The sequence below is a fragment of the Schistocerca cancellata genome, chromosome 2 (assembly GCF_023864275.1).
Source record: "Schistocerca cancellata isolate TAMUIC-IGC-003103 chromosome 2, iqSchCanc2.1, whole genome shotgun sequence".
Classification (NCBI taxonomy): domain Eukaryota; kingdom Metazoa; phylum Arthropoda; class Insecta; order Orthoptera; family Acrididae; genus Schistocerca; species Schistocerca cancellata.
The window spans coordinates 202,753,851-202,898,029 of NC_064627.1; the positions used below are offsets into that span (position 1 = coordinate 202,753,851).

A 144,179-nucleotide genomic window follows, 5' to 3' on the forward strand; every position below is an offset into this window, starting at 1 on the left:
AGAATAACACATGGAAAAATGGAAGAGGAAATTGAGGATCTATTAGGCAACAATCAGTTTGGCTTAGGAAAGATAAAGGCACCAGACAGGCAGATCTGAGTTTGCACTTGTAATGGAAGCAAGACTAAAGAAAAATCAAGACACCCTCACAGGATTTGTCGACCTAGAAAAAGCAATTGACGATGTAAAGTGATGCAAGATGTTCTAAATTCTGACAAAAATAGGAGTGAGCCAAAGGGAAAGATGGGGGATGAAAATATGTACAAGAACCAAGACTGGAAGACCAAGGAAGCAGTGCTCAGATTAGAAAGGATATAAGACAAGGATGTAGTCTTTCATCCCCATTGTTCAGTCCATACACTGCAGAAGCGATGACTGAAATGAAAGAAAGTTTCAAGAGTAGGGTTAATGTTTAGGGTGAAGGGAAGAGGGTGGGTCGCAAGAGAGGAATTTGTAGTGGACCACCTCAAACCAGAGTCTGTGTGAGCATGATGTATCCACCTGGAATCTTCTTGTGTCTCTGGGTCATTTCCAAGTATACTCCTCTTCTTGTGATTCTTGAACAGAGAATTAGCTACCACACTCTGAAATTTATTGCATAACCCAGTTAGTGTTTCTCCTCTCTCATTCCTACTGCCTAGCCCATATTCTCCTGTAACCATCTTTTTTATTCCTTCACCCCGAAAAAGAAACCTTACCTGTCCTGAAACTTCATGGAAGATTTAAACTGAGCACTGGACCGATACTAGAACTCAACTCTGGACTGTTGTAGAGTGAAGATTTCATTCCAGAAACTTGCCTGTACCATTCAGTTTCGAAGACAGATATGTTTTGATCTTCTGTAAAGTACAGATGAACTCTCTGGTGTGTCTGTAGTTACAGGAAGTGTAGCCAATATCTTCAGAAGGATGTTGATATTTTGATATTTCGATACCTGTCTTCGTTCCATAATGCAGTACTGGAATCGTCTTTCACATAAATATAATTCAACAAGAACATCTCCGACTCCACTTTTCATAACTTCAGTGTAGAATTCAGTTAGGGCCTTGAAATCTTCTCATTCTTCATTATTTAGGAATAATTCACTAGTTGAAACTGGAAACAGTGAAAAAATCCAGACTGTAGTTCTTATGTTCTGTAAACTTCAACTCTGTTGTAAAACAGACAAAAAGTGGAATAATGACAACATTTCGTCAGTACTGGTCAGGATCACACATCAAGTAGTTCGGTCTGTTCTTTTGGATCTTAATTATCCAGGAAAGAATGATAGAGATGTTGACAAATTTCAGTTGTTCTCTCAATACCAGCCCCAGAAGATTTGTAGCATCAGACCTCTTTATTTTTAATGCATTTAAAAGATGATTAGAGGGTCTCCATGCTTTGATGAAGTCGAGAGCTGTACTGGTGGTAGCATAGCTACTGGCATGGTTACCTGAGCTGGAGTAATCTGGACTGAGAAGCCAGATTAAGAGTGTCCCACAACATTGGGCAGGGAGTGCTCTAGAGGCGCAGTGAAACCAGCTTCACTGAGGGAGACCACCCCAACAGAAAATCAGGCAGGTCGTGCGTGATACCTAGAGGTGGCAGACCCATTGTGTGAATTGACCTGTGCAGAACTCGTAATGCAGCCAGGGGATTGCAAAGGTACTGGCAAATTCACAAACAGCTTCAGATATAGGACTGAATAAACCAATGAAACCAGAAAATCTTAAAGGACAAACGATTTGGCATTATGGGTTATATATCTTCAGTAACGTGAAATGTCCGAGTATTGACCTACAAAGAAGGCAAGTTAAATCAAGGACTCATAGAGAGCAAAGTAGACATTCCAAGAATAACAGAAACTAAGAAAAAACTAAAAGTGACAAAAGATTTGACAGGCTACTGGATGGCTTATAGTGGCAGCCCACAACGAAAACGAGGTAGTAATGGAGTAGTACTTATAGTCAATGATGAACAGAGACAACATATTCACAAATACAGCTTCATAAATGAAAGAATAACAACTGTCAGATTTCAAATTCCAAGAGGTCATCTAACAGTTATAGGTGTTTAAGGTGGAGAGGAGGGAGGGAAGCATGGTACTGATATTTTTCATTATGATCTTTAGAAAGAAGTGAGCAAAATCAACAAGACTGGCCATGTTGTCATCACTGGTGATTTTAATGCTAGGGATGGAAATCTACCTATACTGGGAATAGTAGGACAATTTGGATAGAAGTCTCATAATAGTATGCCTTCTTCAATCATTTCAAAATTACTAGCATGTTTTATAGAGAGAAAGACATCCACAAGTTTAAATAGAGTCTATCAAAGTCAATGTCAAGTGACTAGGGCCTCCTGTCGGGAAGACTGTTCACCGGGTGCAAGTCATTCAATTTGATGCTACTTCATCGACTTGTGTGTCTATGGGGATGAAATGATGATGATCAAGGTAACACAACACCCAGTCCCTGAATGGAGAAAATCTCTGACCCGGCCAGGAATTGAAACCGGGCCCTTAAGATTGACATTCTGTTGGGCTGACCATTCAGCTACTGGGGGTGGACATAGAGTCTATGATTGAGTACATACTAATTAATGATAAAAGGAATAATTTTATGCGAGGTATATGTGTTTACAGAGGAAGGTAGGTAGTGACCACTTCCTTTTGTGGAGTAAGATAAGGAATATGGTATTAGGAAACTTTATCAGTATAGTCCATTCAGACCTGAGAGAAAACTATTTGTAGAAACTAAATGAATTTTGAATGATTTACTTAAAAAATAGCGAATACAGGAAAATCGAATAGAATGTCTATATTTCATTTTCCCCCCAAAAGTTTGGACCCAAAAAAATGTGTGTGTTATGCTTAATCTGTAATAAATTGTCAGAAATAAGTAACTCAGATTTCAATACAGAAAAAGTGTATTTCATCAAAAAAATCACCATAATGATACAATGTAAACTGGAAATGAATTTGTAGAACCAATACACATTTTCAAATTTGAGACACCATTTTCTATCAAGAGGAAACGGCCACTTGCTACGAAACAAAATGTAAATTAATGTTTACATGCTACAGAGTTATCAATTCTGTATATGGTATGTTACAAAACAGTTTGAATTTTTTGAAACACACAAATACACATTAGATTTGGTACACTGTGTTCTTGTCCACTTAGTACAACCTGCTTTTCTACAACATCTTGTAGTAGACAAGTCATCAACTGTGGGTCAGTGTGCATATTTCTGTCCAAACAAGTCAGATCAACAGGTCAGTACTTTTTCTCAGGCACCTGCGATGTACCGTTATCAAGGTTTTCTGTGGAAGGCCTCCAGTTAGCAGAAAACAAAAGTGATTCTGCAAGAGCCATTCTGAAACTAAAAAGATGTAGTTTATCCTTCGCAGGTACTTTAGCAACTTGGCAACCTTCCTTGTATTCTGTCCAGGAATTAACACAAGCAAGGTCTATGAGATGAATTATGAGTTTCAAACTCCATTTCCTTTTTATAAATGTTTTGAAGTCTTCCCTCACCTGATTGCAAATGTCAACTCCTCCCATGCTCATATTATTTGTTACTGAATTACATCCAAAACAGTTTGATGGCACTGCCCTGCTTTTGTGTGTTTCCATTGAATGATGACAGCATTCTTGTCATCCTTGGAGACTTCTTCTGTGTCACCTATTTTCAATTTTTTCTCCTCAGTTAGGTGCACATCTCTAATTCTATTATGCTTGATTGTTCTGTTCCATACATTCCTTTGTCTTGCAGGGCTTCCAGCAGCAGAATGCTTGTAAAATATCTGTCAAAGAACAGATAAGAATCTCTCTCTAGTGTTTGAATCAGTCGAAGCACAATACTAGTCAGAGGTTGCTTTCAGACAGAGTTGTCTGTTTTCTCTGGTAAATCTCAAAATCTAGGACTAATAATTTGCTCGTTGCTAAAGCGAAATTTTTTAAGCCTCTTTGGTGTGGTTTGTTTGGTAAATATTGCTTCAATGAACAATGGCCAGTAAACGGTATTATCTGCTCATTGATGGAGTAATGGCCTCCACTGGGGCGAGGCCATTTGACACAGGCATTCCTCAGGAGGTCTATTGCATGTTGAACTTTCCAGAGAGCATTCTTCGTGTTCCCTTTTGGAAAACGATTTGTATCAACAACATGCAACGACTCTCATACAGAAAAGAAATGATCCCTTGTGATATTGTCTGCTATTAATGGAAGGTGAAATCCACATTGACAGTACATTATCATATGTAGGTATTCGCTATTGCCCATTAGAATGAATGCTCCAAAAACTGTTTTACTTCCTGTGCAGTAACTCCCAAAACTTGCCCTGATTGAGATAAATGATACATGTTTTTGTATGTGGATGCATGCTCAAAAAATTCGTCAGGAAAGTGTGTTTGAAAGTACTTCATAGGAGTCATCGGTGATTCATGGAAAATACCAGATATTGGAGGGCCTCACGAAGAGAAAGGACGTTTCCTCCACAAATGTTTTCTAGTTACCACTAGATTCAGTTGTTGTGCACACTGTGGTAGCTGCTCATTTTGCATTTGCTCTTGTCTTCCATTTAAATTTTCTACCTGCTGGTTCTGGAGTAGGTGCTGCTCCTTGGAGTCATCAGATTCATCAGATGGACTGTTACTTCCAGCAATTTTCTTCTTAGGTGATCGCATCCAGGATTCATCAACAATGTCAACATCACTGTTAAAGTCCTCCACATCTGGTTGGACGAGAAGGTATTCAATTCACTCTCCATCTGTCAGCATATCTAGAAAGAGGAACGCTTATTAACCTCAACAACTGAAATCGGTAAAAAGAATGGAGTAAAAGCTTAACCAACACAACTGTGTCACTTTATCGAAGCATCTAATATGGAAATAGTGTTGAACAAACAATCTTTATACACAGCATTTGATTCAATCATCATTCAGCTATACTTCTACGTTTTTGTGCGCTCTGAAAGCGAGTAGAACATTATGAAAATTAACAATACCTCCGTGACATCGTCACCAGGCCGCCATTGTCAGAGAACTTAAAACGAACTGCTGCACAGCATGTTATGAGAATTCCAGGTCACAGAATTCCCCAGAAGATCCTGCACGACTTGATTCTGAAAAGAGGTTTTGGAAGACCTTGACAATGATGGGAATAACTTGTTTGCAACTTTGGAACAGGCAACAGCCTAATACTTGAAAGTAAGATGATTGTGACAATGAAAAGGGCACTATAAACAAATTATTTGCAGTTCATTGAAATTGAAGCCCCCTAACTTTAATACTGAAAGGATTATACGAAAGTTACATATTTGTCACATAAGGTTAAAATCATTAATTTAACAAAATTATTTAACAATACTTCACTCTATCAAATATAAATAAAAAAACGTTACACTGAAATATCCACTTTAAGTTAAGTGGACAAATAACGCAATCCCTACTATGCCAAGTGGGGGAGAGCTGGGCAAAGTGCCCATGGCAGACATAGTGGCTATGGGGGTCCTGGAGCTGGCACACACGGGAAATAGTTTAACATATTCTTCCTGGAGAGCCCAGTCACCACATGAAGTCTAATGCGTTTGATGTGCTTTTCCTTGGAGTTATAATAACTTTTGTGGGTTTTAATTATGGGGCTGTAAGGTAAATGGTCAGTTTGTGTATTTATTATGGAGAGGGAAAGTGACTTATGATTTTTTAGTAAAATCGTGATATCTTGACTCCCTAATACTACTTTAGTTATAGAAATTTCGGTCATTCTATTAGCGTGTATACGGCTTCTGCGTTATGATGTCAATCTGAGTAAAATGGTCATCTCAGTGTTGGGTCATGCCACTTTATGTAGGGAGCAAAATTGAAAGGAGTGCCAAAATAGGGGTTCCATGACTATAACCACAGTAAGTCGTTATAAGGACGACCTAGAAGCGGCAAATAAAGAAAGAGAAGAACCAGAAAGTAAGAAGAAGGAGAAATGGAATACAGCTGAAGAGAAGAAAAGCAGTAAAAAGAAAGTTATGAATAGCAGGAAACCCTACCCTAGAAGGGCTTGTTTGACCATAACGATGAAGACCGAATGCATGTAAGTGCATTTAACTCAAAAACAAGGGATCAGGAAACTGTCTTATCAAGGAACTAAATATATTTTATTGTGGAACATGGTTTGAGGTACACTTGTCACAAATAGAAGTCGAACTGTTTTTCCCAACTCCTGAGCAGAGTTTGTGAGCCCAGAGGAAACACAATTGGCAGCTAATCCACTGTTCTTCTGGCTCTGAATTTGGAAAATTTTCTTCATAGTACATGAGTTGTAGGATAACATTTTGTTAGTGCAGATTGCCTACATCAGGTGCAAATTTACATTCAGGGTTCAGAGGCAAACCAATTGTTCTGTTCCATGTCAGCCCTTAACCTTTTGTTCTCTTTTGACTGACATGTAATAAACCTTTTGTTATACGTCACTTTATATCAAATTATATCAGATTCCTGACTTAGCACACCACATACTGTAAGTGATTATACTTAGTCAACCATCATCCTCACTTGCCTGTAATCCAGTGGTTATATCAGAAAACCTCTGCTACACTGTCTACTTGGAATAGACACAGAATGCGTTACAAACACTGCTTGTTAGCATGAGAAATAGGTAGCAGCGGCAAGAGGGAATTGCAAATATCTGCGTAGCACCATGTTTCTTAGCCGAATCACTTTTTAAATTCGGTGATTAGGATGACTTTATTATGAGCCCTCATCGCTGGCGAAGTGCACTCCCACTTTCGGTCTGTTTCTCTTAATACACACCCTGCGATCACTGTCTGTATTCAATATCGCGGTATTTCTGTGGAAGACCACTTCATCTGGAAGCAATACCATATCTCTATTGATGACGCACGTATAGTTTTCAACATGGATTTTGTTAGCGATACTTGTGTGTCCCTGTAGAACCAATACCATTTCTTATGCAGGGTGACGGTAACGTAGTCGTTGCGATCGTGTTTTTAACATCTGACCGCTTATAAGACGATTATGTCTCTCTTCCTAAGACACACTGATACCACTTGCAAGAACAACAAATGAGGCGATCCACTGTGGATTTTCGCTCAATTTTGTTTGGTACCACCAGCATTCAGCTGTTGGTGAAGTATTATACTTAGTAGGGGATGTGTGATAGATTAGCTGTGATCGGCAGGCTTATAAGATTTGTGTTGGGGTGTAAAGTTATTGTGGTCGTTGTTCTGACAAATTCAAGGAAAATTACTATGTTTGGTCGTGAGGGAGGTATGGATTTGATGTGGGAGACCGCGTTTTCAGTACACTGGGCTGTAAGGGAGACGAAGGATTTTATGTGGGAAATTACGTCCAGCCATAAGAGGATATAGATATTGATATTTCCAGAGCCACAGCCATCAGGGGGCAATATATCTGATAGTTCGCTCATTGTCAAATGACATCAGATTGGGGCTGCAATCGTAATATTTAATTGTAATTACAGTGATAAATATATGACTGGTTTCCTAGGACAACACCATTTGGCGTGTGGGATGCATGGTGGAGGCAACCAATGGCTGGAAGAAATAGGCGATTCTGGCTTAAGACAATTGCGAGCGATGGGTACAAAGGAAAGTTCCATCTGGCATCCATGGGGCAACCTTCACGATCACATGTTTTGGATGTATTCTCCATGGAAAATTGAGTGATTCAATATCGATCACTGCCATGTGTTGGCGCTAGACGTGTGGATAAAATCCAAATTCCTACCACTTTAATCATCCCTGGATGACGTAATGGCTGTGGATGGTGCACGCAAGCAGAGATGCACATCTGTAACTGCTGTAGTTGCGGCGGCAATTTCCTCCGACCTCTGAGCCTTGGCACTGGTGCTGTATGAGGGAATTGGCGCAATGCATGTGGACTTCAGGACATGAGTATGCAGGAAGTGCGAGTGTTTCAGCGATCTCTGACATCTAGCCATGACAACTACTGCTACTGTGGAATGGATTATGATTTCAGTGTGCCATGTTTAGTGCTTCTGAATACATCACAGTGCACTCTCACTTGCAGTGGTACTTGCCATTGTCTCTATCCTATCACACAGTAGGTTCTTCCTCCTCCTCCTCCCAAATGTAGTGGAGAGAACCAATTGAGAAGTTCTATAGTGCTTTAAAACCCCAATCGCAATTTTCAGCTACCTAACTGTTCCAGTATAAACCAGTGGGAGGCAAGGGGGGAAAATCCAGTTGGGTTTGGTAACTGGATGGTTGCAGTATCGAATCTCGCCAAATATCCAATCCTCGTATCTACCAAAAGGAAGCAAGGAAAAACTGTCCCACACAAAGGGTACTGATTTTAATTAATTAGTCAATCAATCTAATAGAGTGACAGAATATTTCCAAGACATCCACATGTGGGGGTTTATCACGTAAGTGCTGCTTCGGTTGCAGTTCATTCCAACCAGCAGGTCTGGCAGATCGACAGTGCCTGCAGACTTGACAGTGGTGCATGACAGAAAATGACCACTCGAGAGATGGCCTCCACGGGGGAAGGGGGGGGGGGATGTTGCAGGTGCACTCTGGCATACATGAGCATCCATAAGTGCAGCTGTGGCCAGGGCAGCAGCAATTGAGGTGGCAGTTTTTACAGACTTCTGAGCGTTGTTGCTGGTGGTGTATGAGGAAATTGGCGCACTGCATGTGGACTTCAGGACATGATTACACAGGTAGAGCAGCGATCTCCAACATCTAGCCTTGACAACTACTGCTGCTACGGACTGGATCATGGTTTCAGTGTGTCATGTTTAGCGCTTTTCAGTACATCACAATGGACTCTGTCTTGCAGTGGTATTTGCTGCTGTCTCTATCCTATCATGCAGTAGGCCCTGCACCCTCTTCCTTTCGAATGTAGTGGAGAGAACCAATTTAGGAATTCTATAGTGCTTTAAAAACCCAATCGCAATTAAAATTCCCGATTGATCAATTTATTGTTTCCGATAGTGGTAGTAGAAGCAGTTATCCATCCAGCACCTCCTGCAAGTTGTTTAAGGACATAGCTGAAATCTGAAATTTTCGCCATACTCCAGCGTAATGGACTTCCTACCAGAAGACCTAACTGTGACTGCATCCACTGATACAGTGGGAAGGGATAAAAAATCCAGTAGAGTTTGGAAACCTGCTCCGTTTGCTGACTGGCCGCATGTGCAGACTTGACAGTGGTGCATGACAAGATGTGACCACTCGAGAGAGTGAGTGAGAGAGAGAGAGAGAGAGAGAGAGAGAGGGAGAGACGATATGTTTTGACAGGAATTTCTCAGGTGCCAAATATCATAAGGTTGCTTCCACCTGATGCTTTGTTCATGGATTAACACGATTGTGTGCTGCATGAGATGGCTGACAGCGCTCATGGGGCCAGTTGGGCATAGTGTGGCCTACATGGCAGGAATCCAAGAAGTGGCCAGTGTGGCGAAGCAGTTGGGGCATAGGCACACAACGCCCTGCAGTTGGTGAGTAAGATTTTTTAACTGCTTAATTACATGTGATGAGCTATGTTGATGGTATTCCTCGCACAACTGGAATAAAAAAGCTCCATAGTTATTTAAATATTCCATCACCCTCAAAATGTTTGAATAAATAGTTTTCCATACACTGCAGTCAATTTCCCAACAAATTCTTTAAATAAATAAATAAACTATTCCCAAACACTGCCTTGTATCCTGTAAATTGTTCAAATAAACAATATTCCACAACCTGCCTTATCTACCAGAAATTGTTTAAACAATATTCCATACTCTGCAATCGATTTCCCAGCAATGCCTTTAAATAAATAAACAAACTATATTCCATACACCACTTTGAAACCAATAAATTATTTAAATGAACAATATTCAACACATTGCCTTGTGTACCAGAAATTGTTTAAACAATATTCCATACAGTACAATCGGTTTCGTGTCAAATAGCCAATCAACTGAGTCTTTTTCCCACCAATTTGCAGGTGGGGGAGGGGTGAGGGGGAGTGGGAGGGGAACTATAAATTAATTTATTGATTTAATTAATTTGTTGAGCAAATTGATAGAGTGGGAGGGGACTATTCGAGTAACTGAGGCTGGAAAGTGAACTTGTATCTATGAGGGGAGGGGTGGACGGTTGGAGCTTTCCAGAATGATGGGGTAGATGGGGGGAGAGGGAGGGGTGGGGAAGCTTTCTCAGAAGAACAGGGGGTAGCAAAACAATAGGTTAAAGGGAGGTAGAGGGTGTCTTAAATCAATTAGCTGTCATAATTTAATTAATCTGCGTATCAGTTTAATGTAAAATGGCATATAAAAATAGGTTATGGATCTGTAAATCAAAAGAGCACAATAGATTAACCCTTTCAGACCTGGTGGTCACAATTGTGTACATAAAGTTTGTTCAATAATATTTTCCTTACAAGAAATGTCAGGTGCATCCAAACCCACTGTGCACATTTGTGTATGTTTCTTTTAGCCAAGCTCCAGCAGCTGCTGCTGTCTTGTGAGCAGTCTGTGAACCACATAGTAAAATATACTCTCTGGTGTCCTCTCTCTTTGGGAAGCCATTACTCGTTGACTTTATTGCTATAATAGTCACATTGTGGGTTTTGTTTATGAATGTTTTGTGTGGTTTCCTTCTTTTGGAAACATTAGACATTCTTTCAGTGGAATTTTCAGCAATTTCATTCAGTTCATATTTGTGTTATGTATCAGGTAAGATTAACGTACACATTTGTGTACAATAGGTCCTTAATGGTGCAAAATAGGAAAAATAACCTAAAATGTGTCTCAGCTATATTTGCATGCCTATGGTAGTTATGTGTGGTAATTTTTCCATTAATTTCAGTACCAGTAGCAAGGAGGAGAATAAGTGACTTGTACATATGGTTTTATTTTATATTGCTGGCTTTTGACTTACAAATATGGATACGGAATATCTTTCTGTGGAGAAAGATTGGGACCTGATTATGGGCATAATTGAAAAGTGTGGCGTTTCTGACATTAGTTTGAGTGGAGATGAGGATGACAGTGTACCACTTATTGAAATGTAAGCTCCACAGATAGTAAAATGTGTTGGAGCAAATAAAGTGGGCTTGAATGATGCGTGTAGAGACACCATATCTGAAGATGAACATGATGGGGAGGTGGTGGATGCTGAAATGAACTTTTTATGCAATGAAAACAACCCAGAAATGAATAACCTGTGTGACAACATAATGGTGACACCTAAAGAAGCTATAAAATGGAAACGAAAGCCTCTAAGTACCATAGCAGAAACATACAAAGCTCCAAATTTTGAAGAATCTCTCTTGTGTTCTCCAATGCAATACTTCAAAAGATATATACTAGATGATTTGTTCACTAGCATGGCAGCACATACTCATATTTATGCATTACAATGAGGCAAATCCTCATTCAAGCAGAAAACTCCTCAAGCACTAGAGATGTTATTTGTTTTGCATATATTGATTGGCACCTTGAAATTTCCCAGATTATGAATGTATTGGGATACAAGCCTGAAGGTAAATGTGTTTTGGGGAAACATGTCACGAGACAGATTTGTAGAATTATGAACAAATGTACACTTGGTGAACAATCTGGAAAAGCCACCTGAAAATAAAGATAAATTGTACAAAGTCATGCCAATTTGCTCAGCCATTCGAAAACACTGCAGTGAACTTCCTATAGAAGAGAATGTTTGTGTCAATGAAGGAATTATTCCTTTCACTGGGAAGTATTCTGCAAAGTAGTATGTCAAGGGGAAACCAAGTCCATTGGGAATGAAAGTTTTCATGTGAAAAGAGTGGAATAGTGCATGATTTCCTTTTGTATCAAGATGCTACAACTGAACTAAATACCGCATACTGTAAAGGATTTGGATTAGGTCCTGCTGTTAGTTTGGAATTTTCTGTTCCACTCTCAAAAGGTAAAGGTCATAAATTATACTTTGACAACTTCTTTTCACCTTATCACCTGTTTCAAGTTCTGAAATCTCAAGGCATCAATGCAGCAGGTACTGTCCGTCAAAACAGATTTGGAAAGAACTTGCCTTTTTCAGATGATAAAACAATAATGAAACAAACCAGAGGTTACTGAGAAGAAATCACTAGTGCTGAGGACATTACCTTGTGTAAGTGGTTAGACTATAGGCCAGTTGTATTATGTTCAAACTTTGTTGGTAAAGCCTCAGTGGATGAAGTTGAGTGTTGGGACAAAAAACACCATAAATATGTGAAAGTAGAAAGACCTGAAATACTGAGAAGATATAATCATACAATAGATGGTGTGGAACTATTTGATCGAATGATAAGCTACTACAGAATTTTCATCAGATCTCGAAAATGGCCTTTCCATATGATTTTTCATGCTGTTGACTTTGCCATCATGCAAAGTTGGTTGACATACAGACGAGATGCAGACAATCTGTCTGTCTCAAAGAAGAAGCAAATGGACCTTCTTTCCTTTCGTATCAGGATAGCAGATGGATTGATACTGTGCCACAAGAAAGCGACTGAAAAGAAGAGGGGGCGTCTGTCTAATGAGGGACTGGCTTCAGACATGAGAGTTATACCAAGAAAAAGAGGAGAATTATGACCAGCTACAGAGATACAGTTCGATTCCATTGACCATTTGCCTTTGCATGATGTAGGAGCTCCAAGTCACTGCAAATTTCCAAAATGTACAGGACAATTTAGAATTCAGTGCAGAAAATGTAAAGTACATTTATGTCTCCAAAAGGACAGAATTTTTTTTGCTGTTTAATATGAAACCTTAAAATCAGTGTTTTGACCATTGTTGTTTAAATAAGAACTGTAATTAGGAATTATTTTTATTATTTCTTTTGGTTTAAAGTGAAATAAAGAGTGGCATACTTGATCCATTGTGTTAACCTCTGTAATGTATGACATGAAGCTCGAGACCTGATGAACACAATTGTGTTCATTAAATATCTAAAAAAAACTAGAGATCATATGAAATTTTTTCTCAGAAAAATGTTGTCAGGAGACTCACCTGAATGTAAAAATGAGGTCAGAAATTGTTTTAATAAGTAAATAAAAATTCAGGTCTGAAAGGGTTAAGGGCTGATGTGGAGGAGTACTTTATGTTTTGCCCTAAATATATAGTAGCCCCTGATGTAGGTAACCCACTCTAAAAATTTTCCTCATGCCAGCTTTATCCTACTACACATGTACTGTGAAGAAAAATTTCCAAATTCAAGGCCAGAAGAACGGTGGATTAACTGCCAACTGTGCTCCCTCTGTACTCATGAACTATGTACAGGGGTTGAGGAAAACTGTTCGACTTTTATTTGTGATAAGTGTAATTCGAATCATGTTTCACAATAAAATATATTTAGTTCTTTGTTGAGACAGTGTTTTGATCCCTTATTTTTTTTTAGTTTAAAACTAAGTGGCTTTTTTGCCCAGTCATTTGGGTGAAATTGGCCAGCCACGCAGGATTAGCCGAGCGGTCTAGGGCGATGCAGTCATGGACTGTGTGGCTGGTCCTGGCAGAGGTTCGAGTCCTCCCTAGGGCATGGGTGTGTGTGTGTTTGTCTTTAGGATAATTTAGGTTAAGTAGTGTGTAAACTTAGGGACTAATGACCTTAGCAGTTAAGTCCCATAAGATTTCACACACATTTTTTTTTTTAAATTGGCCATTTTGCCGTTTTGTGAAGAATGAACTATTTAAAGCACTTAATTTGATCCTCAGGTGATTAAACTATTCGATATTATACTTGAGTAATTGTAGATTATGATCACTCATTTCACTCGATTTCTGTGTATTGCTTCTCAGCTTAAAAAAGTAAGATTACCTTAGCCTGGTCACTTTGTCCAATTCTCCCCGCCTTCAACTCCCTTATTGCTATCAGTGTGATGAAACGTACTGAAACTTCCACAGATTCGATTCATCGTTTAAACATCATTAAACAAATATAAACTCCAGTATTGGTCTTGTTATACGACTGGAAATAGGTCCAACTTAAGGATTAGTTATATCACTGTTACATCGTTGGGAATGAAACAATGAGGCAGTCTAGAGTCTATGGCATTAAAAGCCCTCAAAGTTTTCGGTGACCACTATGTTGTTTAAGGTATACTTCTTCTATTTCATGTTACAGTGATCTCAGACGCAATTGATCCGCTCTATAGATATCGACAGAAGTCGGTATAAGATGTTAGTGCTAAGTTGAGGTTCGACCTCAATGGAATATGAGATGTGGAGACAGGGCTGACTTAAGACTACCGCTATCACCATAGTCACGGGTGGTCCCGAGCTCAGGGGACCCTGCCATGAGCCCTGTGAATACATATTTGTTCTTATTTAATGAAGTCAGGTTTCATGTTAAAAGAAAAAAAAAATCTTTAAATTCAGAATGTTAACAGGCTCCATTTACGCTAGTTCAGCAATTGCGAGCACCTTCATTGTTGATTCTATTTTTTTTATTAAACTGGACAGCTTTGATAAATACCGCAACAGTCATTCTGCTAGTGAACCGACGAAAATAGGTATTTCCATTTCTGTCCCAGTCAGTCACCAGTCTGTGGGGAAATACCAGAAACATTTGACATTGCTGAGCGGCACAGCACGCCTTGCCTGCTAGATAAAGTGCGCTGTGTAAACCAGGAAGCAGTTTGGGATTTCCACTGTCAATCCACAGGTGAGCGTGTTACAGTAAAGGGCCTTAATGTTTCAAGTGTCTTGGTTCATCAACTCAGTCGAATGTGAATACGAAGACAGTCTGTGGTCTGTGTCTGGTGCTACTGGAGCCTGTAATCTGTTTTATGCTAGAGTGTAGAATGGATCGCACATACTTATTGGGTGTCAAAAAAGGAAAACGTAGGTGTGACATCCTAAAAGAGTAGTTGCTACAGAATGGTTCATTAAATAAACTCTTATGCCGAATTGACAGTGCTTTAGTGAATGTACAGTGTGATGTTAAAGAATGTAATGTTACTAATGCGTCATCAGTTGATAATGCTCAAGAATCGTACATTGTGTGCAAGCAAGAACTAGTGGCTGATGAAACTATTAGACAGCGGAAATAGCTAGTAATAATGTTACTGCGGAAGAAACCTGAGCAGTCTAAGATCTCCAAGACGAAAGAAAATCATTTAAGGAAGGTAAAAGTTTTGAAGTTGTCAGTGATCTGGAAACCTGGCCAGATATTATAAAAGATAATTTTAGGATAAGAGCAATTAAGGAAGGTCTGAAAGGCGTTAGTGAAAGTAAATGTCAGATTTCCTGTGGATCACAAGATGTTTTAATGTTTTTCATTGCTTCTGTCAGCTGCCAAATGATGAAAATGTTAAGTGAACCTGGCTTATATATCCTCAAACAAAAGATGCTGCGTATTGTTTTGCAAGTTGTGTAATTCGTGTGCAGGCGCTATCACAATAAATGGTTTGACACTAGCAAAGCTTGTCAAAAGTCGTCTCTAACGATGAACTGTCCTGCAATCGTATTACTGAAATGAGCAAGTGGAAAGAGCTTCTGCAGAGAATTAGAAACTCAAAATTAAATGGTCAGGAGACTAGAGGTCAAATTATCATTTTGAAGAAAATAGGTAGAGATCGTTTTCGTTAAGGTTATGTTCCATACTACGTTTCCTTGCTGAAATAAATCTTCCATTAAGAGGCGACCATGAAATACTGGGAAATACAGATAATGGAAACTTCTTAGGGCAAGTAGAATTAATGGCCAAGTTCGATCTTGTATTAAATGATCATATTAATCATGTGACTACACATGGTGGACTAGCTATTTGCTTAAGTAAGGACATACAAAATGAAATCATTACTATAATTTCTGATGAGATTGTACCTATAATGAAGGAACCCATATACAAAAATAAATAATATTATACTATACACAAGATTTAAGTCACAAGGAACAATTAAGCATGGTTTTGGGAGTGGTAGACGAGTTTTCCAAACCAGTTGCAATTCAATAATATATTTTTGATGCGAGCAACACTACTGGAAAGACGTAGTACAAAATTGTAATTTCAGGTTCTGCATAACCTTGGCATACGGCTTGCAGTTTGTAGGGGGCAATGTTACGACAGCAGGAGCAACATGAAGGGCAAGAAGAGTGGTACTCAAGCTCGTATCATTGAAGAAAATACCAATACTCATTATATACCTTGCAGTGCTCATAGCTTGTACTTCGTTGTTTGTGAGCCAGTTAAATCATCTATAGTCGTGATACTTTTCTGGTGCATTTCGAAGATTGATCATATTATTTTCTGCCTCTTTGAAGCGCTGGGAAGCACTCAGGAATCACGAAAACCTGGTTCTGAAGCCACTGTGTGTTGGGCAGTTAGGACTGAAAGTGTTCGGATTGTAAGATCTGAGCTTAATAACACAAGACACAGTCCGGAACAGCAGGACTGCTACGGTCGCAGGTTCGAATCCTGCCTCGGGCATGGGTGTGTGTGATGTCCTTAGGTTAGTTAGGTTTAAGTAGTTCTAAGTTCTAGGGGACTTATGACCTAAGATGTTGAGTCCCATAGTGCTCAGAGCCATTTTTTTTTTTGAACACAAGACATGCACTAACAGAGTTGAAGAACACATGCAGAAATGATCCAGTGTGTTTCAGTGAAGTATCTAGTCTGTAAAAAGAAATCTCAAAATTTAAGTTATCTTTGTGTGCTGTGATATGGCATAATGTCCTTTGCCATGCAAACAGTCAATAAAGCAGTTCAGGGACAAGGTATACAATTAGACACTATAGTAAAATTAATAAAATCAACACTTAGTGTTTCTGAAGAACATAGAGCCAATGGCTTTGAAAAGGCTAAGAAAGAAGCAGAGGAAGTGGTTGCATCTCTAAGAAATGTTGCTGAATTAAGAGAGTTCAGTTCCAGTATTAAAAGGTAGTTTTCTTATGAAATTAAGGATGAATCCATTACAGGGGAAGAGAACCGCTCAAGGGTAAAATTCTTCTACGTTGTGCAAACATTGTTATTATGTCTTTCAAGGAAATGTTTCAGCAGCTCGGTGACTGCTCTGACGTGTCCATAGTTATTTTTGACATTAAGAACTTGGCAACAAAGAAATACGATCTCAACAGAGGATGCGACCCTAAAATGCATTCAGGAGACATTAATCCGTAGATCTTGAAAACGAACTGGAATTGTTGTCCCATATGCTTCCAAAAACTGATAATACATGTTTAGTAGCACTCCAGCACAACTTCAAAATGAACTCGCAAGCTATTTTCCGAAATGTAACAATTTCTTTACGAATATTTTTGTGCATGCAGGGGTCTGCAGCTTGTGTAGAAAGTAGCTTTCCCAAATTGAAGATCATTAAAAGCTTTCTTATATCTTCAATGAGCAACGAGCAGCGAAGAAGACTTACTTACCATAATAGCAGTGGAAAGACAGATTGCCCTTTCGCTGGACATGGAGAAACTGGTGTAGGTATTCGCCGCTCAAAAACAAGAAAAGTGAATATTTAGGTGAGTAATTTTTAATATAATGTTTTTCCAATTTAGTAAGCTTTTCCCCATTTTATTTATCGGTAGGCAGAATCTATTAAATTATACGTCTAATTTTGCATGCTCATAGTGGTGCATATAAAAGCTATTATCACCAAGTCAGCCGAGCTTCGCTCGCAACTACTGTGAAGTATCGTCAAAGTGTGATCACCAGTGATTACGGATCACGAAAACAAAATTTAACAATGCGTATAGATACATCCAACTTCTACGACAGCTCTCACCGGCTACTTATCTTGACTGTAAAAACAGATCAATGTTTCACGCAGTCTAGAAACCGGGCGTTGAACTAGTCATTGTTTCTCAAAAAGCAGCCGCTGCAATACCTGTGGAGTGATTCCCTCAATTTGTATGAAATACTGTAAGTTTTTTAGTACATATCGATATCGCCATATACTTACTTGCTGTTAATTTTTCTTTGTTTTTTTTTTTTGTTTTTGTTCTCAGTCTTCTGACTGGTTTGATGCGGCCCGCCACAGGAGAGGTCCTGTGCTAACCTCTTCATGTCAGAGTAGCACTTGCAACCTAGGTCCTCAGTTATTTGCTGGATGTATTCCAGTCTCTGTCTTCTTCTACAGTTTTTGCCCTCTACAGCTCCCTCTAGTACCATGGAAGTCACTCCCTCATGCCTTAACAGATGTCTTATCATCCTATCCGTATTCGTTATCAGTGTTTTCCATTTATTCCTTTCTCTCCGATTCTACGCAGAACCTCCTCAATCCTTACGTTATCAGTCCACCTAATTTTCAACATTCGTCTGTAGCATCACATCTCAAATGCTTCGATTCTCTTCTGTTCAGATTTTCTCACAGTCCATGTTTCACTACCATATAATGATGTACTCCAGACGTACATTCTCACAAAATTTCTTCCTCAAATTAAGGCCGATATTTGATATTAGTAGACTTCTATTGGCCAGGAATGCCCTTTGTGTCATTGTTAGTCTGCTTTAGATGTCCTCCTTGCTCCGTCCGTTATTGGTTATTTTTTGCCTAGGACGCAGAATTCCTTCACTTCATCTACTTGGTGACCATCAATCCTGATGTTAAGCTTCTCGCTGTTCTCATTTCTACTTTTTCTCATTACCTTCGTCTTTCTTCGATTTACTCTCAATCCATATTCTGTACTCATTAGACTGTTCATTCCGTTCATAAGATCATATAATGTTTAATTAGTGATTTAAAAAGAACGCTGTACCACGCATGTGATTCCGGACGTACTTTTCGAGGATTATTTTGCAAGCGACAACAGAATCATGAAGTTCTACTTTGTACCATAATGTGATGCCGGGGGGGGGGGGGGTTCCAAAAGTGAAAACTATTTTGAAAGATGTAAGGACGGGGTTTCTGAAAAACCTGGAAAAATATTTGGTAACTTACATAATAGGCGCAACTAAAATCAGTACAGAATTGGTTCAGTGTTACTGTAATGCCAGAAACGTCTAATAAATTTTTAGATTCCTGTTTCTCCAGTTCTATTTGGTGTGGTTTTAGATGCAAGTTCGTTCATTTTAAGTGGGTATTAGTACATCTTTGGTGCATATTTTCATTGTTTTAGCGTACATTTCGGACATTTTTGTGCATATTTTATTGGGTACGTGCTTACATTGAACACGGTAAAGCAAACTGGCGAACCGACAGGGCAGCGGCAGTGTTTGTTTACATTTAAGAAAAAGATGAACGTAGATATTGAGAAATCTACACTATCCGGTATACTGACAACTCGAGGTTAACGTGCTACTCTCCATATAAAAAAATAAATGTGTGCCTTTTTACCAAGTATTAGCTTACCCACGACTTCGCGTGGGCTTGCTATACGAAGTCGCGAGTACGCTAGTACAGTACTTAATAAACTCCTGGCCCGTTTGTACATAAATTCAGAGAATTCTCAGTCTGTGAATTTCATCGGAACTGTTTGAGCTGCAAACACTCATCCACGCACAAACACACACACAGACATTCAAGACATTCACATATAATCACGAAAATCCTGCAAAGTGTAAACAAAATAACATTCCAGAAAAAGAGCAGGGGTCCCAAACTCAAACTTCGCAGGGGGCCCCAAAATTCCTTAAACCAGACGTGTGCACGTTGAGGAGCGACTAAGGAGGGGAATATTGTCTGTGTGCCATAACATGAAGCATCTTTAGGCATATGTGTGCACAGATAAATCAGCAGTTATGGTATAAATAACAAGGTTATGGAAAGCATATCGTACAGTTGTCCATGTTTAAACATATTCGTGATGCTGTTCGTTTTTAGGTGACACACAACACGAGTTTGGTGCACAAATATTGTGCTACAGCTGTTAGATAACTGAAGCTGGCAGTAGTCGTAAATATAAGTCGACACAGGGTGTACCGACATGTACCGATAGCAAATAGGGAGCCGAAATTCAACTTAGTATCAACAACTTACAGACATCATGTCACTTCTCGCTACAGCTATACTTAGGAATCTAGCAGTCACTCTAAGTATTCAATAACCAAATTTAATTTCACGTTCATTACAACTGATGACTGCCACATTTTGATGTGAGTGACTTTAACCCCCTCCCATACTTATGTCCCTGGGTGTTCATATAGCCTGTTGTACACTACCGTCACAAATATTTTGGAAAGAACTGGCAGCAGACAGCTAGGCCGATATTTGGATAGTACATGTCTCTCACAATCTTTGTGTACTGGCATCACTTGGCATTTTCTAATCTATTACTAAATAGCCTATTTTTCATTCACTGGTTGCATATCCAACATAGAGCTCCGGTTGTTATGACCCGTCCTTACCAATTGCCACACACGGAGATAACTGACAGAACTAAAGTGCTTGTGAACACAGGCACTGCAAGGTAAGGAGACCCAGGATGAAGTCACGATTAGACATCAGAATAATAGTCGTCATACTTGCCCTAAAATATTTCGGTGAGGAAGGGGTGGCCTCTATTCTAGAACACACACACAACTGTTACCTGTACTAAATCTTTTTATTACAGAAAAACCACACGCATTGGTTTCCAGTGTTAGTTGGTGACATTGCAAAATCCTTTCTAATTAGGAAGAAGCTGACAATGAAAAGACATAGCAACCTTTCAAAAGCGTTCCTATACGAGAAAAGAACAGCTAGCGTAACTTCTGATACAATGATCACAAAACAATTTACCTCCAAAATATTACACTCACCACACTTCAATACGCCCTATTGTCTAGGCCAGGGGTTCCCAACAAAATTTTCTCGAGGATCCCCTCATCGACCATGATTGGTACCTTATCAAGTACCTAAAAAATCCAAATTAAGAGTCTTTTTATACGTTTCTATTTTTGGCACTTAGAAAAATCATTGACATATTCATTACTGAAAAATTATTGAGCTTAAAACTTTTTCAATTTAGCCATCATTATTATTGTTAAATTTTTCATTATTGCTCAAAATCTTTGTCATCAAATCTGGGTGTTTAGTATAACAAACTCCTTAAAAAAAACAAAAATTGAGTATGAACTGAAAATGACAGGAAAAAATTAAAACTGAGTGTATTGGTCTTTCAACTTGAGATTGCATTGAGTAGACATGTGTGAAAAATAAGAAAACACTAATTTCATACAAGGTATTATTTATTTGAAAAAATACAGTTCCAACAGAGAACTCCATCAGTATACAGTTACTTTTAATTTTCAGTTCTTAATAATATGAGTTCAATCTGACCTTTGAGTACATTATTTCTGAAATATTAGGTTCCAAACTTGAAACTGATGGATACAACAGTGAGTTCATTTCACCTCAGGGGCTACTGCTTTGATACGAGCTAGAAGTACTGTTCTTTTGCCAGCCACTGACTTTGCTCCATCCGTCGACGAACCTACACATTTTTTCCAGGTGACACCGTGCTCATTGAGATAATTATTGAATGCAGTAAAATATCGTCTGCTGTTGTATGCAGTAGTTCGCATGAAAAAAGAAAATCTTCGAACACTTGGTCCTCCCATAAGAATCGTGCGAAAACCAACATTATAGCTTTTTTTGATAGGTCTGTGCTTTCATCCAGTCGTAGAGCGTGCATGTCACTCATGCAAAATCTAACCAGCAATGTATCTTCGATGTTAACTGCCATATCAGTAATTCGTCTCTGAACAGTATTATTTGAGAGCGGGACAGTTCCTATCACCTTAGCAGCTGCATCACCTGACATTCTCTTGCAAAGTACACTCCTGGAAATTGAAATAAGAACACCGTGAATTCATTGTCCCAGCAAGGGGAAACTTTATTGACACATTCCTGGGGTCAGATACATCACATGATCACACTGACAGAACCACAGGCACATAGACACAGGCAACAGAGCATGCACAATGTCGGCACTAGTACAGTGTATATCCACCTTTCGCAGCAATGCAGGCTGCTGTTCTCCCATGGAGACGATCGTAAAGATGCTGGATGTAGTCCTGTGGAACGGCTTGCCATGCCATTTCCACCTGGCGCCTCAGTTGGACCAGCGTTCGTGCTGGACGTGCAGACCGCGTGAGACGACGCTTCATCCAGTCCCAAACATGCTCAATGGGGGACAGATCCGGAGATCTTGCTGGCCAGGGTAGTTGACTTACACCTTCTAGAGCACGTTGGGTGGCACGGGATACATGCGGACGTGCATTGTCCTGTTGGAACAGCAAGTTCCCTTGACGGTCTAGGAATGGTAGAACGATGGGTTCGATGACGGTTTGGATGTACCGTGCACTATTCAGTGTCCCCTCGACGATCACCAGTGGTGTACGGCCAGTGTAGGAGATCGCTCCCCACACCATGATGCCGGGTGTTGGCCCTGTGTGCCTCGGTCGTATGCAGTCCTGATTGTGGCGCTCACCTGCACGGCGCCAAACACGCATACGAGCATCATTGGCACCAAGGCAGAAGCGACTCTCATCGCTGAAGACGACACGTCTCCATTCGTCCCTCCATTCACGCCTGTCGCGACACCACTGGAGGCGGGCTGCACGATGTTGTGGCGTGAGCGGAAGACGGCCTAACGGTGTGCGGGACCGTAGCCCAGCTTCATGGAGACGGTTGCGAATGGTCCTCGCCGATACCCCAGGAGCAACAGTGTCCCTAATTTGCTGGGAAGTGGCGGTGCAGTCCCCTACGGCACCGCGTAGGATCCTACGGTCTTGGCGTGCATCCGTGCGTCGCTGCGGTCCGGTCCCAGGTCGACGGGCACGTGCACCTTCCGCCGACCACTGGCGACAACATCGATGTACTGTGGAGACCTCACGCCCCACGTGTTGAGCAATTCGGCGGTACGTCCACCCGGCCTCCCGCATGCCCACTATACGCCCTCGCTCAAAGTCCGTCAACTGCACATACGGTTCACGTCCACGCTGTCGCGGCATGCTACCAGCGTTAAAGACTGCGATGGAGCTCCGTATGCCACGGCAAACTGGCTGACACTGACGGCGGCGGTGCACAAATGCTGCGCAGCTAGCGCCATTCGACGGCCAACACCGCGGTTACTGGTGTGTCCGCTGTGCCGTGCGTGTGATCATTGCTTGTACAGCCCTCTCGCAGAGTCCGGAGCAAGTATGGTGGGTCTGACACACCGGTGTCAATGTGTTCTTTTTTCCATTTCCAGGAGTGTATTATTGCTGATGGCAGTATAGGTTCCTCAGCAATTGTGTGGTTTTTCCCACATTTAGCAACAAGCTGAGCCACCTTGTAAGACGCAAGGGTCGCATTTTCATTTACATTTGCACCACAGTGCGGCCAAAATAAAAAATCTATCATACGAAATATATTTAATACATTTTTTATTATAATAGCATCTTACGGACCACTCTGGCATAGCTCGCGGACCACTGGGGGTCCGCGGACCACCTCTTTGGAACCAATGGTCTATGCTATTTTAGCTGGACAATTACGTATATTTACCGATACCTCTCTCGACTTTTAAGCCCTATCAACACGCGCGATAAGTGGCTAGCATGGACATGAGGGAATGAGAAGAAAATACGTAACACAGCTCCAGTCTCCAATAGATCTGAAGTGCACACACAAGTTAGTAACTCTCTTTCTGAGAATTGCAATGTTTGCTTTGTCGGCGGGTACTGTGGTCGGCAGTGGCGTATGATGACGGCGGCGCGTCGACGCTGTGCTGACCTGTAAACCTCAGTACTAATCTGGCCTTGACTGTATCAGCAGTCGGAAATTGCCCTGAGTTTTCGTGAGACAAAAAACTGTGTGTTTCCCTAGCTAAACTACTGACAATGTCCGCTCGCTCTGGCTTAGCGACGTGTACACCTCTGCCCTCTGCAATTGATCCACAGAACGTAACTAATTCGGGTCGAAATCCGTAATATCCACTCCGGAGATGTTACGAGATTTTCCAACCCTGTGTTCACCAAAAAGCTCTTCTAGGCCGATAGAACAGGAAGTGTTCCGTCTACACACGGGACTGGCCTGACGAGACCTCTCTCCTCTCTACGTCCGGCCCGATAGCTGAGTGGTCGCCGGCACAGTAGCTCAGCGTGTTCGGTCAGAGAACTGCTCGCCCTCTGTAATAAAAAATCTGAGTAAAGGAATCAACGATCAACTTGACGTCCGCCCAGACCAAACGCAACGAACAATACCGAACAAAATGAAAATGAAAAAATACAGCCGGCACGGTAGCTCAGCGTGTTCGGTCAGAGAGCTGGTTGGCCTCTGTAATAAAAAAACTGCGTGGAAGGATCAATGAACGAACTTAAACGGATATCAGGTGACGCCCACAACGACCAAACACAACAACCAACAAATGAATATATATATATATATATATATATATATATATATATATATATATATATATATATATACGAAGAGGGACCCAAAAGAAACCGGATTGTTGTCATAAAAATTTATTGATGGACTTTTTTACAAAATTACTTCAGTCGCCTTCAAAATATTCTCCATTACATGCGATGCACTTGTCAAGTCTCTTTCTCCCACTGTTGGAAGCATGTTTGGAACTCTTCAAGTTTGATATTGTCCAGTGCCCTTTGCGAAGCTGTTTTACCGCCTCCACGTCGTCATAACGCTCCCCTTTTAGCGTTTTTTTCATTCGTGGAAATAGGAAAAGTCGCACGGGGCTAGGTCCGGCGAATACGGAGCGCGGGGAACGACAGACCACCTCTGAGATGACAAATAGTGGGTCACTCGTAAGGCCGTGTGTGCTGGAGCGTTGTCGTGACGCAGAAACCAGTCACCTGATCGCCAAAGTTCCGGGCGTTTCCTCCTCACATCCTCTCGCAGACGCCTTAAAACATCCAAGTAAAAGTGCTGGTTTACAGTCTGGCCAGGGGGTACGAATTCCCGATGCACAATTCCACGAACATCAAAAAAGACAATGATCATCGTCTACACATTTGACCTCATTTGCCTTGCTTTTTTTGGTCTGGGAGAGTTGGGAGTCCTCCACTGCCGGCCGGAGTGGCCGAGCGGTTCTAGGCGCTACAGTCTGGAACCGCGCGACCGCTATGGTCGCAGGTTCGAACCCCGCCTCGGGCATGGATGTGTGTGATGTCCTTAGGTTACTTAGGTTTAAGTAATTCTAAGTTCTAGGGGACTAATGACCACAGCAGTTTAGTCCCATAGTGCTCAGAGCCATTTGAACCATTTTTTGAACCAGTCCTCCACTGGCTTGACACTTGCTTGGTTTCTGGGTCATACCTGTAACACCAACTCTCATTCCCTGTAATGACTTTGTTCAAGAAGTTTGGATCACGTGCAATCTCTGTTTTCAAGTCCTGACACATTCATGTGGATGGTTTTTTGCTCCTGTGTGAGAAGGCGCTGAACAAATTTAGCAGCAAGACGTCTCATGTGCAAATCCTCACTCAAAATCCGCTGGCACGAGCTCCAGCTGATTCCTGTCTCTGCTGAAATTTGGTCGATCGTTTGGCGACGATCCTCGTTGATCTTTTGGCGGACCTTTTCAATGTTCTCCTCATTTCGCGATGTTGAAGGGCGTCAAGAACGAGCTTGGTCTTCAACACACATCTCACCACGTTTAAAGCGCCCAAACCAATCGAAAACCTGTGTGCGGGTCATAGCGTCCTCCTGGAAAGCTTCCTGAAGCATTTGGTGTGTCTCTGTTGCAGTTTTTTTTTAAGCAGGAAACTAAATTTCACACACACTCTTTGTTCTTTTAAAGTTGCCATAACGACTTCAGAGAGGTAACCTGCCAACAGTCAGAGAAACACAATACCACACTTGCGTGCTCAGCTCTACACTGACGCCGTCTGCACAGCTGTTTCATGAAGGTCTCTACTAACACCATCTAGCGTGATAACCCTGCACTACGTTTACGCGTGGCAGCGCCCTCGGAGTCTGGTTCCATTTGGGTCCCTCCTCGTATATATACATGGTCCGCGTGACGGATTGCCGTCCTACGGGCCCGGGCTCGATTCCCGGCTGGTCGGGGATTTTCTCCGCGCAGGGACTGGGTGTCGTTCTGTCTTCATCATCATTTCATCCGCATCCGGCGCACGGGTCACCCAATGTGGCGTCGAATGTAATAAGACCAGCACCCCGCAAGGGGCCTCCCGGCCAATGACTCCAAACGCTCATTTCCATTTTTTCTCCTCTCTACTTCACGGCCCCGGTCTGTATATCTTTTGTTCCTCCGCTGTATCTTGTGTTCATCCCCTACCACAAGTCATAGCCGCCAGTGCTGGTTGTGGTACGACTTGCGTCGTTTCTAGGCCCAATGAAGTTTGAGAAGCATATTGGGGGTGGAAAGTATTTTCCTTCTGGCCTATAGCATTCATGTTTCACTCCTATACTCTCAGATTCCGCCCATACGAGATCTGTAGACGTTAAACCTTGTGTTCTCCACGTCTTCATCACGTGATATGCGAATATTTGTTAAAAATAGCGGTGTTTTCCACTGTGGCCTATTTTCTGTTTTGGAAAATAAAGGAACATAGCGACAAAGTTTTTCTTGCTTTTCAAAGACCTCCCGTTGTGATTCTGATAGCATTCCTTTCCTAGACGCTTTCCCAGGCATCAGGAGTGGTCTTTCTACTGTGTGCTCTGTCCAGTCGTCTTTGCTCCGCTTTTAACTTTATTTTGTGCGACTCAACATTTTTGTAAATTCGAATTCCGTGTATTGGTCCTCAAAAAGCGACCACGTGGACTCCTGATATGCTAAGATGTTTCTTTCAGTTCCACACAGGTATGAGTCACAGAAGCTCTCTTAAGGATACAGGGTTCATATAAATGGTGGAAAAATCGAAATTTTTTAATGACTTTATTAAGTTCTATAGTCTTTCCTGATTACATTGATATATACATTATAGGGTTTCAAATGAAAAATGACCTATATATACCCAATTTTAAAGGTATAGTTTTGTCGCCAAGCCCCCTTTATTTCTGTTACAGAAAATAGTATTATTTCGAAAAGAACTGTGAACGTTCTGTTTCCAGCGATTATACGTTTGATGCATTGTATGTGTTGGTAACAGTGCAGGTTTATAGTGTCTGTAAATGATTATCTTTGCTAGTATTTACTTTTGTTTCGCTGAAGCAGTTTGTTCACTTGTTACTGAATGTTTGTTGCCCAAGTGCTACATATATTTGTGGAAGTACATATCCTTTAGTTTTCAATAAATACGAACTGTGCCACGCATCAAGAAATTCAATAAAAGGAAATTCCGCGGTAACCAGTTCACAAACAAAGCAAGCCACACTGTTGAAAGTAACCTATGTACCAGTTCTTCAGGGAAGAAACTCCCACATGGCACGCCTCCTGGTGATTCAAATTTTTGTGTTAACATTGATGCTGTTTGTAGTGGACTTGTTGATGTGGGCATCTTATCTTCTTTGATAAAGGAATTGGCGAAAAGTAAACAATCTGATGGTGGAGGCTGTCTGGAAATAACTGAACAACAAAGTAGCAGGAAGGGTTTAGCGTCAAAATTAGTTGTTCTGTGTAGATCCTATCTCGAAAATGACTTCGAACGTTGTGCATAATTCATATAAGGTGAATTTGAAGTTAGTGTATGCAATGCGTCCAACAGGAAAAGGAAAAAAGAAGCTGCTCAAACGTTTTGTGATTTGATGGACCTTCCTCCTCCTCCCAGTAGGTTCAGCAAGTACATAAAAATACTTTTAGGTGCCTTGATGCTTGTGTATAAAGCACCTATGAAACGTGCAGTAGAAGAAACTGTAAATATTATTGGAACCAGGGACGTTGCTGTTGCACTTGATGGGACATGGCAACATCGAGGACATCGTTCTTTGAATGGTGTTGTAAGTGCTACTTCTGTGGAGAATGGAAAAGTTGTTGATGTTGAGTGCTTATCTAAGTACTGCCACACCTGCCATGGTAATACTGAAAGACATATTGAACATCAGTGTTCTAAGAATTATGATGATTACAGTGGAGGTATGGAATGTGATGGAGCTCTAAAAACATTTCAGAGGTCGGTGTCTGTTTATAACGTTAGGTATATTAAGTGCCTAGGGGATGGGGATTCTAAAGCTTTCAATAAAATTAATGAGTTCAATGTTTATGGTGATACCTTGGTAACCAAACTTGTGTGTTGTGGACATGTGCAAAAGAGGATGGGTGCTAGATTGACGAAGCTACGAAGAGAAATGAGAGGAAAGTTGCTATCTGATGGAAAATCTCTGTCTGGCAGATTGGCAGAAATTGAAATATACCTTCTTCACAGTTGTTATGGACTGGCCATTAGACGAACTGCAACTCTGAATGATATTAAAGTAATGAGAAAAGCTGACTGGGTCACCTACTTTCATTAGCTGTCCACAGATGACCACCATGTTCACAGACTATTCCCTAAAGGAGCAGATTCATGGCGTGGTTACCAAAAAGCAAAAGAAAGTGGTCAAATATACCATAATAAGCGTTCTCTTCTTGAGCCTGTTATGAATGAAATAAAATCAATTTTTAGAGACCTCAGTGACCCTGTTTTTATTAGTAAATGTCTTCATGGGGGCACTCAGAATGCAAATGAAAGTTTCAAGCATTGCATATGGGAAAGATTACCCAAGAATGTTTTTGTAGGACTAAATATATTAAAAGTTGGTGTAATAGATGCAGTGAAATGTTTCAATGATGGAGCGATAGGAAGGTTGGAAGTCCTGAGAAATTTAGGTATAAAATGTGACTGTAATTGGAAGACAGTGACAGTGACAGACAACAGGTGCATGAAGGTGAAAGATTCTCTCTTCAAGTTACCAAAGAAGCAAGAAGTGCTAAAACGAATGCCAATACTAAGCTTGAAGATGAGGAAATGCTGCAGGGTGAAGACTGTGCTTCAGTTTAATTGGACTCATACTTTCATTCGCAATTTCCCACAAGTTGTATGTTTAAGAATTCTGGCACAAATGTTTCCTAAAGTTTAACAGCATTGCTCTATTTTTTTCTGTAACTTGCAATAATCCATACTTATGTAGTAGACTTAAGCTTTATTGCAGAATCAACTAAATTATAGATAAATAATATTTTTATTAGGAAAAATTATAAACATTAAAATGTAAGATGTGGTATTCTTTTATCCTTGTAATATAGGTGGAATTAAATAGGTCTAGTACCTCAGTCATCATGTCGTGCATATCTGATAAAAATTTGGTCTTCTTCAAATGTATAACATTGGATTAAATGGTATCTCAATTTGAGGAAGCATTTTGGAAAAAAATGCATCGATTTTTTTGTAATTTTTTAATAACTCTAAGCAGGTTCAAAAATATTCAAAATAGTTCTAATTTGCTTAGAAAGTGTGCTGCATTACCTGATATCAACAAAAAATCTGTAAAACGTATACATTATAAACAGTGCCTGAAAGAATTAGGTGTTGATTTTTACATCATATTGAGCCGGAAAATACCCTGAATCCTTAATGGCTTATTGATAGCTAATGGAGCCTGCCTCTCCGCTGCGAAGGGTCGGCTGTTTTACGGCCCCTCTCGAAGTGCGTTTCCTGTTCTACTTCTCTCGACGGCTGGGAACTCCCTGCGTCTACTTCAGTTCAAAGTGATTGCGATGCTACGTGACTATTAACATGCAAAGTAGGGAATGCTTGTTAGTGCCGAATTCATGTCGGTACTAATGGGTTCCGAAAATTACGAACGTGTGAAATCCATTCGCCCACGAGACCAAGAAAGTAGTATACAGGCGCCCACGCAGGTGCTATGTTCTTGACTTCTGGAAGACATTCGCCACAGTTCCGCACTGCTACTTAATGAACAAACTACGAGCGTACGAAACATCAGACCAACTGTGTGATTGTCCTTTCGCTGCTACAGACACGTTCTTAGCATTACGTGCTGAGGCGGCTTTTGTTCTGTCTGTACTGCTCGCCAAACGCTGCTGCCTGTACTGAAAGACGGTGTTGCGGCCGAGGTGAAATACGTATCATCCACTTTTATGAAAATTATGAGGCGGAAAAACTTGATTTTTGCACATCTTAAAGTCTAATATCTTCACCTCGCTGCATCAAATTAAGTAGAACATCGCACCACATTTTAAAGAGTTCGCAGGGATAAAAATGCATTGCGTAAACTTTGCGTAAGGTTGATTTTAGCTCATACATTACAGTGAATGAAATGGAGACATCAAAATTTTACTTAAAATTGAGAGCAGAAAAATACGTCATTTCGTTCCCTATCAGAGGGACGGTGGGCGCGAGCGGACTTGCCGGCTGCTACGAAATACTTATCATCCGTTTTTAAGAAACTATTAGGTGAAAAAGTCTGATTTTTGCACATCTGATTCCTTCGCTTCATAAAGGAATGTCTTTCCGTTATATGCCGTGATGCATCAAATTAAGTAAAACACTCCGTGAATATTTAATGATTTTGCAGAGGAAAACGCTCATTTCTTAAACTTTGCGCTTGTTGATTTTAGCTCATACATTACAGCGAATGAAATGTAGAAAAGATGTCGAAATTCTGTTTAAAATTGAGAGCAGAAGAATATCTTATTTTGTTCTCGAGTTGACGGGTTTTATAATCGAAGGATGGTAGCGCTCTACACGCTCATTCAATTCCTCGTGCATCGCGAATCATGTCGTCATGAAACTCGTCATATCTCATAAACGATTCAAGGTATCTAAACGAGGCAAATGATAATGCATGGGGGCTAAATTAAAATAAATATGAATGCAAATATTTTTAGTAGCTGTATGTCCGATTACGCTGTTTCGTAAACGGCTGGCCCTGACAACTAATTGTTACGCTATCTGACTGCATAGAATGACAACAAAGAATGTAAGAAAATTTCTGTTAACACAATTAACTAATTAAGTCCCCAGCAACTATAAAACCTACGAAACCAACAAAGCACAAGTGTAGCTGTTCTGTATGTGGTAGTATGACTCAACGCACATCTGGCACGGTTCTTCTTCAACAAGACAAGAATTTTTAAATACCAATTATACTGACGTGATAAAAGAAAATTACAAATACTATAATTGTGCAAGAAAACCAAAATTACACTCTAATACAAGAACACACGCCAGATGCTTTGTTGACTGAACCTGTAATGAAGCATTATTCAGGACACACAAATAATAAGAAAATAAAGAACAGTAGTTAGTTACCTTAATTTATATTGACGAAGAGCACTCAGATCATTACAATATCTCCATTGGAACAACATCTGCTATCTCTCCCATCAAATAACTGCATAAACATGGAACAACACTCTCCACTACCGCATCTCACTCTGACTTCAGCTACAAGCAGTGTCCACCACAACTTCTCGGCAAGAACTGCCTGTCGCTGCGTCTCAATAATCACTGCCAGTGGAGGCGGCGGAACAATACTCTCTGGCGCGATTTCTGGCGCTGTGGCTCAGTGTAGCCACCTTTCATAAGCCCTTCCTCCACGGGCTAGAATTTGATGGTATTTTTGCCAGCATTGGTGGTGAAAATACCACCAAATTCGTCAAAAAAAAAATACAGACAAAAATAAAAGATAATATTAATACGTAAATATCATATAACTAGATAAAATTTTGGCTTTGCACTGACCTTTCAATAGCCTAATATATAAAATACACTAAGCAATACAAATTCTTTCATACATGTGACTTTACATAATAGTTTACACAAATATCATGTGGTTAAACAATTCAATCGATAGCGTCAGCAATGACGAATATGAGCAGGTAAGAGTCTTATAACTTTTCACAAACAGTAATACACAAAAAATCAGTTAATACAAATTTTCACAACAAGTAGTTGACAGTTCCAGCAGTAGCACCCAGCACCGTTGAGTAGGTGCAGACACCATCAGGTGACATCATTTCAGTAGAAGCAGTCCATCAGTGGCACCCAGCATTGTGGAACAGGTGCAGACTCCAACAGGTGACATCATTTCAGTAGAAGCAGTCCATCAGTGGCACCCAGCAATGTTGAGTAGGTGCAGACTCCAACAGGTGATATCATTTCAGTAGAAGCAGTTCATCAGTGGCACCCAGCAATGTTGAGTAGGTGCAGACAGCAAGAAGTAACATCATTTCAGTAGAAGCAGTTCCATTTGTGGTACCCAGCAATGTTGAAGAGGTACACACAGCAACAAGTCACATTTCTCAGTAGAAGCAGTTCATCAATGGCACCCAGCATTGTTGAGTAGGTGCAGACACCGACAAATGACATCATTTCCATAGAAGTAGCTCCATCTGTGCACCCAGTATTGTTGAGTAGGTGCAGAGAGCAACAAGCATTTCAATAAAGGCAGTTCCATCAGTTGCACCCAGCAATGATGAGCAGGTGCAGAGAGCAGTCCATCATATTCACTATCACTGATCACACAGTTTATCAGCAGAAACTAAACATGTCCTAGTGGCACCAATCATGTAGAAAAAGTACAAGTAACAGTCCATAATATTTACTATCACTGCTCAGACAGTTCAAGCATGAACAATAGTTTGAATGCACACACAATTGCTTTTACAAAATTATTATCAATGCTCTTACACTAAACATACAAATCATAACAAACACACAAATGATGTCAGATAATTGTCATATTAACTATTGCAAGTACACAAACATCAGTAAACCTATAATATTTATGGGTGTCAGTGCAAGCCACTACAAACAAATAAACTAATATTTAGGAGATAGGTGGGTAGGATTAGGAAAGGAAAACACACAAAACACACTCACTCATCTTTCATCCACATTAAGTACTACTGTGTAATTGAATAGTGTTAACTGTGTACATGCACTTCTGTCAAAATTTCATGTTCATCATGTGTATCAAGTAATAGTGGCAGCAATGTATAACAGTCAATAATAGTTAAGTCAACGTCATAGTCATCATGTCAAGACCAATGTTTGCCAAGCCAGATCAAATGTACGGTTGCTGAACAACTGTCAGTGTGCCAAGATATGCAACTTCCTCTTTCCAAACAAAAAAAGTACATACTGCTTAGTGATTTAACAAAGTGTGTGTAGACAATCTTCCTTCCATTTTAGTGTTCTAGTCTGCTATCTTCATCCTCCTTGTTCCATATAGACAAAAAAAAAAAAAAATATGCACCTCACTTACTTTACCTCTTATACACCAAAACTCCAATCAACTTCATATAATCTCAATACCTCAATAATACCTCTTCAATACGTCGATACATGTAAACCTTATTGCCAGTATCATTTCACTTCCATAACAACTCTTTCCTCTAGTCAGTCTCCTCGAATAAGTACAGATAAAATCCTAATGCAAACCTCATCATCCCATACAATCCGAAGACACACTGTCAACACACAACCTCTGTGTAATCCATCTGACCAAAATCTTCTACTCATTATGAATTATAAACAAAGAATGCATACATGACCTCTAACAGACTTAGTTCGAATAACTCTCAGTAATTAAGTACGATTACGGAGTGTGAATGATCCTAATATTTCACAGTGTGTACACCACTTCAAGAATTATGGCAAACAGAAGCAAACATGTGGAGTATTTCTTGTGTCAAGTGTCACTTCCTCTTTCAATTGCTCACGAAAAATGCAGTGTAATAACTGTGTTGGTATGTCATGTCGTTAGCTTCCTCCCTATTGGCATACATTTATACAGCTTTCATAAAACCTCCAGCTCATGTGACTTCTATGAAGTTTCTTGTACTAATGTCATTCGTCGAATTATAGCAGTTCATTTTCTTATCTTAAAAATATAAAGCACTGAGCGTAAGCAAAACAAGCAATAGCGAGTAAATATACCAGTAGTGAGCAGAATGTCAACAAGTGGATGCAGCACAATTCTTACAATGAGGCTCTGCCAAGCGAACAATCTGTAACTAATACCATAGTGTAACCTAAACTCTATGTTCATACACAGTACAACAGCATTTCTATATACAAAATTAAAGAGTAGTTGTGACAACAAACAGAAATGTATAAATATGCAATCCATACGCATAGCAGCAAACATATCTTACGTAATAAACAGGTCATCAGCATCGTATAACCGTAAGCAAATAAATGTTCATATGTAATCTTAATAAATAAACATGAAGGCGCAAGCAAATAAGTAAACATGAAGGCGCAAGCAGATAAATCACAAAGTATAACTTACATACCTAACCACATCAGCACAATTAATCAGGTGACAATTATAATTTAAATAAATAGGCACAGCAGGCACATAATTAAAAAATATGACGTGAAAAAGCAGTGTAGCCAAGCGATGCATAATATACACAAGTTACAACTCAGTTCATTAATAATCATTGTCAAATCAGTTAACGTACGCAAGCACGTCGCTTCACAAGCAAATTCATAGAACATGTAATTAGCACAAAGTATGAATCACGTAATCGCGAGCGGCAAATTACGTCTAAAGTACGTACCTAAGTGGAAATATGTTACCTGAAAAATAAACTCAATTAATAGTTACCTTTTTTTAGTTTATTAGTTTCTTCTTGGAAATTACATTCTTCCTGAAAATTTCTCGATAGCAAGTCGTCTTAACGTCGGAGACACACAGAATTTACCTGAAGTTCTTAAATATCTTATAGAACCGTATCCTGAAAAATACTGAACGTTAGTAACTTAATTTATCAAGTCATTATAGCTTTATACTGATCTTATTCGGAGAAAGACTGTATTTGTTTACGGCTGTCAGTGCATTCGCACTGAGCACTCGATCAGCTGTAGGCGCGAGACGTAGGAAGTGATTGTTTGCGGTCGACGACTGCCTTGTGCGGCGCGCAGACTTGACTGTTGCTTTGAGTATGTGCCGCCGCCAAAACACAGCGCGGTATCCTTGTACTCTCCGTGTGTTTACATACAACTGTTAGTTTCTCAAAAGTATGTCATTCCTAAAAAATTTTTCAAAAGTATATCATTCCACAAAAATTTTAACGTTAGATATATGATGTATTCCCTTAGAGCGTCGTGATTTAAGAGTTTCTACTTCTACAGTGTTATCATGAATAATTTTGCGAATTCTATATGGGCCGTTATAAAGCAGAAAAAATTTGCGACACAAGCCTTTTCCTTTGTGAGACAAACGATGAGACTTAATTAACACTTTCTGACCAACTGACAAGATTTTTAAACGACCAGGACGCTTAGCTGATTTCTCTCTTCTAGCAGCCGCAGATGCAATATTTTGTAGAGCCAGGTTGACAACTTCAGAATGCCGCAGTTTCCGTGTAGGCGGAAAAGGAACGATTTCAGAAATGCGATTTGTCGGTGCTTTGTTTTTTAATATCAGTATAGGTGGTAAAGAAGTTGAGTCGTTAGGAAGTTCATTCAGAATGTTTTGAAAAATATGAAGATACTGATCCCAAGTTCTGTGATTCTGATGACAATAAAGACGACACAATTTATTGATTTCCTTCACCCATCTCTCTGAAGCGTTAGATTGAGGGTGAAAAAGTGAAATGAAAATTGGTTTAATTTTACGACGCTGTAGAGTACGAAGCCAAATTTTAGAACGAAACTGTGATCCATTATCTGATATAACCTTAGCAACATGACCCACTTCTTGAAGAAAATGCTTGATGAAAGCATTAGATACTGAACGAGCTGTTGCTTTGCGTAACGGTGTAAAACACACATATTTTGATGTCAACTCCACTGCTACGAAAATGTACGCAAAACCATTAGTAGATCGAACCACTGGACCGAACAAATCAACTGCAGCCATGTCCTCTAATTTCGCTGGAATGATAGGAAACAACGGTGCTCTGTGAGATACTGTCGGCGGCTTAGCCTTTTGACATAATTTGCATTTGGCAAGAACAAATCGAATACGTTTTTCCATATTATTGAAGTAGCAATTTTCTCGTAATTTATGAAAGCATTTTCTGGGACCAAAGTGTGCATAACTGAAATGCGTATACCAAATCAGCTTATTAACCCACTCATCAGGAATACAAACTAACCAAACAGAGTTGTCGACCGATTTTCGTTTAAAAAGAATGTCATTGCGAACTAAATAATGCTGTCTAATCGCTACGCTTTCCTTTCTCCTCCACTTCTCCTAAATGTCCTTCCAGATTGGATCCATATTTTGCTCCTTAGCGATGTCCTGGAGCGAAGACGAAATAAAGTTCTCAAACGCAACACTTTGAATATACATCAAACAATAATTGTTTTCCTTGCAGTCCTCTTCAGCACTTTGTTTCAAACCCATAGGTGCACGTGATAAAGCATCAGCAACAATATGTGAAGAACCCTGTATGTAAACAATACTAAAGACAAATTCCTGTAGGTACAACGCCCATCGTGACAATCTGCCATGAGTTAATTTTGTCGACATAAGAAACTCCAGAGCTCGATGATCGGTGTAAACCTTAGTATGTCTGCCCAACAAAAATGTGCGAAATTTTGTAAAAGCCCAAACAACAGCCAAAGCTTCAAGTTCCGTAATCGAATAATTCTTTTCTGATTTAGAGAGAACACGACTTCCAAATGCAATAGTCTTTTGTACTACAACGCCGTCTTCTTCTATCTCTTGAAATAAATGTGCACCTAGTCCTTTGTATGATGAGTCCGTCGCCAAACAAAAATCTTTAGATAAATCCGGGTGTGAAAGAAGTGGAGCAGCAACTAAAGCATCACGAAGTTGTTCGAATTCTGACTGAGCTTCCTCATCCCAACACCAATTAGATTTCTTTCCGGATAGTTCACATAAACGAGGTGTGGCCAAATTGTCCAATCTAACAAAGCGTCTAAGAAAATTACAGACACCAAGGAAACTACGAACATCACGTTTTGTGGTAGGAACAGCATAATTACGAATAGCGTCTAATTTTTCTGGATCAGGAAGAATACCTTCTGTAGAAATAATGTGACCAAGAAATTTCACCTGAGAACGACCAAATTCAGATTTTTCTAAGTTCACTGTAATACCAACTCTTGCAAAGATACGTAATAATGAATCCAAAATTTTGTTGTGCTCACTCCAAGAACGTTTAGCAATAAGAATGTCGTCAACGTATGAAGTAATGTTGTCACGAAGATAAACAGGTAAAATTTCATTTAAGCTGCGAATGAATGCTGCTGAGGATACAGTAAGTCCAAACGGTAATTTCCGAAACTGGTAACAGTTACCAAAGGCTAAGAAGGCAGTATATTTTCTACAATCAGGGTGGAGTTCTATTTGCCAAAAACTTGCGCGCATATCAATCGTGGATAAAACTTTAATTCCATGAAAATGTTGAAGAAGTTCATCTAAATTTTGTGGACGGTCAGTTTCAGGAATGATGATATTATTTATCTGTCTGGAATCCAGAACCAAACGAATTGACCCATCCTTTTTAAGAACAACGTGTAATGGGCTAGTATAAGGACTGACTGCAGGCTTAATAATGCCCTGATCTAACATGTACTGAAGTTCATTCTTAACCTTGTCTCTGTAAGCCAAAGGAATAGCGTACGTTTTCCCCCGAAATGGTGTGTGTTCTTTTACTTTAAATAAATATTGTAAGCCTTGTATAGTTCCTGTGTGATGACTAAATACTGTAGCATGTGAAGTCAAAATTTGGTGCAGCTCTTCTCTTGCAACGTCATCTGGCACTTCAGCTTTCTTAACCTTTTCATTAATCAGTTCTTCGCTATTAATTATATCATCCATCGCGTCTCTGTATCTATTGTCATTGTCATGAATAAACACATTGTCGTCATAATGCTCAACGAAAACATCAGAAGTAAGAAACCTTAAACATTTTGTATCTGACTCAGATCTTGTTAAACACTCGAAAAATTTCAAACATTTCGGCATTCCGGCAACAGTCAAATTCACACATCCCTCTTTAAAGTTCAAAATTGCCTTATGTGCGTTAAGAAACTCCATACCTAATATAATTTGTGTACTGAGTAATGGAACAATAATAAAATTAGCAGAAAATTCGTATCCTTGACAATTGAAATTTAGGTTGGTCTGTTGTTTAACTTCTACACCTTTTCCAGAAATCGCTCCTCGAATTGTAGTTTTAGAAATAGGTAACACAGGACAGGCAATAGTCCTTTCACATATACGAAAAACTGATTCACTAATGACGTTCAATGGGCTCCCAGAATCTAAAACTGCAGTGAACTTATTCTTACCCACACATACTTCAATAACAGGATGTAAAAATGCGTCTACATTATTTTCCTTTTCGTCTAACAAAATGTCTCTCATGTCTTCCAGGCGTACGTAGTGTAAAGCCGTAGTGTCATTACTTTCTGAACCGTCTATATTGCTGCCAGAAGCCGAAGCTGCTAGTCATTGTCGATTGTTTGCGTCACGTCTTTGATTATTCGCGTCATTTCGCGGATCCATTTCTACTATTTGCACTTGTCTCTCTGAAGTTCTGTCACGTGGAGGATGCCAATTAGGTCCCTCCTGTCTGTTAGATACAAATTCTTGGTTGTGTCTATTATTAAAATTTCTGTTTTCCTGTCTGTCTGCATAACTACTTCTTGTGTAATTTCGACTGTCACTTCTGAAATTATTGTTGTATCTACTACCCTGGTTATTTCTGTAGTAAGAATTTCTATTACTGTATGAATAATTTCTGTCTTGGTGATACCGATTACTGTTTCCATATGATTGATCATTCCGGTACGAATTACCGTTGTTATAATTGTCTGTGTAATTTCTGTTAGAACGTCTGTTATTGTCATAGGGCTGGTATCTATTGTCCTGTCTGTTACGTCTGTCATTCTCAAAGTTACCGCTATAACGTCCGTTCCGATCACTATCCCTTTTCTCTGAAAATCTATTGTAATGACTGTTACTGAAAAAATTACAGGAAGTCCCGTCGTCATTGTCATATTCAAGTTCTTGCAACAAAGTCTTAAAAGTTTCAATGTCGTCTTTGCATCTTCCGGCTAAAGCAATTTGTCTTATGGATTGTGGCAGCTTAGTTAAACAAATGCGAATTAATTCAGTCGGGCTATAAGGGTTGGAAAGGAACTGATTCTTTCGAATCATGTCTTCAAAATATTCCACTGGCGTGCGGAACTCAGACTGTTTGAAATTACGCTGCATAATAAGGCTGTGTTTGACTCTGTCTTGCGTGTTCTCGGACCAATATGCCGATAGAAATGCATGATAAAAATCATTCAGATTATTACAATCTCTAATGAGTGCGCGCATCCGCGTCGCCGGTTCGTTTTCTAAATACCCACACATAAATTCCAGTTTGTGACTTAGTGGCCAATTTGGTGGAAGTGCGTACATAAATTGATCTAACCATGAACATGGATGTATGTCATTCTTAGAATTGCGGAAAATCTTAAATTTCCGAACAGTCAAAAAGTGTTTATAGTCAAAGTTTTCGCCTCGTGGCGACAAAGACCTACCGCGTCTGTCCCAGTCCCAATGTCGATTATTGTCAAGTTCGCGCGCCTGGCGCTCTCTTGTTGCATCCCGTAAATGAAACAAATTATCTTCTTCAAACCCCTCTGCTATCTGTGATTCCAAATTTCTTTTGCTGTCTTTTCCTACAATTTCGCCTTCGATTTGTTTGACTTGCTTTCGTAATGCCTCAACTTCCCTTTTAACGCGTTCATTAAATTTTCCCTGATTTTCAACATGCTTATTTATGTTCTGGTACTCTTCGGTTTCTGCAAATGGCAATGGTGCTGTATCATCTGAATCTCTGTCCCCATTTAAACTAAGACTTGTCAATTTATCTGAAATCTCCTCAACTCTTTCCGACTTGCCGATAAATCACCTATTTGTTCTTTCTGTTTATTTACGTCTTCCGTAAGTGTCGCGACTCGGGTTTCAGTATTAACACATTTAGTAGTTAACTGTTCCTACTGTTGTGTTAGGTTATTTAATCTGTCATTTGGTACAGATTCCTCGAGTCTCTCAAATATTTCTTCCTTATCTTTTGCACGTTGTAAATTTAACTCTGAAAATTTCTGTACTATCACGCGATCTCTTTCTTCCTGTTCTCTATCCTGTTCCCTTTGTCTAATCTCTACTGCAACTAATCTATTATTGTGAGCATTCAAAATCGGTTGTACCTCTTCTCTGATTTCTTTCTTTAATTCATCTTTCATATTTTTGAAACATGTCCCTATTCGTGAATCTAACCATGTTTCCATTGTCCCCATCTGCGTTTTTAATTCAGATCTAAACTGCAATCCCAGTGAGTCTAACCGTGTTTCCATTGTTCCCATATCAGTTTTAATTGTTCCTATCTCAGTTTTAATTGTTCCTATATCTGTTTTTAATTCAGATCGTAACTGTGATCCCACATTTAATATAGCGCTCATCAACTGCTCCATAGTAACTGTTTCAAAATTCTTTTCACCCCTCACATTTCCCACAAAACCAGCTTCCTTCTGCATAGCCATAAGGCCATCTGTGTTCGATACTATTCCAGAATCTTCTGTCGTTAATCTCGGATTCTGTGAATTTTCTGATTGAGAAAAATTTTGAAATGGTTCCGAACTATTTTCCCGACTTATTACATCGTTTTCCACTTCATTATTCATCACGCTGTTCTCCTGTGTTGGCGAGTTCGCCATGTTAACAATTTCGTCATTCTCACTATCCATCATTTTTGCCTTTTTCATCGACCGCGTAATCATTTACAAAACATAAAAAATTCGTCACTGTACGAAAATTACACACAATGACTCTTTATCTCCAACAATACCATTTACATGAAATGTTTCCCTCAAACACGATTAATCAAACAATTGAAATAATTGCACTAAATTGTCAAACGCGTATACAAGACAACAAATCAAATTCTGAGAAAAAAAAATACCATTAGAAGAATGACAATTACCAAATATACACATGCAACATAGACTACAATTACTAAACTACAGATTACTACAACAATACTACTGTCTACTATTTTTACAATCAGAATAATTCCAAGGGACGATCCGAGGCAGCGGTCGCCACGTGCATGGGGGCTAAATTAAAATAAATATGAATGCAAATATTTTTAGTAGCTGTATGTCCGATTACGCAAGTCTCGTAAACGGCTGGCCCTGACTAGTTTTAGTACGCAATCTGACTGCTTAGAATGACAACAAAGAATGTAAGGAAATTTCTGTTAGCACAATTAACTAATTAAGTCCCCAGCAACTATAAAACCTACGAAACCAACAAAGCACAAGTGTAGCTGTTCTGTATGTGGTAGTATGACTCAACGCACATCTGGCACGGTTCTTCTTCAACAAGACAAGAATTTTTAAAAACCAATTATACTGACGTGATAAAAGAAAATTACAAATACTATAATTGTGCAAGAAAACCAAAATTACACTCTAATACAAGAACACACGCCAGATGCTTTGTTGACTGAACCTGTAATGAAGCATTATTCAGGACACACAAATAATAAGAAAATAAAGAACAGTAGTTAGTTACCTTAATTTATATTGACGAAAAGCACTCAGATCATTACAATATCTCCAGTGGAACAACATCTGCTATCTCTCCCATCAAATAACTGCATAAACATGGAACAACACTCTCCACTACCGCATCTCACTCTGACTTCAGCTACAAGCAGTGTCCACCACAACTTCTCGGCAAGAACTGCCTGTCGCTGCGTCTCAATAATCACTGCCAGTGGAGGCGGCGGAACAATACTCTCTGGCGCGATTTCTGGCGCTGTGGCTCAGTGTAGCCACCTTTCAATAACACCGAGATATGGAGGCAACTCGTCTGCAGTGAGGAGAGATAGGCGGCTAAGGACGCATTCACACGTGCATAGCACTGCCGGAAAAAACAAGCGGCGCACGTATACATGGCCACAACACCTGGGGAACCGCGTGGCAGGACGTGTGTACATGCCCACAATAGCGAAAGGAATACAGGCGTCCTGGTAGATGCCGCATTTTTTACTTCCGGAAGGTATTCGATGCAGTTCCACACTGTCGCCTCATGAATACGGAATACCAGACCAGCTGTGTAACTGGACTGAAGTATTTATAGCAAACAGAGCACAGAATGTCATTCTGAACGGAGATAAGTCTTCAGACACAGAAGTAACTTCTGGAGTGCCCCAAAGGCATGTTATAGGGACTTCACTTTTCACAATATATGTAAGAGACCTAGTAGATGACGTCGGAAATTCCATGAGGCTTTTCGCAGATGATGCTGTGGCTCAAACAGAAGAAGCACCGCTAGAAAGTTATAGCGAAATGCAGTAAGGGATGACAATGCAGAGGGATGACAATTGGTGCAGGGAGTGGCAACCAGCCCTCAAGATAAACAAATGTGACGTATTGCGATACGTATACAGAAAGACTTGCTATTGTATGATTGCACTATTGCAGAACAATCAACGGAAGCAGTTACTTCCATAAATTGTCCAGGAGTATGCGTACGGAGCTGTTGGGATGATCACATAAAATCAGTTGTGGGTAAGGAAGATTCAGACTGTGACTCATTGGAAGAATCGTCAGGAAATGTAGTCCATCAGCAAAGGAGCCAGCTGACAAAACGCTCGTTCTATCAGTACTTGAATATTGCTTGCTTCTCAGTATGGGGTCCGTACCAGATAGGACTGATAATAGAAATAGAGAAGATCCAAAGAAGAGCAGCGCATTTCGTTACGAATTCACTTAGCACAAAAGCGTTACAGAGATGATCATTGTAACGCTCTGATTAAAGAAAGTACTGCCAACTCTGTGGTAACCGCCGTTTTGGATCCAAGCGGCTACACCACTGCTGCGAACAGAACTGTTAAATTCTCTTTTGTGAGGAAGTGAATGGGACTAAATGTGCGCGTGATATACTAATAAATAAAGTAAACAATGAACTACAGCTTTTTATTGTTTTCTAATTTCTACCAGAAATATAAAGAGAATAAAATGAAGAGTTTCTTAAGTCCGTCACTGAAATCATGGCATTTGATTTTCCTCACAATGCAGGTAAAACTTCTTCGCAACTACTTTTGTAATAGGTAATATAAACTCTAATGTAATAGTTATACATGAAGTCTATTCAGTTTGTTTGAGACATTTGGAAATTGCAGACCATATTGAAACACAAATGCATTCTTCTATTTACTTGTTAATGTGTTTAAGGTTTCTGTTAGTTTTACAGATTGTAGTTAGCCAAAAAATGCAGAAAATATATTATCTTCTTGGTGACTGCCTCTTAAAATAACATTATCGCATTTCTCATGCCTGTAATTTTACTGGCACATACCAGGTGTAGAAGTATGGACCCGGAATTTCCCTATAGATGGTGCTTGCCGTCAGTATAGAGCACGGGAGACCGCGTCTGTAGCGCGAGATGCTTCCTGTGACGGCTGTCGACGAATGTCGACACACAGTAACCCAAGTTACATGCATCGGTATTTGTTTTAAACCTGTAAACATGTCGAGTTTTGTGTCTACGAACTACGATTTGCGGACAGTACTATTTTTCTGTTATCATTTGAAGAAAACTGCTGCAGAATCGCATCGAATGCTTTGCGAAGCTTTCGGCGAACATGCTCTTGAAAAAACAATGTTTCGAGTGGTCCAAAAAATTCAAAAGTGGTGATTTTGACGTGAGAAGCGACGAGCCCCGGAAACCACCGCAGAAGTTCGAAGATAGAGAATTGCAGGCATTATTGGATGAAGATGCTAATCAAGCTAACAGGAACTCGCGGAACAATTGAATGTGACGCAGAAAGTGGTTTCTCTTTGGTTGAAAGCTATGGGAAAGGTGCAGAAATTGGGGAAACAGGTTCCGCATGAAGTGAATGAAAGAAAGCAAGCAAATCGATAGAACACTTGTGAAATTCTGTTCGTAAGATACAAAAAAGTCGTTTCTCCATCAAATAGTGATAGGTTATGAAAAATGGATATATTTTGAGAATCCTAAGCGTCGTAAATCATGGGTGAACCCAGACAACCATCGACATTCAAAAATGGTTCAAATGGCTCTGAGCACTATGGGACTCAACTGCTGTGGTCGTAAGTCCCCTAGAACTTAGAACTACTTAAACCTAACTAACCTAAAGACATCACACACATCCATGCCCGAGACAGGATTCGAACCTGCAACCATAGCGGTCGCGCGGTTCCAGACTGGAGCGCCCAGAACAGCTCGGCCATCGACATTCACTGCAAGACCAAATCGATTTGGAAAGAAGACTATACTCTATGTTTGATGGGATCAGAAGGGTGTCATTTATTATGAGATGCTAAAACCTGGTGAAACCGTTAACACTGATCGCTGCCAACAACAAATGATCGAATGAAATCGAGAATACGTGAAAAAGACCGGAATATGGAAAAAGGCAACACAGAGTCATATTGCTCCATGATAACGCCCCATCACACACAGCAAAACTGGTCAGAGAAACTATCGAGGCGTTCAATTGGGAAGTACTAGGGCATGCGGCTTATTCTCCAGACTTGGGCCGCACGGGGTAGCCGTGAGGTCTAGGGCGACTTGTCACGGTTCGCGTGACTCACCCCATCGGAGGTTCGAGTCCTCCCTCGGTCATGAGTGCGTCTGTGTTGTCCTTAGCGTAAGTTAGTTTAAGTTAGGTTAAGTAGTGCGTATGTCTAGGGACCGATGACCTAAGCAGTTTGGTCCCATAGTCCCTACCACAAAAGTTCAAAATTTCCAGAGTTGGTTCCTTCCGATAATCATCTGTTTGCATCACTGGGAGACGCTGTCGCTGAACAACGCTTCAATTCGTACAAAAATATACGAAAATGGCTCGCTGACTGGTTCGCTTCAAAAGAAGTACTGTTTTTTTGGCGTGGCTTCCATAGCCTGCCGGGGAGGTGGGAGAAATGTATAAATAGCAATGGAGATTATTTTGTATAAAATATTGTTTATCAGTTTCAAACAACAGACGTGAAATTATTACAACCAAATTCCGGTTTCATTCTTCTACATCTGGTTTTTGCAGAGGCTCCCATCGCTGCCTTACGGTTATGAAGGGTGCCGCAGTTAAAGTAGCCCACCTCCCCGTTCAACGCGAATGCAATATTTCGACCTCTGAAGTAGAGGAACCAGCTACAAAAATGGACAGTTTTATGCAATAATCGATTGTTAGCATACTTCTGTCAGCATTTCAATTTATTTCACAGTGAAGTTAGACGTTTCTATTTGCGGTCTGCAAAATGACCTTCTCGATAGCAGAAAGAATTAAAATTATGGAAGTATGCGTGAAAAAAGGTTCAATGAAGGAAACTCGCGACATTTTCGGGTACAAGTATTCGGATAGAGGACTACCAGCAAAGAGAGCGATACGGAGCCTGTACAAAGCTGACGCACCTGCGGATCTGCGCAAAAGGTGAAACGACAAAGAATTCCTTCCGTTCGCACTCCAGAAGTTGTTGTAGACATTATTTAGAGCCCAAAGAAGTCTACACGGAAACTGGCCACACAGGCAGGTAAGTAGGAGGAATTGCCACTGGATATTAAAAAGCCTGAAGTTGAAGCCATATCGTGTGACGTTTGTGCAGCAATTACAGGAGGATGACAGTCAGAAATGTGTAGATTACTGCACGTCGCTTTTGTATTACTTCAACGATGGTTTATTAAACCCTTTACATTGCATCAGGAGTGATGAAGCCATGGTTTCATCTTTCGGGTCATGTGAATTCACATAACACGAGGTACCGAACAACAGAGATCTCTTTACACTGTGTGTCAGCAACCACTCCATGATGAAAAAATAGGCGTTTTGTGTGTTGTAACTGGAACGCCCATCATTGGACCGATATTTTTTGACACTAACCTCAACACAGTTGTACACTACTGGCCATTAAAATTGCTACATCAAGAAGAAATGCAGATGATAAACGGGTATTCATTGGACAAATATATTATACTAGAACTGACATGTGATTAGAATTTCACGCAATTTGGGTGCATAGATCCTGAGAAATCAGTACCCAGAACAACCACCTCTGGCCGTAATAACGGCCTTGATACGCCTGGGCATTGAGTCAAACAGAGCTTCGATGGCGTGTACAGGTACAGCTGCCCATGCAGCTTCAACATGATACCACAGTTATACTAGAACTGACATGTGATTAGAATTTCACGCAATTTGGGTGCATAGATCCTGAGAAATCAGTACCCAGAACAACCACCTCTGGCCGTAATAACGGCCTTGATACGCCTGGGCATTGAGTCAAACAGAGCTTCGATGGCGTGTACAGGTACAGCTGCCCATGCAGCTTCAACATGATACCACAGTTCATCAAGAGTAGTGACTGGCGTAACGAGCCAGTTGCTCATTCACCATTGACCCGACGTTTTCAATTGGTGAGAGATCTGGACAATGTGCTGGCCAGGGTAGCAGTCGACCTTTTTCTGTATCCAGAAAGGCTCGTACAGGACCTGCAACATGCGGTCGTGCATTATCCTGCTGAAATGTAGGGTTTCGCAGGGATCGAATAAAGGGTAGAGCCACGGGTCGTAACACATCTGAAATGTAACGTCCACTGTTCAAAGTGCAATCAATGCGAACAAGAGGTGACCGAGACGTGTAACCAATGGCAATCCATACCATCACGCCGGGTGATACGCCAGTGTGGTGATGACGAACATACGCTTCCAATGTGCGTTCACCACGATGTCGCCAAACACGGATGCGACCACCATGATGCTGTAAACATAACCTGGATTCATCCGAAAAAATGACGTTTTGCCATTCGTGTACCCAGGTTCGTCGTTGAGTACACCATCGCAGGTGCTCCTGTCTGTGTAACCGCAGCCATGGTCTCCGAGCTGATAGTCCATGCCGCTGCAAACGTCGTCGAACTGTTCGTGCAGATGGTTGTTGTCTTGCAAACATCCCCATCTGTTGACTCAGGGATCGAGACATGGCTGCAAGATCAGTTATAGCCATGTGGATAAGATGCCTGTCATCTCGACTGCTAGTGATACGAGGACGTTGGGATCCAGCACGGCGTTTCGTATTACCCTCCTGAACCCACCGATTCCATATTCTGCTAACAGTCATTGGATCTCGACCAACGCGAGCAGTAATGTCGCGATACGATAAATCGCTATCGCGATAGGCTAAAATCCGACCTTTATCAAAGTCGTAAACGTGATGGTACGCATTTCTCCTCCTTACAAGAGGCATCACAACAACGTTTCACCAGGCAACTCCGGTCAACTGCTGTTTTTGTATGAGGAATCGGTTGGAAACTTTCCTCATGTCAGCACGTTGTAGGTGTCGCCACCGGCGCCAATCTTGTGTGAATGCTCTGAAAAGCTAATCGTTTGCATATCACAGCATTTTCTTCCTGTCGGTTAAATTTCGCGTCTGTAGCACGTCATCTTCGTGGTGTTGTAATTTTAATGGCCAGTAGTGTATAATGTGTAACCTATGGAACACTGTACAATCTGGATGATACTGATCGTAGAAACATGGAACACGATAATTATTGTGAGCTACAGCACTTTTAATGAACAGCGAGTCTTTGCATGTGCATGGTTTTCTTTTAATGCATCTATTGCAGAACATGCATCTATTGCAAGCTGCAAATCAGGTTTTGCTTTAAATACGCGCTGTAACTGTCATGAACGTTAGTTACATTTGAGACTGGACACATTGAGTTGACGTTAATCAAGAATGCCCTTAAGGCGAGGAAGACGCTATTGTCAACAGCTCACTGAGTTCGAACGAGGTCGTGTATTACGGCTACGGATGCTACTTCCACGATACTCCAAAAAGACTTGGCAGGAATGTAGCCACTGTACATTACTGCTGATAGGGGTGGTCACGAGAAACTAGTGCCGCAGGAACACCACGCTTCGGACAGATACATTATACAACCAAGAGGGAAGACGGTCGCGTTCGACCTATGGCTGTGGCAAATCTTACCTCGTCAGCAGCATCAATTCGAGCAGCAGTTGGCACCACAGTGACACGACTAGCTGTTACAAATCAGTTCTGCAAGGACAGTGTAGAGTGGATCTCACAGGCCCCAAATCACTCCCGCTTGCGACGTCAGTGATGTCAAGCGAGAGCTCATTAGAGGACAGGTGGATGCCTGTTGTAATTTCTGATGAAAGGTGGTTCTGCTTTGGAGCCAGTGATAACCGTGTGTTGGTCAGATGGTCAGTTGAGGGCCTGCACCTCTGTGGTGCCATCTGCTGCTCGAATTGGTGTTGTAGATGAGGTACAGACACTGGATGTACTCCTGGAGTTATGGTCTGGGGTGCCATTTCGTATGAGAGCAGGAGAACTCTCTTGGTTATTCCAAGCACCCTGACTACAAATCTGTACGTCTTTCTGGTGATTCGACCTGTTGTGCTGTCATTCATGAACAGTATTCCAGGATGTGTTTCCCAGTAGGATAACGCTCACCCACATACCAACGTGCTCTACAGAGTATCAACATTTTGCCTTAGACTGCTCGATCACCAGATCTGTCTCTTATCGAACACGTATGGGTCATTATAGGAAGACAACTGTAGCATCATCCAGAACCAGCGTTAAGAGACCCTGTATTGACTGACCAAGTGCAACGGGCATGGAACTCCATCCCAGAAAATGACATCCAATACCTACATGACACAATGCATACTCATTTGCTTTCAACATTCTGGCGGTTACACAGCTTATTCATATTCCACCCCTTCACATTTGCAATGTCTTTTCTCGCGCTTACATTAACCTATGAACGTGCAACATTAATCACTTAAATATGTTACCGAGACAAAGGTATTCACAAAATTTCAATACTTTCTTTGAATTACATGTTCAACGGAGGTCATAAAATGTATCCGTTGTTAGTAAATAATTATGGTAATAATAACAATAATAATAAAATTGGTTCAAATGGCTCTGAGCACTATGGGACTTAACATCTGAGGTTATCACTCCCCTAGAACTTAGAGCGACTTAAACCTAACTAAGGACATCACACACATCCATGCCCGAGGCAGGATTCAAACCTGTGACCGTAGCGGTCACTGGATTCCAGACTGAAGCGCCTAGAACCGCTCGACCACAGCGGCCGGCAATAATAAAATTTATCAATATTAATATAGCTGAAATCAAAGAACTGATACACTGAATGGAACAAAGTCTAACACAAAACTTGTATGCGTAAATAAGTAAAATACATTTTTTTGCCTTCATATCTTTAACTGATTTACAGGTAGTTAAAAGATTAATCATAAGTACCAATTTGTGTTGCGTACAGAACGTAACAATATAAATGATGGAGTGAGAACTGCACTGTGAAAGTAAGTCAGGTACCGCCAACGTAAAACAGAGAGCCTGAGAAATCTGAGAAAATGTGTGATGACAAAAACCTAATCGAAAACTGCGTGGGACATCGCTTTACAGAAAGAAGAGTTCTAATTTACACTACTGGCCATTAAAATTGCTACACCACGAAGATGTGCTACAGACGCGAAATTTAACCGACAGGAAGAAGATTCTATGATATGCAAATGATTAGCTTTTCAGAGTATTCACACAAGGTTAGCGCCGGTGGCGACACCTACAATGTGTTGACATGAGGAAAGCTTCCAACCGATTTCTCATACACAAACAGCAGTTGACCGGCGTTGCCTGGTGAAACGTTGTTGTGATGCCTCGTGTAAGGAGGAGAAATGCGTACCATCACGTTTACGACTTTGATAAAGGTCGGATTGTAGCCTAACGCGATTGCGGTTTATCGTATGCGACATTGCTGCTCGCGTTGGTCGAGATCAGATTGTTAGCAGAATATGGAATCGGCGGGTTCAGGAGGGTAATACGGAACGCCGTGCTGGATCCCAACGTCCTCGTATCACTAGCAGTCGAGATGACAGGCATCTTATCCGCACGGCTGTAACGAATCGTGCAGCCACGTCTCGATCCCTGAGTCAACAGATGGGGACGTTTGCAAGACAACAACTGTGGTGTCACCGCCAGACACCACACTTGCTAGGTGGTAGCTTTTAAATCGGCCGCGGTCCACTAGTATACGACGGACCCGCGTGTCGCCACTGACAGTAATTGCAGACCGAGCGCCACCACACGGCAGGTCTAGAGAGACGTACTAGCACTCGCCCAGTTGTACAGCCGACGTTGCTAGCCATGGTTCACTGAGAATTACGCTCTCATTTGCCGAGACGATAGTTAGCATAGCCTTCAGCTACATTTGCTACGACCTAGCAAGGCGCCGTATTCAACTGATATTGAGATTCTATAATGTATCATCAAGAGCGATGTTCTACAAATGTGGATTAAAGTTAAGTATTCCAGAAGCTACGTACTTTTCTTTATAGCATTCATTACGTATCCTGTTTCAGACCTCACGCCAGCCTGCGTGAGTTTAAGCGCGTGCCTTTCGGCTTCCTCTCATTGTGTCTAGGCTGTCTTGTCTAGACACAACAACAACCATCTGCAAGAACAGTTCGACGATGTTTGCAGCAGCATGGGCTATCAGTTAGGAGACCATGGCTGCGCTTACCCTTGACGCTGCATGACAGACAGGAGCGCCTGCGATGGTGTACTCAACGACGAACCTGGGTGCACGAATGGCAAAACGTCATTTTTTCGGATGAATCCAGGTTCTGTTTACAGCATCATGATGGTCGCATCCGTGGTTGGCGACATCGCTGTGAATGCACATTGGAAGCGTGTATTCGTCATCGCCATACTAGTGTATCACCCTGCGTGATGGTATGGGGTGCCATTGGTTACACCTCTCGGTCACCTCTTGTTCGCATTGACGGCACTTTGAACAATGGACGTGACATTTCAGATGTGTTATGACCCGTGGCTCTACCCTTCATTCGATCCCTGCGAAACCCTACATTTCAGAAGGATAATGCACGACCGCATGTTGCAGGTCCTGTACGGCCATTCTGGATACAGAAAATGTTTGACTGCTGCCCTAGCCAGCACATTCTCCAGATCTCTCACCAATCGAAAACGTCTGGTCAGTGGTGGCCGAACAACTGGCTCGTCAGAATACGCCAGTCACTACTCTTGATGAACTGTGGTATCATGTTGAAGCTGCATGGGCAGCTGTACCTGTACACGCCATCCAAGCTCTGTTTGACTCAATACCCATGTGTATCAAGGCCGTTATTACGGCCAGAAGTGGTTGTTCTGAGTACTGATTTCTCAGGATGTATGCACCCAAATTGCGTGAAATTGTAATCACATGTCCGTTCTAGTATAATAGATTTGTCCAATGAATACCCGTTTATCATCTGCATTTCTTGTTGGTGTAGCAATTTTAATGACCAGTAGTGTAGTAGATTTTTTTCTTCCATCTTACTGATTTTCTATATTTGGCTGTAGGCATTGGATAAGATTATTGGCTAGGTGTCAACATTTTTTTCACTTTTTTAAAATAAAAAAGTGTAATAAAACAGCGGACACATGTGAATGTATAGTGAAAAGGATGCTATATAAATATTGTTTGCTTGTTAGCTTGTTTTATTCATTATGTTTAGCAATAAAACTCAACACATTCAAGTATTACAAGAAAGTAAGTGTTTCAATGTATGTGCATATATCTTTGCCTATCTTTGACCGGTTAGACTGAACAATCGAGTGTCACCGTGGAGGCGAGAAGAACGCTGATTGTTGACCTGCAGTGCTGGATTTCGTGCGTACAGCATGGATAAAACATTTAAATCAATATAAACATCGTATCGCACGAACTGCAGAAATACAGTGATTAATATAGGGAAAATGTGAACTGAGAGCTCTGTTTTATACGTGGATAAATAAGACATAATACAGTTTTCGTGTTTGCAGTGGGGGAAAATCGGCGGGGGGGTTTCATGCGTGTGCGGGTGCCCCATGTCGGGTTTTGGACATTTCGAAGACTGTGCTTTGATGTGGATAAGTGTTGAACTGTGTCGTATCATTCATTGAACTGAAACTATTTCATGGGTGCCAGGAGACTGGATAGTTTTCAGATGAATGTAATCGGTAATTACGCTAGTGCTGTGTATTTCAGATTTTGCACATACTGAAACTGCAATCCACGACATCAGGCTCACGATGGCTACTGTGCCAGTGCAACAGTCTTATCATTACCTGCAACGAGTGCATTACAGGTCTGGAAACATTATTTTCAGCGCAGGATCACCAGACACTGGAACCGTGGGTCATCGTCACCACACTATCTTGGAGTCATGCAACGAGGTGAGATGCATCCAGTGCGGGTATATTTGAATGCGATCGGGTTCTCAGTTGCAAAAATAATATTTGAAATAAAATGTTCTTCCAGTTCTAAGAATGTAAGTAACTGACGCACGACGACATTGTCATCGCAACACTACCAACACATAGAGTGGCATCTTTCATGTGTCGGGTTTCTGCCAGATATCAGCGTCGTTCTTGCACGATATTTCGATAACGTAAGCCGTTATCTTCATGAGGTGCTACCTCAGTCTCAGGCAGCACATGATGACGATAACGAACTGTTGTTGTTGTTGTTGTTGTGGTCTTCAGTCCTGAGACTTGTGTGATGCAGCTCTCCATGCTACTCTATCCTGTGCAAGCTTCTTCATCTCCCAGTACCTACTGCAACCTACATCCTTCTGAATCTGCTTAGTGTATTCATCTCTTGGTCTCCCCCTACGATTTTTGCCCTCCACGCTGCCTTCCAATACTAAATTGATGATCCCTTGATGCCTCAGAACATGTCCTACCAACCGATCCCTTCTTCTGGTCAAGTTGTGCCACAAACTTCTCTTCTCCCCAATCCTATTCAATACTTCCTCATTAGTTATGTGATCTACCCATCTAATCTTCAGCATTCTTCTGTAGCACCACATTTCGAAAGCTTCTATTCTCTTCTTGTCCAAACTATTTACCGTCCATGTTTCACTTCCATACATGGCTACACTCCATACAAATACTTTCAGAAACGACTTCCTGACACTTAAATCTATACTCGATGTTAACAAATTTTTCTTCTTCAGAAACGCTTTCCTTGCCATTGCCAGTCTACATTTTATATCCTCTCTACTTCGACCATCATCAGTTATTTTGCTCCCCAAATAGCAAAACTCCTTTACTACTTTAAGTGTCTCATTTCCTAATCTAATACCCTCAACATCACCCGACTTAATTCGACTACATTCCATTATTCTCGTTTTGTTTTTGTTGATGTTCATCTTATATCCTCCCTTCAAGACACCATCTAGTCCGTTCAACTGCTCTTCCAAGTCCTTTGCTGTCTCTGACAGAATTACAATGTCATCGGCGAACCTCAAAGTTTTTATTTCTTCCCCATGGATTTTAATACCTACCCCGAATTTTTCTTTTGTTTCCTTCACTGCTTGCTCAATATACAGATTGAATAACATCGGGGAGAGGCTACAACCCTGTCTTACTCCCTTCCCAACCACTGCTTCCCTTTCATGTCCCTCGACTCTTATAACTGCCATCTGGTTTCTGTACAAATTGTAAATAGCCTTTCGCTCCCTGTATTTTACCCCTGCCACCTTTAGAATTTGAATTCCATTGGAACTACTGACGGCCTTGGGAGAGCCAGTCCTGACAAAACTCTACCATCTGGTGAGCAAGACGTATGAAACAGGCGAAATACCCTCAGACTTCAAGAAGAATATAATAATTCCAATCCCAAAGAAAGCAGGTGTTGACAGATGTGAAAATTACCGAACAATCAGATAACGAACTACGTTACCGAAATACCGTGTAAGAATGACGTTGAGCCGGCCGCGGTGGTCTAGCGGTTCTGGCGCTGCAGTCCGGAACCGCGGGACTGCTACGGTCGCAGGTTCGAATCCTGCCTCGGGCATGGGTGTGTGTGTGATGTCCTTAGGTTAGTTAGGTTTAAGTAGTTCTAAGTTCTAGGGGACTTATGAGTTAAGATGTTGAGTCCCATAGTGCTCAGAGCCATTTGAACCAATGACGTTGATATCCGGCAGAAAACATAACACCTCAAAAATGTCAACAGATTGCCTGGAAAGCATGAAGAATTACATAAATGTAGTGTTTCCTCCACCTTCCTCCCTGCAATTTTTCTGCTCTTAAGTAAAATAACAGTTACACCAGCTCCCATGCTGCCAACTTTCAAAGATCCAGATTCCTCACGTAATAAAGAAATAAAAATAAATACCTGTGTGAAATGTAGGGGTTTACAACAAGCCATTTTATGACACGTTTGCAAACCTATTACAAGAGTGCTGTCTTCTGATTGTCCGAGGACCGCAGACAGCGTGGTATTGGATTTTTAAAGCCTCTGGACCCGTTTTTGGGGTACGATACGATACGATATTGCAGGCCTGTTTTATTCCGAATTACGATGTAATATTCCTTCGGACATACATACGCAAGCACTGCAATATAGTATTTATCCGCCGACACCAGGCAAGCGACTTTCAAACAAAATGTCTCCCCTGTACGCGAATACAGATAATAGATGTAGGAGTACAGGTTGTAGAAACATAGCTGACGACATTCTGAAGTTCGGGTGTGACCCTTAGTTGCGCATGAATAGCCAAATGGTACAACGACCACTCGCGAGACGTGGCAAATCCTGGTTCGGGTCCCGGTCCCGGCCAGATTTTCATTGTAGTCATTCCATTATACAGCTGATGGTTGTCCACATTTCATGTACATTTTTGAGGTGGTTTGTCTATAACATTACGCGAATTGCACGGAATGGGCGCGTCAATGTTTTTTCTGTAACTGAGTACTTTTCCGTGCATGCATGCATGCTTATTATTATTATTCAATAACATAGGTATCTTATACTTTGAAAGGCTTCTGCTTTGGCACGAAAACTATTCATCAAAATGTTTGTGCGTGCTACGAACAGTCACTTGCAAAAACTTGCGTCTGCAGAAATTTACACAAGAGGGAGAAAAATTGAAAAATAATTTTTAATATAAGAAACATAGAAGAGCCTTGTATTAACAAAAATAAGCAGCAAAAATGACACTGATTAACACTCCCGAATGTTTATTTCTTTAATCGTATGGCTAGGGCCCCCCGGCGGGCAGACCGTTCGCCGGGTACCTGTCTTTCAATTTGACGCCACTTCGGCGACCTGCAGTCGATGAGGATGAGAGGATGATGATGAGGACAGCACAACACCCAGTCCCTGGGCGGAGAAAATTCCCCGACCCATCCGGGAATCGAACCTGGGCGCAGAGGATTGACAATCCGTCACGCTGACTTTTTTTTTTATCGTTGTGTTTGGTCGTTGCAGTCGTCACATGACGTCCGTTGAAGTTCGTTTGTTGATCCTTCCACTCAGTTTTTTATTACAGAGGCCAATCAGCTCTCTGACCGAACACGCTGAGCTACCATGCCCCATGCCGGCGACCATTCAGCTACAACGGGCGGACACTCCTGAATGTAAAGAAACAGGAAACATGACCAGATGGCTGTGCTTGTTAAAGCCCCGATTCCGGGATGGTGAAGAGGGTCGGCAGCGAATTAAATCCGCCCGATGGTTTCACAGTCGGTATTCTGGACAGCCTTGATGTGGTTTTTAGGTGGTTTCTCACATCCCATTAGGTGCATTCCGGATTCGTACCGAAGTCACGCCTCAGTTAGAAAACACATATTCCGTCCAGGGGGTAACCGTACAGCGAAAGGTCATATTGCCACCCCTGCAATCAACTTTGGCAAATACATTAATAAACAAATACGTTAATAACCATACCGGCCCTGCGCCGATGCCAGACAAAGCTACAAGAAAAGGAAGAGAAAGCAAAATAAGAAATTGAAGAAATAGAAAATACAGTTTAAAAGCAATTATTCGACTTAGGCGACCTATAACATTGTTTGCTCAGGAACATTCACGTCTGACATGTTAACAGAAATATTTCATATTTTCATGCACTCTATTTTTAAAGTTGATTGGTGTAATCAAAGCTTAGTAAAATGCATTTTTAAAGCTATAAGCGTTTTGTGTTTGAGTAAAGAAAATTTTAGGTCGCAGAAAATCATAAGTTTCGGTTTTTTAAAACTTGTGATAAAACTTACAATGAGGTATTATTTTTTACAAAATACTGTTACGAAATTCATGTGCTTAAAACATATCTTAAAACAAAAACATTGAAACCACAAGGTTTAATATAAACAACAGGTGCTACCGTCTGTCCCCATAGCAGTGTCACTTTGCTCCCTTGTTCTACTCGATACATATCGGCTTGGAAGGTTTTCAGTATGTACCGATCACAAGTTTGGAACGATGCTCAACTTGAGTATACTGTACTCTCTCTCTCTCTCTCATACACACACAGTACCTCACTCCACTTTCCTGCCCATCGCATCACGTTACTAATTCACTGCCACGTTCACTGGTCCCGGATTAGCGGCAAATTATTGTTACATTACGATTTAACACAGGTGTACTACGAGAGCTATTCAGAAAGTAAGGTCTTATACATCGCGAAATGGAAACCACATGGAAATCCGATGAAGCTTTGCACAGATGTATTGAGCAGTGTCCCTAGTGTTATGTCTTCCTTGCACACTGTGTGGTCCTTTAGTGGATGCGGGAGTGAGAAATAGATGCTGTTCATTGACAGAGACTTCAGATATTAATTTATTCTACATCCAATATCGGATAGTAAAAATAATAAATAACTTTGTTGCCGTTGTTGCAGCGTCAGTTGCTAAGAGCAGATCTGACTGTGGAGTTATACACAAATGTAAAAGATTTATAAGTCTGTCACTCTTCAGTACAATGTCTATTCAGAAGATGTCGAGACGTGGCCACTGTATAAGACTGTAAATGTTAACTGACAAACACAGAAAATGAGGTCAGAGTATGAAAGTTCGCACTTAAGTACACCCGCCGATGGAACTCTGGAGAGAGGATTCTTGCATCTCACTGCCAGCGGCGTAATTGTTCGTGGCAACGCCCTCGTACTGCGGCGGCGGCCGTAGGAAACGCGGCTGCGTGGCTGGCAGCGAGCATATTTCAATGTGTGGCCGACCGGATTGCGACCATACCACATCTGTTATGCTTGTCGATCGCGTCATATCGCTCTTTTCAGTTCCGAGCAGACAGTGAGCACGTAAAGATGCCTATAACAGTAGTGTCTCCCGCCAGGTATGGGTGCCCTCTGCGAGGATTCGCCTTATTTCATGCAACCCCATATAAGGTACCTGTCATGCATTTCCTTCCTCATGACACTTCTCGGCCACACACTGCACGGGCAATGAGGATCCTCCGCAGCCTTTTCTATGGGACGTTTCTCATCACCCACCATACAGCCCCGTTGGCTCCCTCTGATGTTCATCTCTGCTCACGTGAACTCCTGGCTATGAAGACAACATTTTGATACAGACAACGATCTATAGCCAACACAGAGAAGTGGCGAAAAACCCATGCGGATTCGTTCTATTACGAGATCATTGGAAAGTTGGTACAGCGCAACGACAAATGTCTAAGTCGCAGCAGCGACTATAAAGAGAAGTAGCTGGGAGATGTAGCAAACTGTTGCAAACAGAACATTTTTGATTTTCACTGTGATTTCCATTTCACTACCAGTCAGACCTTGCTGTCCGAATAGCTCTCGTATGTTAAACCTCCGATGAAGACTTGTTCCAGAGAGTTAAAAAAATCCGTGGGAGGTGCCGTAACACAATTCCGGCGCGTTCAGGCCGAAATTAAGCCCTGTTTCTCTTGCAGAAAAGGTATTTCATCTTTTAGATTGAGGAACAGTGATGAAGTACACTTCAACACACCTAGGTTGTAAAACTGAATGCGGCCTCAGCAAGCCGCTACGGGTCTAGTTTGACGACAGACAAGTGGTAAACAATTGTTGTGATGAAACTATGCAGCAGAAGGAGATGCCCACTTTTCTACTTTGGGGATGGATATTGAATAGATAAATATACTGCAGCCACGTTACTTTTTCCTTTGAAAAGCCACCGGAATTCGTGCGCCAGCCTATTATAACTGTCTCTTTCCGCAGTTCGACAAGAGCAGAATAGTTTATGAACTCTATTTTGGCAGGTGCTGCAGTTAGCACACTAGGCTCGCATTCAGGAGGACAACGGTTCAAACCCGCTTCCGCCTGTCCTGGTTTACGTTTCCCCTGATTTCCCTAATCGCTTCAGGCAAATGCTGGTATGGTTCTTTTGAAAGGGCACAGCCGATTTCTTTCCCTCGTCGGATGGGACCGATGACCTCGCTGTTTGGTCCTCTCCCCCAAATCAATCAACCAACTAATGTTCTGCAAATCTTCACATGCGTATTGAATGTACGAGAGCGTAAGACAGCGCCAAAATAACGGTCACGACAAAAATGATGCATAATTTCTCTTGAACATTCTATGTGAGAATTCTGTACCCTACATTCCAGGAGGGACAATTGCCCCTTTTTGTTCCCCCCACCCACCCCCCTTGAGGACGCTCAAGCTTGCCAGCCACAAATATCTGCAGTCATATAGCTTTCTGCTAACACGATGCATTTTTTCGTAGAAACTGCAAGTTACGCTGAAGCTTCAAAGAAACTGGTGTTGGCATGCGTATTCAAATAGAGAGATATGGAAACAGGCAGAATACGACGCTGCGGTCAGTAACGCCTATGTAAGACGACAAGTGTGTGGCGCAGTTGTTAGATCGGTTATTGCTGCTACAATGGTAGGTTATCAAGATTTAAGTGAGTTTGAAAGTGGTGTTATAGTCGGCGCACGAGCGATGGGACACAGTACCTCGCGGGGTTGCGATGAAGCGGGGATTTTCCCGTCCGACCATTTCACGAGTGTGCCGTGAATATCAGGAATCCGGAAAAACATCAAATCTCCGACATCGCTGCGGCCGGAAAAAGATCCTTCAAGTACGGGACCAACAACGACTAATGAGATCGTTCATCGTGACAGAAGTGTAAGCCTTCCACAAATTGCTGCAGATTTCAATGCTGGGCCATTGAGAAGTGTCAGCGTTCGAACCATTCAACGAAACATCAACGATATGGGCTTTCGGAGCAGAAGGCCCATTCGTGTCCCCTGGACGAGTGCACGACACAAAGCTTACGCCTCGCCTGGGCTCGTCAACACCGACATTGGACTGTTGATGACTGGAAACATGTTGCGTGATCGGACGACTCTCGTTTCCAATTGTATCGAGCGGATGGACGTGTGGCCGGCCGCGGTGGTCTAGCGGTTCAGGCACACAGTCCGGAACCGCGCGACTGCTACGGTCGCAGGTTCGAATCCTGCCTAGGGCATGGATGTGTGTGATGTCCTTAGGTTAGTTAGGTTTAAGTATTTCTATGTTCTAGGGGACTGATGACCACAGATGTTAAGTCCCATAGTGCTCAGAACCATTCATTTTTGGATGGACGTGTTCGGGTATGGAGACAATCTCATGAATCCATGGACCCTGCATGTCAGGGGACTGTTCAAGCTGGTGGAGTTGGAGTGATGTGGGATCCCTGATACGTCTAGATACGACTCTAACAGGTGACATGTTCTTAAGCATCTTGTCTGATCCTGCATCCATTCACGTCCATTGTGCATTCCGATGGAGTTGGACAATTCCAGCAGGACAATGCGACACCCCACACGTCCAGAACTGCTACAGAGTGGCCCCAGGAACATTCTTCTGAGTTTAAACACTTCCGTTGGGCACCAGACTCCCCAGACATGAACATTATTGAGCATACCTCGTATGTCTTGCAAATTGTTTTTCAGAAGAGCTCTCCACCTCCTCGTGCTCTTACGAATTTATGGACAATCCTACAGGATTTATGGTGTTAATTCGCACCAGCACTACTTCAAACACTAGTCGAGTCTATGCCACGTCGTGTTGCGGCACTTCTGCGTGCTCGCTGGGACCCTACACGATACTAGGCAGGTGTGCCAGTTCCTTTGGCTCTTCAGTGTTCATCTTGACGGGGCGAGCTGGCTTTGTCAGGACACAGTCTTTCAGAATGATGGGAGACAAATTTCGTTTTTGAAGCTTCGTTCCAATGCAAAAAGGCATTCTGCTGCTTATTCTGCTGCTATAACGACTGGACGTAGCGATTTTTCTCGTAGTATAGACATCTTGTCTTGTGACAGTGGAATAGGCACATTCAGCCGACTTCGTTTGTGACTGGTTGCTCGCTTTGGAAATTTGCACTGGATATGTGATTGTATATTACATGACTTTTCAGATTATGGAGAGTTAGGTTTCTTTTTGTAACATCGTAACGTCAGTGTTAAAGATGAAGTATCGATCTTCGATACTGGCAAGAAAAAACCAGGCTACTTGTTACCACTGTCAATAATGGTTTCGTCATTTGAACGAATATTTTTATGAGCATCTCTCATAATGCTATACTCCGTTCATCAAAAGAATAAACCTCATGTCATTTACACTATGTATTCTTCTGCGTTTGCTGGAACCTCATTGGATTTCGTTTCACGCGGAGCGGAAGTCAAGCTGTCTCGAGTACAGTCAAGTACGGTAATGAAGACACGTTTTATGCTGTGAGTTACGCGTACATCTACTCAGCGATAACACGGGGCAACAGCTTTACCGGCGCATTTAACTTGAACAGCACCGGCCAGGCAAGTGATTCAACTAATCTGCAATTATGTGAACAGTTGCAGTAAATACGTAAAAAGAGACAAGCAGAGAACAATCGTAGCTTTGAATGTCATTCAGCCTTTAAACAGAAGGAGAGAATATACGGTAAAACTCAGGCGACAGGCTCCTTAGGTGATCAGACGGAAAACATGACATGCTCTCGATCTTAGCTAACATAGTACGGTAATTAAAAAAAAGAGTGATGAAAATTCCTGACTTTAACAAGGCTAATTTTTCTGCATGAGGTATTTGTGGCATAAAAGCGCACTGCTGGGATTTTGCCATGTAATTAAATATTGAAGTCACTGAATGTATTGGAGGCACTGTATTAGAGGCTGGTAATCTCTGAACTCCTTCCATATCTGACTCCGAGGAATTTATTACAGTACTGCTACGTTGATAACAGGGCGATCGGCAACAGAGTCCCGAACCGTGAAAAAGTCCACATTTCCTCCTCATCTTTTATGACGTGTTGTTGGGCATTTCCTCTTCGTTTGGCAGTGACGCGTCACAATGCTTCGTGCATTAGTTCCAGAACCTTTCGCAGCTTAAATGTCTTGTTAGTTCCAGCGACAAATCCCTGAACTTGGCACCAGGTCAATTCTACTAGGTTCAGATTGCAGTATCAAGGTGACAGCTGTAAAAATGCAGCATATATACAGTGTGCTCGACACCGTGAAAATTATTGTTTTCCATGTTTCTACGAATCTTATCACTGTGGCTCGTGTGAGACCACATCTTTCCTACAAAACAATGGGCGTATTCTAACAAAGAGTGTTTGACCTTCCATTTTTCTCCAAAAAATGTAATTATGGAATGTTTTCTTAGCTTCAAAATCTTTAACAATCTCTTATGAAATATAATGAAGAATGTGTATTTGCAGTGAAAACCAGAATTTTGCGTTTGATCTGTAATTAGAAACTAGAAGACCTGGAATTTTTTTCGAAAACATGGTGGTTAAGAATGAGTTAATTACCAAATATATTTGATAAATGTCATATTTAAATGATTTAGGTATACAAACCAAACAAAAAATATTGTAGAACCACCATCACCCTCCAGCCCACTCGATTATCAATCTACGACGCTAACACTTACCCCACGAAAATAACTGCAATTTTCTTCCTTACATTTATTACATACTATTTCTGGAAAACAGCCAAAGCTGATTTTTCTCTATAATCTTGTGAAAAACATTAAGAACAACTTGTTTCTAGCCATTAACGGCGTTCCACGCGCGTGTTTCATTACGAAGCAGGAAGCAGTGCCATCAATTTTTGCGGTACGTGTGAACAGCGAGACAATCAGAGCACAAGTAGTACTTACAGAGACTGTGACTCTACACAACTTTTGAAATAAAAATTGCGTAGTTAAAGTATGATTAAGAAAAACGTTAATGACTGTTAATACATCAGAATTTCTTAAAGCTTCATTTACAATTACTTAGTAATAAGATATCTATTACATAAGCTGGGCCGGCTGAAGTGGCCGAGCGGTTCTAGGCGCTACAGTCTGGAGCTGCGCGACCGTTACGGTCGCAGGTTCGAATGCTGGCTCGGGCATGGATGTGTGTGATGTCCTTAGGTTAGTTAGGTTAAAGTAGTTCTAAGTTCTAGGGGACTGGTGACCTCAGAAGTCAGAAGTTAAGTCCCATAGTGCTCAGAGCCATTTTTTAACGTAAGCTGGACCTACTTCCAAGAGTGAACGACACTGGTGTACGAGAGCAACGGCAGCTGACCACTCATCGCCTTTGTGTTTGTTTATATCAGGTTTATTCTTATGATGAACGGAGTATAATAGTGCAACACATTTGTGTCTTGACTTCCGGAAAGCGTTTGACTCGGTGCCCCACTGCAGACTCCTAACTAAGGTACGAGCATATGGAGTTGGTTCCCAAGTATGTGAGTTGTCCTCGATGGTGAGGTATCATCGGAGGTGAGGGTGTCATCTGGAGTGCCCCAGAGAAGTGTGGTAGGTCCGCTGTTGTTTTCTATCTACATAAACGATCTGTTGGATAGGGTGGATAACAACGTGTGGCTGTTTGCTGATGATGCTGTGGTGTACGGTAAGGTGTTGTCGTTGAGGATAGAAGATGACTTGGACAGGATTTGTGATTGGTGTAAGGAATGGCAGCTAACTCTAAATATAGATAACTGTAAATTAATGCAGATGAATAGGAAAAAGAATCCTGTAATGTTTGAATGCTCCATTAGTAGCGTAGCGCTTGACACAGTCACGTCGATTAAATATTTGGGCGTAACATTGCAGAGCGATATGAAGTTGGACAAGCATGTAACGGCAGTTGTAGGGAAGACGGATAGTCGTCTTCGGTTCATTGGTAGAATTTTGGAAAGATGTGGTTCATCTGTAAAGGAGACCGCTTATAAAACACTAATACGACCAATTCTTGAGTACTGCTAGAGCGTTTGGGATCCCTATCAGGTCGGATTGAGGGAGGACATGAAACAATTCAGAGGCGGGCTGCTAGATTTGTTACTGGTAGGTTTGATCATCACGCGAGTGTTACGGAAATGCTTCAGGAACTCGGGTGGGAGTCTATAGAGTAAAGGAGGCGTTCTTTTCGTGAATCACTACTGAGGAAATTTAGAGAACCAGCATTTGAGGCTGACTGCAGTACAATTTTACTGCCGCCAACTTACATTTCGCGGAAAGACCACAAAGATAAGATAAGAGAGATTAGGGCTCGTACAGTGCCATATAGGCAGTCATTTTTCCCTCGTTCTGTTTGGGAGTGGAACAGGTAGAGAAGATGCTAGTTGTGGTACGAGGTAACCTCCGCCACGCGCCGTATGGTGGATTGCGGAGTATGTATTTAGATGTAGATGTAGATGTGGCCACGGTGTAGTGTAACGACGTAAGTTTCTTATAAATGATTTTCTTTCGACATATGACCATGTGCAGACTTCGTCACCTACGTCAGTTACAACCCACTCCAAAATTATTTATATTCTTTTTAAATTGTCTCAGAATGGTTCTTGAACGAAACTGTAAAACATTATTTGAGTCGTATGCGCAGAATTACGTCACTCGGGCCAATTGGTTTGCGTGAACTCTTTCTCAATTTTAGATGTCGTTTGTTTCTCCTCAGAAATTATATTGATACACTTTATCTTGATTTAATCGATATTAGAACCACATTAAATAAACTTTTGAAATTCAAAGTCGCGATGAACACTATCAAAATTCAATAATCTTGTCAAATATATTATTAATCAATTCACATAATTCTTCATAAATAAATCCTCAGAACACGTATTTCAACTTTAGTAGCATCCACTAGTTTATTATCTTCCTACATACAGACGTGAACCTGAGCCTTGACAAGACAGGACTGACATTTTCAATAAGATTAAGCTCTCTATGACGTCATTGTTGTACAAAAAGATTACAAAAAATTCATTTTCAATTTTTAGAAGCACGACGCAACTCGGTTCCAGGATCTTCTGTTGCTCTTTGGCTGTCGACCTGCGACGTATAGTGGCCAGCAATTTTCTCTCTGGTCGCGGCAGCGAAGATGCTGTCTCCGTTCGTTGCGCCGCCCTCTCCGTACATGAAACATAAAAAAAATACAAAACTTTTAGATAATTCACAACCATTACAAAATATTACAAAAATACATAAACAAAACTAAATTAAACTTATATTCACCTGCAAACTGGGCTGACACTGGTGGATGGGTGACGCTTCAATTTCGTGTCCCACTACATACCCCACCCACAAGCTCAGTTTGACAGGTTTTAACCGAAAATAAGACCTTTTCTATATACAATATTTAACTGTTAGTACATTCTCCTCACATTTTACGTAATATACAGTCCTTGCTCTTAGATAGATTTAATCCTTTTAATACGATATTGTTGTGACTATTTGTCATTTACTCTTAATTGTGCTATTCTGGTAATTCATAACCGAATATATGGAGATTACTCCTTTTCATTTAATAGTTGCTAGTAGATACTAATTTAGTACGTTATTTAACGTTGTTACATTAGGACAGAGCGTTCAAATTGTGATAAATTAGTTTCAGTTTTATTCATTTACTAGAGTTATTCTTTTCAAAAATGTATATTACTAATAAGTTTTCCACAATAACTAATAGTACTATTTACTTTACGTCATTCTTTTCCCTAATGCCTTATTTATGCCTGAGGTCAAGAAGAAATCAAGCAAAACTTTCTTTAGAATCTCGGCACGGCTTTCTTTACCTTCGGACACCTTGTTGGGTAATGGCAATTTATTTAGGAGAAACAAGCGAGAGAGCCCCGTTTGGTGTGTTCTATATTAACACTATTACAAACCTCTATTAAAGGCACTCTGCTATGTTCTCGTGAGTCATATAGCTCTGGACGCCCATGGTCCCTAAAATCATTAACCATCCCCTTTGGTTCCTACTATCCGAGTAAATATAAAAATATACAAAATTCCTTCTGACCTAATAACAAAATTTCTTCCATATAAATTCCCTTTTAGTTATCTTTCTCTTTTTGAAGTACCGGTAGATTATTGTAGAACACTTGTTTAAACTTTCTGTTATTTCTTTAAAATAACACGTAACTATCTCGAAAAACTTCACATGAATAAACCATGAACGCTCTTCCGTATGTAACATATACTAAATATTAACTTATTTAGGAATGAAGGGTTTCATTTGATCAACACTATATAATCCTTTAATTACACCTGATGAAGGTTCCATAAGAAGTAACGCTTTGGGATGCACAATCTTATGTACAACATATGGACCTTCAAAGATAAAGAAGAATTTTCTACATTCCTTACCGATCTTAGAACTTTTAGGATGAGGTTGTACTAGCACAAGATCTCCTACCTGAAATGAGGGTTCTATAGCATGTTGATTATAACTTTTAATTCTCCGTTCGGCATTTTTAACAATCTGTTCGCAAACTTTTTCGTCTGGGATGCATTGTTGGATCTCATTTACTGGTGGCCAAGGTAGAGCAGCTAGTAAAGGCTCACCTATAATTCGTTTGCCTAAAATTTCTATAGGTGATAATCCCGTCGTTAGGTGAGACAATTCATTTAATATCTTTTCGAATTCAGGCATTAGTTTGGCCCACCGAGTATGTTTATGTGCACAATAAGTTCTACATAATCGTCCTAATTCTTTCATGACTCTTTCTACTAAATTACTTTGAGGGTGATATTTCGAAATTAAGATATGTTTGATTCCATATTGTTTTATCATATCTTGAAATCTTTGACTAATAAAGGCACTACCGTTGTCAGACACAAGTCGTTTAGGAATTCCCCAGTTAACAAAGTAATTTCGGGTGAGGCAGCGTATAACGCTTGTTGTATTTGCTCGTTTCAAAGTATATAGCTTCACATGTTTGGACCAACATTCCATTACAACAAACACATAAGTTAATCCTCCGGAACTACGAGGCAGAGGGCCGAAAAAATCTAATGACAGTAGATCCCACAGACCTCGAGGAATTACAGCATATAATTTATAACGCTTAGATTTGTTATTAACCTTAACCTTTTGACAGGTTTCACAAGCCCTAATAATACTTCTCACAACACGGGACATATTTTTGTGCCGGCAGCGGTGGTCTAGCGGTTCTGGCGGGACTGCTACGGTCGCAGGTTCGAATCCTGCCTCGGGCATGGGTGTGTGTGATGTCCTTCGGTTAGTTAGGTTTAAGTAGTTCTAAGTTCTAGGGGACTTATGACCTAAGATGTTGAGACCCATAGTGCTCAGAGCCATTTGAACCATTAGCCATATTTTTGTAATAATAATACTTCATTAGATGTTTAATACATTTATGAATTTCAAAATGCCCGTAACCTTCATGAATATAAGTAATTAACTCGTACACGACAGTTTTCGGAATGCAGATTTTCCATCTCTGGTGTTCCCTCTGTGCTTTCCAATACAACAAGTCATTAACGACACACCCCGGGTGTTAACTGATTCGTCCCCATTATTAAGGTTTTGTATAAGGTCCCTATATTGATCATCATTTCTTTGAGTGCATCTAACAGCAGTTACTATCCGTTTAACCTTACGTTCGTTTTCCTGAGTTAAAAGGAAATAAACATGGTAATTTGTTCCTGGTTCTTCTGCTATGTTAATATTCTCCATTCCTATGGGAAGTCTCGACAAAGCGTCCGAAACTACATTCTGAGATCCTTTTATATACCTAATTTCGTACTGAAATTCTTGCAAGCATAATACCCAACGTAATAGTCTACGGTGAAGTAACCGACAATTGTTCAAAAAGATTAAAGCCTGATGATCAGTATATACAATTGTTTTTCTTCCCATTAATAATCCTCTAAATCGTTGAAAACCCCATACCACTGCGAGAGCTTTCTTCTCGGTTACAAAATAATTTCTTTCATGTTTATTTAAAGTTCTACTAGCGAATCCAATAGGCCGATATAATCACTTTTCATTGGTCAGATCACCTTGGAATATTACGCAAGACACACCATAATCAGAGGCATCCGTACACATACAAAAGTCCTGATTGAAATCTGGATGGTATAACATTTTGGCTTCTGTTAACGCTCCTTTTATCTTATTAAAAACTTCCTCTTCCTCTTTTCCCCAGAGCCATACTGACTTCTCTTTTAATAAATCCAGTAATTTAGGATTAACAATATCCTGCCCTGGAAGAAATCTTCTCAGAAATCCCACCATTCCTAAGAATGATTTCAGTTGTTTCCAATTTCTAGGACTCGGGCATCGAGCAATAGCTTCAATACGTGCTGGGTCTGGCCTAATACCTTTACTGTCCACTATATGCCCCAAAAATCTCACTTCCTCCTTTCAGAAGTAAGACTTAGATAATTTTAACGTAATTCCTCTGTCAATTAAGCGGTCAAACAATTCCCGTAATATCGTTACGTGTTCTTCCCACGTTTTAGTCGCTACCAAAATATCATCCACATATAAAATAAGCTTTTGTAACAACTGCTGACCCAAAGCAGAATCTAATGCCCTAATGAAAGTTGACACTGATATATTAAGTCCAAAAGGTAAAACTTGGAACTGATATGATCTGCCTTCAAAAAGAAAAGTCGTATATTGCCGTGAATCCGGGTGTAATATTACTTGATGGTAGCCAGCAGTTAAATCCATTGTGCTCATATAACGGGAACCAGCAATCTTAAGAAGTATGTCCTCCATAGGAATAGGTCTGTCTCTTTCCATCTCTATAATTTTATTTAATTCACGGGCATCCAGAACCAGTCGTACCCCACCAGTAGCTTTCTTAACTACCCACAAAGGACTGTTAAAAGCGCTACATGATCGTTCGATAATGTTTTGTTCTAGCATCTTACTTATTTCTCTACTAGCTGGTTCTTTGAATTGTACTGGAATAGGATAAGGTTTCTTAAAGAATGGTTTTTGATCTTTAATGTTAAGTTTACAAACGTAATCTTTAATTCTCCCCGGTTCATCTGAGAAGACGGCTCTAAATTCTAACAACAAAGATTCCAACTCTTCCTTTTCTTGTTCGGATAGACAATTCGTAGAATAACATTTTTCTTTCACTTCGGTTTCGATACTATTACTAGCCTGACATTGGTATACTTCATATTCAAGATTACTAAAATCTGTTAATACGTTTATGGTCTGTGTGTACTTAATCTGTAAGGATTCGTAGAAATTTTCAGGTACTCGATTATCAGAAAACCTCACTTTAAAAGCACATGCCTCCCTAAGGATGGTTAAGGAAGAGTCTTTAAAATCTAATATAGCTTTATATTTACATAGCTAATCTATACCTAAAATTATGGCCACATTTAAGTTGGCTACGACAAGTACAGAGTGAGCAATTAATTGTTTAGCAATTTCAAAAGTTAAATAAACTTCCTCAGTAATATTTTGACTTCTTTTACCAGAAACTCCTATAATTTTCACCCCAGTTACAGGTAAGGTTGGGAAATTCCAATATTTTCTTTTAAACTGAAATAAATCTTTAGATAAAATACTTACTTCGCTACCCGAATCGATTATAATATTTACTTCGGTATCTTTAATATAACCTTTAATAACGGGTTTATAAGTTATATTCTCCCTTATCTGATTGTCTTCCTGAAGTAAATCTTGTTGCCAATCACCTTCCATTTGGCAGCTTAATGATAAACTGCAATTGGGTCTTGTATAATCTCGACTAACAGTTCCCTTTAGTTGACCCGTACTAAAGGACCTTACTAATTTTCCGAACTTTCTATGATAACGTCACCTACAACTTGACCTTCATTAATTACTTGAGGATGATTTATCTCATTATCGTTATTGTGTAATTTCCGCATTTTAGAGTTACTACCACGATTTTGTTGGCCCTCTTTATCTTTAGATTGACTTTTTATATAACAAAACCGGCTATGATTGTTGTTGTTAAATTTTCGTGGTTCTGAATTATTATTATTTCGAGGATTGTCATCTCTACCAAATCTAAATTTCTCGTCTTCCCTTTCTCTGTTAAGTATATCTAACTGTTCTAAATATCCTAATAATTCGCAAGGTTGTGACCATTCTCTTTCTATCATTCTTTCCTTTACATAATACGGTAACCTACTAATTAGGACTCGTATTAAATGATTTTCAATAATTGGTTCTTCAATTAATTTAGCACTGTTTAAATGCCATTCAGAATAATTCCTATAACCTCCCCACCGTTTAGAATATGGAGGAGGATCTAACAACTCTAAAGTTAAGTGTTGTTGTTTTCCTCTTGACCAATAATGTTGTTTAAACTGCTTAACAAAATCATCCCAGTCCCTAAATTCAGTTCTGTGCAGTAATGCGCATTCTGCAGCCTCTGCTTCTAAATGTCCTATTACAACTTGAATCCGTTTTTCATTACTCCATTTAGGAGATAATGAAGTTTCAAAAGCTTTTATAAAGATTATAGGGTGAAGTTCGCCTCCTGGTTTGAATACAGGAAATCGACTTGCCACATTTGAATTTGTCGTTATATCATCCAAACATTCTGCGAGAGACATAGTTGGATTTTGTTTAGATTGCAGAGACGGAGTTGCGTCGGATTTGCTTGCCATGATTTCTTTATTTGTACTGTTGTCGTCCGAGCTAGCAAACACGATGCGACTGTTGTCTCTGATTACGTTATTACTTCTACTACTTGAAATGTTTTCATTATTATCTAATTCCGATAACCGTTTAGTAATTTCCTGTATTCTCATTTCTGTATTGGATACGCGGTTAGCTAATATCGATTCTTCACTGTGTTCACGATGTGAACGCTCTGTACCTTCGTCAATGTTATTATCTTTGGATGTCTCAAGATTACTGCATATTTCAGTAATTAAAAATATCATGTTTTCTATTTCAGTATGATCTTTTTCTACTTTTCGTTCTATACAGACAAGATGGCCGCCGAGTAAGTGACGCCAGAAACCAATTCCAGAAAGTTAAGTGATTTAGACAGGAATATAATTTAGTTTAACGCTGACAACAAATTAAATACATGCATTAGTGTATCATTTAGTCTTGCCGTTAAAGGTTTGACTTTCCTTTGCGTATTTTTTCAGAAAACACGAAAAGATCGTAACTTCGCGAAGTCGCGCTTAGGCTTAAATTTTGTAAACGTGTTTGTTTCTTGTTTCACGGTAATTTAACTAATTTCTCGGTAACAAATAAGTAAACTACCGTAAATAACGTATAACTTTATTGTTTTAAAACAGATTTCAGAAAAACAGCGTAACTCTATACCAGAAACTTGCTTATATACATTTGTTTATAGGCCTAATTCTCGTAACGTTTTTTGGAGAATCAAAGTTAAAGTATCTCGTTTAATTGTCCATTTTTTCATTCCATCGAGTGAAATACAAAATAAATAGCGTATACCTTCATTGTTTTAATACAGATCTCAGAAAAACAGTGGAATTTTAAATCAGAAACTTGCTTATATACATTTGTGAATAGGCTTAATTCTTGTAACGTCTTTTTTGATTTTCGATAATTTAATTGATTTATTCTAGCTAACATATTATTTTTGCCATGAGTGAGAAGTGCCTGACTTGCCGTAGAATTGTTAGTTCCGGGATTTGGTGTGATGGATGCAGTAGTTTTTTTCACTGGGGGGACTGCAGTGGCGTGGGTGTCGGGAAAGTGGATCAGGTTCATCAGTGGTTATGTAGGATTTGCAGCAGAGATAGGAAGATAGTGGAACAGGAGGGGAAAATTGCTGCCCTTCAGGCTGAGCTAGATCAGGCTAGGGAAGATCTGGACAGGTTAAGGAGGGAGAAGGGCAAAGAGAGGTGGGAAGTGGCAACAGGTAGTAGAAGGAACAGGCCTAGAACTAAGTCTGACAGTTTTGTGGTGAATGTCAAAAATAAGTTTGACCTGTTGCTTCAGTTAGAAACTGATGAGCCTCAAGCAGAGGTAGGTGTAGACAGGACAAAACAAACTTTCAATAGGAAATTGAAAAAGAATGTAGGAAAGCCATCGAAAAGGAAGAAAGTTTTGTTGTTAGGTAGTTCTCATGCCAGAGGTGTAGGCCAACTTCTGCAGGAGGAATTAGGACCAGAATACCAGGTCACAAATTTTTTCAAACCAAGTGCTAGTCTGGATCAGGTGACAGAGGATTTAGGTTCACTCTGTAAAGAATTTACCAGGGAAGACACCGTGGTTATTGTGGGAGGGCCAGGGAACAGCATCGACAGAGATCCTGGGTACAGTATAGAGTGTGACCTGGCAAAGATTGCGTCGGCATCGAGACACACCAATGTTGAGTTTGTATCTGTCCTGAGACGCCACGACCGGCCCCATTTGAGCTCTTCTGTTGGGAGAGTTAATTTGGAGTTGGAACGGCTGCTTGGGTCGGGTGCGGGGGCTCATATTGGTGTGGTTCCTGTTGACTCTCTCAGTAGGTGGGACTATACCAGGCATGGCCTACATCTCAACAGGAAAGGGAAGGGGAAACTGGCTGGGGTAATAGCAGGAAATTTAAGGGGGGGAGGCACTGCCATGAATGGTAAAATACCAGTGGTTACAGGTGTTGGAGCAGCACCTTTTTTAGGATAGGTAAGACAGAAAGATGTCAAGTTCTACGAGAGGTCAGGATTGAAACAAATCTTCACTTTAGGAAAGAAATTAAACAGCACAATTCTAGCACATTGGATCACCAATCACAGCTGTCAATTATAAATTTTCACCAATCACCAGAAATTTTATCTCCACCAAGTTGTATCTCAGTCCTAGGTAATTGCATTGATGAATTAAAGTCACCCAACCCAGTTGACATAATCTGCCTCTCTGAACACCATGTGACCACTGGTATAGCAACTAGGCCTAAGCACAATGAGAAACTCAGACAGGAGAGTACTGCAAATGTTAGAATAAGGAAAGGTTCTCATGAAAGTATAATTAAAAATAATGTAAGTATATTTCATCAAAATATCGGGAGTTTAAAGAATAAAATAGATGAGCTTCTGGTTTGTTTAGAAGATTTAGAAGCTGAGGATGAAATAGATATACTATGCCTGTCTGAGCATCACATTGTTACTGATATGGATAAGGTAAATGTAAGTGGATATAAGCTCTCTGCACATGTAATGAGAGAAAATATGGAGAAAGGAGGAGTTGCCATATATGTCAAAAGTTATCATTGTGCAAAAAGTATAGAAACAAAAAAGTTTTGTGTAGAGAAACATATAGAAGCATGTGCCTGTGAGCTTAAATTAAATAAAGGCACATTTATAATTGTAACTATATATAGGTCCCCATCAGGAAATTTTCATCTATTTCTGAAAAATTTGGACTCCTTGTTGTGCTATCTGTCAGACAGGGGGAAGCAAATTATTATTTGTGGGGACTTCAATGTAGATTCTATGAAAGAGGGTAATAGGAAAAATGACCTCGAAGTATTACTCGGTTCTTTCAATTTGACACCCGTTATTGATTTTCCTACTCGGGTGGTAAAGGATAGCAGCTCACTGATAGATAACTTCTTTATAGACCAAGATAAGTTTAACCAGATAAATGCTCAGCCTGTTGAGAATGGTCTTTCTGATCATGGTGCACAGCTAGTTACAATATATGACATAGCTCCATTCAGCAATACTAAACAGTCCTCCAAAGTAGTACGTTCAGTCAACGATTTAACAATTGCAAATTTCAGGGAAAGCCTACAGCAGTTAGACTGGGATGAGGTGTACCGTGAACCTGATGCCAATTTAAAATATAATTTATTTCATGACATTTTTGTAAATGCATTTGAAAACTGCTTCCCCAAGAAAATAGTTAAATATACTTGTAAGAAACCTCGTAACAAACCATGGCTTATTAAGGGTATAAAAATATCTTGTAACCGGAAAAGGGAAATGTATCTGACAGCAAGAAAGAGTAGTGACCCAGAAACTATCAAACATTATAAAAACTACTGTGTTATATTAAGAAAAGTTATTAAAAAATCCAGAAGTATGTGTATCATGTCTGAAATCAGCAACTCTGATAATCAAATTAAAACAATTTGGAATATTATTAAAAGAGAAACAGGTCAACCAAGAACACAGGAAGACAGTATTACCATCAAATTGAATGAAAACTTTACGAACAAAAAGTCAGAAGTTGAAAATATTTTTAATAATCATTTTCTAAATGTTGTGGATATAGTAGGATCCAGGTGTTCATTAGAAGATGCTAGGCTGTTAATGGAAGAGGCCATACCTATGCAATTTGATACAATTGAAATCTCACCCACTTCTCCCTCTGAAATTAGGAAAATAATAAAGTTGCTTAAAAGCAAAAACTCACATGGAATTGATGGTATTTCCAGCAAAATACTAAAAGCTTGTTCTCAACAGATAAGTAAGATTCTCAGCCACCTGTGTAATAGCTCTCTGGAACAGGGCATTTTCCCTGATAGACTGAAATATGCTATTGTTATACCTTTGCATAAAAAGGGGGATAGATCTGATGTCAACAATTACCGTCCAATCTCCCTTCTAACAGCTTTATCCAAAGTTTTTGAGAAAGTAATGTATTCAAGAGTAGCTTCACATATCTGTAACAATGAAGTACTAACAAAATGTCAGTTTGGTTTCCAGAAAGGTTTATCAACAGAAAATGCCATATATGCTTTCACCAATCAAATTTTGAATGATCTGAATAACCGAACACCACCCATTGGGATTTTTTTGTGACCTCTCAAAGGCTTTTGATTGTGTAAATCATGAAATTCTGCTAGACAAGCTCAAGTATTGTGGCATGAGTGGGACAGTGCACAAATGGTTTAATTCGTACCTAACTGGAAGAGTGCAGAAAGTTGAAATAAGTAGTCCTCATAATATGCAAAGATCAGCACATTCCTCAAACTGGGGAACTATCAAGAATGGGGTTCCACAAGGGTCAGTCTTGGGTCCTTTGTTGTTCTTAATATATATTAATGACTTGCCATTCTATATTCATGAAGAGGCAAAGTTAGTTCTCTTTGCTGATGATACAAGTATAGTAATCACACCTGAAAAACAAGAATTAACTGATGAAATTGTCAATACTGTCTTTCAGAAAATTACTAAGTGGTTCCTTGTAAACGGACTCTCACTGAATTTTGATAAGACACAGTACATACAGTTCCGTACAGTGAATGGTATGACGCCATTAATAAATATAGACCTTAATCAGAAGCATATAGCTAAGGTAGAATATTCCAAATTTTTAGGTGTGTCCATTGATGAGAGATTAAATTGGAAGAAACACATTGATGATCTGCTGAAACGTTTGAGTTCAGCTACTTATGCAATAAGGGTCATTGCAAATTTTGGTGATAAACATCTTAGTAAATTAGCTTACTACGCCTATTTTCACTCGTTGCTTTCATATGGCATCATATTTTGGGGTAATTCATCACTGAGGAATAAAGTATTTATTGCACAAAAGCGTGTAATCAGAATAATAGCTGGAGTCCACCCAAGATCATCCTGCAGACATTTATTTAAGGATCTAGGGATATTCACAGTAGCTTCTCAGTATATATACTCTCTTATGAAATTTGTTATTAACAACCAAACCCAATTCAAAAGTAATAGCAGTGTGCATAACTACAATACTAGGAGAAAGGATGATCTTCACTATTCAAGATTAAATCTAACTTTGGCACAGAAAGGGGTGAATTATACTGGCACTAAAGTCTTTGGTCACTTACCAAATAATATCAAAAGTCTGACAGATAACCAACAAGTATTTAAGAAGAAATTAAAAGAGTTTCTGAATGACAACTCCTTCTACTCCATAGAGGAATTTTTAGATATAAATTAAAAAAAAAAACAAAAAATATTAAAAAAAATAAAAAATAAAAAAATAAAATAAAAAACACAAAAAAATGAAAGAGTTGTTATATTAACTTAAGTATGTTGTTAAATTAACTTAATTATGTCATGTATTGGAAAATTTGACTCGTTCCACATCATTACGAAATATCGTATTCATGATCCATGGAACTAGTATTAATCTAATCTAATCTAATCTAATCTACTTGATGTGTTAATGTCTCTAATTCTACATTATCTATTGAAGAAATCTCTACAGGTTTGGTAGAGACCTCTTTAATAGATTCTAATAATTCTCTACGAACAGTTTCTGTTTGCATAGAAAATTCATCTTGTAACTTATCGTTATTTTTCTGTATTTCATTTACAACTAAGATATTGACATTAACTAGTCTCTCGGTTAAGTCAGTAATATCATTTCGCATGCGAGCTTTTTCCTCACGGGATTCCTGGATATGTTCTTCCAACCTTTTACAATTACCAGCAATCTTATTACTAAGTCCTACTAGTTTTTTCTGCATTTCAACTTTAGAAGCCTCTATTTTATCACTTAATTCTCGACTGGTTTCATTAAGATGTTCCTGTAACCTGTCTGTAGATTTTGTTAGCTCCCCTTTTAATCTAGCATTAGACTGTTTTAATTCCTCTTTTAATCTAGCAATAGATTCTTCGTTAGACTGTTTTAATTCCTGTTTTAGTTCCTCTTTTAATCTAGCAGCAGATTCTTCGTTAGACTGTTTTAATTCAGCTAAAAAATCCCCGTTAGATTGTTTTAATTTAGCGATCGCCCTAAAAAGGGATCTCATGCCTCTATCGGACACAGATTGCTCTTCGTCTGACATTTCACTTCCCGACATTATTGTAAGATATTAACTAGTTACACACGCAGACTTGTAATCAACAATCCTGTAAAAGCACACTCTCTATGTACAACACTCCACTGCCAACTTGAAACAGACTCACCGTACACTAATATTGTAATTTGTAGTTCTCGATGATCAGTGTGCTGCTATGGGCTGCAGATATAACAGCCGTCGATGCAACCGCTGAGATGCTGCGACCCCGCTTCCGCAACCGGCAGGACGCTGAGTCAAACACCGGAGACGTCACTGGCTGCAACCACGCCCGGCACCGCCGCAGACAGGCGAAGCCCTCAGCAACACCTCTAATATCAGTCGGAGGAACGTCCCACAGCTGACGTACTGGGCCTGTTAGTTTAGGGAGAAAAAAGGTTGTCGGGGTTTGCAGCGTTCAGCTGCTGCCCAACAGATGCGCTTTCTCGTGGAATAACTGCGTGACCGTACTGCTTGGCTGCGCTCCGTCAGATGCTCGCACCCGCGAAGTCGCCGCTGGCTGGTGAAGGCTCCACGAAAACTCGCGTTGACTTCCGAAGGACTCTTGATGTTTTGTTTCGTACCTGTGTGCCTTAGTTGCACACAAGTCCTGTTTATAAGGTCGCCACGGTGTAGTGTAACGACGTAAGTTTCTTATAAATGATTTTCTTTCGACATATGACCATGTGCAGACTTCGTCACCTACGTCAGTTACAACCCACTCCAAAATTATTTATATTCTTTTTAAATTGTCTCAGAATGGTTCTTGAACGAAACTGTAAAACATCATTTGAGTCGTATGCGCAGAATTACGTCACTCGGGCCAATTGGTTTGCGTGAACTCTTTCTCAATTTTAGATGTCGTTTGTTTCTCCTCAGAAATTATATTGATACACTTTATCTTGATTTAATCGATATTAGAACCACATTAAATAAACTTTTGAAATTCAAAGTCGCGATGAACACTGTCAAAATTCAATAATCTTGTCAAATATATTATTAATCAATTCACATAATTCTTCATAAATAAATCCTCAGAACACGTATTTCAACTTTAGTATCATCCACTAGTTTATTATCTTCCTACATACAGACGTGAACCTGAGCCTTGACAAGACAGGACTGACATTTTCAATAAGATTAAGCTCTCTATGACGTCATTGTTGTACAAAAAGATTACAAAAAATTCATTTTCAATTTTTAGAAGCACGACGCAACTCGGTTCCAGGATCTTCTGTTGCTCTTTGGCTGTCGACCTGCGACGTATAGTGGCCAGCAATTTTCTCTCTGGTCGCGGCAGCGAAGATGCTGTCTCCGTTCGTTGCGCCGCCCTCTCCGTACATGAAACATAAAAAAAATACAAAACTTGTAGATAATTCACAACCATTACAAAATATTACAAAAATACATAAACAAAACTAAATTAAACTTATATTCACCTGCAAACTGGGCTGACACTGGTGGATGGGTGACGCTTCAATTTCGCGTCCCACTACACCAGGTTGTGGAGGGGTGGGAGGGGGTAAGCAGTAGTTCTGAACGAACTAAGGCAGGAACATTTGCTATTGTATTGTTGTAGCTAAACGCGGGCTAATGCCTTTCATTGTTCATTCAGTTAATGCTTTCATGATGTTAAGTAATGTGTACCTCTATTATTTCTGATGTTTTTTTAGTTGTTAAAAATAATTCTTCCAGTTATGTAAGTAAGTTTTCAATCTGTGATAGGTAACATTACGTTTGATTCCCATAATTATAAATACACCCGGAAACCTGTATATCCACAATTAAACTTTTTCAAATATGCGTGCTTAGTCATATATTGAAAGCGAAGATGCTGTCTCCGTTCGTTGCGCCGCCCTCTCCGTACATGAAACATAAAAAAGTTCATAACTTTTAGATAATTCACAACCATTACAAAATATTACAAAAATACATAAACAAAACTAAATTAAACTTATATTCACCTGCAATCTGGGCTGACACTGGTGGATGGGTGACGCTTCAATTTCGCGTCCCACTACACCAGGTTGTGGAGGGGTGGGAGGGGGTAAGCAGTAGTTCTGAACGAACTAAGGCAGGAACATTTGCTATTGTATTGTTGTAGCTAAACGCGGGCTAATGCCTTTCATTGTGCATTCAGTTAATGTTTTCATGATGTTAAGTAATGTGTACCTCTATTATTTCTGATGTTTTTTTAGTTGCTAAAAATAATTCTTCCAGTTATGTAAGTAAGTTTTCAATCTGTGATAGGTAACATTACGTTTGATTCCCATAATTATAAATACACCCGGAAACCTGTATATCCACAGTTAAACTTTTTCAAATATGCGTGCTTAGTCATATATTGAAAGCGAAGATGCTGTCTCCGTTCGTTGCGCCGCCCTCTCCGTACATGAAACATAAAAAAAATACAAAACTTTTAGATAATTCACAACCATTACAAAATATTACAAAAATACATAAACAAAACTAAATTAAACTTATATTCACCTGCAAACTGGGCTGACACTGGTGGATGGGTGACGCTTCAATTTCGCGTCCCACTACACCAGGTTGTGGAGGGGTGGAAGTGGGTAAGCAGTAGTTCTGAACGAACTAAGGCAGGAACATTTGCTATTGTATTGTTGTAGCTAAACGCGGGCTAATGCCTTTCATTGTTCATTCAGTTAATGCTTTCGTGATGTTAAGTAATTGAAACGTCCCCTTTGAACATTTATACACGTGACTGAGCTTAAACTGACACACAATATTTTTTAGCGCAACGCAATCTGACTTTCAGAAATCCCTACAAAGGAATGGCCCTGACTAACATTAACCTGTACCTTTCACAAATCACTTACCTCACAAAAATCTTCGTTACTCAAGCTACTGCAATACAGCGAGCGCCACTACTGCCAGCTAAATAAAAGATTCAAACTACGGAAGGCACTAACTACTAGTAGGCATAGTTAGCAATTGAAAGATGATAATAGAGAACAAACAATGTATTTACCTTAACAGTCATAATATATATAGTAGTTCATAATATCCAGTATTACAAATTATCAAAACTCCGCCATCTCTCTCCCCACATCCACCACTGCTGGCGGCTCACCTCCAACTGCGCAACGCTACGCCCTGTTCACATCCAGCTGCCGCTGCCAAACACTACAATGGCAGACAACAATGCAAACTAGCCACAGACTGCACACAGCACAGCCAGTGATTTTCATACAGAGCGCTACGTAACGTTGCCAATAAGAAAACATAAACAACCTACTTAAATAGCCCCCATGCTCCCCACAAAAAAATTTACAAATTGTTTTGGGCAGTGGCCAATAATGATTTGATAAATTTTTTCTTAATTACAATAAAAAAGATATCAAATGCACACACTTATTAATACAATGTTGGTCAAAAGCTAAAATTTTCTCACAGTCAATAAAGACAGTCCTGATCATTCATCACAGTAAAACTGCCGTTTCTTTTCTCAAATTCTGAGCAGTAAAAGACAATGCACAGGGAAGTAGTGGATTTCCATGCAGTCTTGAAGAAGTAGTGTTGTCCTTCCAACGGAAAGACAGTGCTGACTCTTGACATGCTGACAGGTAATGGGCCACAACAGAGCAAACCCACAGCAGAGTCATTCGACGTTTTGAAGAAGATTGGTAGGTAGGTCATCACAGAGCAGACCCACTGTAGTCCTGGTAGAGAGTATGGTATTGGTGGGCCACCAGAGAGGTGCAGACCCACTGCAGTCCTTGTAGAAATTGTGGACAGGCCCACTGTAGTCCCGGTAGAGATTGTGGTATTGGTGGGCCACCAGAGGTGCAGACCCACTGCAGTCCTCGTAGAAAGTGTGGACAGGCCCACTGTAGTCCTGGTAGAGATGGCCAGCAGCCATCTGTTGTGATTGTGCGGGTGCACAATCACCATCGAAGAGTCTTGCGGAGAATATAGCAAGTCCATAATCACCACTTGTGCACTCACAAAGTTTTTTGGAATTGTCCTTAGAACCAGCAATGCTGTTATCCAGTCCCTTGCTGAATTGGTAACACACGTGCAAACACTAACAGTCCCAACTTCTCACATATTGTGCATTACTATGATCAACAGAAATGTGTGCAGTGAAATGAATGCTTACAAGTTACTTAATGTGATAAACTGGTGTCAATTACAATTTTATAACATGAGAATACAATTACAGAAATACAGAAAACGTCATTAAAGAACATAACAATACAGATAACATTTGTAGTACAAGCTTTACAAAAGAATCGAAATAACATATACATCAGTGTTACAGGAATTATGACATGAGTACATACATAAAGATCAGAAGAACTTTTGAAACATCACCTTCACATGTGAGCAACAAAACAGAATAAATAATGTCTAAACATCTTTACAAAGTAAATAGTATTAGAAAAATTCTACAACATAGCTCTAATCAGCTAAACACATAAAGACAGGAAAAAGACAAATAAACAAGGGTACATAAACACATAGTGGGATAACACAAAAGGAAAGGACGGGGTTTGTTTTCAGTGTAACATTTGGTACTGCAGTTCAACCCAAAACTTCATTCCATAGATCTTTCGTCTTATTTCAACATTTGATCCGCCAAAAAAAAAAAAAATCCTATCCAAGCATGCTTTCTGTAATCTGTTCACATCCTCTTTCAAAATTCTTTTTTTTTGGCCACACCATTTTCTTATAGCTTCTCAATGCATTTCCTCCAATTCATCATAGTTAGTTTCTTATATAGTCTACCCCCTCTTAAGCTAACTTAAATCTACTGAGCTCAGATGCTAAACTAAGGGATGAGGCAATGCAGCAGCACATAACAAATTAACACAAACAGCAAGGACAAAAAAAAATGGAAATTGGTGAAGCAACAATATTACAACTAAGATAAGTCACTGTGCAGCAAACAAGAAAAATAAATCAGTAGTAAAACTAGCTTAGAAGAGTAACACAAATTAAAATTCAGTAGCACTATGCCTGGCAAACAGCAGCAGCAAATATAAAAAATATAAAACTTGTATCTATACATGACAAAGCTCAAGCAGAAAAAATATTACAGTAAAAATGGCCATGTTTAATACTTATGTCACATCTTAACACTAGAGTGATGCATCACAAAAACTTACTCTACCAAAAAAAATTACCAAGTAGTTGAAAAGAAAATTATGTATGCAGTTCCTGTGAAATGTCTTTGTGCTCCCCCATTTTTGGGAAATGTATTACAAAATTAGTATTTACTGGATCTGTAGACAGAAAATATTTATATTAGTACATCTATAAAATTCTATTTTAACCAATGCTGCAGTGCAGCTAGAAACTTGATATTAAACAAAATGTGTAAATAAATACATAAAGCAAGCCATATGGCATTTTTCTCAACTAGAAAGACAATAGCCATGAAATGTTTCTCAACGTTTCAGTAGGCATTTCAGTAAATATCATAAATTACGAGCTCCGCAGTATGCTTTCAACAAGGAACTGTCAATAGCGAGGATAATGGCCTCCCTTTTTTTTTCTACCTGTGCTTCCGAAGGCACACCCTAATGCCTTGTTCTCCAGGCGTCTGACACAGCTGGGTGCCCACGACGCATTACGTGCAGGTGGTCACTTAACTTTCTTATGGAAATATTTACGATAGCAGTTTCCGCTACAGTGACAGTCTCATATAAAAATATTTCACAGGTCAAGAATTTGCGTTACAAATCTGTAGAAACAAAATGCTATTGATATAACAGAGTCCAAAAAACTTTCGTCGGCATTGTAATACATTCACGCATTTACATTCATTTCATAACTCTTAAAGTACGATTCTTGGTTTCCAACATCCTTATTCACAAACCAGAGTCCTTAACCACTACTCATTATTCCTTACCTCATTATACATATACATATTCGTCAACACTTCTTCAATATTTCATCATAAGAGATACGTAGCATAACCAAATAACTCATATAGCATCAGCCTATTAATCATAAACATACCTCAGCAGCATAATACACATCGTTGTCGTAATAATAACATCATAACACCTCAGTCAAATCTCAAAAACGTCGTAGCTTTCTGCAATAATTTCAAAACCTAAAGAAAATTCTCTGCCACTTCAATAGTGTCATCTACCTCAAACGTACTTTAAAAATCATGATCCCATACCAAATACATCATTCAAAGCTCTCATAGTATCACAATGATTCTGAAAAAATATGAACAGTTCACAAAGTACAGACAAAATAGAATTTCGTAAGTGTGAAGTTATCCAACGGTGTAATTGCGTAAACATGTGTCACTGACATAATAAAAAAGTTTGTCTCTCTCAGTTAAATGATCAGATAGCTGTGTAATTTATGTATTAGAGAAATATGGTACCAATGTGTAAAGTTGTATAAGCAAATACCATATTAGCTAGGGCTCCTTGTGCTTGCCAAACACATGATACACAAAGTAAGCGTGTACCCCCCTGAGGATTAATGTAATTATACCCTCAGGTGTTACAGATTACAGCAATGGAATGAAATGTGTTACGGAAAACCTTTGTATCATTGTACTTCAAATATCTTTAAAAATAAATGTTTTAAGTACAAAATTAATCACTCAAATACTGTATGTGTACTGTAGCGCTAAATGTGCTTCTTGCTGTTTGATAATCTCTGTGGAAGTGTCGTAGTTACTGTCCTCCGAAAGCTAAGTTCTGCAGAAGTCAATGTACTTACCTCATGATAAACAAAAGTGAAATGCTTTGCGTATAGATTTCTTAGTTATTATGCTTATTGTTGTGATGAAGAAATTACTGTGCTGTAACATATTGTTGTGCTACGGAAAAGGCTGTCTCATTGTAGCTATACCACAAAAGTTACTACTAAAACATGTTTTACTTCCCAGAATAATACAGAAAAACTGTGCAGATATGAAACAGAAACACCGCAAAAGCAACATTGTAAATTGTCACTCATTAGTAGCGTCATGATAAAATCGTGTAGCTGTCACATAAACTAACCACTGTCTGATCTGGTATCTCACAGAAAGTACCTTAAATCCAGAATGTATTTTCAAGTAAACCAAAATGTTGCATTAGAATCTCATTAGCAGTACTGGTAAATGTTCTAAGTATGTGAGTCTTATAGTCGTTACGTAATCGTGCAACTAACAAGCAAGAATGTACAAATAATAACATTATGTCGTCTGTTCACTATAACAATGCATTCATACTTTCTGTTGAAATAAGTTCTCTTGGTTCTTGACTGGATATTTAACTTCAAACATTGTTGCATGTTAACAGTTTCTTAAGTATACTAGTAACGTGAAGTGAAACGTTTTATGGCAAAGACAAAGTTAAAAAGCAGATTATCTTTCAATTAACACGCAGAGTTTCAACTTCAAAGCAATTATCATGTTGTATACGTCGGTAAGGAATGCTAAATTTTTTTTTCAAGGTTAGCGTGTATGCTATTTTTCACTGAGCCAGCCGGCGCAGGTGGCTGCCTGCGGTGCGAGTCATTGTCTGCTATCTCTTTGTTGGCGCGCGTCGTTATTGGGATTAGGAGACCTAACTTTCAGAAATTCACGTTGCCCAGAGGGTCATTCCACGTCAAGTCACCCAGGCCTTGACACCAACCATGTCAGATTTTGATGAAACTTGGTACAATTACTTCTTTTATCATCCTGAAAGCACCTGTAAAATTTTTTTGCTCTATCTCTTATAGTTTTTTTTTATAAATTTTTAAAGTTTTTAGATTTGGCTTTGTTTCAGCAGTCAGACACTTAAACGTGTCCTCACAACTAAAAAAATTTGTATATTAAAGAATACTCAAGATATCAGTATGAAATTTTGGAATAAGTTTGTATATTATATCTAAATATTAAAAAAATTACCATAAAGATATATTAAATTCTTCCAAATGAAAAAAAAAATTATAAGTTTTTTATTTTATTTTTTTAGCTAACGGATGTTTAGTTTTACAAAAAACTGCAATATCTAGAGTCTCAGACCTGATAGAAAGCTCAAATTTGTTTTAAAATACTCTTAATTGTATAGGCTATTAGATAAAAGAAAAAATATGTTGGCTTTTTAACCTGTTTAATAGTTATCTAATTTTTAAAATAATATTAATTATATTTTAAAAATAAAAAATGCCAAGTGACTTAGACACCGAAAATAAGTTTTTGTCTTCTTGGAGTAACAATGTACACTTGGATTTTGTATTGTTACTCCTGTGTTTTGAAGTAAAAAATTATTACAGTGTTAAATAGTGCTTGGATAGTATTTTATTAAGTTTATTCGAACTCTCAGTAAGTACGGTTGCTTAGTTTACAGAGATTCTTTTCCAATATCCTATAAAAGTAACCAGAACACTAATCAGACCAAAAGTGAAATCAGTATGTCAGATATTCAAACCTGTAGTATAGGGTTATTTAAAAATCTGACTGTTTCCAAACAAACTACACACCTTCAAAAAAGTTACAACCGGTATCAGAATTGAGTGAGGAAGAAAAAGATTTGATCCACTTACGATCTGGAATTAATCTGTGTGAATTTAAGAATATATGTTCACACCACAGCTACTGCTTTTTAAATGTTTTTGAAAAGTATCAAACAACATGTGTAAACCCACTAAAAAACACAAAAAGCCCATCAAAAAATCGTTGAGAAGTGTAGGCTTGGGTCTTTCTAAACAATTAATGACAAAAAATATTAGCATAAAACCTGGACAAAAGCTTTGCTCAACATGCCGTAACTTTTGTGAGGAAAAATTAAGAGTTGAAGTCAGTGAAAGTGAAACAGATGATGAAGTCATGGTTGAATTAGAATCATTGGAATCCAGAAATGAATCCCTCGTACAAACAAACATTGCTCTTGATTATTTAGGTTTAACACCGATAAAGCTTCATGGCTTGTCAGAACAAAGTAAAGGGTCTTATTTTAAAAGGAAGGTTAGCAGTATTGAAAAGACTGCAAAAAAGGCGGTTTCAAAAGCATTAAAATATGATGCACCAAGTTCTGATGATGACAAAGAAGATAAAAGTGTGGTTGAGAAAGCAAAGGATTTTGATGTAATGATTTCTCTTATGAAAGAGAAGATTTCATCTGTTGGGAGGTCTAGAAAAATCCAGATTCTGACCTTGCCTCCAGATTCTTGGACTCGAAATAAAGTGATGAAAGAATTTAATGTAAGTGAGTACATGGTGCGACAAGCTAGAAAGCTAAAATCTGAAAAGGGTATTTTGGAAACTCCTGGTCCAAAAAAAGGTAAAACTCTTTCTGAAAATACAGTAAGACTTGTAACAGATTTTTATGAAAAGGATGAAAGTTCCAGAGTGCTACCTGGAACAAAAGACAAAGTAAGTGTTCAAAAAAATGTGTACATGCAAAAAAGACTCATTTTGTGTAACTTGAGAGAACTCTATTATTCTTTCAAATGGGAGAATCCCGAGGTAGAAGTAGGATTTTCAAAATTTTGTTTCTTGAGACCTAAATGGTGTATCCTTGCTGGTGCTGCAGGCACACACACTGTATGTGTATGCAGTATCCACCAGAATGTTAAACAATTACTGGATGCTGTGAAAATTGAAGAATCTTATAAAGACCTATTTAAGATGCTTGTGTGCAACACAGAAAACCAAAACTGCATGCTACATCATTGCAACAGCTGTCCTGCAAATACTGCGCTAACAGAGTGCTTAACTGAAAAACTAAGTGAAGATTATGATTTAGAAGAAGAAATTGTAATCAGTCAGTGGGTTAACACAGACAGGGCAGAAATGATCAAACAGTCTATCAGTGTTGAAGACTACATTTCTTTATTGGTTAGGTCATTGGAAAAGCACACCCCACACTCGTTTATAGCAAAATCCCAATCAGCAGCCTTTAAAAGATTGAAAGAAGACCCACCACCCAAAACAGCAATTATTGTGATGGATTTCAGTGAAAATTATTCCTTTGTTATACAAAATGAGATCCAAAGTTACCACTGGAATAGAGGTGGTTGTACTCTACACCCAGTTGGAGTTTTTCTAAGAAATGAGGAAAACAATGTTTTTGTTTCCAACCACTGTTTTATTAGTGATGACCAAGAGCATGACACTGGTTTTGTTAACTTTGTACAAAAAGAAATTACAAAGTGGCTGTCATTACATCATACTGACATTGACTCAGTTCACTACTTTACAGATGGTTGTGCTGGGCAGTACAAAAACAGAAACAGTTTTAAAAATTTGACTGAACACTTGAGAGACTTTAATTTGAAGGCCCAACACTCTTTTTTTGCAACAAGTCATGGGAAGTCAATTTGTGATGGCCTAGGAGGAACTACTGAAAGAATTTTAAGGAAAGCCAGTCTACAGCTTTCAGACAAAGAACAAATAATGACAGCAATCGATGTGTATAAGTTTTGTGAAAAAAATATTGAAAACATTCATTTTCACTTTATTGACAAAAAAGAAGCTGATTTGCTACGGTTAAAACTAGAAAAACTTTTTTCAGCAACCCGAACCATTCCTGGAACTAGAAGTTTTCATAACTTCAAACCACTTCCAACAAACAACCTTGAAATTAGAAGGACTACAGATAGTGTAAAACCCTCCTTAGTCTTTTCTTTCCATTCTTCTTCTGATTGGGTTCGTGTTGAACCATCCATAAATTGCTATGTGGCTGCAAATTATGATGGTAACTGGTACTTTGGACTGGTAAAAACAATATTCAATGATGAAGAAGATGCAGAAATTCTATTTCTACATCCTTCAGGACCCGCTGCATCATTTTATTGGCCTGAAAGAGAAGATTCCTGCATAGTGCCTTTGGAGCACATAGTCTGTGTAGTAGACGCACCTCAATCAAGCGGCACTGGGAGAATGTATTACTTCAAAAAAGACTGTATCAAAAGAACCGAAAGCTCTTGGATGAAGTGGAAAAACTGTTTGAATCAGCATTAATGTTTATTAAAAAGACAAAATTACTCAAAAAATTCAATGTTTCAAGCAATCAGTTGGGTTATACATAAGTGTCGTAAGTAAACTATCTTTGTAATGTAATCTACTATAATTAATAAACATGTTAGAAAGCCATCATTATTTTTGTTTTATCAAGTAGCCTATATGTTTAAGAGTAAATTAAAACAAATTTGAGCATTCTATCAGGTCTGAGACTCGAGATATTGCAATTCTTATAAAACAAAACATCCGTTAAAAAAAAGAAAAAATACATACATATATATATATATATATATTTCATAGAAAATATTAATGTATTTTAATAGCATCATTTTTATCTTCAAATATGTATAATAAATAAACTTGCTGCAAAAATTCATGATGTTATCTAAAAGTGTTTTTAAGATAAGCAAATTTAAAGTTTTGAATACAAATTAAACTGACCATTTCCGAAGGTTCAGAAAACGCAAAACATAAAAACTTTAAAAATTTATTAAAAAAAAAAACTGTAAGAGATACAGCAAAAAAAATTGCATGTGTTGTCAGGATGGTATTAGAACCATTTGAGCCAAATGTCATGAAAATCTAAGGAGGTGGGTGTAAAATTTATTTTTTATTGGGTGATTTGATATGGAATGACCCCAGAGGGCCCAGCCCTGTTTAAATCCCGCCAGTTCTGATGCAATTCAGGTCTGTCGTTACGATCACATCGTCTGTCGTCATGTCGGTAGTTACTGTAGTTTCTTTCTTGTCGGTTAAGTGGTGGAGAATTTCTCCCTGAATCGTAACTGCGCGCTGGACCGCTGCGTCTAAAGTTATTCTGTCTCCCATAATAATAATTATTTTGGTTCCCATATTGTCTGTTTCTCTGATTGTCTCTGTGATAGTCATTACCGCGGAGAGGTGATCTTTCCCTGTAATTATTACTACTCTGCCAACGGTTGTCATACGGGTGGTGTCTGTTTTGGTAACGATTTATGTTATAAGAATAGCCTTGTCGTGTATTATTTCTGTCATCGCGGAATTGTGACAGATGTGACCTGTAATTGTTCTGCTCCTGTTTTCGCGTTCTGCGATTGTCAGTGTCAATTTCCAGTTCTTGTAACAGTCCCTGAAAAGCTTCAATGTCGTCTTTGCAACGTCCTGCTAAAATAATATGTCGTAAATGTTCAGGCAGTTTGATTAAGCAAATGCGGATGAGTTCTGAGGGGCTGTATGGGTTTGACAGGTACTGATTCTTGTGCAACATGTCTTCAAAATATTTCACAAGACTGGAAAATTCAGATTGTTCGAAACGTTTCATCATTATGATGCTATGTTTTACTCGGTCTTGTGTGGCTTGAGACCAATATGCTGAGAGGAAGGCATGGTAAAACTCTCCTTCACTGTGGCAATCGTGAATGACCGACCGCATTCTTACAGCTGGTTCATTCTCCAAGTAGCCACACATAAATTCTAATCTGTGTTCTAACGACCAGTTGGGAGGAAAACAATGAGAGAATTGATGGAGCCACGCTTGTGGATGAATGTCGTTGGCAGAATTCTTAAACGTTTTGAATTTACATGTAGTAATGAACAGCTTACAGTCGAAATCATATTGTCGGCGAGTCGCACATCACTCATTGTTACTTCGTTTCGGCGGTTCCATCTCAAAATCCAAAGCGCCTTGCCAATTTCTTTCATAATTTCCGAAGTGTCCTGTGTTATTATTTTGTGGTTGTTCCGTATTTCTATGTCCCTCTTCCCGTACTGGAGAACGAGTGTCCTCTGAAATATGTAATTCTTGTATTACCTGCGTCAACTGATCTTGTAGTTCCCGGATTTCTCTTTTGTACTGTGTATTGATTTGATTTTGATTTTGTTTGAATTTTCTATTTTGTTCATACTATTGCGTGTCAGTGAAGGCTACAGGTCTTGTGTCATTCAGATCATCATCTACCTTTGTAGATAAGTTAGTGACCTGATCCGAAAGTTTGGCTACTTTCTCCGATAGTGAACACATTTCCTCAGTGTGTTTTTCTGAACCAAGTTTCAGAGTGTCCATTTGTGTTGAAATCGAATCTACTGTGTCCTTTAAGTTTCCCTGAGTTTTTGCAAGTTGCGTAACCGAATCGGTAGATGCAACTGAGTCAATTTTAGCCCACAAGGTCTCATGATTTTCATGAACAATAGTTTGCAGTTCTTTTATGGCTGCTTCGTGATTCTGTAATGCATTTTCATGCCGCAAAAAGATAGGTTGAAAATGATCACAAATTTGTGTTTTTACGTCATTACAGACTTTTTGACATTTCGATTCAATGTTATGTAACTCAGTAGTTAAATCTTCACGTGTTTGTTCAAGCGTGGTGTCTAACTTCCGAACATTTTGTTCCATTGTGTCTAACTATTGAAGCTTTTGCTGTGTTTGTCTCTGATTTTGTTCCATTGTGTCTAACTTTTGAAGATTTTGTTCCACTGTGTCTAACTGTTGCTGTGTTTGCCTCTGGTGTTGTTCCATTGTGTCTAACTTTTGAAGATTTTATTCCATTGTGTCTAACTTTTGAAGATTTTGTTCCATTGTGTCTAACTGTTGCTGTGTTTGTCTTTGATTTTGTTCCATTTGTTGCATTAGCTGTAATAACAATGCATTAGTGTCTGGAATCTCTCCCTCTACGCTTTTCGGCAGTGCATTTGCACCGGCAACATTCACAGTTTCAAAAGCAGAAAATGTGTCTTGACTTATGTGAGAAAACGGTGAGGACGCAAAACCTGACTCTACAGTATTTGCAAAATTGTGTCCTGTCATTTCGGATTCCTGAGGCGAGCTGTTGCCAAACGATCGATCGATAATGCTTCCCTGTTCACTACTTGTTTCACTGTGTACACCATTATTTGCAACCCGCTCCATTTCCCTATGTGCAGTTACCAAGTTACTACTTTGAACATTAGTTAATTCATTACACAGTGGCGCTAACACACTGCTTTCGTCTTCACTGTCATTTCTCAGTCTACTTTGGAGCCTAGTATTACGTTTTTCACACGCCATTATTGTCACAATATTTCACACGATAACACAGAAAAGCACAATTTGAAGAGCAAAAATAAGAGAACACATTAACATAGCACTGAAAATAATATGTAGTTAATTGCAACTGTGAAATACTTGGTGCAAATCTACATGTGGGCCACACCTGTTTTACTGTACAACAATGAAAGACTGCAACTACAAAGGAAATTCTCTCTACAATTACGCACTAGCAATAAACAAAATCTACACTAATTACACAAACTACAAGAAAAAATCAGAAGATTCCAGTGAGGTATCCTGGCAGGGTCGCCATATGAAACGTCCCCTTTGAACATTTATACACGTGACTGAGCTTAAACTGACACACAATATTTTTTAGCGCAACGCAATCTGACTTTCAGAAATCCCTACAAAGGAATGGCCCTGACTAACATTAACCTATACCTTTCACAAATCACTTACCTCACAAAAATCTTCGTTACTCAAGCTACTGCAATACAGTGAGCGCCACTACTGCCAGCTAAATAAAAGATTCAAACTACGGAAGGCACTAACTACTAGTAGGCATAGTTAGCAATTGAAAGATGATAATAGAGAACAAACAATGTACTTACCTTAACAGTCATAATATATATAATAGTTCATAATATCCAGTATTACAAATTATCAAAACTCCGCCATCTCTCACCCCACATCCACCACTGCTGGCGGCTCACCTCCAACTGCGCAACGCTACGCGCTGTTCACAGCCAGCTGCGGCTGCCAAACACTGCAATGGCAGACAACAATGGAAACTAGCCATAGACTGCACACAGCACAGCCAGTGATTTTCATACAGAGCGCTACGTAACGTTGCCAATAAGAAAACATAAACAGCCTACTTACATAATGTGTACCTCTATTATTTCTGATGTTTTTTTAGTTGCTAAAAATAATTCTTCCAGTTATGTAAGTAAGTTTTCAATCTGTGATAGGTAACATTACGTTTGATTCCCATAATTATAAATACACCGGGGAAACCTGTATATCCACAATTAAACTTTTTCAAATATGCGTGCTTAGTCATATATTGAATAGTTTTACATTTAAAAAAAAAATGGCTCTGAGCACTATGGGACTTAATTTATATGGTGATCAGTCCCATAGAACTTAGAACTAATTAAACCTAACTAACCTAAGGACATCACACACATCCATGCCCGACAGGCAGGATTCGAACCTGCGACCGTAGCGGTCGCGCGGTTCCAGACTGTAGTGCCTAGAACCGCACGGCCACTCTGGCCGACTTACATTTTTAGTTTGTTACTTTGAAAGATAATTATTACAGATAATAAACACATCCTACACGGTTCTGTTTTCACGCATTAACATTAAAGATGATTACGAAATGAGACGGCAGCGAAGGAAGATCGTATTCACCAACGAACGATGTCGGTAAATTATTGGTACTTTATTTTTTTATTTTTGTAATATTTACGTTATTGCAATAGGCAGTACAATAATGGGGGTGAATCCTGCGTTAAGTGTGGAGTGAGTAATAAGAATCTATTTATATCCCATCATTACTGAAGCTTCCACAGATAAGAGAAACAAAATTACAGTCTGTAGACAAAGAGTGGTGGAATATTTAATGTTAATTATCGTTCTGTTTATTGATTAATAAATGTATTAGATGTATTTTACGTTGGATGTTACGTCTTCTATAAAGTAGTCAGTTAACATCGATGTTTTGCGGACGATTACTATCGGCATCGTTGTTTAGACGTCGGCAGATTGACGGAGACCCGCGTTCGGCTCCCTCTCTCTCCACCGTTTTATTTCGTGTAACATTGCAGAATGTGTAGAATTCCAGACGCCTTTACTACGAACTCTCTGTGGCGTGTACGTAGAGAGAAGACTTGTGTTCTCAGAACTTCCTTCTAAATTACGTAATCGAAAGTGTTAAGAGCATCTCTTTGCTAGAACTGACTGTATATCCCACGTTCCGACCAGCTGTAACCGCCATAAATTTTGTATGAAGACTGTGTGTTCTACTCATGCTGCTACAGGCATTGTTAATAAACTAAGAACGCGATTCGAGTTTAACAGTGGATTCTCGATGTTTAGGTGACTAATCGTCTCTCTTGCTTGATGATAGTGTGCGAGGTCGCAGAAGTGTTACACAACTTGAGTTGCAGCTGGTCCTGTCCTCGTTATGATAACAGAAATAGTGACTGGGCATTTCTCGTGTCTTGTCTTGGCTTCTGCTTGCGACAGCAAGCTGATAGATCCGTGTGTAAACGACATACACTTTATGACGTAATCGAATATTTCGCTTGTGCAATACCCTTTATCGTAGACCAACAAGTATAGACTATATTAAAAGTTATTTTAGTGTATGAGAACAGGCCTGGGAAAGCCCAACGGTTCCAACCGACCGCCGTGTCATCTTTAGTCATGCTAGCCAATCCTGACAGCGCTAATATGACGGTAACCGGTGTTATCACTGCAGCGAGGCCGTTGGCCCATAAACACTGAGATTTGCGAAAATTGTTGCGTTGTGCATGATGTTTAAATTTATTACTTCTTTGCTACTAACTCTGTTCGGAACATGTTTTGCAGAGAGTATCCACATATGCAGCTGAATGTACTTGCAAAATTATATTGTTGTACGAAACATATGTCAAGAGATATATAGTCACAAACAATGAGATGCAGGAAAGACTGCCGCATCATGCGTGAAGTTTTGATACATTTATTCTTTACTAGTGAGACACACCTACAGTTGAGTCAGCTTAAGGAAATCCCTGGCACCTGGTAGCGTTTTTGACAGCTTTCAACTGCGAACCACATAAAGCTTAGGCAAAAAAGCAGCTGTCTGTAGAGCTATGAAGAGGCATTGCCATAGAGACGTTTACAAAATCACGTTGAAGACACGCGAACAAGCTGCGCCTAGAAACTAAAATAGCAACACAGTTTATTTTTATTTACGTTTCTAATAGAAAATTAGCAAAACTAACACTAAAGCTTTGCCGCGTTTGTCAGTTATTTTGTAGTATAAAGGTGTAGCGGCACCATCGTTTGAGATGGGAAAAAGGTTAGCTTTGGTGCAATATTTCGGAGTGCACAAGTTACAGCCAGGTGCGGGACTGTTGACAGTAAGTTGCGCTACCAGCGGTTGCGAAGTAGTATGGAGGCCACAGGGTCGTAGACTGCTGAAAATAGTAAACACAGTGGTTTGGATGGCGCAAGTTACAGGCAGAAGGGGTCCACTGGCCTACCTAGGTGTTATCAGTACATGACTTGGAGCGTCGCATTAGCAAAACAGAGGTGCACAGCCGCAAGGCATTAAAGTGTGACAGCTCTCCTGAACGGCAGGGCATGTCACACCACCGACTACACACAGCAGCAGATGGGGCGCCAGCAGTCCAGTCCATGGCAGGTCGCTGATTCAACCCTCTGAGGCCAACGCGGGGTCTGCAGTTGGCCAGCAGTGGCCCACACCAAGGCTCGCCACTGCGGGCAGTCTTGTTGGCCCCCAACACACGCTGGAGGCATCCCTAGGCGAGAGCCCCAGATTCGGACGCTGGATCATGGGCACTCATTGTCGCCATGTTCTTAGCCATGCCGGCGAGGAAGCACACAGCAGGCTGCGCTGCAGCTTCCCGCGAGCGGCGCTGAGACAACAGTGGTGATGACCGCTGAGTAGACTGCTGGCGCATCCAGACGTCGTCACAACTCCACGGCCGCACAAGGCCGACACACAGCAGGGCGTTGCATGGGTTGCTGAGGTAGCCATTCTGCGCCAGGCCATTTCGCAGACAGTGAAGCGGTGTCCTCAGCATTGTGGGACCTGGTTGCAGACCGAGGGGAATGGGGGCACTGTAGCTGAAAATAATAAACCACTTGGAAAACCGAGTTTTAATATGGCGAATCCCGACAGCCCACCCATATCTAACATCACCTCTACAAAGGCAAATGAAATGTGCATACTTAAGCCTCCTGTCAGGTAGGCCAATCACTTCGGTCAAGTAATTTTAGTTGACGTCATTTCAACGACTTGCGTGTGGATGAGGATAAAATGGTGATGAAGACAATACAACACTCAGTACCTGAGTGGTGAAAATCTCCCCACCAAGCCAGCAATCGGAACCAGGCCTCTCACATGGCATTCAGCCACGCTGACCACTTTTTTAAATCTCCATTTGTTCATTATTGTTCGTTCTATTTGTTCAGGGTGGACGTCCCGAGATGCATGTTCAAGTTCATCGTTGATCCATTTGTTCAGTTTTTTTGTTACAGAGGGCAGGTAACCCTCTAACTGGACACGCTGAGCTACTGTGCTGGCACCACTCACCTATGAAAGCACATAGTAAAATGAAAATCTTATGATTGGTGGGCGATTTTTACACTTGTAGTAGGTGAAGGAAATAAATGTAAAGTTAAAGGAGAATATAGGATCGGTAGTAGAAATAAGAAGAGAGACAAACTTCCTAGGTTATTCTAGACTGACCAGAGGAATACATACTTTGGAGAAGGCCTTGAGGTGTGGGAAGGTACCAGCTGTATTACATCTGGTGAAACAGTAATTCTGAAAGTAATTCTGAAATTTGGACACTGAATTGCAAGGCGTTCCCAGGAGTAGATACAGACTCAGATTACGATATACTAATGATGTAGAGTGGGCTTTAATTAAGAGACTCGCCAGAAATTATCAACATGAAAGGATGAAGGATGATAAGGAGGTGGTCTAGGGGTAGTGTCTTTGGTTAGTAATCTGTCCTCGGTCCCAGGCTTGAAACCTAGCACTCACTAAATTTTGATTATCAATCACCTTTGGCTACCGAAGACTTCCTGCATAAGAAGTCACCCTCATTCTGCCCACGGTCTTGAGAAAGAGAGCGGAGGAGCAGAAAGAAGTTCAAGGCATACTCTTGTCATTGGGGTGGGATACTTCCCCTAAGGGCGGATGAATCAGCAATGATCAGCGGCCTGAGGCTGCAGAAGGCAATGGAAACCACTGTATTATACATAACCTGTATAGAAAAGTGTCATGATGATCTCTCCATTGACAGAAGATTCCGGAACAGTCCCCCATTCAGATCTCCGGGAGCGGACTGCCAAGGAGGAGGTGACCCATAAGAAAAAGATCGAATAATAAACGAAAGGATAACGTTTTACGAGTCAGGGTGTGAAACGTTAGAAGCTTGAACGACGTGGGGAAACTAGAAAATATAAAAAGGGAAATACGAAGGCTCAATTTAGATACAGTAGGGGCAAGTGAAGTTAAATGGAAAGAAGACAAGATTTCTGGTCAGATGAGGGTAGGTAATATCAACAGCAGCAGAAAATGGTATAACAGGTGTAGGATTCGTTTTGAATAAGAAGGTAGGGCATGGAGTGTGTCCCTGTGAACGGTTCAGTGACAGGGTTCTTCTCATCAGAATCAACAGCAAAGCAACACCGACAACAATAGTGCGGATATACAGGCCGACCTCACAAGCTGAAAATGAAGAGATACAGAAACTATATGAGGATATTAAAAGGGTAATACAGTACCTAAAGGGATATAAAAATCTAATAGTCATAGGGGATTGGAACGTAGTTGTACAGGAATGAGCAGAAGAAGAGGTTACAGGAGAATATGGGCTTAGGACAAGGACTGAGAGAGGAGAAATCCTAATTGAGCTCTGTAATAAATTTCGGGTAGTTACGGCAAATAGATGTTCAAGAATCACAAGAGGAGGGGGTATACTTGGAAAAGGGCGAGTGATACGGGAAGATTTCAGTCAGGTCACGTCATGGTCAGACAGAGATTCTGAAATTAGATACTGGATTGTAAGGCGTACCCAGGAGCAGATACAGACTCAGATCACAATATTTTAGTGATGAAGAGTAAGCTGAAATTTAAGAGATTAGTCAGGAAGACTCAATACGCTAAGGTGTGGGTTACAGAAGTACTAAGGAATGACGAGATACACTTGAAGTTCTCTAAGGCTATAGCTACAGCAATAAGGAATAGCTCAGTAGATGGTAGAGCTGAAGGGACATGGGAATCTCTAAAAAGAGTAGCTACAGAAGACAGAAAGGAAAACATAGGTACAATGAAGGTAACTATGAAGGAAGCAGGAATAACAGAAGAAATACTTCAGATAATCGATGAAGGAAATAAGTTCAAAAATGTTCAGAGAAATTCAGGAATACAGAAATACACGTCGCTGAGGAATGAAATAAATAGGAAGTTCAGGGGAAGCTAAGACGAAGTGGCTGCATAGAAAATGCGAAAAAATCGAAAAAAAGGTTGTTGGAAGGACTGACTAAGCATATAGGAAAGTCAAAACGACCTTCGGGGAAATTAAATGCAAAGGTGGCAACATTAATAGTGCATCGGGAAATCCATTGTTGAATGTAGGAGAGCGGATAGGTGGAAAGAGTGCAATGAAGGTCTCTTTGAGGGAAGATTTATCTGATGTGATAGAAGAAGAAGAAGTAGGAGTCGATTTAAAAGAAATAGGGGATCCAGTATTGGAATCAGAATTTAAGACAGTTTGGACGACTTAAGATCAGATAAGGCAGAACGGACAGATAACATTCCAGCAGAATTTCTAAAATCGTTGGGGGAAGTGTGGTGTCACCGCCAGACACCACACTTGCTAGGTGGTAGCCTTTAAATCGGCCGCGGTCCGTTAGTATACGTCGGACCCGCGTGTCGCCACTATCAGTGATTGCAGACCGAGCACCGCCACATGGAAGGTCTAGAGAGACTTCCTAGCACTCGCCCCAGTTGTACAGCCGACTTTGCTAGCGATGGTTCACTGACAAAATACGCTCTCATTTGCCGAGACGCTAGTTAGCATAGCCTTCAGCTACGTAATTTGCTACGACCTAGCAAGGCATCATTACCAGTTACTATTGATGCTGTAAAACATGTACCGTCAAGAACTATGTTCACCATTTATGGATTAAAGTTAAGTATTCCACAGCTACGTCCTTTTTTTGCTAGTCTCATTTCCTTGACCTGTTCCAGACCTCACGCCAGCCGGCATGAGCTAAAAACGCGTGCCTTTCGGCTTCCTCTCATAGTGGGTTGGCTCTCTTGCCAATCCACAACATTTGGCGATGAGGATGGGATTGTGCTTTTGAGTGTCAATGTGGACTCCCTTATTCAGATACTATATTCGTATAAGGGAACAGATTTTGAAACTAGTCAGTCCCTCCCTTCAACAAGTGATGGACATATTGGATCGGCAGGACACAATTGACTTTGCTCAGGAATCATTTGAAACTTCACCACCCATGTGTCAGGTTAACCGGCCCGCCGGGAGATCTGCACGGAACAGTAAACAGTCCTCACGCCCGGTCGTGCCAATGCCGCCTGGCTCTCAGCCGCGTGTCCCACGCCGGCATGCAAATGCAGTGCTAAAATCATGCCCGCGGTGTGCTACTAGACATTCGCGTGAGAATTGCCCCTCACTCAAAGCTATTTGCTTTTTCTGTAATAAAAAAGGACATGTTCAAAGTGTTTGCCAGAAAAAGCTCCGATCGGAAGCTCAAAACCATTCCAGGCCCTTTGCTTCGCGCCGGAATCGGAATCGAACCAAGGATACTCAGGCTCGTGAAACTTCGCCCATGGAAATTCATGTAGTTCATTCCACTCCGCCCAGTGCCACTCTCTCTAACAGTGACTGTGTTCGTCCCACAAAAAGTGCGCATCGACATCGCAGGCACTCTCATCAAGTCGCAAGTGATTTTGTACCAGTGTCACTTCACGATGCACGAGACAGTCGCTCTTGTCGTCAGCAGGACAATAAACTTTTTGTGGACTTGGACATTAACGGCAAAGTGATACCATTCCAGCTCGATACCAGAGCTACAGTTTCACTGATCAATCAAGACACCTACAAACAGCTGGGCACACCTCCGTTGCGTGCCACAAATGTTAAGTAGTTATTCAGGACAAGCGATCCCTGTGTTAGGACAGTGTAGCCTTCTTGCAACATACAAAGGACAAACAAAACTTGTGTCATTTTACATCCTTCGTTCTTCTTCTGCAATGGTTTGGTTTCGATTTATTTCAGTTGTTTCACTTGTCTATAGTCAATCAGGTCCTATCAGTGAACCAGACTGTGCCTTCGGACAGTGTTTCTCGTCTATGTGAAGAATTTGCAGACATTTTTGCACCGGGCCTTGGTTGCGCTAAGAACTATAAAGCACATTTGGAACTGAAAGTAAACGCGCAACCGAAATTTTTCAGAGCGTGCAATGTTCCCCACGCATTGCGTGTTGAGGTCGCAAAAACATTACACGATTTGGAATCACAAGGTGTAATTGAACGTGTGCAGGCTTCTCTCTGGGCATCACCCTTAGTAATTTTGCAAAAACCTTCCGGAAAATTGAGACTTTGTGTGGACTTCAAGGCAACAGTGAATCCACAACTAGTGACTGCAACTTTTCCTTTACCCCGCCCGGAAGATCTTTTTGACAAACTGTGCCCGGGTAAATATTTTTCGAAGTTGGACCTAGCAGATGCGTACTTGCAAATACCGGTGGACGAAGAATCCCAGCGCGTTTTGGTGGTTAACACGCATCTTGGTTTGTATCGATTGAAACGACTGCCATTCGGGAGTGCGTCCGCCCCTGCATTGTTTCAGCAATATCTACAAACTGTTTGTGCGTCGGTCCCTACTGCAGCAAACTATCTGGACGATATTGTGATCTCCGGAAAGACGGAAGAAAACATTTAGCCAATCTCAGAACATTATTTCAGGTCTTGCGACAAAATGGTCTTTGCTTGCGGAAGGACAAATGTGTGTTTTTTGCTCGTGACTTACCCTATCTGGGACATGTACTCAATGCCCAAGGCATACATCCCAGTCCAGAGCACCTCCGTGCCATACAAGACTTGCCTTCGCCGCAGAATTTGAAGCAGCTACAGTGTGTGCTGGGAAAAATAAATTACTATAACAAATATGTTCCCCATGCCTCTTCCATTTCAGCTCCGCTTCATCGCTTACGCCGTAAAGGTGTTCCGTTCGTCTGGACGACGGAATGCGAACGCGCCTTTCGCCAGTTGAAATTGGCGTTGCTTTCCAATACTTGCCTTACGCCATTCGATCCCCAGAAGCCCCTTTTGTTGATGGTGGATGCATCGGATTTCGGGATCGGTGCTGTGCTTGCGCACAAAGATGGTTCGCATGATCGCCCTATTGCCTTTGCGTCCAAATTGCTCTCGTCTGCGCAAAGAAATTATTCACAGATCGAGAAAGAAGCATTGGCTCTCGTAATTGGTGTTACAAAGTTTCATGATTTCTTGTATGGTCGTCACTTTACCATCATCACAGACCACAAACCTTTGACATCGCTTTTTCATCCGACCAAGCCTGTACCTCCACGTACAGAGCAGAAATTCATTCGCTGGTCTATTTTCCTCTCGCAGTACCGCTACGATATCTTGTATCGGTCCACTGCTAAGCACGGAAACGCCAATGCGTTGTCCCGTTTGCCTGTTGCTGAGGATAGAGCATTCGATTCCTCCGAACTTGCTTGCATGTTCATTGATTCGGAAACCGATGACGTGGTCGAATTGTTTCCGTTTGATTTTCGTCGTGTAGCTACAGCCACAGCTATCGACCCTGTCCTGGCTACCGTTCTGCGTTTCGTTGCTACTCAATGGCCCTTGTCAAAGTCACGGATCGGGGATCCGTTGGTTCGCCGATTTTTTGCTTACAAGGAGAGACTTTTTGTACGACGTAGTGTTTTGCTGTTGCGTTCTGATAATGATCAGTCCAGGGTCGTGGTCCCACGTTCGTTACGGTCCTCTGTCTTACAGCTTCTCCACCAAGGACATTGGGGTATAGTGAGAACGAAACAACTTGCTCGTCAGCACTGTACTTGGTTCGGAATCGATGCCGCGATTAAGAATATGTGCTCATCTTGTATGGTGTGTGCCGAACAACAATCAGCACCACCGCGGAAATTCTTTGCATGGCCAAAAGCCACTTCCCCTTGGCAACGCTTACACATCGATTTTGCTGGTCCATTCTGGAATGCTCGATGGTTGGTTGTGGTAGATTCATTCAGTAATTTTCCTTTTGTTGTCCGGATGTATTCCATGGCTCTGAGCACTATGTGACTCAACATCTTAGGTCATAAGTCCCCTAGAACTTACAAGGGAATGGTCAGACTTGTCATACCGAAACATGTATTGATTTTTTAGCACTGTTATTTAACTGTGCAAAAGGTCCGTTTGCAAAATTGTAGCTGCTGACATGAACTGGAAGTCCCTAAAAAAAAATCACGAACATTGCTGTGTTTCCTGCTTGGCGCTTGCAGTGACGGCTGGCCACCCCTGGAAATGGCGAGTCGCGAGCGTTGTGCGCACGGTCGGGAAGAGCGGCCGTCTTACCGCGGCGTTCACTAAAGAGGAATATCGCTGCAAGGTTTTGGTGGAAAGGGGGAACGAATATTCGTTTCTGTGGCATGCACGTCCTTTTAATTTCTGGTACGTATTTCGAAACATACCGTCCTGAAACTGGTTAGAGATATGAAAGATGTTCTGTACATGTTCTTCTATACTCCGCAAGCCACTTTACAGTGAACATTCAATCTCCCCTCACAGGTGATGGCGAACCCTGTAAATGTTTTGCTGCTTGCCATAGAGATATACCACAGACGCCAAATGAAGCAATCAACAGAAAACACGCGTGAAGACTATGTGTTGTGCGACATGGTTGTTAAACTTCTAGACGAGCATGTAAATGGCGCAGACATGTGGCTAGAAACAACTGGAACACTCGATATTGCAGACTGTGACTCTACAGACGGCGAAGACACCGACGAAAGTTGCACTCGTGAAGACTCTTCGAGTGCCGCGTACCATAATCAATTATCTCCGAAAGTAACACCAGCAACTACAATTACCTTATCAGACAAAGAAAAAGCGGTGACGTATTGGTTGAACGAAAGTGGTAAGAAACGCCTACGTGTCAGTACTGTTCAAAATAAGTATCGCTTTGTCCGTTCTGAACGTGAATTGTATAGATGGAAAAAGCAAGTCGCTCGACGACGTAATAGTCGACTGGAAATTGCGACGGAGGTAAATGCGCGACTTTTTGAGTTATTTACCGATGCCAGACAACTGTCATTTGGTGTGAGCAATACAACTTTGAGTGACTGGGCGTTAGAGATTCCCAACGCGATAGGCGCTAAAGAATTTACAGCTTCTCAAAGTTGGATTAGTCGCTTCAAAAGATCACATAAAATTGTGGCAAGAAAAATAACAAAATTTGCATCGAGAAACAGGTCGGAAAATGAAGTGACACAAATCGAAATGATAGAAGCTTTTCTTACGAATGCAAAAAATAAGATCGCTAGTTTTAGCGAATCATACGTGTACAATGCAGATCAGTCAGGTTTTCAAAAAGAAATGCGTGCGAAAAGAATACTGTCATTCAAACGGGAAAAACATATTGAGGCGATTGCACAGTCCACGACTGCACTCACCCATTCATACACTATAATGCCCATAATTAGTCTGGATGGTTCATTGCTGCCTAAAATTTATGTGTGTCTTCAAGAACCAACTGGACGTTTTGGACCACGTGTCAAAAGAACAATGTTCTACACAAACAATCTTGTGGTAGACGCATCGAAGTCTGCAAAAATGGAAATGAAAACCTTACACTTTTCATGCGTCATGATTTTTTTCCATTCTGCGGGAACAAATCTCTTCTCCTAGATTCGTGGTCAGGTCATAAAAGGTCTGATTCATTAAAAGCTTTATTTCGAGCCCACACTGACAAAGAAGTAGAGATGCTTCAGATTCCACCCGGCACGACCAACGTAATTCAACCTGTAGACAGAGAATTTTTCCGCCAGTGGAAGGCATTTTACAGAAAACTAACAGAGAAAATTATTGTGTGCTGATCACTGCAATTTCCTGTCTATCACCGTGACAATATTCTCAAGCTGCAATCAGTAGTACATTAGCAATTTTCCTCCCCACGATTTCAGAATTTGATTAAATATGCGTGGCACTCCTCGAAATATGCTGATATTAGGCCTGATTCATTCCTAACACCATCCCAGTTTTGTCTACGGACATCTAACAACGTCTGTGATTCGCAGGGCTGTCATATGTCGTCTTTACTTGTATGTTCTTGGTGCACAAAAAATCTATGTTTTGAACAATGTATCAATGTTTCGCATTTTTGCGGTAATTACAAGAAATAAAATTTGGACGTGTTCTAAATCGTATATTTATTTGTGTCTATTTCATAGCTATTTGGAAAGAATGTCGTAGATAACATATCAGCCATATTTGTCAACGAATGTTTAATTATCATACGATCGCTTTCACTGGGGGAATCAGCTCTCTCACCGCTGTGGCAAGAGAGCGGCGCGTAGCTAACGCCACCTTGTCCCTAGATGGCGTTGGTATAACGTAGCGAGAGAGGTCAGGGTTGTACAAGAGGCAGTTATAAGCGCGGAAATCATGCGACAATAATGTCTTACTTCATAAAATTGTTTACAGACTTCCAGGTCATGTCAGCAGCTAAAATTCTGCATACAGACTTCTTGCAATGTTAACTCGCAGTGGTAAAAAAAGCAACACAGGTTTCGACATGACAAGTCTGACCATTCCCTTGTTAGAACTACTTAAACCTAACTAACCTAAGGACATCACACACACCCATGCCCGAGGCAGGATTCGAACCTGCGACCGTAGCAGTCCCGCGGTTCCGGACTGCAGCGCCAGAAGCGCGGCCGGCAGGATGTATTCCATGACGTCATCTGCCACCATCCAAGCGTTATCCGCTGTCTTTTGCATTGAAGGTCTTCCACAGACTTTTGTTTCCGCAAATGGCCTACAATTCATGTCCGCAGAATTTCAGTCATTCTGCAAGGCCAATGGTATTCAACATCTGACGTCCGCGCCGTTTTCGCCACAGTCAAACGGTGCCGCTGAACGTTGGGTCAGGACTTTCAAGTCACAGATGTTGAAAGATTCTCATTCTCGGGAGGACGCGTTATTGCTCTTTTTGTCCTCGAATCGCTCTCAGCCCCGAGATGGTCTCTCGCCGGCTGAGTTGCTCCACGGTCGCCCTCATCGAACCTTGATGTCTTTGCTACATCCGCCGCATCAGGTTCCTGTGCAGCGGCAGACACCTGCTTTTGCCCCAGGCGATCTTGTCTACTACCGTAACTATCGGGTTCACGGCGTTGGCTCGAAGGGCGCATTCTTCGCTGCCTCGGCCGAGCTATGTATCTGGTTTTGGGGGCCTCTGGTTAGGTGCGTCGGCATCTCAATCAGCTGCGCCTCTGTCGTCGCACGGGATCTGCCGCTCCCCGTCTGCTTTCAGCGACGGTGCCGTCCGGTCAGCGCCCTGGGGACCCATCTACTGGCTCGCCTCAGCCCCAGGTGTTACCGACGCTGCCTTCCATTTTGCCCCATGGCGACGCGCCGCCACCGCCGCCGCCACCGCCGCCGCCACCTGTTCTCCCGCCGGCGACGCCCGCAGTGGACGCGTCGCTGCAACCGCCGGGCGCCTTCCTGGGTCACGCGCCGCCGATCGCTTCCCGTGACCAGTTGTCCTCCGGCATGGAACTCTTGCCCGCTCCGGACCATACGTCGTCTTCGCCCGTCGGGTGCCCCGGCCCGATGGAGGTCGACCCTTCGGCCCCTCCTGTCTCTCTATGGGCGCATACACCGCATGCTGGCGTGCACCCTGGAGCAGGTTTCCAGGCGTTTCCTAGCTCCCCTCGGTCCGAATGGCAGGGTGCGGGTGGCAAAGCCTCGCCTGTTGTTAGGCTCCCCACCTCGTCGCATACGTCAACATGGGGTCCTCCCCACGGTGGGCGGAAGCCTTATGCCACAACCGTCTGCCGATTTGCGGGGGAGGAATGTGGTGTCACCGCCAGACACCACACTTGCTAGGTGGTAGCCTTTAAATCGGCCGCGGTCCGTTAGTATACGTCGGACCCGCGTGTCGCCACTATCAGTGATTGCAGACCGAGCGCCGCCACACGGCAGGTCTAGAGAGACTTCCTAGCACTCGCCCCAGTTGTACAGCCGACTTTGCTAGCGGTGGTTCACTGACAAAATACGCTCTCATTTGCCGAGACGCTAGTTAGCATAGCCTTCAGGTACGTCATTTGCTACGACCTAGCAAGGCGCCATTACCAGTTACTATTGATGCTGTAAAACATGTACCGTCAAGAGCGATGTTCACCATTTATGGATTAAAGTTAAGTATTCCACAGCTACGTCCTTTTTTTGCTAGTCTCATTTCCTTGACCTGTTCCAGACCTCACGCCAGCCGGCGTGAGCTAAAAACGCGTGCCTTTCGGCTTCCTCTCATAGTGGGTTGGCTCTCTTGCCAATCCACAACAGGAAGTGCAACAAATCGACTATTCACTTTGATGGTAGAATGTTTGAGTCTGGCGACGTACCATGTGACTTTCGAAAAAATATCATCTACACAATTCCGAAGACTGCAAGAGCTCACAAGTGTGAGAATTATCGTACCATCAGTTTAACAGCACATGCATCCAAGTTGCTGACAAGAATTGTATACAGAAGAATGGAAAAGAAAATTGAGGATTAGATGTCGATCAGCTGGTTTTAGGAAAGGTAAAGGCACCAGAGAGGCAATTCTGACTTTGCGACTGGTAATGGAAACAAGACTAAAGAAAAATCGAGACACAGTCATAGGATTTGTCGGCCTGGAAAAAGCGTTCGACGATATAAAATGGTGCAAGGTGTTCAAAATTCTGACAAAAATGGGGTAAGCTATAGGGAGAGACGGGTAACATACAACTTGTACAAGAGCCAAGACGGAACTATAAGAGTGGACGACGAAGAACGAACTGCTCAGATTAAAAAGTGTTTAAGGCAGGGATGCAGTTCTTCGCCCCTATTATTCAATATGTACATCGAAGAAGAAATGATGGAGATAAAAGAAAAGTTCAGAAGTGGAATTAAAATTCAGGGTGAAAGGATATCAATGAAAAGATTCGTTGATGACATTGCTATCCTGAGTGAAAGTGAAGAAGAATTACATGTTCAGCTGAATGGACTGAGCAGTCGAATGAGTACAGAATATGGATTCAATGTAATTCGAGAAAAGACGGAAGTAATGAGAAGTAGCAGAAATGAGAACAGCGAGAAACTTAATATCAGGATAGATGGTCAGGAAGTAGATGAAGTTACGGAATTCTGCTACTTAGGCAGCAATGTAACCAATGATGGACGGAGCAAGGTGGACATCAAAAGCGGACTAGCACTGGCAAAAAGAACATTCCTGGCCAAGAGAAGTCTACTCGTATGAAACATAGGCGTTAATTTGAGAAAGAAATTTCTGAGAGTGTACGCTTGGAGCGCAGCATTGTATGGTAGTAAACATGGACTGTGGGAAAAGCGGAACAGAAGAGAATCGAAGCATTTGATATGTGGTGCTACAGACGAATATTAAAAATTAGGTGGACTGATAAGGTAAGGAATGAGAAGGTTATGGGCAGAATCGTAGAGGAAAGGGCTTTGTGGAAAACACTGACAAGGAGAACGGACAGGATGGTAGAACATCTGTTAAAACATCGGGAAAAGACTTCCACGGTACGAGAGGGAGCTGTACAGGAAGACAGAGATTGGAATACATCCAGCAAACAGTTAGTGAAATAGGTTGCATGTGCTGCTCTGAGATGAAGAGATTAGTGCAGGAATTCGTGCCGGGCCGCATCAAACAAGTCAGAAGACTGATGACTCAAAAAAAAAAAAAAAAAAAAAAAAGAGGGAAGTGGGAGGCTGAAGCTCGGGAATGATGATGTGCAGTTCTTTGAGGCTGTAGAGCTGTAGATACTGCCATAACTTATACGACAGGAAGAAGTTTAATTGAAGAGGAATTGGCATGCATTGCTATTTCTATCTCTTAACAAGAAGACTGTTCCTCTCCTTTATACAGACCTTCAGTGTACTCTTTCCATCCATCTGCTGCCTTCTGTGCCTTAAGCAATGGGATTCCTTTCGCAATCTTAATTTTGACGCTTTTATTTCTTTTCTATAGGTCGAATCAATCCTCCCAACGACTGTATCTTTTCAATCTCTTTTTACTTTTCCTGCAGCCATTTTTCTTTACGTTCCCTGCTTTTAGTCATTGATTTCGCTCCCTAGTGATTTAATATTGCTGCATTCATGTCTTTTTCTCAGAATTTTTTACTTCTTTCTTTAGTTATTCAGAAGAATTTCTTCTGTTAGCCAATTTTTCTACTATTTATCTTCGTTGTATATACACTCCTGGAAATTGAAATAAGGACACCGTGAATTCATTGTCCCAGGAAGGGGAAACTTTATTGACACATTCCTGGGGTCAGATACATCACATGATCACACTGACAGAACCACAGGCACATAGACACAGGCAACAGAGCATGCACAATGTCGGCACTAGTACAGTGTATATCCACCTTTCGCAGCAATGCAGGCTGCTATTCTCCCATGGAGACGATCGTAGAGATGCTGGATGTAGTCCTGTGGAACGGCTTGCCATGCCATTTCCACCTGGCGCCTCAGTTGGACCAGCGTTCGTGCTGGACGTGCATACCGCGTGAGACGACGCTTCATCCAGTCCCAAACATGCTCAATGGGGGACAGATCCGGAGATCTTGCTGGCCAGGGTAGTTGACTTACACCTTCTAGAGCACGTTGGGTGGCACGGGATACATGCGGACGTGCATTGTCCTGTTGGAACAGCAAGTTCCCTTGCCGGTCTAGGAATGGTACAACGATGGGTTCGATGACGGTTTGGATGTACCGTGCACTATTCAGTGTCCCCTCGACGATCACCAGTGGTGTACGGCCAGTGTAGGAGATCGCTCCCCACACCATGATGCCGGGTGTTGGCCCTGTGTGCCTCGGTCGTATGCAGTCCTGATTGTGGCGCTCACCTGCACGGCGCCAAACACGCATACGACCATCATTGGCACCAAGGCAGAAGCGACTCTCATCGCTGAAGACGACACGTCTCCATTCGTCCCTCCATTCACGCCTGTCGCGACACCACTGGAGGCGGGCTGCACGATGTTGGGGCGTGAGCGGAAGACGGCCTAACGGTGTGCGGGACCGTAGCCCAGCTTCATGGAGACGGTTGCGAATGGTCCTCGCCGATACCCCAGGAGCAACAGTGTCCCTAATTTGCTGGGAAGTGGCGGTGCGGTCCCCTACGGCACTGCGTAGGATCCTACGGTCTTGGCGTGCATCCGTGCGTCGCTGCGGTCCGGTCCCAGGTCGACGGGCACGTGCACCTTCCGCCGACCACTGGCGACAACATCGATGTACTGTGGAGACCTCACGCCCCACGTGTTGAGCAATTCGGCGGTACGTCCACCCGGCCTCCCGCATGCCCACTATACGCCCTCGCTCAAAGTCCGTCAACTGCACATACGGTTCACGTCCACGCTGTCGGGGCATGCTACCAGTGTTAAAGACTGCGATGGAGCTCCGTATGCCACGGCAAACTGGCTGACACTGACGGCGGCGGTGCACAAATGCTGCGCAGCTAGCGCCATTCGACGGCCAACACCGCGGTTCCTGGTGTGTCCGCTGTGCCGTGCATGTGATCATTGCTTGTACAGCCCTCTCGCAGTGTCCGGAGCAAGTATGGTGGGTCTGACACACCGGTGTCAATGTGTTCTTTTTTCCATTTCCAGGAGTGTACTTTCTGTGTTCTTCTGCGACCACCCTTTTCAACCATGCCAATTCCTCTTCAATTAAACTGCTTCCTGTCTTATACATTATGGCAGTATCTACAGATCTACAACCTCAGAGAACTGCACATCATTATTCCCGAGTTTCCGTACAAGAGACAGAGTTTGGCAGAGCTTCGGAAGACTTGCGATCCCATCAGACAAAACAAATAGATATCAACACTTCGGAATTTCTAAAATCTTTGGGGAACTTTGGTGCCAAACAGCTATTCAAGTTGGTGTGAAGTATCTATGAGATTTGGATTTTCGGAAAAAATATCATCCACACAATACAGAAGGTAACACTATTAGATAAACTGAAGAAGTTACGCAGCCCTGCTGTCACGCTTTCCATGAATCAGCTACACAGCGATTGGAATTCACGATGTCCAGTTTTATGGCACTATACGTTAATTTCGTCGATTTGGAAAAAGCGTATTGGGCCTGAAAACAGCAAAATGAATTGCCGAAACTGGTTGCTTTCAGAATAAAACAAAATATCTTAAAGTGTACGGGTGTTGGTAAAGATTCTTGAATTGAAGAGTACGTACGAGCCAATGTCCCATGGCTGTAATGGACCAACGGAGACTGTTGTAACTGGTTCTTGACACAGTCAGTGAAACGGAGTTGACATCCTATCTGGTCCCACACATGTTCTATAGGAGACCGATCAGGCATCTTGCGTGCCACAGGAATATCTCAACATTACTCAGACAGTTCGGAGAGTCATGTACCATGTGCGGACCAGCACTGCCCTGTCGAAAAATGGTCACGCATGAGGGGTGACACATGAGGCTTCAGGATGACCGTCGTGTCGTACTGCTGTGCCGTCAGAGTTCCCTGATCACTACCCGCTGTGGTCAAGTCATACCCGATGGCTCTCCTCACGACGGCGGCAGGAGTAACAATGCCGCCGGCCGCGGTGGTCTAGCGGTTCTGGCGCTGCAGTCCGGAACCGCGGGACTGCTACGGTCGCAGGTTCAAATCCTGCCTCGGGCATGGGTGTGTGTGATGTCCTTAGGTTAGTTAGGTTTAAGTAGTTGTAAGTTCTAGGGGACTTATGACCTAAGATGTTGAGTACCATAGTGCTCAGAGCCATTTTTTTTAACAATGCCATTTGAAGAAAGGGACCTCTTCCCACGTCGCTGCCATTCTCTCCTACGATGGTCATCCAGGGCAGAGCCGGGATTTGTCGCTGAACGCAATGCGATGTCAATCAGCAGCAGTCCATCTTCCCTATCAGGGCACCACTACAAACTAACCTGTTCGTGTTGTGGTATTAACTAGGGCTGATGGTAAATTAACGATATATCGGTTTACTTCCAAAAATTACGGATATAAATCGGCGATATTTTTCTCCCAATATATCAATATCAAAATGTCAGAATCGAAAGCCGGTATTTTTACACTACTGGCCATTAAAATTGCTACACCACGAGGATGACGTGCTACTGACGTGAAATTTAACCGAAAGGAAGAAGATGCTGTGATACGCAAATGATTAGCTTTTCAGAGCATTCACACAAGGTTGGCGCCGGTGGCGACACCTACAACGTGCTGACACGAGGAAAGTTTCCAACCGATTTCTCATACACAAACAGCAATTGACCGGTGTTGCCTGGTGAAACGTTGTTGTGATGTCTCGTGTAAGGAGGAGAAATGCGTACCATCACGTTTCCGACTTTGATAAAGGTCGGTTTGTAGCCTATAGCGATTGCGATTTAACGTATCGCGACATTGCTGCTCGCGTTGGTTGAGATCCAATGACTGATAGCAGAATATGGAATCGCTGGGTTCAGGAGGGTAATATGGAACGCCGTGCTGGATCCCAACGGCCTCGTATCACTAGCAGTCGAGATGACAGACATCTTATCCACATGACTATAACTGATCGTGCAGCCACGTCTCGATCCCTGTGTCAACAGATCGGGAGGTTTGCAAGACAACAACCATCTGCACGAACAGTTCGACGACGTTTGCAGCAGCATGGACTATCACCTCGGAGACCATGGCTGCGGTTAGCCTTGACGCTGCATCACAGACAGGAGCACCTGCGATGTTCTCAACGGCGAACCTGGGTGCACGAATGGCAAAACGTCATTTCTTCGGATGAATCCAGGTTATGTTTACAGCATCATGATGGTCGCATTCGTGTTTGGCGACATCGCGGTGAACGCACATTGGAAGCGTGTATTGGTCATCGCCATACTGGCGTATCACCCTGCGTGATGGTATGGGGTGCCATTGGTTACACGTCTCGGTCACCTCTTGTTCGCATTGACGGCACTTTGAACAGTGGACATTACATCTCAGATGTGTTACGACCCGTGGCTCTATCCTTCGCTCGATCCCTGCGAAACCCTACATTTCAGTGGGATAATGCACGACCGCATGTTGCAGGTCCTGTACGAGCCTTTCTGGATACAGAAAATGTTCGTATGCTGCCCTGGCCAGCACATTGTCCAGATCTCTCACCAATTGAAAACGTCTGATCAATGGTGGCCGAGGAACTGGCTCGTCACAATACGCCAGTCACTACTTCTGATGAACTGTGGTATCGTGTTGAAGCTGCATGGACAGCTGTACCTGTACACGCCATCCAAGCTCTGTTTGACTCAATGCCCAGGCGTATGAAGGCCGTTATCACGGCCAGAGGTGGTTGTTCTGGGTACTGATTTCTCAGGATCTGTGCAGCCAAATTGCGTGAAAATGTAATCGCATGTCAGTTCTAGTAAATTTGTCCATTGAATACCCGTTTATTATCTCCATTTCTTCTTGGTGTAGCATTTTTAATGGCCAGTAGTGTATTTTATATTATATTTTTTGATAGATTTCGGTAACTATTTGAAATTGATCTTCTGAAACTGTAGTAGAACATAATTTTTCTTTCATTATGTGACGAATTCTTACTACCTTTAGAGCTTTCATCACGTACAATCTTTCACTATGACTATGTGAAGCAAGTATATGTGGCACAAAAGAAGAAGTCCAATTACACCGGCGGCTGGCGGTGTGAATGGAATAACAAGATTTCCGATGTGAAGAAGTAGCACGCCAGATGTGTTAAAAAACAGTTTTTAACGCAACTATTGTTTTGGTGCTGCACATCAGCATTCTTCAATAATAGTTGCGGAACATGATGAGCAAAAATCTAAATGACGAGGTTGGCCTTTGCAGTGGGCGGAGACATGCGAGGGAAATTGCTGACGTAATCGGCCCTCGGCACTGCCAACAGAAACTGCAACGCTTAGCTTCACCACGCAATTAAGGCTGCAACTGCTAGGTCCCTGGCGTCGACAGAAATGAAAAAGCAGGGAAATTGACATGAACTTTTCCGGACAAATCCAGTACGTGGCGAAACCGAACGACAGATCCTTCGCACACCTTTCATTGTGCCACTTACATGCAGTTATCATTGATAGTAAGGTCGTTACTGCCAAGCGTGAACATGCGTCGTTTTCCTTTCAGTTCTTGCTCTAAGAGGAATAGGCAGGCTACCAGCTTGTTGATGTACCGAATATCTGATAATAACTCAGTACTTAAATATGCACCTCTAAACCCGGCAGTATACTTATAATGTGCAGCCGATATTTTTATAAGCATTTACGTCGATTTTTTTTCCGTCGATATGTCCGTCCGATTTATCGAGAGCTGATAAATACTTTTTTTAATACCGATGTACAGGATTCCTGATATTTTTAAAAATATCAACAGTCCTAATATTAACGGCAACCTACGCATGGGAAGCTGATTAACTAGCCTGCCTGCTCGTTATCCCAGACAAATTGTGCACGATGACACAGAATGTTGCTGGGAGTCCACGACTTGTTCTCGGTTAGCTGGAGCAGATGTGAAGGTATTACGATGTGTTGGTGCACAACAAGATCACCCTCCCTTTTGGTGGTCATCCGTGGTCTACCGGAACCTTGTCGACGCGTATGCCTGTCCCCACGTTCCCATGCAGTCGAGGATTCGGCCAACGCCGCTTGTGAACGCCTCGCAAATCTAGGTATTTGCAGAATTCGCCAACCGGCCAAATGCAGGCCCACAGTAAAGCCCCTTTCAAACTTCGTCAGCTGCTGATAGCTAATACTAGCTCACGTGAGTACACCGTATCTCTTTGTCCTTCACAGTGATCACTCGACATCTGACTCTGTTCATGTCCCTTATGTACTCTACCAGGCCTGATAACATCATGTAGTAGTAGTAGTAGAAGCGTTGTGTGGGCGCACGACAGCAAGGTCTTCAGCGCCCGTTCAGTATCATAGTGAGACGAGGGTCAAGAAAAAAACTCAGAACATTTACATATAACGGAACAGAAAACACGGGGAACAATCATTGAAAAACATGTGCTCACCCACACCGAAGCGTGGGATGAAGCAGGGCGTCAACAGTAAAACATGAACAACACGGGAAGAAAAAGGTAGAGGGTGCTAAAACAATGTAGCAGATGGAAGTGGCTGGCTGACCGCAAGGAAAAAAGGGAGGAGTCAGCCACTCTGCAATACACTAAAACCTCCAGCCTAAAAGTTTAGGCCAGAGTCCAGACGCATCACAAAACTTAAAAACCCTAGACACACACGTCTCATCGTTAGCTAAAACATAGGGCAGATCGCCATCAACTTGTGCTTCTGCCCTTGCATCACGGTATAAAATGCAGTCTGTTAAAATGTGTTATTCAGTCTTTCCGCTCGCCACGATATTTTAGATACCGGATTGGTGACGTCCTGTCTGATCGCTTTGAGCAGGAGAACGGTGTCCCTCAGGGTGGCGTTTTAAGTGTGACTCTCTTTGCCATCGCTATTAATAGCATTACGTCCATAGTGAAAAGTCCTGTCCAGTGTTCTTTGTTTGTGGACGATTTCTCTTTGTTTTGCTCTTCTTCAAGCCTTGCAACGACAACTCGTCAGTTGCAACTTACGATTAGGCGTTTGGATGACTGGGCGCAGAAGAGTGGTTTTAAGTTTTCCACCGAGAAGTCTGTATGTGTTCTTTTTAACCGTTCTCGTTCGATTTTAACCTTTCCTGAGTTGAGGATGAGGGACACTATACTTACTTTTAAAGACACGGTGAGATTTCTGGGGCTCATTTTTGACTCGAAGCTCACGTGGTTACCTCATCTTAAAGACCTGAAACGGCGGTCACTTAAGGCTGTAAGTATTTTAAAATGTCTTAGCCACAGTACATGGGGAGCTGACAGGACTTGTCTGCTCCAGTTTTACAGGGCGTTTGTGCGATCTCGGCTCGATTATGGGTGCACGGTGTATGGGTCTGCGAGGCCTTCTTACTTAAAGTTGTTGGATGTTGTGCACCATGAAGGGCTTCGGTTGGCCACTGGGGCATTCCGAACTAGCCCCATACCAAGCCTCTGTGCAGAGGCTGGTGAACCGCCACTTCATATGCGGCGACGGCTACTTACAGTGCGCCAGGCGTATAAAACTTTGTCCACACCATACACCCCTGCATACCATACCGTTGCTCAGCCTCCTCTGGCACGTTTGTTTCATAACCGGCAACGTGCGACGCAGCCCTATGGGATTCGCGCACAGGATTGCCTCGGTGCGATGTCTATGGCTGGTCTTCGTGTTTTACGTCGCGGTTGGAGCAGATCTCCACCTTGGCTCCTCCGGAGACCCAAACTTATTTTAGATTTGACTAATTTTAAGAAAGCTGGCACACCAAATTTTACGTTCCAATCTCTGTTTTTTAACATTTTAGATGTGCATCATGGTTTCACTATCGTTTATACTGATGGCTCCAAACAGGAGACTTTCCTTGGCTGTTCTGTGGTGTTCCCTGATCATGTTACCCGGATTCGCCTCCCTGCTGAATATACCGTTTTCGCAGCGGAGCTCCACGCGATCCTGACGGCACTGGAGCAGATGCATCGTGTTCGGGGCGATCGATTTCTTCTCTGCTCCGATTCTCTTAGTGCCTTACAGTCGCTGCAGAACCTGTACCCGACTGAAGAGATGGGCCAGCTGATACATGACCAACTGTACTTGCTCCAACGGCGGGGTAAAGAGGTATCCTTCTGCTGGGTGCCTGGTCATGTCGGCATATGGGGCAATGAACAGGCTGATCGGGCTGCCAAGGAGGCCTGCAGAGAGCAGGATGTGGTCCAGTGTCCCATCCCCTTGCAGTCAGTCATCGCTGCACTCCACAGGAAGTGCATGGAGTTGTGGGAGGACGAATGGCTGGCGGTGACAGCCAATAAACTGCGGTTGGTAAAGTCAACCACTCGGCCGTGGCGTTCCTCCTGCCGGCTGCTCAGGCGGGAAGAGGTGGCGCTCACACGTCTTCGGATCGGGCACTGTCCTCTGACACATAGCTATTTATTACGGCGGGAGGATCCTCCGTTTTGTGATAACATCATGAGACGCCCTGCTAAGCCCGCAGGACAGGACAGGTAGTTTAAGTTGTGCAAAGGGGCCAAAATAAGCGGCTGCCAGTTACATTCGAACATACAACCATTTATTTGATCAAACATTACAAGAGCCAAGAAAAAAAAAAACCACAGCTTTAGATTTTGGAACTTAACTAGCGGCTGAATGCGCCGTACAATCTTATGCCTTAAGGGCAAGACCACTTTAATTTAAAAACGGCTGAAAGCCAATAACCTAAAGCTCAACCAAAATCAGAAATTTAAAAGGCAAACCTTATCTTAAAACAGTTCCGTAATTAGGCCGAAGGTCCAAAGAATCTGACACCTTAAGGGTAAAACAACCTTAATCTAAAAATCGGCTAGAAGCCATACAAGTACAAACAAGAAGAACAAACAAGAAAAGGCAGTACACCCTAGGGCGCTCAGAAGTTCCGAGGGTCGGCCTGGAATTCTAACACTAACGCTCACTTAGGTGAGACAGGCAGTCGGCCCAACCATTGTCGATCTGACGACAATCCAACCGACAGTCAGTCAACGGACCCACTGACAAGATAACCTCTGCTTCACCCGGCCAGCACACAACAGTGAGTTCAATGGAACAACAAGGTATTGGCGCCCACAACCAATTATACACTGAGCTGTCAAACTACACACCGTACTGGACAGCGACAACGTGAAGAGGAAAATACACTGCCTAAATTTTTGTCAATTGCCAGGGCAGGTAACTGGAACGTTAACGGCCACAAGGCAGTAGATACCGCTGGTGTACTTCAATTCAAATAACCAAGTACAGTTAAACTCCACCAGAGAGAGGCAAAAATTTGCCCACTTGAAAACACACGTTGTTTCTGGCAGGAATATCCCAACAGCCGACAACAAAATCCAAACGACACAATGAGAACAGTTGTGACTTGTTGGTAGATTAAGTCAAAACTCAACTTTCGTGTCCAGGATCGGTGAGCCACGGACCTCATAGCAATGGGAACAGCACCACATACTCCAACACCGCATAGAGGTCACCAGCAGGCCTGGCCAAACTAATCGCCGCAGAGATTTCCTCGATGCTCCACGCCAACCGACCAACTGCCCAGGCCCGGAAACGGTGAAAAGACCAAATACGAGTGTACGTCAGGCGATGAGATGACCAACCGAACTACCAACCAACGGTGGTCCCACTCCAATCTCTCTCTGTCGTTCATGCGTGTCGCCAGTGGTCGGCGAGCACTGGCTGTCGGCGCTTCACCGGCGCTCCGTCCCCGACTTCACTGCTGCTGCGTCCCGACTGCACTGCTGGGCCGTCTCCAACTGACTGCCAGACACGCGGCGATCCGTGAATACTATCGGTCGCTCCAGAGATGCTACTACAGCGCACTTATCGACATGCGCTGCTGCTGCCGTTCACGGGCAAGTAAGGCAGGAAGTTACGATGCCAGTAAATGGAATAAGAAAACCAGACGGCAGTACTGTAATAGAATGACAAACAATAAATGAGATAAATGCGAGCCGTGCACGGCTCACAACACTAAACATGAACAAGACTATTGATCTCTGGTGGCCACTCTTCCTGTCACAAAGGATTACAGCTCTAATCACTTACATACCTGCCAATGGTGGTTTCATTGAGATCAAACTCGTCTACTCGATGCTTCGATTTTGTGTATGGAAAGAGTCCGGCAATATAAAATAGTTTGAGGTATTAGAAATTCTCAGAAAAATAGGCGTCAATGTTGCAGGGAAAGGCGGGTAGTATACAATATGTGTAAGACGCAAGAGGAACAATAATAATGGAATACTAAGACTGAAGTACTCGGAGTAGAAAGAATGTAAGATACGTGTACGGTCTTTCTTCTAGTGTTCAACGTACGCAACGAAAAAGCAATGATGCAATAAAAGCAGGGATTAAGGTACAGGGTGAAAAGATACCAGTCATAAAATGCTCTACTGGCGTTGATATCCCCACGGAAATGAAGGAGAATTACAGTACCTGTTAAACGGAACGAAGAATCTAATGAGCACAGAAAGTTGTTTGAGAGTAAATCAAAGAAACACGAAGGTAATGAGGAGCAGCAGAAATGAGAGAATAACAAAGCTGAGGAACACGAAGTAGAAGAAGGGAAGGAACTTCGCTACTTTTAATGCAAAATAACGCATGGCGGAAGAAGTGAAGGAGAAATAAGATCTGCATGTTCAAAGGGAATTCCTCGATAATAAATCTATTGACTTAAACGTAAGCCTTTGTCTCAGGAAGAAATTCCTGAAAATTTAAGTTTGGAGCACAGTATTCTGTGAAAGTGAATTAGGGACTGTGGGCAAACGGGAAAAGACAACAATCGAAGCGTTTGAGATGTTATGTTGCATAAAGAAGCCGGAAATCAAGTGAAATTATATGACAGATAATGAGGTTCTCTACAAAATCGACGACAAAAGGAATATGCGGAAAATACTGAAAAGAAGAACAGAAAGGATAGGGGGACATGTGTTAAGCGACGGCAGCACTAGCAGTGGAGGGTATACAGGGTGAAAAGTATTTAAACCGACAAACTCTGGGAGGTTGTAGGGGGCATTAAAACAAATATTTTTCACTAATAATCCGATGAGGATGATTTAAACCGGTGGAGGCCGTATTACGCTCTTCAGTTGTTAGAGACCGTATGACGATCTTCAGTTGTTAGAGGGCGTATTACGTTCTTCAGTTGTAGGCAACTGCTGTCCACCAGTGTAGTTGTGCATTGTCTCTGTTTATTAATGGAGCGATACATCTGGAGTGAGTACACTGATATGGTTGGTGCGTACTACGTAGCACACCACAACGGACGACCTACACAGCGGGTTTATCAACAACAATATCGTAATCGCCGTATCCGGCATCATACGACGTTTGTTGCTGTGTACCAACGTCTGCGTGAGACTGGGTCATTTAGCAGATAACCTGGACAGGGACGCCGTCGCACGGTAAGAACGCTGCAATTTGAGGAAGCTGTCTTGCAGCATGTGGAGCGGGATCAAATGGTTCAAATGGCTCTGAGCACTACGCGACTTAACTTCTGAGGTCATCAGTCGCCTAGAACTTAGAACTAATTAAACCTAACTAACCTAATGACATCACACACATCCATGCCCGAGGCAGGATTCGAACCTGCGACCGTAGCGGTCGCTCGGCTCCAAACTGTAGCGCCTAGAACCGCACGGCCACTCCGGCTGGCGGAGCGGGATCCTTCAAACAGCATTCGTGCAATTGCACGTAACATGGGGACGAATCAGATGAATGTAAGAACAGTCCTTCGAGAGCAATTGTTAGTCCATTTCAATTACAACGTGGATTGGCAGAGGTGGTCCTGTACCATGGCCTGCTCGATCCCGAGATATGTTCCCTCTGGACTTTTTTGTGTGGGGAGAGATGCGCAACCTTGTTTATGCAACTCCTGTTGCATCAGAAGAGGATTTGGTTGCCCGGATGGTAGCAGCAGCAGGAACAATTCAAGATACTCCTGGGGTTTTTGCCCGTGTCAGACAGAACATGATCCGACAGTGTAACTTTTGTTTATTTGTCAATGGAGGAATTTTTGAAAATCTAGTGTAATTGAAATTGGGTTGTGTTAATGTGTTTTCTCTTGGTCATAAAAAATGGAAAAGTGTTTGTTGGTTTAATTAATTTGCCGCCAGAGAAATATTCCTCTAGCGCTTAAAATACTCCTCATAGGAGAAAATGACATTAGGGAAAAATATTTGTTTTGATGTCCCCTACAACCTCCCAGAGTATGTCGGTTTAAATACTTTTCACCTTTTATAAAGCATGCCAGGGGGACTCGGAACAGTGCAGTCGTCGTAACGCGGAAACGGAGCAATTTATCTAACGTCGAAAAGGGCGTAATCATTGGCTTTCGGGTCCGCAGCTCGTGGTCTAGTTGCTAGCGTTGCTGCCTCTGGATCAGGGGGTCCCTGGTTCGATTCCCGGCCGGGTTGGGAATTTTCTCTGCCCAGGGTCTGGGTGTTTGTGTTGTGCTCATAATATCATCATCATTCGTGACAGTGGCTAGATTGGACTGTGTAAAAAAATTGGGCTGTGAAAAAATTGGGATTTTGTACGGGCGCTAATGACCGCGCAGTTGAGCACTCCACAAATCAAACGTCATCATCATCATTGGCTTTCGGGCCAAGAGTGGAAGCACTTCAGAAACGGATAAATTTGTAAACTTTTCGCGTGTCGCCGTGGTTAATTAATCCGTGCATGGCAAAAAGGCGTTGTCCAAAACCGGCGCCGAGGCAACTGCGGTGCAGCTGTTGACCCACTAATTACTCACAAGGGAACCTCTCCCTCGCACCCCCCCTCAGATTTAGTTATAAGTTGGCACAGTGGATAGGCCTTGAAAAACTGAGCACAGATCACTCGAGAAAACAGGAAGAAGTTGTGTGGAACAATGAACTATGAAAAAATAAGCGAAATGTACAAACTGAGTACTCCATGCGCAAGATAGGCAACATCAAGGAGACTGACAGGAGCGCCGTGGTCCCGTGGTTAGCGTGAGCAGCTGCGGAACGAGAGCTCATTGGTTCAGGTCTTCCCTCTAGTGAAAAGTTTAATTTTTTATTTTCAGACAATTATTTTGCGAAGCTGCGCAGGTACACAGAGCAGTATTGTTTACGTGATCGTGTGTCCATTATCAAAGTTCAGGTACTCACACATAATCAACTTCGCTCTCCAAAATTCCAGGACATGTTCAGATTTGCTTGGACACGTGCAGGATTTGACGGTCTACACACGTTAAAAACATATATTTTGACAGAGCACAGGGAAAACTGTGCGACTGTGAAACTGTTGCATTCATTTGTTGCAGTTTATGTGACAAACTCTTATGTTTTCATCACTTTCTTGGGAGTGATTATCACATCCACAAGAAAACCTAAATCGAGCAAGGTAGAAAAATCTTTTTCCCCATTCACCAAGTGTACAAGTTAGGTGGGTCGACAACATATTCCTGTCATGTGACGCACATGGCGTGACCCGTGTCGTATAGAATATATCAGACGTGTTTTCCTGTGGAGGAATCGGTTGACCTATGACCTTGCGATCAAATGTTTTCGGTTACCATTGGAGAGGCACGTCCTTTCGTCTAGTAATCGCACGGTTATGCGGTGCGGTCGCAAAACACAGACACTAAACTTATTACAGTGAACAGAGACGTCAATGAACGAACGGACAGATCATAACTTTGCGAAAATAAAAAAAAGTAAACTTTTCACTCGAGAGAAAACTTGAACCGAGGACCTCTCGTTCCGCAGCTGCTCACGCTAACCACGGGACCACGGCGCTCCTGAGTTCAGACGCTCCTTGATGTCGCCTATCTTGCACATGGACTACTCAGTTTGTATATTTTGCTTATTTTTTTCATAGTTCCACACAACTTCTTCCTGTTTTCTCGATTGATCTGTGTTCAGTTTTTCAAGGCCTATCCACTGTGCCAACTAATAACTAAATCTGCTGGGGGTGCGATGGGGAAGTTCCCTTGTCAGATGAATCAAGTGTCTACCAACAGTGCCTACTCGACGACTGTTCAGAGATCGTTGGTGCTTATGGGCCTCTGCAGCAGGCACTTGGTTCACGCACTCATACTGACTGCTGTTCACCGGCAATGAAGGTTGGAATTTGCACTCCAGTATCGCAACTGGTTCTCCAGTGACTGGCAACTGAGAGTCTTTCTCGTGAATCACGTTTTATGTTCCATCGAACTGAAATCAAACACCATGCAACAACCGTTGGAAGGGTGCAGGCGGGAGGAGAGAGCGTTATGGTGTGGTGAATGTTTTCGTGTCATTCGTTGGGTGATCTCGTCGTTCTGGAAGACGCAATGGATCAACGCAAGTACGCTTATATCCTTTGGGACTATGTCCACCCCTACAACTAGTGTGTTTTTCTTTGTCCCGATTGCATCTACCAACAGGACAATACAACCTGTTGTAAGTAGGCTGTTTAGGTTTTTATATTGGTAACACCACGTAGCGCTCTGTATGAAAATCACTGGCTGTGCTGTGTGCAGTCTGTGGCTGGTTTACATTGTTGTCTGCCATTGTAGTGTTGGGCAGCTGGATGTTAATAGCGCGTAGCGTTGCGCAGTTGGAGGCGATCCGCCAGCAGTGGTGGATGTGGGGAAGTGAGATGGCGGATTTTTGAGAATGGATAATCTGGAGGTGTGTCCATCAGAAACAGTACATTTGTAAGAATGGATGTCATGAACTGCTGTATATATTATGACTATTAAGGTAAATACATTGCTTGTTCTCTATTAAAATCTTTCATTTGCTAACTATGCCTATCAGTAGTTAGTGCCTTCAGTAGTTTGAATCTTTTATTTAGCTGGCAGTAGTGGCGCTCGCTGTATTGCAGTAGTTCGAGTAACGAAGATTTTTGTGAGGTAAGTGATTTGTGAAATGTATAGGTTAATGTTAGTCAGGGCCATTCTTTTGTAGGGATTATTGAAAGTCAGATTGCGTTGCGATAAAAATATTGTGTGCCAGTTTAAGCACAGTCATGTATAATTTTCCAAAGGGGACGTTTCATATGTCGACCCTTAGCCGAGGATACCTCACTGGAATCTTCTGATTTTTTCTTGTAGTTTGTGCAATTAGTGCAGCCTTTGTTCATTGCTAGCGCGTAATTGTAGAGAGAATTTCCTTTGTAGTTGTAGTTTTTCATTCTTGTACAGTAAAACAGTTGTGGTATGGATATAGATTTGCACCAAGTATTTCGCAGCTGCGCTTGCAATTAACGAGATATTATTTTCAATGCTATGTTAATGTGTTTTCTTATTTTGCTCTTCAAATTGTGGTTTTCTGTGTTGTCGTGTGAAATATTGTGACAATAATGGCGTGTGAAAAACGTAATACTGGGCTCCAAAGTAAACTGATAAATGACAGTGAAGACGAAAGCAGTGTGTTAGCGCCGCCGAGTAATGAATTAACTAATGTTCAAAGTAGTAATTTGGTAATTGTGCATAGGGAAATGGAGCGGGCTGCAAATAATAGTGTAGGCAGTGAAACAATTAGTGAACAGGGAAGCATTATCGATCGATCGGTCGGCAACAGCTCGCCTCAGGAATCCGAAATGACAGAACACAATCTTGCGAATACTGTAGATTCAGGTTTTGCGTCCTCACCGTTTTCTCAAATAAGTCAAGACACATTTTGTGCTTGTCAAAATGTGAATGTTGCCGGTGCAAATGCACTGCCGAAAAGCATAGAGGAACAGATTCCAGACACTAATACATTATTATTGCAATTAATGCAACAAATGAAACAAAATCAGAGACAAACACAGCAACATTTAGACACAATGGAACAAAATCAGAGACAAACACAGCAAAAGCTTCAAAAGTTAGACACAATGGAACAAAAGCTTTAAAAGTTAGACTCAGTGGAACATACGCTTGAACAAACACGTGAAGATTTAACTACTGAGTTAATAAAATCGAATCGAAATGTCAGAAGTCTGTAATGACGTAAAAACACAAATTTGTGAGCATTTCCAACCTATTTTTTCGCGGCATGAAAATGCATTACAGAATCACGAATTAGCCATAAAAGAACTGCAAACTATTGTTCATGAAAATCATGAGACCTTGCAAGCTAAAATTGACTCAGTTGCATCTATCGATTCAGTTACGCAACTTGCAAAAACTCAGGAAAACTTAAAGGACAGAGTAGATACAATTTCCACACGAATTGACACTCTGAAATTTGGTTCAGAAAAACACACTGAGGAAATACACTCCTGGAAATTGAAATAAGAACACCGTGAATTCATTGTCCCAGGAAGGGGAAACTTTATTGACACATTCCTGGGGTCAGATACATCACATGATCACACTGACAGAACCACAGGCACATAGACACAGGCAACAGAGCATGCACAATGTCGGCACTAGTACAGTGTATATCCACCTTTCGCAGCAATGCAGGCTGCTATTCTCCCATGGAGACGATCGTAGAGATGCTGGATGTAGTCCTGTGGAACGGCTTGCCATGCCATTTCCACCTGGCGCCTCAGTTGGACCAGCGTTCGTGCTGGACGTGCAGACCGCGTGAGACGACGCTTCATCCAGTCCCAAACATGCTCAATGGGGGACAGATCCGGAGATCTTGCTGGCCAGGGTAGTTGACTTACACCTTCTAGAGCACGTTGGGTGGCACGGGATACATGCGGACGTGCATTGTCCTGTTGGAACAGCAAGTTCCCTTGCCGGTCTAGGAATGGTAGAACGATGGGTTCGATGACGGTTTGGATGTACCGTGCACTATTCAGTGTCCCCTCGACGATCACCAGTGGTGTACGGCCAGTGTAGGAGATCGCTCCCCACACCATGATGCCGGGTGTTGGCCCTGTGTGCCTCGGTCGTATGCAGTCCTGATTGTGGCGCTCACCTGCACGGCGCCAAACACGCATACGACCATCATTGGCACCAAGGCAGAAGCGACTCTCATCGCTGAAGACGACACGTCTCCATTCGTCCCTCCATTCACGCCTGTCGCGACACCACTGGAGGTGGGCTGCACGATGTTGGGGCGTGAGCGGAAGACGGCCTAACGGTGTGCGGGACCGTAGCCCAGCCTCATGGAGACGGTTGCGAATGGTCCTCGCCGATACACCAGGAGCAACAGTGTCCCTAATTTGCTGGGAAGTGGCGGTGCGGTCCCCTACGGCACTGCGTAGGATCCTACGGTCTTGGTGTGCATCCGTGCGTCGCTGCAGTCCGGTCCCAGGTCGACGGGCACGTGCACCTTCCGCCGACCACTGGCGACAACATCGATGTACTGTGGAGACCTCACGCCCCACGTGTTGAGCAATTCGGCGGTACGTCCACCCGGCCTCCCGCATGCCCACTATACGCCCTCGCTCAAAATCCGTCAACTGCACATACGGTTCACGTCCACGCTGTCGCGGCACGCTACCAGTGTTAAAGACTGCGATGGAGCTCCGTATGCCACGGCAAACTGGCTGACACTGACGGCGGCGGTGCACAAATGCTGCGCAGCTAGCGCCATTCGACGGCCAACACCGCGGTTCCTGGTGTGTCAGCTGTGCCGTGCGTGTGATCATTGCTTGTACAGCCCTCTCGCAGTGTCCGGAGCAAGTATGGTGGGTCTGACACACCGGTGTCAATGTGTTCTTTTTTCCATTTCCAGGAGTGTAAGTACACTATCGGAGAAAGTAGCCGAACTTTCGTATCAGTTCACTAACTTATCTGCAAAGGTAGATGATGATCTGAATGACACAAGACCTGTAGCCATCACTGACACAGAAGAGTATGAACAAATTAAGAAATTCAAACAAAATCAGAATCAAATTAATAACGCAACGCAATCTGACTTTCAATAATCCCTACAAAAGAATGGCCCTGACTAACATTAACCTATACATTTCACAAATCACTTACCTCACAAAAATCTTCGTTACTCGAACTACTGTAATACAGCGAGCGCCACTACTGCCAGCTAAATAAAAGATTCAAACTACTAAAGGCACTAACTACTGATAGGCATAGTTAGCAAATGAAAGATTTTAATAGAGAACAAACAATGTATTTAACTTAATAGTCATAATATGTACAGCAGTTCATGACATCCATTCTTACAAATGTACTGTTTCTGATGGACACACCTCCAGATTATCCATTCTCAAAAATCCGCCATCTCACTTCCCCACATCCTCCACTGCTGGCGGCTCGCCTCCAACTGCGCAACGCTACGCGCTATTAACATCTAGCTGCCCAACACTACAACGGCAGACAACAATGCAAACCAGCCACAGACTGCACACAGCACAGCCAGTGATTTTCACACAGAGCGCTACGTGGCGTTACCAATATAAAAACCTAAACAGCCTACTTACACTGTCACGCGGCTTGCAGTGTACGTGCATGGTTGGAAGAGCACCATGGTGACTTTACTGTACTGCCCTGACCACCAAACTCCCCAGATTAAAACCCAATCGGTAAGCTGTGGGTCCACCTCAATCGAGCTCTACGGCCCATGGATCCTCAACAGAGAAACCTACCACAGCTGGCCACTGCGCTGGAGTCGCTATGGCTCAACATCCCTGTCGGTACCCCCAGAACCGCACCGATTCTCTTCGTGCGTGTCGTGCAGCAGTCTACGCTGGAAAATGTGGTTATTCAGGCTTTTGACAGGTGGTCACATTAATGTGACTGTACAGTGTAATATTAGACAGAAATAGGAACAATCCTCAAAGGCATACTCCATCCTCAAAGGAGGTAGCGTACAAAATCCTCCTCAGCTCAGAACATGAGTATTGTCCATCAGTCTGGGACCCATCACTCATGCTCATAAATTAATGATAATTCTGATAAATGGTGAAACAGCGCTCTGGTTGGCGGTTTACGGGTTTAAATCACCTCAGGGTATGACCATGCGGTGCATTTGACATGCGGTCGTCGCACGGTGGCGCTGACAGCAGTCCACATACACAGAGGTGTGTTGGTGCATGTCAGAGTACAGTGCAGCGAGTAAGTGCGCAGACGTTTTCAGACTTGCTAATCGTGACCGTGTGTTGAAAATGGTTCAAAGAACACATATTGATGATGTTATGAGGGGTAGAATACAAGGGCGACTGGAGGCTGGTCAAATACAGCAGGTCGTAGCACGGGCCCTCCGTGTGCCACAAAGTGTGATCTCAGGATTATGGCAACGATTCCAGCAGACAGAAAACACTTCAGTATGGGACGCCCCCCCCCCCCACTCCCCAGTGTACAACACCACAAGAAGATCGATATCTCACCATCGGTGCCCGCAGACGGCCACGGAGTACTGCAGGTAGTCTTTCTCGGGACCTTGCCGCAGCCACTGGAATAGTTGCCTCCAGACACACAGTCTACAGACGACTGAACAGACATGGTTTGTTCTCCAGGAGACATGCAAGACATGCAAGGTGCATTACACGACCCCTGGTCACAGGAGAGCTCGTAAAGCCTGGTCTCAAGAACACAGTACATGGTCATTGGAACAAACGGACGAGCCCAGGTATAGTCTGAACAATGATTCTCGACGGGTTTTCATCTGGCGTGAACCAGGAACCAGAAACCAACCACTTAATGTCCTTGGAAGGGATCTGTATGGAGGTCGTGGTTTGTTGGTGTAGGGTGGGATTATGATTGGTGCACGCACACCCCTGCATGTCTATGACAGAGGAACTGTAACTGGACAGGTGAATCGGGACGTCATTTTGCACCAGTGTGTCCGTCTTTTCAGGGGTGCAGTGGGTCCCACCTTCCTCCTGATAGATAACGCACGGCCCCACCGAGCTGCAGTCGTGGAGGAGTTTCTTGAAACAGAAGATATCAGGCGAATGGAGTGGCCTGCCTGTTCTCCAGACCTAAACGCCATTGAGCACGTCTGGGATGCTCTCGGTCGATGCATCGCTGCACATATTCAAACCCAAAGGAGCTCCGACAGGCACTGCTGCAAGAATGGGAGGCTATACCCCAGCAGCTGCTCGATCACCTGATACAGAGTATGCCATCTCGTTGTGCGGCCTGTGTACGTGTGCATGGTGATCATATCCCACAATGATGTCGGGGTATATGCGCAGGGAACATTGGCGTTTTGTAGCACATGTGTTTCGGGACGGTTTTCTCAACAAAACCATGGACTTACAGATCTGTGTCGTGTGTGTTTCCATGTGCCTATGCTATTAGCGCCACTTTTGTGTAGTGCCACGTTGTGTGGCACCACATTCTGCAATTATCCTTAATTTATGAGCATGAGTGTGGAAAGGACGGAAAGAGGGAATTTTAGAACAAAGTAGTGCAGCACATTTCGTCACAGGTTCGTTTAGTAAGCGTGAAAGCTTAACGGAGGTGCTCATCAAAGCTCAATGGCAAACGTTACACGAGGGGCCAGGTGAATCGTAGTGTTTACTGCAAAAATTCGTGATCGAGTGTCCTAGAAGATAGAGTCGATGTATTATTTTCCGCTACGTATATCTCGCAGAAAGATCAAGAAGGTGAAATCAGAGAGGTTGGAGCTGAAGAGGAGGCTTAGCAGCGATCTTTCCTCGCGGGCACCATTCACAACTGGAACAAGAAATGCCGGTGTACGCAAGTAGCCTTTACCACACACCATAAAGTGGCTTGCGGAGTATAGATGTAGATGTATACTACGATGACGAAGGTGGCAGAGCCATATACCAGGATTATTTTGGTAGACAGTAAAGGCTCCTATAAACAAACAAACAATTTGTCAAACCTGTTTGTTAAATTATTTGATACAGACAGCGATTGACGTTTGTTGACAGTAATTTTCATTGACGGCCGATTTAACGAGATACCGGACGTGGTTTGTGTTGACGTTCAACCGCTTATGTTTAAAGAGAAAGAGTTTTTATTACAATTTATCTCCCTGTATCGTGAGTTTCCAGAACTGTGAAAACTGGATAAAAACAAAAGAACACTGGCAATTACGAAAATGGTTGAGGTGCTGCGTCTTTCCCGGCCATGCATTACGCAGGAAGACATGAAGAAGAAAATCAGTGTTTTGACAAAGTCAGCCGTCAGCTGCACAAGAAAACCTTTATTTGGTTCACTTGACTGATTTCGACAGTTGAAACTGTCATATTCAGGGCTGAAATAGGCTCAAACCATTGGAAGAGCGTCTTGCTAAGGTCAATGCAAGAAATGCTTTGACAATAACAATTTTTCCATTTTATTTGGAACCGTACAATCAATCAGGAATATACAAACTTAACTGCAACTCATGTCCAAAAACATACATAGGCCAAACAGGGAGAAACTTCAACATACGGTTTCGAGAACACATGAATGCCACTCTACTTATCAAACCACTTACTAAGCACAATCAAGAAATAACATAATCTAATATAAACCCAACAAATACATGTAATAATATACAACATAAAAATCTTTATTCTATCTTTGTTATATTGTAAATGTATGAATTACTGCTTTGTATAAATGTGTTATGTTAGTTTATTATCTTCAATACTGCCTAAGTAACAAAAAAAAAAAAAAAAAAAAAAAAAAAAAGAAACGAAATTGTATACATCGTACTTAGAATACTTCTATCACCCAGGTCAATGTTTAGTAAACAAAACTTTCGTAAAATATAACTCTGTCCATAGATAAACTGCTTGTATATGAACAAACACTGTCAGTCGACAACATGGCGGGTAACGCAGTGCTACTGTGTAAAATACGTGACAAAAAGTGTTTGTGTTGTTACAAAAAGAAGAAAAGCCAAGAAAAAACAAGGAGAGGAGAATGTAAGTAAAATGAACAACTGATAGTGTGTAACTTTAAACTCGCGAAATTGAAGTAAATGATTGGAATCGTTGCTTTTGCACAAGCGAGCTGCAGCATCCAAACTGCTGTCGAGATTGTACCACTGTAGAAACTGAAGATACATGTAATTTGCCAGCTGAAGATGGGTGAAAACCCGAAATGCATATTGGCATAAATAAAACGCATTAAAAAAGTGGCTGGTCGCTGTATTTTTGTAGTAAAAAAAATGCTTTGTGTACATTGGTAGCCATTCCCATTCGCGTGAGACTGCTCTGCGTCACCTACACTCACTGTGAAAGCTGCTCCAAAACTTAGGTTAATTTGACAAACTTTGTTGGTGCGTATGCGAGCTTGTTGACAAACTCTTGGATATAAAACAACGAAACCGACAAACAGTGGCCTTTACCTGACTGAGTAACCCTAGCAAAAGTACTGCTGCGCAAGTGCCTCCAACTATTTATTGTACAACATGTAAAACGTATAATAAATACAGAGGCGAAGTGGCTTGCTCAGTACTGATAAAAGAAAAGAAGTAGTGATTGTGAGACTACGATGACGGAAGCGCATGTAATGGTGTCGCAATGAGACGCAAGTACAGAAAGTGCGTTTTCAGTAGCACGTGTGCTGGGAGATGAAGGGAGGCCCCGACAGGTTTCAGCTGAATCACGCTGCTGCTGTTGGCATGACTCGCCGTTTGTGGCCGTGTCGAGTTTGGTTATCGTCTCTTACGAGCGACTAATAGCACAGTACGCACGCGGATGGCACGTGGGAGCGCGTCACAGATGAGCCATGTGCAGCGGCTGTCGTTATAGTCGTGCTCGCGCTGTTGATCCCAAGGGTCGCGATACTGGAGCTGCCCTGTCAAGATAGCATCCACTATGTCATAAGCGATAAGAGAGCTGTGCCCCTTCTCCATATTCCATCTGCATTTCGTCACTTACACCGCTCGTTTTCTTCTCGGCGGAGTGCTGATTTTTAATGACGAAACTGGATGCATTGGCCGATGCTTTGACAATAAAAGTGACCTACTGCGAACGTTTCCCTTCGTGAACCTGTCAACAAAGTGTATAATTAAAGCGACGTGTATGTGTTCGCTAGGAAGCTACACCAAAATGGGGAAAACTTGTTCAGAATTTGTGATTGTGTCAAAATGAAGTTGTATATTCTCAAAAGGAGCTGATAAACATCCCAATCCACTGTGCCACTTATTTATCGAGGATCCCACTATATGGAAATCAAATATAATTTTTCACAGTGGCCGGCCGGAGTGGCCTTGCGGTTCTAGGCGCTACAGTCACGAACCGAGCGACCGCTACGGTCGCAGGTTCGAATCCTGCCTCGGGCATGAATGTGTGTGATGTCCTTAGGATAGTTAGGTTTAATTAGTTCTAAGTTCGAGGCGACTGATGACCTCAGAAGTTAAGTCGCATAGTGCTCAGAGCCATTTGAACAATTTTTTTCCACAGTGAAATTTTTTAAACTCTTAACGCAATGTAATACGACCTAATTGGAAGCAGCGACAGTTATCTTTTTTTTTATCATCCCACGTTCCTGCGCCACAATACCTCTTCGTCTGTTTGGGGTCTATTCTTACATCAGTCTGAACATTTATACACAACACTAAACTGGTGATGGCACATCATATAAAACGAAAGACAAGTATAAGATTGTGGAGGTATTTAGAACACTCATCATGTACCAGCATATAATTCTAACAACGCGAATACTATCTTAGTATGAGCAAGAGTACGAACATATCGACCTGATACAAGAGGTATGCATTTTTTTGGACCACTCTGATAAACCAGTAATCAAAAATAGTAATTGAGAAAGCCTTCTCGAACAACAGACAAGTGCGACATGTTTACTGGTGGGTCTAAATACAAGGTCTCTGTCGGCTGTTGTTATGTATCCTTCCTTACTGGCAGAATAAAATGTGAAAGACATATTTAAATCTGGTAAAAAGTATGCAGTGCATTAAGAGAGCTTTGCCTTGGGAGAGATACGTCACAAATGCAATGGCACAATGCAGTTTAACTCACATTAAAAATTTCCAATTATTTCATTATATTTCATCGCCTTCAACAATTTACATATGCCATCGATTGTTTCTTTTCCTTGTGATGTAGCAGATCCTGGTGACATCGACTTTGTTTCAAGGCAATGACCGTGAAAAATTTCGTAATGACTTCCATACACAAATTAGCGATAAGCACCGAGTCGTACTTCGAAGTAACGAATGCAAAGGCTCGACTTTATGTGCACACTTTGCAGCAAAAAATTTTGGCCACTGCTGACTGCAACCAGGATACGTAGCTTGTAACCTCCCCACAAAATTATTAAAATAAATAATATGAATAATATTCTCATTTAGTGTAACCTCCCCACAAAATTCTTTCTCATTTAATCTACCCACAAAATTCCTTTCTCATTTAATGTAAGCTCAAAACAGAAAAATTCCTAAACCTCTCAACAATAAAAATTATAATTATGTCGTTCACATTCATGTGTAACGTCCCAACAAAAAAAAGTTCAGTAAGCTGGTAATAATACAATGTAACTAACCTCTCAATTAAATTGTCGCTCAGTTATGACTTTTCAATAATTGACTATGAATTTAACCTGGTAAATTTTGGACGTCAGCAGTGCTGCGTCATGGCCCTGAAAGATCATTTTGAATAAAAAAGAGAAAAATTGTTACCTCAATGAAGTCGCTGGATAACGCATATATATCTGCTCTTAAAATAATGTTTTCTGCTCTGTGCAATGCTGGCCGATAGATTTATCATTTATGAAAGGAAGCAACTGATTTTTCTTTTGCAACAATCGGGATGATCATGGATGGGAGAAATTAGTACATTCTTTAAATTGAAATCAATGGTTGTTAAAAGTTACTTTTTATGAGAAAGATTATTATTACGAGATTTTTAAAACATTTACATGGGACTTGAGATGACATTACCACATATGCGCGAGGCTGCTTTTTACCTTATACAATAGTACTCAGGCTCCGGCATCTCTGCACCGCGACCGGCCACCCAACACGATACACCAGACCAGACTAGAGCAGACTAGCAACAACTTACTGCTACAGCTACACAGTTCGTACTGAGTCAACACTGCTCTCTGGTCAGCGATTCTCTTATACCTTGCATATCACAGGCAGCGCATGAGCAATACATCGAAATTACATCTGCTCGGACCTCTTACATAAAATTACATCTGCTCGGACCTCTTACATAACCCCCCACTGGGGGGGGGGACAAAAATTTGGCAGCGATGGTAAGTCAATTGGACTTGCCATGAGCAACAAATTTTTCTTAATTAACTAAGTTTACAGTCACAGAGTATATACATATATAGAGTGCATATGCACTGAGTACAGAACATATCAAGAAATGACAAAATGTATACGCAATGAGTACAAAACATATTAACAAATGACATAAAGTGCACACGCACTGTATATATTTTTTACCATTTTACAAGAACCAGGATACGCAATGAGTACAAAACATATTAACAAATGACATAAAGTGCACACGCACTGTATATATTTTTACCATTTTACAAGAACTAGGAAAGAAATGGGAAGGATTGCATCATGGTTATAGCACAGTAGGTTGCACGTAGCTGCACTGAAAGTCCATATCTTTCTACAGAAGCACAACACCAAGTGAGACATTCTGAAGTTCTCTTCCCTGAAGTATTAATCAGTGTAGCCAAGACACTGAAATGTTGTATTAATATTCAATGTTATTATTTTGGTAGTACATTAGATACACCAAACAGTGGGACCATAATAACATCTCCATCGTTCAAGGTGGTGGACAGCATGATGTGTCAACACCACACTGTTGTAGAATCCCTACTCTTTCACCAACGTAGAAGTAGTGCAAAAGCCAAATATAGTGCTCCATGATCATGAGGATGGACAGGACAAACGGATATTGCAGTAATTTCTGGTAATTAGGTCAGAAGGTGAAGGACATTATGTCTTATGCTAGTCATCATTGAGAATTACACTAGTCTATCAACAGATTTGAGTAATTGTTGGCACTCATTGCCTAGTTACTAAATATTTCTGTACTATGTATGGAGTATTACAGAACATTACTCATAAGTCATCTAATTACAGTAAACATTGGCACTCATTGGCCAGTTACAAACCATTTTTTTGCATTGTTCAGAAGTCATCATTCAAAACAAGAGTTAATTAATGGCATAGCATTTACATAATTCATCTAATTATAGTAATCATTGGCACTCATTGGCCAGTTACAAACCATTTTAATGCATTGTTCAGAAGTTATCATTCAAAACAAGAGTTAATTAATGGCATAGCATTTACATAATTCATCTAATTATAGTAATCGTTGGCACTCATTGGCCAGTTACAAAACATTTTTATGCATTGTTCAGAAGTTATCATTCAAAACAAGAGTTCATTAGTGTAGCATTAAGCTACTGGTATTCATATATGATATCACATGAGTGACATAAGACAAATTTAAAATATAAGAAACAGTGGCATTCATTGGCCAGTTACTAAACGTTTTTCATCATTCAAGTGACATACGACATATTTAAAATAATTATTGGCACTCACTGGCCAGTTACAAAGTATTCATATCGTTTTATAAAACATTATTCAGTATTATTCAGAAGTCATCATTCAAGTGGCATAGGACATATTTAAAATGTAACACACTGTAAGTATTACTCAAGGTTAGAAAACATCATTCAGTATTACTCAGAACTCATCATTCAAGTGACATAGGACATATTTAAAATGTAAGACAGTGTAACTATTACTCAAGGTCTGTGGTTAGAAAACATCATTCAGTATTACTCAGAAGTCATCATTCAAGTGACATAGGACATATTTAAAATGTAACACACTGTAACTATTACTCAAGGTCTGTGGTCAGAAAACATCTGAGAAAATTGCATTATATTTAGAACTAGAAATATCTCTTAAACTGGTAGCATTATTTGGGACTGGTAATATATTTTTTTGTGCTAGCAATGCATTGCGTTGAGATCGATAATTAATTGCTGGGGCATGAAAATATTTGCTTTTGACTTATTGCTGCAAATAACGATTAATAACGTCATTCGTCATGAGTCAGCTGTAGCAAGGTTAGGAAACAAGTAGAGTATATGTGATCACATTCATGAATGACACACACAAGTGGGTAAAAAAAATGCAAGTACTTGAACAGGTTTAATGACTAACTGCTTATAGCACATTAATTTCATGAATAGCTTCTCCTGGAAAAAATACAAAATGGATTATTGAGCTGAAAGAAGAAACGCATATTATGCTGAAAAGTAGTGAACTTCGAATTAACAGATAATGAAACGTGTACTCAATATGTATGTACTATAGCTGTCCTTCCAAAACATTCAGTCATTATACCATGCGACATAAGACATACTGTCAAAACGACCTGCAACAAATACTTAAATAACTACATAGCATTTCTTAACTAACAGTAAATATATAAACTTCATCATTATCCTCATCTGCAAAGAAAAACTTCATTGTTCATATTAGCATATTCTTCATATAATTATTCGTCATCATTTATTATCATCTGCAGAAAAGACACTTCATTATTCATATTACCATTTACTTCATACAACTATTCATAGTATAGAGTTTCTTATTTCTAGCATATTTCATCACTAAAACTAAGATGTGTAGTTCTGTCTGACAGCCTGCATCAATCGCCTCGTATTCTGAAAGAAAAATAATTAGTTAAGACTGCTATCATACGATGTGTATAGTATATTCTTGTTAATTCTGATCCATTTACTCTTCATGACAAGGTATTGCATCTTCTTTCGTTCATTCCGAAGGTGAAATTCCCATTTCATAGTAATCCACTGTGGTTTGTTTAAGTTATTTCTTTTACACGTTATTGCTTTCTGAAAATGATGAATAGGGATTAATATCTTGCATTTAAATCATATACTCATTAAATAAAAACTTGTTTCTAGTGATATAATTAAGCATACAGCATAGCATGACAGAAAACGTATTATGTCAAAAACATAGAGTGTGTTCAGGTGCAAAAATGTACAGACAGTCTCATAATGCAGTAGCCAAAAGTGTAGAATAGTCAACATATTGATATATCATAAGGAAAAATGTCAAAGTCAACTGGTGTTTGTTATATCTTAAACATTTCGTAGTGCATACAGACAAAACAGGAAAACAAACATACATACACGAAAAATGGAAAATGTGCACGGTCTGATACATAACGACAAGAAAAGCGACCTGCTAACCTTACCTTGCCGGGCACTTGCCAATAAAAAATATGATAATCAACAGTAAGTAATCACATAGATAGAATTGCATAATTGGTCATAAAATATGTAAGTTTATCTAGAAAAATGTGCACGGTCTGATGTGTAACGACAAGAAAGGCGACCTGCTAACCTTACCTTGCCGAGCACTTGCCAGGAAAAAATATGATAATCATCAGTATGTGTTCATATAAATGACTGCATAAGTGGTCATAGAGAAATCAGGAAATGGCATTACAGTGTGATAAATCATAAAGTATGTTCATTCAATAAAGGGTTTGATGTTGGAGACATGGTGATTGCCTTTGCTTTTTCTGGTTCTCAAAGTTTCGACGTGTACTACATTGGGGTGAGGAATGCTGCGAATTCGATATGGACCTGCGTATAGAAGCTCAAATTTACTACATCTACTCTTTCCTCTGTTGGATAAATAATGTGTGCGTACTAATATCTTCTGTCCAATGTGAAAGTCACGGCGTGTACAAACCTGTTTTTGTTGTCTTCTTCGGCGCTCTGCGACACGTGTGATGTTGTTGAGTGCAATGTCAATTATTTCATGGTGACGTAGTCGACGAGAGGTAGGAAAGGATACTAACTCTTTAATTTTGTTAGGTGGTTCAACATTTTTCAGTATAACAGACGGAGATAGCATAGTAGATTCATTTGGTATGGAGTTAATTACATCTTGGAATGAGAGTATGTGTGTGTCCCAATCAATATGTTTTTTATGGCAGTATATTCTACATAGTTTACCAGTTTCTTTCATTAGACGTTCTCAAGGGTTCGAAGAAGCGTGGTACCTGGATATATAGATCGGAGAAATGTTTCTAGCTCGTAACATACGTGTCCATACAGCAGATCGAAATTGTGGTCCATTGTCGGAAATTACTTTCAATACATGCCCTACATGAAACAAAAATGTTTTACAAATGCATTCGAAACAGATTTAGCAGTAGCTTTGCGTAACGGAGTGAAGGTAACAAATTTCGAAGTGAGTTCAACAGCGACAAAGATGTAACAAAAACCTCTATTAGTTCTGGGAATCGGACCAAAAATGTCTACAGCGGCCATGTGTCTCAATTTAAAAGGTGCAATGGGATGTAACGGAGGAATATGTGAAGTCGTGTCTGACTTAGCTTTCTGGCAGATTTTACATGACGCTAAAACTCGTCGAATGCGTTTCTCCATGTTGGTAAAATAACAGTTCTGTCTCAGTATACGAAAACATTTTCTGGCTCCGTAATGTGCGTAACTTAAATGAGTATACCAAATTAATTTGTTAACAAGTTCGTCAGGAATGCATAATAACCAGTTGTTGCTGTCAGGGTGAGAGCGGCGAAACAGAATATTATTGCGTACAATGTAATGGTTTCTGATGGTAGCATTATTCCTATCTTGCCAAAGGTGTTTAATTTCTTTCCATACGTTGTATTCACTCTGCTCTTGTGCTATGTCTCGTAATGATGACGAAATAAAATTGTCGAATGCAACTTGTTGAATATACATGACGCTAGAATTTGCTTGGCAGAAGTTGGTTGCGATGTCCTGCTGATTGTTGCTGAGAGAACGGGATAGTGAGTCTGCTACAATATTTTGTGTACCGGGAATGTGAACAATTGTAAAATTAAATTCCTGTAAATAAAGTTTCCATCTGCTTAACCTGTCATGTGTAAATTTTGCTGAAAGTAAAAACTGTATCGCTCTATGATGTGTGTAAACGGTCGTATGTCTTCCATAAAGAAAATGTCTAAATCTCGTAAATGCCCATACAACACATAATGTTTCAAGTTCTGTAACAGAATAATTACGTTCAGCAGGTGACAGAATGCGACTCGCAAAGGCGATGTTTTTAATTACTGTAGAACCATCTTCTTCAATTTCCTGAAAAATGTGTACGCCTAAAGCGGTGTTAGAACTGTCGGTGGCAATGGAAAAATTTCTAGTAAGATCTGGATGTGATAAAAGTGGTGCATTCAACAAAGCTTGTTTCAGATTGACAAATTCAGACTGTGCTTGGCTATCCCAGGACCAAATAGTGTTTTTACCCGTCAACTGGCATAATCTAGGGGTGTCTAAAGCAGAGTAATGAATAAATTTACGGAAAAAGTTAATTAATCCCAGAAAGCTGCGTAATTGTTTCTTCGTCGAAGGAACAGTAATGTCACGTAAAGCTTGAAGTTTTTCCGGGTCAGGCGCAATGCCTTCTGCTGAAATTACATGTCCAAGAAATTTTATAGAAGTTTTGCCAAAGTGCGATTTGCTAAGATTAACTGTGAGTCCTTGTGCACGAAAAGTTTGCAACAGTTGTTCAAGAATCAGATTGTGTTCAGACCAGTTAGCTTCTGCAATAAGAATGTCGTCTACATACGTTGTGATTCTGTCTTTAAGTTCTGTCGGAAGTGTAGTACTCAAACCGCGAATAAATGCTGCTGAAGACATAGTTAAACCGAACGGTAATTTACATAATTGATAACAGTCACCAAAACAGAGAAAAGCTGTGTACTTTCTGCAGTTCGGATGGAGCTGAATTTGCTAAAATCCCGATTTCAGATCTAACGTGGAATAAATAGCGGTACCATGAAATTTCTGTAGAAGTTCTTCTAGTGTTTGAGGGCGATCTGTTCCATTAATAATAATGTCATTGATGTGACGCGAATCAAGTACGAGGCGAAGTGAACCATCCTTTTCCTTAACAATATGGAGCGGGTTTATGTACGGACTAACTGCCGGTTCAATAATTCCTTGGTCAAGCATAGCTTGCAATTCTTTCTTAACTTGATCTCTGTGAATATAAGGAATGGGATAATGTTTGGCTTTAAATGTGTCGTGCTGTTTAACTTGAAATTCATACATAAAACCGGACATAGTACCAGGAACGTTGTCAAAAACTGGAGCTTGCTGTAAAAGAATTTTGCATAGCTCTGAAAGTTCGTCGTCTGTATTTGCACTGCTCTGTTTAACTTTATCAGAAATCATTTGCATAACGTCATAGTCGGCTTCGTCTGGTGTATTATAGTTGTGGACGTACGTATCTGTGAACAATGTGGAATGACAGTCCGTGTTGCGTGATGCAGAAATGACCTCTGTCCGATTAATTGTTTGTTCTTCTGCAGATAAAGAGTGCTGAAATTCTAATGCCAATTGTACTTTTTCATCCTTTAACATTAAATACGAATTTCGAATGTCAATAATTGCGTCGTGTTGTACCAGAAAATTCGTGCCTAAAATAACGTCTGTTATCAATAATAGAACAATCCAAAAATCTGAGTGGAACGTATGACCTGCAATACAAAATGATAAGTGTGTCTGTAACTTTACATCTACTCCTTTACCAGATACTGCTATTTTTACTTTAGTTTTGCCTAATGGTAACGTAGGATAGGTCTTCTCTTTGTTACATTCGTTGAAAGTTTCCTCATTTATAACTGACATAGGTGATCCTGAATCGATTACTGTTGAAAATTTGGATGATCCAATCTTTACTTCAATGACAGGGTGGGAAATGGTTTTTTGAATAACTGGTTTTTCCTGCAAAAGAGTCTCCCGGATGTCGTCAAAAGTAATAACATTTTCGTGAATAAGTTTCTCTGTGTCAAAAGTATTGCTTGCGTTGCTGGAAGATGCAACCTGTACTATATCTAGTCAAATTCTTTCTGACGTGCTGTTATTTTCGGGAGGATGCTGTGGCATTTCAACTATTTGTACTGTTCTGTTATTTCGTCCTGACGTATTACGTTCGGGATGATATCTACTGTCTGGTTCATTCATGATAATTTGTTGTTGCGGATCATTCTGCTGCTGCTAAGACCGACTGTTATTAAACGTACGCTGAAAATTGTGCTCATTACTTTTACGTCTGTCATGATAGTCATTACTATACGGTGCATCGCGATATGAGTTGAAATGGTGTGTTTTCTGTACGTAGTGATTTCCTTGTTGCTGTGCGTTACTATTTGGCGGAGCCGACGCTATACGTGTAGGCGGCGAAACATTAAGGCTTGGTTGACCTTGCACATTACATTGTTGGTTAGGTATGTTAACCGGCTGGCTTTGATGCTGTTGCGGGGAAAAGCGTCTATTGTTACCAAAATGTGGTTCCTGCTGCTGATAGTTTTGACGATACTGATAATTAAAATTTTGTCTGTTATCGACGTTCTGGTGGTTGTCATTCCTGGAGCGTCGATCACCCTTGCCATTGAAATAGCGTGGCTGATCGTAATTACTGTATGCTTGTTGGCCTTGGTTATTATGTGAAAAATTTTTGTTTACGAAAGAATAATCCGATTGCTGTACTTCCAAAAGCTGTAACAGATCTCTGAATGCCGAAATATTTTCTTTCTGCTGACCTTTTAAAAGTGATACTCTTAATGATCGTGGTACTTTAGAAATACATAATTGGGTAAGTGCAGATTCACTGTATGGCTCACTTAAGTACTGATTTTGTTGGACCATGTGTTCAAAAAATTGCGTGACAGTGGAAAAATTTGAGTTCTCATAATTCGGTAAACTAATTAATTGATCCTTGATTCCGCGCTGTGTCGTCTTCCACCAATACGCTGACAGAAAAGCATTCTGAAATTCTTCTAATAGCATTGTCTCGCGATCGGTCTCATACGAGTTGCCGGTTCGCCTTCCAAAAAACTGCAAATAAATTCAAGTTTGTGTGTTACGGGCCAAGTTGGTGGAAAAGCAAAGCTAAATTGTTGTATCCCATCCAAGGGGTGAATCTGTGTTCTCTCATTTTTAAATACTTTAAATTTTCTCATGGATAGAAAGTGCTTTTAATCAAAATTATCGTCTCGGAATGTCTGAGCAGGTTCAGGATTGAATGATAATCTGTTTGTCTGTGACTGTTCGGAATCTAAGTCACGTACTCTCTGTAAATTACCTAAATTATACTGGCTGTGTGAGTCTGACAAATGTTCGGAAAGTGGCATATGCTGTGATGTGTGAAAGGCTGAAATATTTTTCATTTCCGTCACTTCTTGCTGTAAAGATGACAATTTTCTACGTAATGTATTATTGGACGAACCTATCTCACTGATTGTCTGCTGTAAATTTTGGAATTCGGGAGTTTGATTAAACGAAACTGGTGAAGTATCGCCTGATTTGGTGTCATTATTACTTTCAATAACGTCAATACGACTGGCCAATTCATCATATTTTTCAGTCAGTACTTTTACGTGATCGTCGTTTTTAGTGTCACAAGCATTAATTTGTTATTGTACTTTACGTGTGGTTTTGTTCATTTTTTAACGTCTGCTTTGATGGCATCGGGATCCTGTATTAATTCCAACTTTTCAAGTCTGTTGGTCGTTGTCTGAAAGTCTAATGTGTGTGTGTCTGTTTTTGTTTTAAGATCGGAGATTTCATCATGCAATTCGGTGTTCAACTGTTTGATTTCGTCTGATACTGTAGCAATATTGTTGTCTACGTATGTTTTTGCTTTCGTAAACAATTTACAATTATCTTCCTGTCTTTGTGCAGTAATTGTTCCATGACTTGTTGTTTTACTTTATTCTGCTCCTGTATAAATTTACTGTAACGTGTTTCACTGTTTTGTAGGTGGTGATTAAAACGTTCGTCAATTTGGCTGTTCTGTTGGTCAAATTTCGCGTCTACTTTCGCATCCAGTGTGCGTGAAAGTTCTGCTGACATTAATTTAAACTCGTCGAGTAACTGTGTTGCGTTTTCAGAGCATTGTTTAGCGACTGCACTAATTTCATCTCTAAGTAATTTAGTTGTTGCTGCATGCGTATTACTTAATTCTTGTGCCACAGATCTAATTTCTTCACTACTGTTCCTACCACAAGCCTTAATTTCCTCACGTAATTGTTATTTAGTATCAGGTCATTGCGCGGCAACGGCTGTAATCTGTTCACTAAGTTGTTTGGAATTGTTGTCTAGTTTTTCATTAAGTTGTTTGTAATTGTTGTCTTGTTTTTCATTCGACTGTTTTGAATTGCTGTATAGTTATTCATTAATTTATTTGTTCGATTCATTAATTTGTTGTTTGAAATTTTCATTAAGTTGTAGCAATAATGCCATAACTTGATCCATGCCAAAATTACCTACTCTATTCTCCGTGCTGTTTGATGGCGTACCTGCAATTGTCACGTTTTGTGTAACCATTTGGTCACTCTGTGATTCTCGAAAAGGTTTGCCAATCGGATGTGCACTGTGGGTCACTACCTCGGAATCAAATAAATCTGACGTATTTTGACTACATTGCTCATCTTTGTGAGAAAAATTTATCTGTTCACTATGCAAATTTTGCAAATCGGGTGTGTCAAACTGGGCAGCGTTCATTGTAACGGAACGTGCCGCGTCATCAACTATTACATTTACTCTGGACATAAGTGCATTTGTTTGCTCATCATTAGGATCAAAATCAATACTAGTGATCGGCAGGCACTGATTATCTGTAATTAGGGGATTATCATTATTACACTGAGTGTCGCAAGTATTATCGGTCAAATTATTCGAGTCGGCTATTTCACTCATTGCACATCGTGATGTACTGTTAACAGTTTTTCGCGGCATTTTTCACAAATCAAAATTAAGCACAAAATGAAACAAAGACAAAGCGAAATGGAACAAACACAATTACAACAAAGAGCAATAAATTGCCGATGATCTGTGAAAGAAAAAGTGACAAGTTAGTAAATGCGTTGCGCCAGATGCACACTACATTTAAGTAAATAAGAGCCGATATATGACTACTTCTCAGAAATTCACAAAGAAATACGATCCTGGCCGATTGTCGCCAAGTGGAACCTCCCCACAAAATTATTAAAATAAATAATATGAATAATATTCTCATTTAGTGTAACCTCCCCACAAAATTCTTTCTCATTTAATCTACCCACAAAATTCCTTTCTCATTTAATGTAAGCTCAAAACAGAAAAATTCCTAAACCTCTCAACAATAAAAATTATAATTATGTCGTTCACATTCATGTGTAACGTCCCAACAAAAAAAAATTCAGTAAGCTGGTAATAATACAATGTAACTTAACCTCTCAATTAAATTGTCACTCACTTATGACTTTTCAATAATTGACTATGAATTTAACCTGGTAAATTTTGGACGTCAGCAATGCTGCGTCATGGCCCTGAAAGATCATTCTGAATAAAAAAGAGAAAAATTGTTACCTCAATGAAGTCGCCGGATAACACATATATACCTGCTCTTAAAATAATGTTTTCTGCTCTGTGCAATGCTGGCCGATAGATTTATCATTTATGAAAGGAAGCAACTGATTTTTCTTTTGCAACAATCGGGATGATCATGGATGAGAGAAATTAGTAAATTCTTTAAATTGAAATGAATGGTTGTTAAAAGTTACTATTTATGAGAAAGATTATTATTACGAGATTTTTAAAACATTTACATGGGACTTGAGATGACAATACTACATATGCGCGAGGCTGCTTTTTACCTTATACAATAATACCCAGGCTCCGGCATCGCTGCACCGCGACCGGCCATCCAACACGATACACCAGACCAGACCAGAGCAGACTGGAGCAGATTAGCAACAAATTACTGCTACAGCTACACAGTTCGCACTGAGTCAACACTGCTCTCTGGTCAGCGATTCTCTTATACCTTGCATATCGCAGGCAGCGCATGAGCAATACATCGAAATTACATCTGCTCGGACCTCTTACATAAAATTACATCTGGTAGGACCTCTTACAAGCTGTGTCGCAGGTCCTCTAAACGCCGAAACCCTGTGGGGTACAGTCGTTTGGCTATACACTACGGTTACCACAAGAGACCACTAGAGAACACTGCTCATTAGGGCAGTCAGTCCAGATGTAAACTAATACCACACTATAACAAATATTAGAAAACATATTATTAGAGATGAGACATCCTTAACGCTTGTAAATTAAACTTAATTATAATAAGTACACTTCGTAAGCCTTGTCACACCCATTAAATGACATGACGAGTTGTTGGTGATCCGAATTTGAACCCCCTGTTAAGCAAACAAAGCCTGTGAGTCTGACCGAGACTCGACTAGACATAAAGAGATGTAAAATGTCGAAGTGTTCACCAGTATCAGTTTACAAGACTGAATGTCCGAATCTTGAAATAAATGACGATACCTTTAGCACTGCACCGGTAACCCCTGAAGCTTATATTGTCCCCGAGAAGTAACCACGAAGGGAATGTAATAATGCGCAACTCACAAGTGTGAAACATCATGAAGTTGTGGTGATAAGCACAATCAGATGTCATATATTAAACATCTCCACCAATAGCATGATACTGCAACCTGAAAGGACGATACAAATGATTTTTGCGTGGCAGGAATTCGAACCTGGCACCTTTCGCTATTGTCTTATAGCTACGAACAGACATGAAATACTTATTGTTTGTTCACCAGTAGCGAGATGTGCTCATGTTCAGCTATAGGTAACATAACGAATAGTTCTGTGCTGCTTGGGACTCGAACCCCGCACTTGTCGTCGTTGTTAACCTCTCACAATGATGTGTCAACTACCAAATTCCCTCTCACCAGTAGTTAGGATCGCACGGTTTGTAGAGATGTGGAGGAGTTTGGCATCATGAGGAAACAACAAAGTGATGGGACAGTATCATCTCACAGGGTTGAAATCCAGAGAAAACTTGGAATCGGAGATCGAATCCCAGTCCAGTGCCAATATTTTCAAAATCTCAAGGTACTTAAAGTAAGAAATGAAGCTCCTATGACCTTATATGAGAACTGGATGGTGATCTAAAATAACATTACTAGTGTAAGAAAGCTTACTAGAGACAGAGTTTCTGCAGGCAGCGACTTCCGCCTCTGACAGACAAAACTAATCCAACTCTGTTCTTCTCAGTAGCAAATGGACATGTTTAATGTTTATTTGGAACCACAGCACAGTCCTGTGGCGTCATTGGAGGTGCAGAGGATATGCCTGTGGCTGTTAAAAACTGGTACCCGCGGTGGGAATCGAACCCACGCCTCTGCCATTACAAACTAACCTCAGTCCAACCGACTACTGAATCTCACATGTGTTAGCATCAAGTTTTTGTCATTGTTGGGTACGCAGCACACGGTATGAGAAGTGTTGACTTCCGCTTGAGTTGTTGTTGTGAATAACCTATTTGTGGTCTAACAGTCAACGTCATGCACCCGTGATATCAAACTTGTGCTTTTCCTTTCTTTTTTAAGCTGTATTCCGTCTGTCATCTAAGTGCATCAGTGAGACAGAAGGCCAAGACAGGTTTTTTCCATTTTCTAATCAGCCAGTAATAGAAAAATCTTGCTGAAATATGTTTGTGAGTAGGCTTGTGGGTTCTATCATGGTAAGACCAATTTCGGCGCCATCAGCCTGCGACCACTTGAAACAAACCGTTGCCTGCACAAGTGATCGCGATACATCGGTCAAGGAGTCTGTGGTCTCCAGCGGACTTTTCTGCCCTCGAATTAGCAGGTATTACATTATGTAACATTGTATCTGATATAATACTATGTTTCAGCATGCTATGTGGCGATTTGTATGGCATGTTGCTATAAGCGTATTTAAGTACGATCTTATTTTGTTCAAGTTTGTAGAGTAGCTCGTGCCATGACAACTCGAATGTATCTTATTTTTAACGTTATGAGGAGCGTTGTTTATGCATTAGAAAATGGAGTCTAAAACGGACTAAAGTCCAACATTAGAGACATTGTGTTCTGTTTGTGTTTAATAAAAGGGTGAAAGCAATGGAGGAAATTCGGAACACCTGTGCCCTGTATGGAGTGAGCGCTATCGAGAAAGTTATACCGTTTCGAGTACTATCATTTTGAGATAAATTAATAACCACATTCAGGAAGAGAGACAGGCGTTGGTGAAGGACGTTTCTGCGACTTAATACTATGGTCAGTGACAATATATCCAATAACTGCGACGTGTGACGACCAGTTAATCTTCGTGCCTTCAGTAGTCATATTCAGGTTAAAAGAAAGGAAGGAGGATTACGGCACAACGTCTCGTCGACAACGAGCTTAGACGCGGAGCAGAGTCACAAACTGGGAAGGATGGGGAAGGAAGTTGTATCTCAAACGACGGCCTGTGTATGTCCACAAAGGTTTATCTGTTTAGCAAGAGTAATAGGAGGCAGATTTCAGACTACCTAACAGATCAAAACGAAAATTTCTGTTCCGACACTGACAATGTTGAGCGTTTATGGAAAAAGTTCAAGGCAATCGTAAAATGCGTTTTAGACGGGTACGTGCCGAGTAAAACTGTGAGGGACAGGAAAAACCCACAGTAGTTCAACAACAAAGTTAGGAAACTACTGCGAAAGCAAAGAGAGCTTCACTGTAAGTTTAAACGCAGCCAAAACCTCTCAGACAAACAGAAGCTAAACGTAAGGAGGGCTATGCGTGAAGCGTTCAGTGAATTCGAAAGTAAAATTCTATGTACCGATTTGACAGAAAATCCTAGGAAGTTCTGGTCTTACGTTAAATCAGTAAGTGGATCGAAACAGCATATACAGACACTCTGGAATGAGGATGGCATTGTAACAGAGGATGTCACGCGGAAAGCTGAAATACTAAACACCTTTTTCCAAAGCTGTTTCACAGAGGAAGACCGCACTGCAGTTCCTTCTCTAAATCCTCGCATGAACGAAAAATGGCTGACATCGAAATAAGGGTCCAAGGAACAGAAAAGCAACTGAAATCACTCAACAGGAAAGTCCACTGGACCTGATGGGATACTAATTCGATTCTGCACAGAGTACGCGAAAGAACTTGCCCCCCTTCTAACAGCCGTGTGCCGCAAGTCTCTAGAGGAACGGAAGGTTCCAAATGATTGTAAAAGAGCACAGGTAGTCCCAGTTTTCAAGAAGGGTCGTCGAGCAAATGCGCAAAACCACAGGCCTATATCTCTGACATCGATCTGTTGTAGAATTTTAGAACATGTTTTTTTCTCGCATATCATGTCATTTCTGGAAACCCAGAATCTACACTGTAGGAATC

The 144,179-nt window shown here is 41.1% G+C and overlaps 1 long non-coding RNA gene across 1 annotated transcript in view; it reads right to left on the bottom strand.

The window, feature by feature from the left end:
* Nucleotides 1-5,107, bottom strand: part of LOC126144493 (uncharacterized) — a 6,835-nt gene extending 1,728 nt beyond the window's left edge. Inside the window, exons 1-2 of the long non-coding RNA XR_007529760.1 lie at nucleotides 4,990-5,107; nucleotides 4,577-4,764 (exon numbers count right to left, since the gene is read on the bottom strand). This is a non-coding gene — a long non-coding RNA (uncharacterized LOC126144493). The remainder of the gene's footprint in view (nucleotides 1-4,576; nucleotides 4,765-4,989) is intronic.
* Nucleotides 5,108-144,179: the final 139,072 nt, after the last annotated feature.